Below are 128610 nucleotides of genomic sequence, written 5' to 3' on the forward strand. Positions count from 1 at the left end.
ATGTACCACTTTTAAAAGTAGGAAAAAGTTAAAAATATTTTTCCCTTTGAGGCTATATATATATATATATATATATATATATATATATATATATACACACACACACACACACACAGAGAGCGAGAGAGAGACTGAATTTTTCTTCCTGGGAGTCAGCTTAGGTTTCACTAATCACAGCATCATTTCCAATATTGCCACCGATCAAAAATGTTCTTAGTATAAGCAGGAAATTTTTTAAAAAAGATTTTTTGGAGAAAATTCTGACTTTCACATCTATGTACTGATTTTACACATTATTCTTGGCTTGTTTTTCGACTCCTGTAGAATCACAAAGTGCTTTATATGATCAAATGAGAGGGAAAAAGGAAAATGAAGACAGACTTTAGAGTCAGGGTTATACTGCCACTCACAAAGGCCTCACTTGATAAAGTCTCCCAGGTATTATTATTGAAGCTTTAAGACATCCATGAATTCTCAAAAAGAATGAAAAGGATTAAAAAAGCCAAAATAAAGATGCCAGTTCAATGGTGTCCTTTCGCAGCTTGACTGATAACTCATAAAAGATAATTTAAGTAGCAAGTTACTGTTAGGGGCAACTTGTCTTTAAAAATTATTCAGTAGGAGAACATCTGAGAGGATGAGTTAAATAAATATTTAACCCAGGTTTAACGATATTGAATAAAATTTATGCTGAGCTGTCAGTTAAGCTTCTTGGCAAAACATCACTATCAAGTTTTAACAGCAAGACTACAAAATATTCTAGCTGAATCCAAGTGGCTAGCTTCACAGATTTCATAAAAATCACCACCCATGGCAAATTCATGTTGGCCTCTGAATCAAACACCCACCAAATTCCTTGAATAAGAGTCTCTAATTCCTGGTCTATAATCCATCAATAATAGATCCTTCAGACTGATTACTGGCACTCTGAGTGTTCACCTTGTCCTTAAACATTGAGATCCTCAGCCAGCCACTTTTACTGAATGGCAACTCAGCTTCTATCTCCTTAGTCATACTTTAAGTCTGTCATGACTAAGCCTGTCATGAGGTCTGTCATACTAAAATCCATTAGAGAATATATAAGTAAACTTTAGGCAGTGGTGGGTCATCAGAGAACCTAGTTTGGAAAACCAGTATAGGTGTTTAGAGGGCTAGAAGTCTCCATGCTAGAAAGTAGAGATGAATCTTTATCAAGTGCCTTCTAAAACACCCAGTACATTCCTACTAGAATCCCACCTAGACTCTCTTGTAGGAAGATAAATAAATTAATAGGTTACAAACAGGAAGATTTCCACAGAGTACTTTTTCTGAGAAACTTGTTTAAAGGTAAATATTAAGAAAAAAATAAAGGGCACCTGTACTCCTGTAAAAAATATGCTAAAAACCAGTACTGAGGAGGCTGAGGAACCCTTTTCCAAAACTGCTAAAGTAAAAATCCACATTTCTAAAACGAAGAAAGAGTATCCTGATATTAAATTGAAACTAAATTGGCAGCACCCTTTGTTACCTTGATATTTCATGTTCTTAAATCTTATTTAGAAAAAAAAAAAAAGTCTAACACTAGCCTTGAATCCTGCTCATTTCCTTACTGTTAAGTGCAGTAACTGTCAGACTCTACTTCATTAAATAAATATAGCAGCTACGGTATTATAAATGCATGGTCCTCAATGCCAGTAACTTGATACTGTAATATAAAACATGTATCAGCACTTTACACATTTGCCATCCAGAATATACATTAAACTCCCAATTCTGCTTCACATGAAAATCTATTATACCAGTTGCTGGGACTGACATTTTAAAGTCACTCTAACATCACAGAAAACAGCAGACAGAAATTTAGCATTCACTGTATAGTTAGTGAGCAAGGGCAGGAACAGAAAGGTCACTGTTGAGTTTCATGACCATTAAACTCAAAACAACCTTTTTTTTTTTTTTTTTAAATAAAAAAAGATCAGCAATTCTACACCAGAAGTATAATAACGAAACAAATTTCAAAAAATATTTGTCACTTAGTATTTACCTTAAAGTTCTAAGCACAAAGTTTCTTATAATTAAGTTTGATATACCAATTTGTTAGTAAGCAAAATAGAATATACTATACATATTCTTTCAAGTTAACCAACTTTAAACTAGCAATGTTGAAACTCTAAGAGCACCCTAAAAAGAACTCACTTCAAATGTAAAGCTTTATATTAAAAAAAATTTTTTTTTCCTCTGTAAAAGTCCTTCTAAATAGTTTTAAATTATAGGCTTTACTTTAGCACATGTGAGATTAAGTGACTGAAAATTAGGTAAAGCAGGTAAATAGGGAAAGGTTATCTACAGTTCTTCCCTGGGCTCTAAAGTTTTCCACATCAATCTGTACAGCTCCCACTGATAAAGGAAGATGTTTTACTCATACTGAGCAAACATACGCCATCAGGTTTTTACCACCTAGGATATACTATTTTCTTCTCTTGCCTATGTTCTTGCCTATATTCAGTGAAATTTCAATGTAAAAAAAATACACTCTTTATAGAAATTTTTTGGAGGAGGGGGGAGGGTTGGGAGAAAAATGTATACACTACACAAACATTACCTTACGTAAAGAGCTTTAAAACAGTGTTGTAAATTGCATTTCATACACTTCAATATAATAAACATACAAAATACAGTACTTTCTTAGTTTTCTGGCAGAGGGACAAAAGATTTCATACCTGTTGGAGGATATGGGCTCAGATTTTAGGCTCAAAATACAGTAAATTGGCAATAAGTGTGGATTATAGGTAAGAGAGAACTAAAGAGCTAATCCATTTGTTTTCATGTGCAGATGGAATTCTGAAAGGTTAACAACAATGCCCACTGGAAACAATCTGTAATATCTATACTCTGAACCAGTGCAAAAAAAAAAAAAAATTAAAATGCTATTTTCATGAGTTACAAAGTGCAAAGCTCCCCTGAATCCAAGGTTACTGATAAACTTGGTTTTGACAGCTTTATAGTATTTTTTAATATCTTAAAGTGAAGTCAATAAAACAAAAGTTTTGCAAAACTTTTTTCAACATTTCAGTGATTTAACTAATTTCAAATGCTCAAAGTCCTAACTTCCTTTGTCACCATCACCCTAATTTTAAAAGGAAAGTTACACTGGTGATGAATTAGCAAAAAAAGTTTTTAAAATATCATTTTATATTTTCCTGACTCATGTTAGTAAGTGAAAATGGGCACCTTACCAGTATGATTCTTCAATAAACATGATTTATTTTCAAAGAATTTAAATATCTTCTAAATCTAAAGCTAGTTGCTGTCATTACTTAAATCAAAGTTCTTCAACTTTATTTCTAATATTCAAGGTCAACACTCATTTAGGAAATTTAACTTCCTTCATTTTCGTTATGATTTTTACAAGACATGCTTTAAACTTGAAAATTACAAAACTTTCCTTCTGAAATTAAGGCTATATACTTTGCCCTTTTAAAATTATGGAGGTGCCTGTTTCTCCCACTATCTGTGGTAAAGATGTCAAACAGACACAGCTTTCTTTTAAAACTGCTTATTGCACTAAAAGAGAGCAAAAACAAGTTGTCAGTTCTTAAAATAAACATGATTATATTTCTATAAAAGATGTTGCCAATATGATTCTATAATTATTAAAGCACTATTCTAATAAATATAAAAGAAAAGGAAGCTATACTTCAAAACACATACATATATGTTTATATATATACAACACACATATATATAAAAATATATATATATGAAAATCACATTAAGGTATGAGAGGCAGCAAATAAACTAGTAAAAAAAAAACCAAAAAAACCCTCCACAATCCCTTCTCTCCACCCAATTTCAGAGGCCTCAACCCTACACAGTTCCAATCATTTAAAATATTTACCCTTTGTAAAAGTTTTAAGGGATTTCCATGTATAACACATAGAAACAGAAGACTTTAGAATACATATCGCTTATATATAGAGTTACAACTTCTGACAAAGTTGTGTGTTTTTTTTTTTATATATTTATAGCAGCTTTAACAAACTCACTAGAGAAAAAGAATAGTTTAGGTTGCTACTGCTTATGTACACATTGCACAAATGGCAAATGTAAGTTGAGAGCAGGAGGGGACAGACATTCACTCTCACAAAAACATATTTTTTATATATATATGTGTGTATATATATATATAGTTTCTTAAGAAAGCAATACCAAGAGTTGAGGACTCAGAATTATGTATGAGACAAGACAGGAGTAGGGCGTGCAAAATAAAAATCTAGTTTGCCATGCTTCATATTCAAATGAACCAGATACATGAACATCTGAATGTTACTGGTAGCATCAGGGAAAAACAAATGTAGGTGATGAAGGCAAGGGCGGTAGAGAGAGAAATCATAGTGGTGGTGGGAGGATAATAAAAGGGAAAGAAAGTTCCCCAATGGAATGAACTATAAAATATATACAGAGATACATATATATCTATTATCAGTGTAGATACAGATATATATGCATATGCAGTATGCATGTATATAAGTAAAATATACAGATAACTTTTACAAGAATACATGAATGCACATTTTTTGCACACATAATTGTGAACAATCACTTTGATTATTCATATAGGTGTGTTTTTTAAAAAACCATCATTTACTTTTTCTTTACTTTTTTTTTTTGCAAAGAGTTGTGCTGCCAAGCAACTTGAGGTAAAGGCATTAAAAGGGTTAGACTACAAGAAAGTGAAAACTAAATGATCGCGATACTTCCTACAGGAGACCGCACAAAAAAGCAGTTGGCTGGTTTCATATTGCATAATGGTGCTGTGTTCCTTGATGAAGTAAACAATCTTCCTTGTATCAACATAAAGATCATACCCTGGCCCCCACACAGTGTTGGTTTCTGTATGGCTGGAGGCATCTCCACTCAGCTGACTCCACTGGAAACATAAGTTGTATGTTGATTCATCTTCCAGTTCTTCCTCTCAGAGAATATTCTTAGACTTTTTAAGCAAAGTACATTGTGCGTAAGGTATCTTGGTGAATCTGTACAGCCTTGGCAAGAGCTTGTGGATCTCGTCCATTGCTCTGTCCTGAAACGTGACTTCCTTCAGCACTGTAAGAAAAGTGGCAGTGAACACAAAACCAAACCCTATTCTGATGTAAAAATTCTGAAAAATATTATTTGTAGAAAATTTTTTAAAAATTAAAAAACAAATAAGAGGCCGGTATAATGAACCCCTACATGTCCATCATCCAGTTTCAATAATTATTAACTCAAGGCCAATTCTGTTTTACATCTCTCACCTCTCCAGGACTATTTAGAAGTAAATCCAAGACATCCTATAATTTTGTCTGTATATATCACTTTTATTACCAATAATCTCTCCCTTGAATTAATCTGGTAAAGCAACAAAATCACTACATCACACTATTACTAATAAGCCCAGACTGCACATTTTAATAGGAACCCTCATCTTGGGCAGTCTGTTCTATCATAGCTTTTCATTTGGATCACTGACTCTTCTAACAGCCTGTGGAACTTTAATTCTAAATGGCAGTACTTTATGGCAAAGACAGAGGCACCTACTTACATGTAAACACTTAAAGAAATTTCCCACGAAAATCCTAACACACAGAGCATACTTGGATTTGGGTGAGAATCTGTACTTGTTATGCTTTTATATTACCTGTCATGTTCTTTGTCCACAAGATGATATCTGGCTCTAAATGCTACCAGGTGAGCATAATACGCTGGTGCAGGTATAGAAACAGATCGTGTGCAGCGCACGTAAGTGTGGCAGAGCTGGTAAGTTAGCAGTTGAAGTTCATCTGCAGTAAAGCAGTTATCATCCCATAAAACATGATAGTGTGAAGGACGGCTGGTACCCTATAGAAGGCAACAGAATATTCTGCTGATTTCTAAACTTTTAAATAAATATTCACCACAGACTAAGTTAAGTGAAAAAACAAGCTTTGTACATTAGCAAAATATATCCTAATTTAATAATCAATAAAAAAACATTTAGTTGATTTTGGGTATATATCCCAAAGAAGTAAAAACAGGGACTCGAACAGATATTTGCACACCTAGGTTCAAAGCAGCATTATTCACAATAGCCAGAAGGTGGACACAATCCAAGTATCCACTGATGGCTGAATGTATAATAAAAGGTGGTGTGTGTATATATATATATAACGGAATACTATTCAGTCTTAAAAAGGAAGAAAAATCTGCCACATACTACAACATGGATGAACCTTGATGATGTTCTGCTAAGTGAAATAAACCAGTCACAAAAGGACAAATATTGTACAATTCGCTTACATGAGCTACCTGAAGTAGTCGAGTTCATAGAGACAGAAAGTAGAATGGTGATCACCATGGGTTGCGGGGATGTGGGAATGGGGAGTTAGTGTTTAGTGAGTACAGAGTATCAGGGAAGATGAAAAAGTTCCATAGATAGAAGGTGGTATGACTGCAGAATAATGTGAATTACTTAACGTCACAGAACTGTATATTTAAAAATGGTTAAAATGGTACATTGTATGTTATGTGTTTTTTACCATAATAAAAAAACAAGAACATTAGTTGAGCTCCTATGTATTAGTCACTATGCTAGGAACTGTGAATTCAAAGAAAAACAAAGTCAAAACAATGGAAACATAATTCAGTAGAGGAGTAGAGGAAATAGAACATCTGTAATTATAAAACAACTAATAAATGGCTATAGTACTACTGGTACTTAGTCCTATATGAGAATACCAAAGGAAGTAATTGTGAGGGTGAGCCCTGGGGGTTCTTCACCAAGAGGGGAATGAGTGAGATTTGGCCATTATGGGATGGGTAGGGTGAGGAGACACTGGAGAGAATGAACAGCCTTAACAAAAGCACGGGGGCATAAAGTTTCATGGCACATTTGGGGAATAGCTAATAGACTAGGATGAACAGAATATGGGATGGGGCATGAGGGGAAAAAGATGAAATTGAAATGAACATTTGGAATCAGACTGAATGACATGCTTAGGAATTTGAACTTTCACTTGTAGGCAGCAGGGAAAGCACTGCACAGCTTTTTTTTTAACAGGAGAGGTTTTGGGTGTGATAAGATTGGGGGTTTTATAAAAGTAACATCAGCAGTAATATGGAGGATGGGTTAGAAACAGAATCATGATGAAGCAGAAAATAGAAAATCTGCACAGACCTATTACTAGTGATTGAATCAGTAATCAGAAGCCTCCCAAAAAATAAAAGTCCAGGACCAGACAGCTTTACTGGTGAATTTTACCAAACATTCAAAGAAGAATTAATACCAATCCTTCTCAAACTTCCAAAAAACAGAAGAGGAGGGAACTCTTCCAAACTCATTTTACAAGACTAGCATTACCTTGATACCAAAACCAGACAAGGATGCCTCAAGAAAAGAATTACAGGCCGATATCCCTAATGAACATAGATGCAAAAATCCTCGACAAAATATTAGCAAACCAACTTCAACAATACATTAAAAGGATCATAAACCATGATTAAGGGGGATTTATTCTAGGATGTAAGGATGGGTCAACATCTGCAAATCAATCAATGTGATACACCACATTAACAAAATGAAGGATAAAAATCATATGATCATCTCAATAGAGGCAGAAAAAGCATTTGAGTATTTATAATAAAGACTGTGAACAATACAGGTACAGAGGGAACGTACTTCAACATAATAAAGGCCACATATGACAAGCCCACAGCTAACATCATACTCAATCATACTCTAAGATCAGGAACAAAGACAAAGATGCCCACTCTCACCACTTTTATTTAACATAGTTATTGAAAGTCCTAGCCAGTGAAATTAGCCAAGAAAAAGAAATAAAATATTATACAGATCTTCGTTGACTTACGATGGGGTTATGTTCCAATAAACCCATTTTAAGTTGAAGATATCCTAAGTCAAAATGCATTTAATATACCTAACCTACCGAACCTCATAGCTTAGCCTAGCCTAACTCAAACGTGTTCAGAACACTTATGTTAGCCAATAGTTGGGCAAAATCATCGAACACAAAGCTTATTTTACAATAAAGTGTTAAATACCTCATGTAATTTATTGAATACTGTACTGAAAGTGAAAAACAGAATGGCTATATGGGTGCAGAATGGTTGTAAGTGTATCAGTTTTTTACCCTGTGATCATGTGACTGCTTGGCAGCTGTGGCTTGCTGCTGCTGCCCAGCATCATGAGAGTGTTGTACTGTGTAACACTGGCTGGGGAAAAGACCAAAATTCAAAATCTGAAGTACAGTTTCTACTGAATGCATATCACTTTTGCACCACTGCAAAGTCAAAAAATAGTCAAACTATCATATGTTGGGGACTGTATATTATAAAGCTACACTAATTAAACAGTATGGTCAAAACAGGCACATAGATAGATCAGTGGATCAGAATAGAGCCCAGAAATAAACCATGCATATATGATCAATTAATTTATGACAAAGGAGGCAAGAACTTACAATGGGGAGAGGACAGTCTCTTCAATAAATGGGGTTGGGAAAACTGGACAGCCACATGCAAAGAATGAAAATGGAGCGCTATCTTACACCATACACTATACACTAAAATTAACTCAAAATGGTTTAAAGACTTAAATGTAAGACCTGAAACCATAAAACTCCTGGAAGAAAACATAGGCAATAAGCTCCTTGACATAGGTCTTGGTGATGATTTTTTCTGATCTGACACCAAAAGCAAAAGCAACAAAACCAAAAATAAACAAGTAGGACTACACCAAATTAAAAAGCTTCTGCACAGCAAAGGAAGCCATCAGGAAAACAAAAAGGCAACCTACTAAATGGGAGAAAATATTTGCAAATCATGTATCTGATAAGGGGTTAATATCCAAAATATATAAAGAACTCATAAAATTCATAGCAAAAGAAAAAAATCCAGTTGAAAAACGGGCAGATCTGAATAGACATTTTTCCAAAGAAGACATACAGATGGTCAACAGGCACATGAAAAAAAGGTTAACATCATTACTCATCAGGGAAATGCAAATCAAAATCACAACGTGATATCACCTCATACTTGTTGGAATGGCTATTATCCGAAAGATTAGAAATGACAAGTGTTAATGATGACAGAAAAGGGAACTTTTTTTGGGGGGGGGTGGGGCACATGGTGGGGCATGCGGGATCTTAGTTCCAGGGATTGAATTTGTGCCCCCTGCGTGGAAACGTGGAAGTCCTAACCACTGGACTGCCAGGGAATTCCCTGGGAACTTTTTTAAAAAAAAATTTATTGTATTGAAGTATAGTTGATTTACAATGTCGTGTTAGTTTTTGGTATACAGCAAAGTGATTCAGTTATACATATATATACATTCTTTTTAATATTGTTTTCCATTATGGTTTATCACAGGATACTAAATATAGTTCCCTGTGCTATACAGTAGGGCCTTGTTGTTTATCCATTCTATATATAATAGTTTGCATCTACTAGTCCCAAACTCCCCATCCATCACCCCTGCCACCCCCAGCAACCACAAGTCTGTTTTCTATGTCTGTGAGTCTGTTCCTGTTTTGTAGATAAGTTCATTTGTGTCATATTTTTGATTCCGCATTAAGTGATACCATATGGTATTTGTCTTTCTCTTTCTGACTTACTTGACTTAGTAGGATAATCTCTAGGTCTATCCATGTTGCTGCAAATAACATTATTTCATTCTTTTTTATGGCTGAGTAGTATTCCATTGTAATATATACCACATCTTCTTTATCCATTCATCTGTTGATGGACATTTAGGTTGTATCCATGTCCTGGCCATTGTAAATAGTGCTGCAATGAACACTTGAGTGCATGTATCTTCTTTTTTTAAAAAAAATATTTATTGGGCTTCCCTGGTGGCGCAGTGGTTGAGAGTCTGCCTGCCGATGCAGGGGACACGGGTTCGTGCCCCAGTCCTGGAAGATCCCACATGCCACGGAGCAGCTAGGCCCGTGAACCACGCCCGCTGAGCCTGGGCGTCCAGAGCCTGTGCTCCGCAACGGGAGAGACCACAGCAGTGAGAGGCCCGCGTACTGCAAAAATAAATTAAAAAAAATATATATTTATTTATTTATTTTCTCTATTTTTTTGGCTGTGTCGGGTCTTAGTTGAAGCATGCGGGATCTCTTGTTGCAGCGCGCGGGTTTTCTCTCTCTAGTTGTGGCACACGGGCTTCTCTCTAGTTGTGGTATGCTGGTTTTTCTTTCTCTAGTTGTGGCGCACAGGCTCCAGAGTGCATGGGCTCTGTAGTTTGTGGCATGCAGGCTCTCTCATTGAGGTGTGAGAGCTCAATAGTTGTGGCGCACAGGTTTAGTTGCCCTGCGGCATGTGGGATCTTAGTTCCCCGACCAGGGATCGAACCCATGTCCCCTGCATTGGAAAGCAGATTTTTTACCACTGTACCACCAGGGAAGTCCCTCATGTACCTTTTTTTTTTAACTAAATTCCCTCACTTCCTTTCCTTCTTTTTAAAAAATTTATCTATCTACCTATCTATCTATCTATCTGTCTGTCTGTCTATCTTTGGCTGCTTTGGGTCTTTGTTGCTGTGTGTGGGCTTTCTTTAGTTGCGGTGAGCAGGGGCTACTCTTTGTTGCGGTGCACGTGCTTCTCGTGGTGGCTTCTCTTGTTGTGGAGCACGGGCTCTAGGCACACGGGCTTCAGTAGTTGTGGCTCACAGGCTCTAGAGCACAGGCTCAGTAGTTGTGGCACACGGGCCTAGTTGCTCCGCGGCATGTGGGATCTTCCCAGACCAGGGCTCGAATCCGTGTTCCCTGCATTGGCACGTGGATTCTTAACCACTGCACCACCAGGGAAGCCCCCCACATGTATCTTTTGTATTTATAGTTTTCTCCGGGTATATGCCCAAGAGTGGGACTGCAGGATCATATGGCAACTCTATTTTCATTATTATTTTTTTAAATTAATTAATTAACTAATTAATTAATTATGGCTGCATTGGGTCTTCATTGCTGCATGCAGGCTTTCTCTAGATGCGGTGAGCAGGGCTACTCTTCGTTGCTGTGTGAGGGCTTCTCATTGCGGTGGTATCTCTTGCTGTGGAGCATGGGCTCTAGGCGTGCAGGCTTCAGTAGTTGTGGCACGTGGGCTCAGTAGTTGTGACTCGCAGGCTCTAGAATGCAGGCTTGGTAGTTGTGGTGCATGGGCTTAGTTGCTCCGTGGAATGTGGGATCTCCCGGACCAGGGCTAGAACCCATGTCCCCTGCATTGGCAGGCAGATTCTTAACCACTGCGCCGCCAGGGAAGTCTTGGCAACTCTATTTTTACTTTTTTGAGGAACCTCCATACTGTTTTCCATAGTGGCTGCACCCGTTTACTTTCCCACCAACAATGCATAAGAGTTCTCTTTTGAACCCTCCTACACCGTTGATGAGAATGTAAATTGGTGCAGCCACTATGGAAAACAGTACGGAGGTGCCTCAAAAAATTAAAAACAGAAATACCATATGATCTACCAGTTCCACTTATGGGTATTTATCTGAAGAAAACAAAAACACTAATTCAAAAAGTATGCACCACTATGTTCATTGCAGCAATATTTGCAATAGCTAAGACATGGAAACAACCTAAGTGTCCATCGATGGATAAATAAAGAAATTATGATATATATATATATGGACATTATGCTAAGTAAAATAAGCCAGACAGAGAAAGACAAATGCCATATATCTGGAATCAAAATGAATGAATGAAAAATAATTTAAAAAGCATGGTCAAAGATACAGAGAACAGATTGGTGGTTGCCAGAGGCAGGGGTGGGAGAAATGGGTGAACTGTTTTTTGTTTTTACTTTAAATAAACACCACCACCACCACCACCCCCATGGGAAAAAAAGAAAAGAAAACAGGAAGAGACTAAAAGCAAGGGGAGCAATTAGGAGGCTGGTGCACTAGTGCTGGTATGAGATGATGAATGTATGAAGTATGAAAATGGCAGTGGTAAAGGAGAAAAGAGACAGGTTAGCTCGTACGTTAGCAAATATTTATCATTTTTCAGACACTGTGCAAGATTTTGGGGATAAAGTTCAAATTACTACCAAATCCTACCTCCTCCCAGGGAAGTCCGGATCTTACCTGTTTTAATTAATCTAATGAGAATAGACTAAATGAGGGCACCCAGGATAGGAAAGTAATAATGAGAACTTGAACTAAGCAGGGGAGGTGAGGATAAGGATAAGAGATAGGGGCTTCCCTGGTGGCACAGTGGTTAAGAATCCGCTTGCCAATGCAGGGGGCATGGGTTCGAGCCCTGGTCCGGGAAGATCCCACATTGCCACGGAGCAACTAAGCCTGTGCGCCACAACTACTGAGGCTACGCACTACAGCCCGTGAGCCACAACTATTGAGCCCGCGCACCTAGAGCCCACGCTGCACAAGAGAAGCCATGACAATGAGAAGCCCGTGCACTGCAACAAAGAGTAGCCCCTGCTCGCCACAAGTAGAGAAAGCCCACGCACAGCAACGAAGACCCAACACAGCCAAAAAAGAAAAAAAAGAATAAGAGATAGGTCTTAGACTAAGAAGGTAGATTCTGTAGAGTTCAGGGATTCCATTAGATAAGGGTGGCAGGTGAGAGGGTACAATCAAAAATAACTTCAAGATCTGGAAATCAGGAGAAAAGTTTTATCTGTAAAAAGAGATTTCAAAGTCATAAATATTACTTGAACTTAAATTTTTTTTCTTTTTGGCTGTGCTGCACAGCCTGCAGGATCTTAGTTCCCTGACCAGGGACTGAACCCAGGCCCACGGCAGTAAAAGAGCTGAGTCCTAACCACTGGACCGCCAGGGAATTCCCTGAACTTAAAATTTCAAAAGGTGGGTGGGGGCTTCCCTGGTGGCGCAGTGGTTGAGAGTCCGTCTGCCGATGCAGGGGACACGGGTTCGTGCCCCGGTCCGGGAGGATCCCACGTGCTGCAGAGCGGCTGGGCCCGTGAGCCATGGCCGCTGAGCCTGCCAGTGTGTCTGGAGTCTGTGCTCCGCAACGGGAGAGACCACAACAGTGAGAGGCCCACGTACCGCAAAAAAAAAAAAAAGTGGGTAGAAGAAGAACGAAACCTAGAAAAAACATAAGGGTAAGACGACAGGTAGGATAAAATGTGTAGTGGAAGCCAAACGGTAGGCGGTTTTGATGAGTGCATGACTATAACAGCGCCAGAAGTTACAGAGATCAAGGAGAAATAACGGTGGGGCAGAGGGCAGTTTGCTATAAGTTGAAGAGGAAATAAGTGTAGTCTTTTTTGTTCTTAAGGTAAACCTTTTATAGAAGTAAATATATAGAGAGAAAAATTCATGTACCATACATGTAGACTGATGAATTTTTCACAAAGAGAATATACCCATGAAACCAGCACCCAAATCAAGAAACTAAATGTTAACTGCAACCACAAAGCCCCTTTGTGCCCTCTCAGGGTCACTACCCTACCTGCCACCCTGCTTCCTGTAACCTGACTTTTAACATCATAGATTAGTTTTGCTTGTTTTTGAAGTTTATAATGTATGTACCCTTTGGGTCTAGCTTCTTTGATTTGACATTGTGAAATTTATACATACTGTTGTATCATTCTTACTGTTGTATAAATCACATTTGTATAGTTATTTATCCAATCTACTGATCATGGGCATTTGAACTGTTTGTACTGATAGTTTTTGTACTGACCATTATGACCAGTGCTACTATGAATATTAACATACTATCTTTTGGTGAACATAGATATGCATTTCTGTTGGCTATCTTGGAGTGGAAATCCTGGTCATAGAGCGTACGTATATTTAAGTTTAGTAGATAATGCCAGCCAATTTTTAAAAATGTTCACATTAATTTACACACCTACCAGGAGAGTATAAGAGTTCCAGTTGCTCTATATCCTTAATACTATTTGTCTTTTAAAATTTTAGCCATTTTGGTGAGTGTGTTTAGGCTATCCTTTTAACAACAGTTTGGTGACAAATGGTAGAAAGACAGTACCTTAAAGGAGAACAGCAGGAGCAAGGAACTGTATTTTAGGACAGGGATAACTATAAGCTAAGGGAATGGAATCAGAAGCTTAAAGGAGACTGAAGATATACGAAAGAGGGTAACTGGTGAACTAATGCCAACTTAAGGCAGGCAAGAGCAAATGAGAACAGTTCTACAGGTTGACCCTTTTTCCTGTGGGAAAGGAGAGAAGAAAGTAGGCATGACTGACAATGTAATTTCTTAGTGAGAAAAAAGGAAGGGGTCATGTGCTGAGTGTTGGGGCAAAAGACCAAGTTAGGAACCCAAAGAAAATGGTAGAGAGAGCTAATTAAAGTGGAGTCAAAGGAATGTTAAATCACAGTGAAGGACATCTTCGAAGTTTGGGAGATTCATATTAGGAAGTTATAATTTAGGACGCTGCCCACTCCTCAACAGGTACATTTATGTCTTCAGAAGAATTTCCTTTGGTAGGTCAGAGGGGTCACATGCTCCACCCGGTTAATGTGTTTCTAACAGTATGGTAAGTAGGATTTTTTTTCCCTGCTGTCCTAGAATTTCAACTAAGGTCCAAAGCAGGGGACTAAAGGTGCTAAGCATCTTACATTCTAAAGAGCTACCAACCTTTGGAGTCAGCTACCCTCCCTTAAGGGCTCACCGAGAGGAGACAGTTCAGGACAGGTCTTACCATCAAATCCCGGGCTCTGGCCTCTTCTCACCTTACCCCTATCCTCTCAATATAGGAAGAGATTGAGAGTTTTGTGAAAATACAGAATTTCAGTTGTGAGGAAAGGCACTCTCTCTCCGCTAAAGACATGTAAGGGGTACTCCAAGAGAACGAGTTGTAAAGATGAGAGCCTGTTAGAAAGGGAGAGACTATCCCATCTCATTCCCCAACTGGATTATTCCTGAGTTCAGAGTCCATAGGCCCACTCTCCCAACTCCATACAGCTAGAGCGATGAGAGCTCTTGGAAGCAGTTCTGGGAGTCTAAAAAAATGAAGTTGAGTAGAGAAGGAGGGGCCATGGAGCCATGCAATGCGATATCTAACCTAAAGAAGGGGCTGGGGTCTATACCACAGATGGGGCTAAAGAAGGACACTGCTGCCCTTTGAGGGTTCTCAGCTCCATGGAGGCTAAGGGATTAGAAAGAATCAGAACGGACTAGAGAAAGACTTGTGTCATCTCCCCATTACTGACATTCTGGCAGTCAGCAGTACCAGATGAGTTAAGAGTCCTAGAAGGAGGAGGGGAAGGAGGTATTTCGGAGGCAAGCCATGGTCCCCTCCCCTACTCAAAACACTAGGACCAAAGCTCTAGAGCCTGTCTTGGGCAGGTGGAGAGTAGAAGGGAAAAGCGAAGCTTTAATTTTATTTGTAAATTTAAGTTTTAAAAATGAATGGGAATTTTATCTCAAAATAAAATGGGGAGGGGAGGAAACGGAACTAAGCTGTAAACACCAATATGACCAACATAAATGTCAAGAAGTTACAGAATTTGGCCAAAATGTTGTTAAAGGATCTGTTGTTCACTGGTAAAGTTAAAAGTAGTGATACAAAAAAATTATCTCATACTGGTTAGGAATGATTCGATTTTAATTTTAGCTGTTAAAATATAAGACTCCTCCTTTTGATCTCAGAGAAGTTAGAAAAGTCTAATAAAGCTGGGAAGACATGTAAAGAACGGTCTTTGGGGACTTCCCTGGTGGCACAGTGGTTAAGAATCTGCCTGCCAATGCAGGGGACATGGGTTCGATCCCCAGTCTGGGAAGATCCCACATGCCATGGAGCAACTAAGCCTGTGTGCCACAACTACTGAGTCTGTGCTCTAGAGCCCGTGAGCCACAACTACTGAGCCCGTGTGCCACAACTACTGTAGCCCGTGCACCCTAGAGCCTGTGTGCCACAACTACTGAGCCCATGTGCTGCAACTACTGAAGCTTGTGCACTCTAGGGCCCATGTGCTGCAACTACTGAGCTTGCATGCTGCAACTACTGAAGCCTGCACGCCTAGAGGCTGTGCTCTGCAACAAGAGAAGCCATGGCAATGAGAAGCCCGCACACTGCAAGGAAGAGTAGCCCTCACTCACTGCAACTAGAGAAAGCCCAGAAAGTCCCTGTGAAATATTCCTGGTTATTTGCTGACTAGAGCAAAGTTTCAATTTGGTGTCCCCCCAAAATACTGGTCCCTAAAGTTTCTGGTTAAATACATTGGAGAAATAGTCCTGTCCTGAAAATTCATAACAACCATTTGCATATCAATGGTATCCAAAAGTTCTAGAGTAAAAAAACAATCTGTTTGACCAGCATTTCTAAAATTTACGTGAATAGAGAACCTTTTTTCCCCCTCCATTATATTAACTAAAAAGTCATAGCAGTAGGGTTCCTTGGGATACATGGAGAGAAACTTAAGGTTAAAATATGTACTCGAATGATAATAGATTTTATCTCAGAAGGTACTTTTAACTTTGTTTTGCTGTTACCACCCACCATGAAAATGTACCACATTGACTGTAAACAGAAGCAGTTATAAGAACATATATAAATGAGTAGGACAATAATTTTAAAGCCCTAAGAGTGAAACTGTGGTTAGTGTATGTGGGACATATAAAGCTTTAAGATTCAGATATACAGTTAGCTACATCTTCCTGAAATTTCTATTTTAATCAATGGCAAGTAAACTAAAACAGTTTTGGGCTACATTCTCTCAGGTATCCTGCGAATGTGGATTCACTCTCTGCTGCTGGAAAGTTTGAGAAGCACTCAATTACAGCTTATGTTTTACTAAGTACAGCTAACAAATTAACAAAAAGATTTTCTGAAAAATAAGAAAAGACTTAGAATTATTTAACTGAAACTTAAAGCTGTAATTCTACAACTAAACTCTTTCACATGCTCAATATCTGCCAGTAAGTGTCAAAGTTTTCTATGAAGTATTATCATCAAAAAGAATATATCAAAGGAACAATCAGGTATTTTAGATTTTTTTGAAGTTTTGCATTAAATTAAGGACATAGTTTAGGGAGATGCCTTCTATTAAAACACTTATATTCTGGTACTTTCGTAGAAATAAGTCCCTCTCAAGGTGAAAAAGGGGATATGATTTAGTTACCGAAAGTTTCATTCTAATTTCACGTGGAAACAATCTGACGTGTAGAGAAGAATATTTCTTTCTCTCTTTTCTGAGATTTAAAAAATATGCCTAAGAATAGAAGTTCCTGAATAAAAACATTTCACCCAAAGTATAGGCTTACCTGTATTCCAGCATGGCTACAGAGGTAAAAATCAAACTCATATGGGTGTGTAATGTCTGTATCAACTGTTGTTCCAGCTGGGATATTGCCACTTCTTCCGACCTAGATTGTTTGGTCAAAGTTTAAACAAACAAGACAAAGGTAAAGAATGTGTCTGAAAGCACTTTTAAAAAGATATAAATACATAGGCTGATCCCATGTTTCACTATTTTCGGCTTGAAATATTACTTAAGCAGCCATTAAGAGCAGACCTTATTCTAGTCCTAGTTCCTATTCTTAAATGTTGCTGAAAGTGAAAGCTGATAACAAAGTTATTAGTTTCTACTGATGCTTAGCTGGTAGTTGATCGTAATACAGGTAGAAAACTTAAAAAAATTTTAAAAAAAAAGTTACGTTTAGTGCTCCAATTTATGATGTCTGTGCAGAGCAGGTACTCTTGAATGTGCAGTTTTATGAAAACTAGCATTTTTCTCAGAGAACCCTATATTTTTAGAGGGAAAGAATGCTGACCACAGCATCAACTAGAGTCACCATTTGTTAACCATTTATATGCCAGGTACTTTACATACGTTATTTCTAATCCTCATAATCCTGCAAGTTAGGTATTATTCCCATTTGTCTGGGGGGAATCTACAGCTCAGGAATACAAAATAACTCGCCCAATAGCATACAATAAAGGGCAGAACTGAGAGTCAAACATGGAAATGACTGCAAAGGCCCTATTGCTTTTATTTTATATTAGCAGTTTCAACATCTTGTAAGAAAACAGACACCATGATTTTCTCTGAGTAATACATGATGTAAATGAAAAAGTTCGAAACTCCTGATAATGAAAGTCTCCTAATAAAACACTTTAAATGCATATACATACTTACCTCTACCTCCTTATCCCTAACATATTTAAACTCATTAATTGTAAGTCGAGGTTTAGAAGGCTAACAAATCAGAGACTCTTTTACTGACTCAGACATTATTTCTGCTGTGTGAGGGACTGTTACCAGGTGGTGGCTGGAGTTATATCTGTGTGGACCAACCAGCTAGCTTCACCAAATCACGAAATAAAGAAAACAGTTCATAAACTACTAAGTTATGCCTATTCTTAACACACAAATCTCCTAATTAATATATATTTAAAAGCTTTATTCTCTTTAGAGAGGCGGCAGAATGCCTGGGTTCATATCAGAGCTCCACCAGTTTCTAGTCATGAAATCTAGGGCACAGTATTTTCCTCTCTGTGCCTATTTCCTCATTTATAATTATCTCTCATCTATTATGATTAGTAGATTTAGAGCAAAGATGAAAGAGAAGCAAACAAATGAAGGAAAGGCACAATTAAACATCAGTTGCAAGAAATCATTAAATCTAACTTAGGTTTTCCTGATCTAACTTTTGAAGAAACCTTTGGTTTTCTAGGTACAGAAATGTAATTTGGGGCACAGGCCTTTAACAACACGGAGGCCAAAATAAAACTATCATTACTGCTATTAGAGATGTGGTATAGGACAGTGATTAAGAGTACTCTGGAGCCAGATTGCCTATTTTGAGTCCTAGCTCTACCAATTTAACCTCCACGTGCCACAGTTTCCTACTGTGAAAAATGGGGATAATAATAAGTACCTCATAGTGTTGTTTGTGAGGGTTAAATGAGCTAAATTTATAAAAAATATCCAGAACAGTGCCTGCCATTATGCCCTCTTTTTCTCTATCACTACCACCATTATCACCACTCTACAACTAGGTAACCTCCACTGAGTGCTTAGCGTGTGCCTAAGCACCGTTCTAAGTACATTACACATTTTAATTTAAAAAAAACCCTTTCAAAAACCCAAATAAGGCAAATATTAATATTATCCAAGCCTTGCTCAGAAAGAAACTGGCACAGAGATGTTAAGTTACTTGCCCAAAGCTACACAACCAGTGTAATCAAAGACCAAATATGTACCAAAGACAAGACACACTCCTTTCTTTTTCAGTCTTTTCTATTGATCCCCTTTCCCAAGGGGACTCTGACCCTTGGACTCCTCAGATTTCTCTGCCCTAAGGTTTACAGGATGGGGGCAGAGCACTGAAAATGAAAGTTAGTTTGCATGAATTTTCACTAATCACTCTAGAATGTCCCTAGCTTGTAAAATTAATTTTTACAAGATATTTAAAAAATAGAACATACCTTTTTTCTTCTGAACATTTAAGGAAAATATGAATAAAAAGAACAATTTTAAAACTATGAGTTTCTTCACAACAACAAAAAAGTATAATGGGATTTTGAACATTTGGAGTGTTACTAGAAATTCTAGAAAGTTAAAAATTAACTTATTTTGATGCTCCTATACTCATAATCAATCTGCTTTGCTGTAACCTACTACTATATATCAGAAACTCTGCTGTTGGCAGAGAGCCTTTGTTAAGTGCTCTACGAACTATGTTAGATAACCTTTGCTTATAATAGTATTACAATAAATGTAAGATTACCCTTTCAGTCCTATCAGCACAAAATAATCGAGTGTGATGTCTCTTCTGAACTACAATGTAAGTTATTCCAGGTTGATAGTCTTTCTCCAAACTGATGCAGGCTTCTCGAATTGCTAGTAGTTCATAATATAATACCTAGAGAAGATGAAATGGAAAGACTTGATCTAGTCAGTTGTTCTCCTATACATACTTCAAAGTAAGACAATGATTTAGACTTAGAATTTCTTAAATTCATCACCTCACAGCTAATTATACTTCTCTATTCCATTTTAACTATTATCAGAGCATGGTCTTAGCGATCAAGGCTTACATATCCAGTAAATATTTTAAAAGGGAAAATCTAAGGAAGTATCAAAATTTGACTTTAGGAACTCTCAATTAAGGCTCCTAACTTCAGAACTGGACACCATATTATAAACACAGTATCTGATTTAACCACAGTATGATGAGAATCCCAGGCAACCAACCTGCCTAAACTGTCCCTCTGAAACACCATCCCGATAAAAGATGATACGAGTAGGTTTGAACCGAGTTGACTTATAAAACTGAATGAGAAGTTCTCGGACCATGGAGGCAAGGTCCTGGATGATCTCCTGTCGGGGTCTCTGAACTCTTACTGTAGCACAGTATCTGCTTGGGTGGGCATCCATACTACCTACAACCTAGGTTGAAAAAAGTAAAGAAAACATAGAAATTAAGGTATTCAAAACTATATGAATATGAATTTTACCATAAAAAAGTTGAAAAAAAAAGGATTTCATTTAAATTTGTATTTTATTATAACCTTAACTATTTATCACAGTTCATTTTGAAAGTAATAAAAATAGATAATTCCAGTGAAGAACAAAATAAAAGACACAGTCTAGGGTCAAAAACTATTTTCCCATAAGTAGGCTGTACTTTATATTTAACAATTTGGCTCTAATTTACAGATGTTGCTGGTAAACCTAAATATTAGTAAGGATAGAAAGACAAAGAGATGTACATAGAGGAAGGAGATAAATAAAAAAGGTCCATTCAAACTCTTGATTTCTCTTTATAGCTCTTACAGTTTAGCAAACTATCCCAGAAGCCATATTCAAGATGACTTTGGCATTACCTTAAAAACTATTATGCTTCATAAATTTTAAATCTTGGTTTTGAGAGCAGCTATCTTAATTTTTTCTCTCTGTCTCTTAATATTGTTATGTGATTGGAGCAGAGGGAACTCTGAAGCATGAACTTATAAGTTCTCCTTGACTGTAGTCACTCATAGATCTACTGAAGCATGATCACTGGAACCAGAATATTTAAAAGTGTTCACACATCAGTGATCAGAGCCTGGGCCAAGAACCAGCTGGTTATTCTACCTCCAGCTTCTCTTTCTTCCAGGGTAGTATCTATAACAAAGTCATGCTTCAAAAATGGACCTCTGCACCTCCATGTTCACTGCAGCATTATTTACACAGCCAAGACGTGGAAACAACCTAAGTGTCCATTGATGGATGAATGAATAAAGAAAATGTGGCATATACATACAATAGAATATCATTTGGCCATAAAAAAGAATGAAATCTTGCCATTTGTGACAACATGAACGAACCCTGAGGGCATTATGTTAAGTGAAATAAGTCAGACAAATACTATATGATGCCACTTATATGTGGAATCTAAAAACAAAAAACAAACAAAAAATCCCAACTGATTTCACAGATATAGAGAACAGACTGGTGGTTGCCAGAGGGGTGGGGTATGGGTGAAATGGCTCAAAAGGTACAAACTTCCAGATGTAAAATAAATAAGCCATGGGGATGTAACGTACAGCATGGTGACTATAGTTAATACTGTACTGCATATTTGAAAATTGCTAAGAGAGTAAATCTTAAAAGTTCTCAGCACTTGCAATTCAGGGGACGCCAGTTTGATCCCTGGTCAGGGAACTAAGATCCCAACATGCCTTGGGGCAACTAAGCCTGGGTGCCACAACTAGAGAGCCCTCACGCTGCAACTACAGAGCCCACGCACTCTGAGCCCACGAGCCACCAGGAAAGATCCTGTGTGCCACAACTAAGACCCGGAGCAGCCAAAAAAAAAAAAAAAAAAGTTCTCCCCATAAGAAAAAACTTTTGTAACTATGTATGGTGACAGATGTTAACTAGACTTATTGTAGTGATCATTTCACAATATATATGAATATCAAATTATGTTATACACCTGAAACTAAAATAATGTTATATGTCAATTATATATCAATTAAAACATAAATAAATAAAACCACACTATTTCAAAAGAGTACCTAAATTCCTGTCAGTAATTTAAACATCTTATTAGAAACCAAGATATGGAAAATTCTTACATTTCTCTTCAGTCTTAGGTCAGATTAGAAAATAACCAAGAGTTTTTTAAAAAGTGAGCTACAACTTGTCTACTTCTTTAGGTACGTGGAATTGTATCTGCTTTTTTAAATCTTCTCTAAGTTAAAAAAAAAAAAAAAAAAAAGGAACCTGACCATTTCTTTTCCACTGCTAAAAATAAATCCATACCCCCTCTGATGGCAAAATAAGCCTTACAAAATCTTACAAGCCTCACAGTCTGCTATGCTACATTCCAATTCCCTGCATTTGGAATTCCTCAACACACCAGATTTTTGCAATTTTAATTTACATCACTATCATGGTAGTATCTATTATACTATATGGCATTTATTACTTACATTGTTTCTCACACTAGTCTTTAAGTTCTTGGGAATAGAAGATATATAGCAAAAATAATCAAATTCTGTTTACAAGACCTCTGATAATTATAAAAGAAAGTGAATATTTGGTAGAAATGGATTTAGCAAAAAAGGACAATGACAACCCAGAAGTCCAAAAGAATTTAAATGTGCTTAAACTTCCTTGGAAAACAACCCTAAAATAGCAAATCCAAAGTAAGTCTTTAGAAATTTTGTATTATTTTATCTTCTCTAGGAATATTTTAATGAATATCAGAGATTGCTCAATACTACCTCTAGGACACTTGAAATGTACACAATTTATGCATAACATTAAGAATACAAGGAAATATAATTTATTAATAGATAAAAGTCAATTTTCTTCATTAATGAAAAGAGCTTTGGAAAAATCAGTGAAAAATGTAATATTACTATCATTTTCAAGGAAAGATTAAGATTTATCAGATTTTTAAAAGTAAAGATTATAATGAATGATAGAAAAAATATATAAAAAGTCTTACAGTTTAATTTCTGAAATTTATCAAGTATGCCTAAAATATGTTGACATTTTCAAAATGTTGGCATTTGTTAAAATCAAGCAATTTTCTTTCTTTCTTTTTTTCAACATCTTTATTGGAGTATAATTGCTCTACAATGGTGTGTCAAGCAATTTTCAAGTTGGGTAAAATATCATCTGGCTTTATGAAATTTATAAGAAATACACTTTTGAACTGACACAGAAAGGTTACAAATATAAAGGTGGGCAAAAGACAGAACAGGCAGATGTTAAAAGTAAGAGGAGCAGTAATAAAGAATTCAAGTGCAAAGTATAAAACTGGACAAAGATGAGATATTTTATACTGAAAAAAATGCAATCCAGCAAACTTATATGTAATGCATCTTTCTGTAACAAAGACACTACTGAAATACATAAACAAACTCTGAATTACAAAAGGTAACTGAAAATATACAACCATGGAGAGGTCAAACAGACAAATTAAAGTAGGATACAGAAGAGTTGAGTAATATAATTAATAAACTTCATTTAATAGATATATACAGAACTTGCAGCCTCCAAACCAGAGAATAATCATTCTTTTAAAAAACCCAAAGAACATTTGAAAGTTGGCTCTGCATAGATCTACATATAGATATATATATTTATAAAACTTTATAAACATATTTTTTAAACTTTATATTTATAAAAGTTGGTTTCAAAGAAAATGTAATTAAAATTCAAAAAGTTAAAACCAAAATGTTGATCTTTGTCTAAACTTTAGATAAGATAAACCTGTCTAAAGATACTCACAGCAGCAATAGAAGGCTTCTTCCCATCACCAGCTGGTGGATGAGTGACATCTGCTCCCAAAAAGATCACTGGTTGCTGGAACACAGAAGGTCTTAAACACAGTTTTAAAAAGAGTTAGATCATTTTTTTCATTATTCTTTTACCTATTTCACACTACTGCAACACAACTGCAAGTTGCTGGCATAGCACAGAGGAGGTCCGTTACAGACAACTTCATAGGCTTGAACTACTGACAGCTTTATTCTCTTAAATCATGAATCTCTAGTAAGAGAAGTATTCAGAGCAGTTTTCTGCCTTAAGCAGCGGTGCTGGTGGTTGCAAAGGTCAACTGCTGCTAGCATTCTTAATAGGCATAAAATGATAAACTTCTTCATATTAATCCACTGATTTGTATCAATAATTCTTTAACCTACTTACATTTTAAGCCAATGTAATCTCTCAAGGAGATAAAGAATCATTAAACCACATTGGAAGGGATTATGGGACTCTACTACTCCCCCGCCTCTGACCAAAAGTATAAAATTTGAGTAACATACATTTAATAGTCATAAAGTAGCTAGCACTTCATTTTATTTTAAAACTGTATCCTTTAAGATTCAAATGACTCTTAGCTCTTGGAGTTGTTGATAAAATTCTATATTCATGTCATTTATGAATCTCATATTTAATAGGGATGGGAAATAGAGGCAGTATGGAAAAACAGGAAAAAAAGAGCTTCTGTGTCAACAAGATATTTAATTTTTTAGAGCCCTAGTTGCTTCAACTATTAAAAGGAAACCTGTTGTTCAATTCTCCAAATAACAGCCTCTTCCCCAGCACCCTATTTCTAGGTCATTACGTGTCATACTTCCTAAGAGCTCTTAGACATGATGGTGATATAACAGTAACATCTGTTGTCCCACTGACTCCACCAGGAGTTGATATGGCTTCCTTAATTGATTTACTTAATTGACATGCCCCCCCATCCAACTCCACCCAAAGCCCCTAAAGGAGGGAAGAAAGGCTTCCCTCACTTTCTAGGTGAGTGAGTTGCCTCATGACACCAGCTTCAAGATGACTACCAAACAATGAGAAAGTTCTTCAAGCTGGGCTCTCCAGTGAAAAATAAATAAAATCCTCAATACTTTCTAGCCAGGGATGAGGTACTTTGCACACTAAATGAAAATGGAGATGGGAGGGGATTTTTCATAAAGAAATCTTGTAAATTTTGCCAATCAAAACTCTTAAGTTTTTGCCAAAATGTCTACTTATTTTCCTTGGCAGGAATCAACAAAGCTGTCGCTTACACAGGTGTTAGATATGGCAATACAGAGAAAAATTAATATTTCATTAGGTGATTAGCTTATCTTACCTTTGATGAGGTACAAGAATATTATTGATCCCTCCAAGTTTAACATTTATCTTTAGGCACAGGTTTGAGAGAGTTTGAGGGGATGTTTTTATTACATTCTTGACTTGAACACACTGTGTAGCCATACCCAAAAGTGTATCTCCAACACGTTTCACCTCCGCTGTGGAACAAATACAGATACCTCTGGTTATAAAAAGGCAAATTTTACTGAAAATTAAGCTGCTATGTATGTTTCCCCTTGTGAAATACATCACTGTATTACAGGATACCAAAACTTATACCAATACTGAAACAATGCTATTAAAATTTAAAGTATACTGCCTTTTTTTTTTTTTTTTTCAGCCATGCTGCGCGGCTTGTGGGATTTTAATTCCCTGACTGGGGACTGAACCCGAGCCCTCTGCAGTGAGAGCGCGGATCCTAACCACTGGACCGCCAGGGAATTCCCTATACTGCCTTATTTGATTATATAAATGTGCAGAGTTTTGAGGGCATTCAAGAGTGCAATTAGTGGGACTTCCCTGGTGGTCCAGTGGTTAAGAATACGCCTTCCAATGCAGGGACGGAGGTTCGATCCCTGGTGGAGGAACTAAGATCCCACATGCTGTGGGGCAACTAATCCTGTGCGCCGCAACTACTGAGCCCATGTGCTCTGGAGCCTGCGTCTGCAGGCCACAACTAGAGAAGCCCTCACGCTGCAATGAAGACCGAGCGCGGCCAAAATTAAAAAAAAAAAAGAGTGCAATTAGTAATATACTGTCTATCTTAAATGTTTTAACTTGATATCTAGCCAATTAAAATAAACTAGATCTTTTTTTTTTAAACTAGATCTTTTGAATGAACTGTTTCCAGCATTTGTGAAAACTGTGTTCTACAATATACAACTATAAAATATGAAAAATAATCCTAAAAAATAAAGTATACTTACTGCCTTGAAGATTAGCTTAAGTATTTAGTGATAATTTTTTCCAGTTGTTTTCTTCATATATAAGGAAGCATACTTTTGTCTTCACAAAAATAGTATAACCACAATAACCGAAAAACCAGAGAAAAATATCATACATAAACCCTTATTAGTATTTAATTGTACTCTCTTCCAATAAGGTTCTCATTTGCATTATTTTAATGCAGTTATAATCACAGTATACTTATAGCTTTCAATCCGATTCTCTAAACTTTAATTTAGAAATATAGAGGTATTACTGTATAAAGGTTTTTATCCTGTTCCTTTCCTTATCCTGTTTCCTGTTCCTCTCCCCCTCTCTGCCATTGTAACTACCATAAAGAGTTTGGTGTCCATAACTACTTCTTTTTTTTTTTTTTTTTGCAGTACGCAGGCCTCTCACTGTTGTGGCCTCTCCCGTTGCGGAGCACAGGCTCCGGACGCGCAGGCCCAGCGGCCATGGCTCACGGGCCCAGCTGCTCCGCGGCATGTGGGATCCTCCCGGACCGGGGCACGAACCCATGTCCCCTGCATCGGCAGGCGGACACTCAACCACTGCGCCACCAGGGAAGCCCCATAACTTCTTATATATAACATATGGAAAACACTTTTAAACAAAAATTGAGAATATACTATACACTCTATTGTGTAACTTGTCATATTCACTTAATAATATAGTATGTTCTGAATGCCAATATATAGATGCCCTTATTATTTATAACAACAGCAGTTACTTTGTTTTTAAATGCCATAAGGTATCTAACCACTACTCATACACCGACATATTTTTAACTTTTTCCAGGTTTCCATTATTTCAAACAATGCTATGAATAACATCCTTGTATATTTAACTTTCATTTGGTTGTATAACTATAGCTTCAGGATAAATTTCTACAGGTAGAATCAAGGGATCAGAGATATATATACTTAACATTTTTATAGATACTGAAAATTTGCCCTCTAAAAAGGTTTATTAATTCATTCAACAAATATTTAATGAGCCACCTAATACATGCTAGTACTGTGCGAAGCTCTGGATATACAATGTTAAGTCAAGAGAGACATTGTTCTTGCCCTCACAGAGCTTATAGTCTAGTCAGAGAAATAGCCATTAATTAAATAACTTCAAATTTAACATTGTAACTGTGAAACAACATAAAGGAGTGGTAACAAGGTGCTGTAAGATATTAAAAGTGAGAGAATTTGACCTTGTCAGGGAGGTCAGGCAAAGCTTCCCAAGGAAGGGATGTCTGAAATAAAATTCAAAAGAATGTGTGTTTACTTGGTAAAGGGTGGAAGATGGATTATGAGAAGCAATACAGGTAGAAGGAAGAGGATAAACAAAGAGTTTCTGTGGGGAAAAACAAGCATAAAGTGAGCTGAATTCTGAAGAGGTAAGAAGTCATGGATTAGGGGCTTCCCTGGTGGCGCAGTGGTTAAGAATCCACCTGCCAGTTCAGGGGACATGGCTTCAAGCCCTGGTCTGGGAAGATCCCACATGCTGCGGAGCAACTAAGCCTGTGTGCCACAACTACTGAGCCTGAGCTCTAGAGCCCTGAGCCACAACTACTGAGCCCTCGTGCCAGAGCTACTGAAGCCTGTGCGCCTAGAGCCCATGCTTCGCAACAGGAGAAGCCACCGCAATGAGAAGCTCATGCATTGCAATAAAGAGTAGCCCCCGCTTGCCACAACTAGAGAAAGCCTGTGTGCAGCAACGAAGACCCAACTCAGCCAAAAATAAAAAATAAATAAATTTATTAAAAAAAAAAAGTCACGGATTAGAACATGCAAACCTTTGGAAGATAATCTTAAATATCAATTTTACCAATTGTTAAATGAAGAACTACTGAAGTGGGGGTGATAGGGAAGGGGATAAAATCAGATTTGTACTTAAAAATACCACCCTGGACATTAACTATAGCACCAACACACAAAAGATTAGAAGTCATCATTTCCATCTTCACAACAACAACAAAAAATCAATGACTGAAAATCAATGACTTGTCTTAGTCTTAGATCCATCAGAGAAAACTGCCACCCCCAAAACAGGTGAATACAAAGAATCACAGCCAAGATCAGCTTATTAGAAGCAGAAGCTGATGAAGCCATTAACTGCAGGAACAATTAAACACTGACTCCTGGGAATTCCCTGGTGGACTCGTGGTTAGGACTCCACACTCTCACCGCCAAGGGCCTGGGTTCAATCCCTGGTTGGGGAACTAAGATTCCACAAGCTGTGCAGTGTGGCCACAAACCAACCAACCAACCAGCAAAACAAAACAACATGTACAAAAAACCCACACACACTAACTCCTATAACTCAATAAGAAAAAACCCAAACAATCCAAATAAAAATGACCATAGGACTTGAATAGACATTTCTCCAAAGAAGATCTACAAATGTTCAGTAAACACATGAAAAGATGTTCCACATCACTAATCATTAGGAAAATGCAAATGAAAACCATAAAGAGATACTACTTCACACCCAATAGGATGGCTAAAATAAATAAATATTGGCAAGAACGTGGAGAAACTGGAACCTTGTACGCTGCTGATAGGAATGCAAAATGGTGCAGACTCTGTACAAAACAGTAAGGCAATTGCTCAAAAAACTAAAACAGAATTATATAATCCAGCAATTTCACTTCTGGTAATATACCCAAGAAAAGTGAAAGGAAGGACTGGAACAGAGAGCTGTATACTCATGTTCAAAGCAGCATTATTCACAATAGCCCAAAGGTGGAACTAATCCAAGTACCCATTGATAGATGAATAGATAAACAAAACGTGTATATACATACAATGGAATATTATTCACCCTTAAAAAGGAAGAAAATTCTGATACATACTATAACATGGATAAACCTTAAGGACATTATGCTTAATGAGATAAACAGTCACAAAAGGACAAATACTATATGATTTATTCAGTCAAATTCATAGAGACAGAAAGTAGAATATAGGTTTCTAGGGGTTGAGGGAGGGGAGATGGGGAGTTAGTGCTGAGTTTCAGTTAAGGATGATGAAAAAGTTCTGGAGATGGATGGTGGTGCTGGTTGTACAACACTGAATGTACTTAATGTCACTGAACTGTATACTTGTTAAAATGGTAAATTATTGTTTTATATATTAGTATATTTTACAACAAAAAAGGGGAAGAAAATTCTGATACATACTACAACATAGATAAACCTTGAGGACATTACCCTAAGTGAAATAAGCCAGAAACAAAGGGATAAGTATTATATGATTCCATTTATATAAGTTACTAGAATAGGTAAATTCATAGAGACATAAAGTAGAATAGAGGCTACCAGGTGTTGGTGGGTAGGGGAATGGGGTGTTACTATTTAATGGGTACAGAGTTTCTGTTTGAGATGATGAAAAAGTTCTGGAAATGGACAGTAGTTATGGTTGCACAATGCTGTGAATATACTTAATGCCAGTGAACTGTGTACTTTAAGGTGGTTAAAATGGTAAATTTTATGTTATGTATATTTTATCACACATATACACAAAAACTTGTTTAAAAATAGTTAATTCAGGGGCTTCCCTGGTGGCACAGTGGTTGAGAGTCCGCCTGCCGATGCAGGGGACACGGGTTCGTGCCCCGGTCTGGGAAGATCCCACATGCCGCGGAGCGGCTGAGACAGTGAGCCATGGCTGCTGAGCCTGCGCGTCCGGAGCCTGTGCTCCGCAACAGGAGAGGCCACAGCAGTGAGAGGCCTGTGTACCGCAAAAAAAAAAAAAAAAAAAAAAGTTAATTCAGGAACACTCCTATGAAAACAGTACCTCAGAAGGAATGAAAACTACAATCAAAATTTGGCACCTGGGACTTCCCTGGTGGTCCAGTGGTTAAGACTCTGCGCTTCCACTGCAAGGGGTTCAATTCCTGGTGGGGGAACTAAAAGCCCGCATGTCACGCAGCGCGGCCAAAAAAAAAAAAAATGACATCAAGTGACTGATTTATAGAAGGCATCACCTACACCAACATGAGACAAATGTAGAGGTCCCAAGGTTCTGGCAAAACAGGGCAGGACTACAGAAGAAACTGAAATACAGGCAGCAGCACTCAATAAACAAAAATTAAATTTAAAAAGTGGCAGATGATGAAAGAGTTTTTCTATGAAAAAAACAAATGGGATGACAGCTATAAAGGTGCTGTTTTTGAAAATAAGAATTCCAGAATGATTTAACACTTGAAACTATGTGAGTAGATAATTTGATTTATAAGTAAACATAAGCAAATAATTTTTTAAAAAGTGAAGGGGAAATATGACAAATAAAAACTAAGGGAATCTGTTGACAGTAGACTTGCCTTGAAAGAAATGATAAAAGACATTTTTCAGAAAGAAGGAAAAGTATACAGGTCGGAAGTCCAGATCTATATATAAAAAAAAGGTCAGAGAAGGAATAAATAAAAGTAAAATAAAATCTTTTACTTTCTTATTCTTAACTGAACTAAGAGATACTGTTCAAAATAATAATAGCAACAATATATTGTGTGGTTACAACTTATGGATAGGTGAAATGAATGACAGAAATATTGTAAGGGGGAGGGAGGAATTGGGAATACTTTGTTCTAAGGTATCTACACTATCGGTGAAGTGGTACAGAATTATCGAAAGCAAATTCAGATTAGTTGTAAGTGTATACTGCAAACTCTAGGGAAACCATTAAAAGTAAAAAAAAAAAAAAAAGTATAATTGATGTAAGAGAGAAAATGGAATAATATAAAATGCTCATTTAAAACCATAAAAAGGAGGGGCTTCCCTGGTGGCGCAGTGGTTAAGAATCTGCCTGCCAATGCAGGGGACATGGGTTTAAGCCCTGGTCCAGGAAGATCCCACAAGTCGCGGAGCAACAAAGCCTGTGCGCCACAACTGCTGGGCCTGCACTCTAGAGCCTGCGAGCCACAACTACTGAGCCTGCGTGCTACAACTACTGAAGCCTGCGCGCCTAGAGCCTGTGCTCCGCAACAAGAGAAGCCACCGCAATGAGAAGCCCGCGCACCGCAACAAAGAGTATCCCCGCTTGCCACAACTAGAGAAAGCCCACGTGCAGCAACGAAGACCCAATGCAGCCAAAAATAGATAAATTTATTTAAAAAAAAACATAAAATGGAGAAAAAGAGGGGAAGATAAAATATAAGACCCAGGGACTTCCTTGGTGGCACAGTGGTTAAGACTCCACGCTCCCAATGCAGGGGGCCTGGGTTCGATCCCTGGTCAGGGAACTAGATCCCACTCGCATGCCGCAACTAAGAATTCACATGCCACAACTAAGGAGCCTGAGTGCCACAACTAAGGAGCCTGCCTGCTGCAACTAAGACCCACCGCAACCAAAAAAAAAAAAAGACCCAAACTACATGTTGCCTACAAGAAACCAATTCTAAAATAAAGTGATACAGAAAGATATACCATGCTAACACCAAGAAAAAGAAAACTGAAGTTGCTGTATTTTTTCACACAAAGTAGATTTCAGAACTAGGAAGATTAACAGGGATAAAGAGGGGTATTACATAATAATAAAAGTGTCAATTCTTCAAGAAGACAGGACAATCTTTAACATGTATGCAGCTAAGAAAAGAATGCCAAAACAAGTGAGGCAAAAACTGATAGAATTGCAAGGAGAAACAAACAAATCCACTATTATAGTGGAGACTTCAATGTACTTTCATCAGTAATTGACAGATCCAGCAGGCAGAAGATAAGTGTATATTCAATAGCTGACTTGAACAGTACCATCAATCAACTGATTCTAAGAGTCATTTATAAAATACTTCATTCAATAACAGCAGAATACACATTCTTCTCAAGCTCACATGTAACATTCATTAAGGAAGACCACATTATGGTCCTAAAACACACTTTAACAAATTTGAAAGAACAGAAATCATACAAAGTATGGTCCCAGACCACAGTGGAATTAAACTAGAAATCAATAATGGAAAGATAGCCAGGAAATCCCAAAATATCTATATATTAAACAATATAATTCTATGAGACATGGATTAAAGAAAAAGTCTTGAGAAATTTAAAAATATTTTAAACTAAATGAAAATGAAATACAACTTACCAAAATTAGTGTGATGCACAGTACTTAAGAGATAAATTTATGGCACTGAATGCAGAGAAGAAAGATCTAAAATCAATAATCTATGTTTCTACCTTAGAACGATAAAGAAGAACAATATAGGCCTAGAACAAGCAGAAGGAAAAAAATCTTAATTAGAGCAGAAATCAATGAAATTGAAAATAAGAAATCAACAGAGGAAAATGAAGGAAACCAAAAAGCTAGTTCTCTGAAAAGTTCAAAGAAATTCATTAACCTCTAGCCAGACTAATCAAGAATAAAACAGACAACACAAATTATTAATATCAGAAATGAAAAAAGGGTCATTGGCCCCAAGGACATTTAAAGGATAATAAAAGAATATTATGAAAAACTTTAGGCCCACAAATTTGTTAACTTACATGAAGTGGACCAGTTCCTTGAATGACACTACCAAATCTCACACAGAAGAAATAGATAATCTGAATAGGTGTGTACCTATTAAAAAAACTGAATCAATAATTAACAACTTTCCAAAAAAAGAAAGTACCAGGCCCGGATGGTTTCACTGGCGAATTCTACCAAACATTCAAGGAACAAATGAAACCAATTCTCTGCAATCTCTTCCAGAAAACAGAAGCAGAGGAAATACTCATGATTCTGAGGCCAAAATACCCTAATACCCAAACCAGAAAAAGACATTACAAGAAAGGAAAACTACAGATCAATATCTCTCATGAACACAGATGCAAAATCTTCAACAAAATATTAGCAAATTGAATCCAACAATGTGTAAGAATTATATACCATCCCCAAGTGGGATTTATCCCAGGCACGCAAGGCTGGGTTCAACATTTCAAAAATCAATTAAAGTAATTAATCACATTAAGAGAAAAAAAAGAAGAAAAATCATATGATCATATCAACAGATGCAGAAAAGGACATTTTGCAAACTCGATCATCCATTCATAATAAAAACTCTCAGCAAAACTAGGACTGGAGGGCTTCCCTGGTGGCGCAGTGGCTGAGAGTCCACCTGCCGATGCAGGGGACACGGGTTCGTGCCCCGGTACGGGAAGATCCCACATGCCGCGGAGCGGCTAGGTCCGTGAGCCATGGCTGCTGAGCCTGCGCGTCCGGAGCCTGTGCTCCGCAACGAGAGAGGCCACAACAGTGAGAGGCCCGCATACCGCAAAAAAACCCAACGAAACAAACAAAAAAACCTAGGACTGGAGGGGAACTTCCTCAACTTGATAAATAACAATTATAGAAAGCTTATAGCTAACATCATGTTTACTGCTGAGAAACTAGATGTTTTCCCCCTAAAGTCAGAAACAATGCAAGAATGTCTCCTCTCACCACTGCTATTCAACATCGTATTGGAATTCCTAGCTAACACAAGGAAAAGGATATAAAAGTATACGGACTGGGAAGGAAAAAAATAAAACTGTCTTTGTTCATAGAGAACATGACTGCCTATGCAGAAAACCCCCCAAAATTGACAAAAGCTTCCTGGAACTAATAAGTGACTATAGCAAGGTTTCAGGATACAAAATAAATATACAAAAATCACCTGTATTCCTAAATACTAAAAATGAACTAGAATTTAAAATTAAAAACACAATACCATTTATAGTAGAAAAAGAAAAAAACAATATACTTAGATATAAATCTAAATGAGGAAAACTATAAAACTCTGATAAAAGAAATCAAAGAAGCTCTGAACAAAGAGATAATCCATGTTCAAGGATAGAAGACTTAACATTAAGATGTCAATTCTTCCCAGCTTGATCTATAGATTCAATGTAATCCCAACAAAAGTCTCAGCAAGTTATTTTGTGATATTGACAAACTGATTCTAAAGTTTATATAGATAGGCAAAAGACCTATTAGCTAATACAACAGGGAAGAAGAAGAACAAAGTCAGAGAACTGACATTATCTGACTTCAAGACTTATCACAAAGCTAAATTAATCAAGACAGTGTGGTTTTAGCAAATGAATGGACAGACAGACCAATGAAACAAAATAGAGTCCAGAAATAGACTGACACAAATATAGTCAATCATTCACAGAGTAGCAAAGGCAATTTCATGGAGAAAGATAATCTTTCCAACAAATGGTGCTGAAACAATTGGAATCCACATGCAAAAAAAGAAAAAAAAAATCTAGATACAGACCTTACACCTTTCACAGAAGTTAAGTCAAAATGGATTACAAACCTATATGTAAAAAAGGAAAACTATAAAACTACTAGAAGATAACACAGTATAAAAACTTAGACTATAACACCAAAAATGATCTGTGAAAGAAAAAAATTGATGACTTTATTAAAATTTGGACTTCATTAAAATTTAAAACTTGTGCTCTATGAAAGACACTTAAGACAAGGGCTTCCTTGGTGGCACAGTGGTTGAGAGTCTGCCTGCTGATGCAGGGGACGCGGGTTCGTGCCCCGGTCCGGGAAGATCCCACATGCCGCGGAGCGGCTAGGCCCATAAGCCATGGCCACTGAGCCTGCGCGTCCGGAGCCTGTGCTCCACAACGGGAGAGGCCACAGCAGTGAGAGGCCCGCGTACCGCAAAAAAAAAAGACAAGCCACAGCCTAGGAGAAAATTATCTGCAAAATAGGTATCTGATAAAAAACCTGTATCCAAACATACAAAGAACTCTTAAAACTGAAAAATAAGAAAACAAACACATCAATTAAAAAATGAGCAAAAGATTGGAACAGACATTTCATCAAAGCTATACAGATGGCAAATAAGCACATGAAAAGGTGCTCTCTCTCTCTCCCTCTCTCTCTCTCTCTCTTTCTCTCTCTCTCTTTTTTTTTTGCCAAGCTGCACAGTTATGCAGGATCTCAGTTCCCCAACTAGGGATTGAACCCGTGCCCTCTGCAGTGGAAGCGCAGAGTCTTAACCACTGGACTGCCAGGGAAGTCCAGTGCTCAATATTGTGTTATTAATGAACTGCAAATTAAAATTACAATAAAATACTACTACATGCCTATTAGAATTGCTAAAATCCAAAAAACTGACAATACCAAATGCTGAGGAGGATGTAGAGCAATAGGCACTCTCATTCACTGCTGATGGGAATACAAAATGGTACAGTCACTTTTTGGCAGTCTTATCATTTGATACAGCAGTTGTGCTCCTGGTTATGTACCAAACTGAGTTAGAAACTTATGTCCACACAAAAACCTGCACATGCATGTTTGAGCAGTATTATTCATAAATGCCCAAAACTGGAAGCAATCAAGATGACCCTCAACAGGTACATGTATAACAAACTGTAGTACAACCACACAATGCAATATTAAATATTATTCAGCATTAAAAAGAAATGGCTTTATCAAACCACAAAAAGACATGGTGGAATCTTAAATATTGCTAACTGCAAGTGGCCAATCAGAAAAGGGGACATACCATATAACTCCAACTATATAACATTTTAGAAAAGGTAAAACTGTAGAGACATAAAAAGCCCAGTGGTTATCAGGGGTTTGAGGAGATGGAGGGAGAGATGAATAAGTGGAGCACAGGGGATTTTTAGAGCAGTGAAACTATTCTTTGATACTGTCCTGGTAGATACGTGACATTATGGATTTGTCAAAACCCATAGACCTGTACACATAAAGAGTAAACTTTAATGTAAACTGTGGACAATATGTTAATAATAATTTATCAATACTGGTTCATTAAATGTACCACTCTAATACAAAATGTTAAAAATAGGGAAAACTGGGGCTTCCCTGGTGGCACAGTGGTTGAGAGTCCGCCTGCTGATGCAGGGGACATGGGTTTGTGCCCCGGTCCGGGAAGATCCCACATGCCGCGGAGTGACTAGGCCCGTGAGCCATGGCCGCTGAGCCTGCGCGTCCGGAGCCTGTGCTCCGCAATGGGAGAGGCCGCAACAGTGAGAGGCCCGTGTACCGCAAAAAAAAAAAAAAAAAAAGGGAAATCTGTGTACAGAGGAAGGAAGGCATATAGGAACTCTCTATACTATCTGCTCAATTTTTCTGTAAATCTAAAACTGTTCTAAAAAATAAAATCTATTAATTAGAAAAATCACTCACTGAATCACTGAGGGAAGCAGTGTAGAAAATGCACTGAAAGTGAATTAGAGGGAATGAAGGCAAGAATATCAGCTTGGAGGCTATGGTAATATCAACTTTCTCTCCCATCAACAGTGTATGAGAATGTACATTTATTCATGCCTTTGCCAAAAATGGGTATTATCATTGTTGGTGAAAAATAATTTGTTCTAGTTCATATTTCTTTAATGACTAATGAGGCTCAGCATCTTTGCATTGATAATTGACCATTTGCATTTCTTTTTTATGTCCTTTGTCTTTTTCAGTTGTTTGTTCTTACCTTGATTTACAAATTCTTTGAGTTTAACACCTTCTGTATTTTATCACAACTTAAAAAATATCTTTCAAATTTTATAACCATTATTTTTAATCACTGCATATTATTTCACCAACATACAACTTACTGTTTAAAACCAGTTCTTAGTAGTTTTTCAGTGTCATAGATATCATTATGAAAATTTTGTGCATAGAGATTTTTCTACATTATGAATTCTTTTCTTTGAACATATTTTTGGAATGGGAAATACTGAGCTGTTGACTGCAAGCACATTTTTATACTTTCGATGAAAGGATATTATCAATTTATACTGTCATCAGCAATATATTAAAATACTAGATTCACTGCATACTCACAATCACTGGGTAGTACGGTATTTAAATATATTTGCTAATTTAGTAGCATAAAAATTTTCCTTTTATTAATTTGTACTTTTCTTTATTGGTGAAAACCAACATTTTCTCAAATATTTACTTGTTTTTTCTTGAGAAATTTTGGTTTATATTCTTTGCTCATTAATGTAGGAGAATATAAAAATTTTTTCCTTTGAATGCCATAACAGATCCATATGGATATTTTAACTAATAATAAACTAGCCCTTTGCTGTCTCCATTTGCTGCAAATATTTTTCACGTTCTATGGTTTCCTTTTAATTTTAGACACCTGTGATGTATGGAAAATTTAATTTTCATGCAGTCAAATCTAACAAATTTTCTTATGTGAATTCTATCATTTTAAGCTTAAATAATTATACTCCATTCAGTAGTTTGAAAATTATACTTTCTTTGTGTTTTTCCATGTTTCAATGATTTATACTTAACATATTAATCTCATACACTTTAACTTGTTTACAATAATAATAGCTAACATTTATTGAGCATTCACTGTATGACAGGTGCTATCATAGACCCAGTTTACATATGTAAATTTATTTAATCCTTACAGCTACCTTCTACGGGTTAGGTATTTGTAGTATCCTAATTTCATAGATGAAGAAACTCAGGCTTTGTGTGGTTAAGTAATTCAGGTAGTATCACACAGGTAGTATACCTGGCAAAACCTGGGTATTAAGCAGCACAGTCTGACTCCAGAGCCTGTGCTTTTAACTGCTACATTATACTGATACTCAAGTTATCTCAATGACATTTTTAATAAATAATTCTTCCCTTAATCATTGTTTTGTAATGCTTCCTTTACTGAAATTCTTTTCACAGGGTCTCAGACTATTTAGTTTGCTCTCCAGATTTGTCTTTTTATAGTAACAATACATGGTTTTAAATACTATAGCTATAAAATATATTTTAATGTTTGATAGTTTTAGGATATGTGTTAGCATAATTCTAAAAGGAATATTTTTTTCTTGGCCGTGCCGTGTGGTAAGCAGGATCTTAGATCCCCAACCAGGGATTGAACGCATACCCTCTGCACTGGGAGCGCAGAGTCTTAACCACTGGACTTCCAGTGGTTAAGACTGAGTACTTGAGGAAAAATGCAATCTTAATACAATATCCTTACCATACACTGGTGTCTTCCCTGGCAGGATGACAATAATGAGCTGTAGCCCAGAGTACGTGTTCTTGAGATGCCGGAACATGGGCTCCACGCTGTCTGCCCCCTGTGCGTATTTGCAGAAGCAAGGCTGGCCCTGGATGGGCATCCCTGCATCTTTAGAAATCTTACGCAGCTGGTCCGTGAAACCCCTAGAAGGAGAAATCACTAAAAATAAAACCTTTGTCTAGTCAGCAACACCTACAAATTAGTAATGGAAAGTTTGAGAAGGGAATGGAGAATGAAGCAAAGATTTGTGTGCTACATATAAGAAGAGGTGACCAGACTACTGATGTTAAGGGCAATGGTTGGTCAGTAATCTATTTGGCAAACTAAGCACACTACTGTACAGTTATGTGGCATTTTGTAGTTCACAAAGGACATTAGTAATAGAGTGTGCTGGTTAAGAGCTCAGCTCTACAGGTTCCAGTTCTAGTTCTGTTACTTACTAGCTATGGAATTTTAGGCAAATTTTTTCAGTTTCTCTCATCTGTAAAACGACCACTTTCAATATAGGGTTGGTGTGAAGATTAAATGAGATAATACATGTGAAGCACTTAGCACACTCATACATTTTCTAATTTGATCCTGACAAGATTCATAAGAAAGTGGTAGGTAAAGTATTACTGCCATTTTATAAATCAGGAAACAGTTTCAGGGATATTAAGTATTTGACCAAGGTCAAATGCTTATTAGACAAATGGCAAGAGTAAGAACTATGACCTAGTGCAGAATTTCTTTCTACAATAATACCTATCTGACACTTAGGATAGCAGGAAAGATTCTGTCCTCAGAAAAGATTAAAAAAAACAAGAAAACATTTAAAAAGAAATGAGGCAGACAGCACTTTAATGTACTTTTATCCACACTGAAAAAACAAAAGACTAATAATTTCTTATTTAAACAAAATTCTGCACTTAGCCTAGGATAAATAAGTAATAATGTTGGGATTTAACAATCACTTTACTTGTTTTTAAAACAAATACGGTCCTACGTCAAGGATCTGAGTGATCTTTGCTCAAAAACACTGATTCCCTCAGGACAGAGATGGAGTTTGTAGGAATTCCCTTCTCCTTTTCCTTATTAGTATTTAATTCAAGAAAGTATGAAGTTGAATATTTTCAGTTAGCCTGAACAAGAGCCATAAGCCCAATGACTATGAGACTTCTATCAAGCCATGAATAAAAAATGTAAAATGAAAAGAATATCTCGAAGCTTGAAAAACAGTTGGAGGTGTTTTCTTTGGTCTCTGGAGGTCAAGTAAGATAATAGCAGCATTCTCCTTAACTGTCCTCATGACATTTTACTTGAAAGCCAGGGGATAAAAACTATACTAAAAGGGCCTCCCTGGTGGCACAGTGGTTGAGAGTCCGCCTGCCGATGCAGGGGACACGGGTTCGTGCCCCGGTCTGGGAAGATCCCACATGGCCGCGGAGCGGCTGGGCCCGTGAGCCATGGCCGCAGAGCCTGAGCCTGTGCTCCGCAACAGGAGAGGCCACAACAGTGAGAGGCCCACATACCGCAAAAAAAAAAAACGAAAAAACTATACTAAAAAAAATATACTAAGTGAACCTTAAGACATAAGATTTGGAGCTAATAAAAAGAAGTGAACAGAATTAAATAGAAAATAATTTTTCTCACATGAAGGAGGCAAATTCTGAATTGACTTGGGGTAAACTGGTCTCTATGTCACTCAAGAACTATTCATTATGGGCATATTTTATAGGATCTGTTAGTGGAGACTTAAATTAGACCATAATCATTTTCTTAGGGAAATTAGATTCCAGAGGGGAGACAAGAAACTTACACAGAAAATTATAATATAGTTCTATTTTATACAGGAAGTGACAAGTACAAATGATAAACTACTATGTTTACTACTATGGATTATTTCCAGCATCACAAATCACAGAAGACTGGCTATTATTTAGAAATGTAGAGATAGGAAGGAGGCATTTTCAGTAAAGAGCAGAATGAGTGGAAATGGAAAAAAATACCAGACAGTTAGAGGGCATACAGTACTCAGTTTCTTTGTCCAGAATATATGAAAATGGAGAAAGGACTTAAGAGGCAAATGAAAATTTTTAAACGTTATATGATTTTTAATGTTATTCTTTGTCAAAGACAAATCTAGAAGTTTTAGAGCGGAGGTAGTCACAAGTGGAGCTGGTGCTCTTTTCACAGTAGCACAACTCCTCAAACAAGAGTAACAGCAGAAGCCCTTGAGACTGCCAATGCCCCAAAGATTAGAGTCCCAAAGGAGATGGTGTAGAGGAGAAAGGAAGCCAAAGTGATAAAAAGAAAGCAGGAACGCAAGAATGGAGAGAATGTCAGGAAGGTAGTCAATTGTATCTAATGCTGCACAAATTTTGAGGAAAAATAATGGCTGAGAGTAGACCATTAGAATTGATAAGCACAAAGATACTGAAGTTCTTCCAGTAACCAGTTTCAGCAGACCACTAAGATTTCAAGGAAGGAGAGAGAATGGAAGCCTGGAAGCCTTAAATCAGGTAAAATGAAAAATGAAGGGCTTCCCTGGTGGTGCCCTGGTTGAGAGTCCCGCCTGCCAATGCAGGGGACACAGGTTCGTGCCCCGGCCTGGGAGGATCCCACATGCCGCAGAGCGGCTAGGCCCGTGAGCCATGGTCACTAAGCCTGTGTGTCCAGAGACTGTGCTCCACAACGGGAGAGGCCACAACGGTGAGAGGCCTGCATACCGCAAAAAAAAAAAAAAAAGAAGATTTTGTGTTTGTTTTAAATTTAAACAGAAGATTGTTGAGGGAAAGAATCTGGAGAAGAGGAAAAGTAGTGGAGATGCAGGTCAAATTTTGGAAAGTAAGGAAGTGAAAATGAGAAATTAAATGACTCTTTCAAAGAACTCAATTGAGAAATAAGGATGTTATTTAATCCTCATTCAGTAAATAGGTACTATTATCTCTATTTTTTAAAAGGTGAAAAGTGAAGCATAATGAGATTAAATAAATTATCCATGGTAGTAAGACTAGGAAGTGGCAAACCTGAGAATTATATCTAATCTGTTCGCCATCAAAAGCCAATGGTACTCCTGCTATACCACATAAGCTAGTCCATTAGGATGCTTGTAAGAATGAATCAGTGACTTAGATATGACCAACAAATTCAGGAATCTTCATCAAAGTAACGAGAAGAAACATTTTTAAAGGTTCAGTGATTAAATATACTTCATACTGAGGCAACACTGGTTAGAATATTAGCTGAGTAATTTAAAACTGAAATACAAAATTTAAAAACAAAATGGTCCCAAAGTGAAACTAATGACAAGCCTTACTTCAATATTTCTTCTCTGCACTGCCTCTGTGTGGCAAAACAAGCTATAGCCCACATTTTGATTTCAACTCCTGTGTGGAACTGTTTCCCTCGCATGTCCCATACTCCATGGCTTGGTGTTGCTACTGTCCGATTCTACAGAGAAAGAGAAATAATAAGGCAAAAATGAACAAACATTTAATATATAACTTATTGGAATGAGCTGAAAATAAGCATTTCAAATTGCTGAACTGATATATATCTGATATTCTACATGGAACAGGCTGTTCTAAATCAATATTTTATATTTTTATCATAGAAAAACAAAAGTTCTACTAAGTTCAAGCAAAGACACTGATCTTGAAACAAACAAAAAAAATTGTTGGAACAATAAAACACTTTTTAAATTCCAGACTTAGCTAGGAAGCCCTTCTCTCCATACACAGAAACTGTATGATTATAATTTAAAAACTATCAAGAGGTTTTACCCGGCCACCATACTGGAGCATAGGTGCTGGAAGTACGCGTCCGGTTACGTGGGCCATTTCATCCCGAACTTTAAATTGAAACTCCTGAACAAATGGATCTGTTTCATAATTTGCACTTCTTACCTAACAACAGAAAAAGTTTGTAGTTACTTTCAAAATTCCCCCAAATTCCCTGCTTTAGAACCCTCTAAGTTTTTTTCTTCACTGTGTCAACAATGTTTTATAATACTGACAGGTGTAGATAATGGTACCCTCACTATAGAGCAGAGAATCTTAACTTGGGGACCACAGATCATGAGTGGACTGTAGGAAGTCTGTGAAACTCCTGACAATTTACAGAACATTTAAATGTATTAGGTTGCATAATAAGAAATTTCAACTATTTATGACTCATGAAAATTGTAACTTTATATGATTAAGCCTCATATACTTTGGGAGGGTGGTTGAGAGACTGCAAGAGAAATATAAGGTTCAAAAAGTTCGTATGGGTTTTCCCCTAATATCTTATGGAAAAACCCGAATGAACTTTTTGGCCAACCCAATACCTGACCTAAAAATGGTTAATTACTTCTAATTAGAGGATCTGGATATATACTATTGAAATTTATTTTATGTAGATCTCGACAGCAAATATCAATAATCCTAAGGCTTTCTTTCCTAACTGATTACAAGTTATACAAAATCTCCTTGAATATTTTCAGATAAAACACAGCACATTATAAAATTTACTTAAGAGATACACTTGAGACAGAAAAGAAAGCCAGTATGAGACACAGATTATAATTTTTATGTAATATACCAAAATGTGCAAAGATAAAGAATTTATTGTAATTCACTGTAGACTTGAATCTCAAAAGTGTAATTCATGCTCATAGTGTGCTATAATGCGTTTTCCAAAACATATTTACTTAGTCTCAGAATAAAGGTCAAACAAGGTTACAAAAAAAGGCAATGCTCAATTCTTTGAGTAACACTCTATTAAAAAACACTATATAGGGCTTCCCTGGTGGCACAGTGGTTGGGAGTCCACCTGCCGATGCAGAGGACACGGATTCGTGCCCTGGTCCGGAAGATCCCACATGCCGCAGAGTGGCTGGGCCCGTGAGCCATGGCCACTGAGCCTGCGCGTCCGGAGCCTGTGCTCCGCAACTGGAGAGGCCACAACAGTGAGAGGCCCGCGTACCACCAAAAACAAAAACAAAAAACACTATATAATCTAAGTATGTAAAAAGAATCTCCCCACAATGTGCAGGAAAATTTGTTTTCTAAATTAGGCATCTAATTAATGCATCTAACTAATGTATCTTTTCTTCAAGCTTAAATGCCATTTTTTTTCTGTAAGGTTACAAACAATAACAACAACTACTATTTACCAGGAGTTGGTAGGTGATGTGCTTGTGCTAAATGTTTTATAATTAATTTTCACAATAACCTATGACTATAAAGTCTTTTATAATCTTTATTTTACAGAGGATAAAATTAAATCTCAACAGTTAAATGATTGGCCTAAAACCATATAGCTAAGCAAGTGATATATAATTTGAAACCATGTACATTCTGATTCTAGAGTTCCTACTCTCAATCACTGCACCAGCCTACCAGATGCTATAATTATAATAATACAATAATGGTAACAGTAAGTGAGTAAAGAAGTTAGACTTTGAACCCAGAGCTGTTAGATTCCAAAACCTGTGCTTTCAATCACTGTACAATATCATCTCTCTGAACAGAAAAGCTGTAATAAATGAGGTAGAACTAGTTATTGAGATTTTATATTGATAGTGAGAGGTTCTAGTCTCTTAAAGGTTTTAAAATTTTGTCATAGTAGATCAGAGAAAAAGCCATGATGAGAGTTAGCCTGTATTTTCCTAATTAAATATCATGTAATAACTTACTCTTTACAAACTATATTGGAAAACAAGGTCTTCTTTTTTTTTTTTGGTAATTGCCTTACAAAATGAAAGAGCCAATTCTGTAACCCTTTTCCAACAATCTCTAAAACTGCTTTTGAAAGTGTTATTAAGTTGTTTTGGGTAATGTTCTGATTTCTAGATTTTTTTCTCTTCACTTGGGCAATTTACATGGTATTCAAGAAGAGAGTAAGATAAGATCCAGTTGCCTTCATTTTTCATTTTGCCTTAATTCCGTCAGTTTTTTTTTTTTTTTTTTTTTTTTTTTGCGGTACGTGGGCCTCTCACTGTCGTGGCTTCTCCCGTTGCAGAGCACAGGCTCCGGACGCGCAGGCCCAGCGGCCATGGCTCACGGGCCCAGCCGCTCCGCGGCCATGTGGGATCTTCCCAGACCGGGGCACGAACCCGCGTCCCCTGCATCGGCAGGCGGACTCTCAACCACTGTGCCATCAGGGAAGCCCCGTCAGTTTTAAAAGTAGTATTGATGTCTCTTTTCTCCCCATTTAGAACAAGGAGACAGCTTAGAGATCCCATACGGCTGGAGCTGTCTTATATTTCTTTATTCATCCTGTACGGTTACCAGTGTTTACAATGGAGCTAAGCCATCCTACTTTGTGTGTTAAGACTCTCACCATTGCTAGTCATAAAACTTTGACTTTTCTTCCTTTTCTCTTCCTCTTTTAGGTGGAAGGTAAGGAAGGTCCAGTTTGCTAAACTGAAACATTAGTTCTGAGAGTATCTGTTCTGAATCTAATTAAAGAGCTTGGGGTTAAATTAGAAGGATCTAGTCTAACCCTTTTCATAGAACCCACTAAGATTCACCCCTAGAATACCACTAGATTACTTTCATAATCTCTTTTAATTCTGACAGCCCATGAAATGGTAATAAGGTATCAGTTGATAAGGACATGGTTCTTTAGAGCTCACCCTCATATGTTTTTAATTTTCATTTCTAGGGTTAAGTACTAACCAATCTGCTAATTTCCTCTTGTCTATCTGGTGCAGATCTTGCTGTTGCTTTGATCATAGTGGAGGTTTGATTGTCCGTTAGCTTCTTGATACATCGTTGCCCTGCCACAATATTACAGACCTACAAATGGAAAAAAGTTTTGTACTAGATATATACATCTTTCTTAAAATTCTGAGTGCCAATTACATGTGAAATTAAATTTTAATATCTACTCCATTAAACCACTTCTGTTTAATATCATGTTAAGTAAAAAAGCAGTAAACAATACTGCTTTACAGTATGATTATAATTAGGTAAAATATACACTGCATAAAAAGGCTGAAAAGAAGTGTACCAAAATGCTAACAGTGGTTACATTTAGAGTGGTAGGACTGTGGATGAATTTTTTCCCATATTATTTTATAGCTGAAAATTTAGAATAAAAGGAAATTTAAAAACAGTTCAGTCTCCAAAATAAATGTGAGAGTATGAAGTAAGTTATAGGTCATTAAAAACCCCAACAGAACGATGAATAAGAGGATATTAATAAGCAGCCTAAACACATTACTTCTAGTGGCAGATAGGTATGTTTCTGCTCCTGCCCCACTTGCAGACAGGGAAGGTGTGGGTACTTCAGCTGAAGAGTATACTTTTCTCTGAAATACTGTGCTACTGTTCTCTCCACAGTTTGGCCATTTTCTAACTGTAAAGGAAAGCTGGAAAAAAAAAATTACACATTAACAACTCTTATCTCATCATGAGCCAGCAAAACTCCCAATCTACTAACTAGAGCAAGCTGCCTCACATCATCTCTGCTCTGACAAACACCAGCTTTTCTTACGTTTGATGACTGGCAGGCCTTCTTGTTACATTACAAACACGGTATTTCCGTCTCATTGTTCCACAATGAGTCACTTCAACCTTCAGACCTGTTCCCAACAAGAAAAACTGAGGTTATAGAACTGTCACATGTAAAATATTTATAACTATAAAGCCTGTTCACTACTATAAAAACTCAAATTCTAAACAGAAAATCTGTGATACAGGCAACGTGATATTAGCAAAGGATTTTATATATAACATTGTTAACAACGGTTACAATCATGATAGACCTAACTCCAAACCTTTTCCCTATTCTATCAAGCTATTAAAAAATAGTATAAAATTTGCAAAGCCTGTATATCAAGGGATAAAGTTCTCCATTAATTAAAAACCCTGCTTATAATGCAGGTTTTTATGCTGGTTGAGGGAAGGAGCAAAGGGAGTTATGATAATTCTCAAGATATTCTATAACCTTCAAAGTATGTGATATCTGATTTGCCCAGTAATCACATACTGACTGAAGATCATAATTTCATATAGCTGAAGAAGAAAGTCCTTCAAAGATTTTTAATGCAGGAAGGAAAAAAAAAAAAATCCCAGGCCCTTTTAACAGAAGTGGAGTGACAATTTCGCTGAAGGATAATATAGTGATACAGCTCTTTTACTACTATTAGAAAGCAAATGCAACCAAAATAATTCCTAGAACAGGCAATCCAGACCGTCTTATGGAATCAATGATCTCTTTGAGAATCTGATGAAAGCAATAAATTCTCAGAAAAATGCAACATACACTTAATTTAGCATATGATTTTAGATGTTTGTGGATCTGTACGTCCATTTGTGGACCCTAGGGGTTTGCAGATCCTAGGCCTGCTTTAGAAAGTGAAGCTGTGGGCTTTTAAAATACTGGCTGAAATTCTTTGGGATGAATTTTCCTATGCAGTGGTGTACAAAAGAATTTTCTGAAATGATGGATTGTTCTACATCTGTGCTAAAATCACCAGCAATATGTTACTGCACACATGAAATGTGGCTAGTGTGACTAAAAAACTAAAATTTTAATTTAACTTTAATAAATTAAAATTTAAATAACTACATGTGGCTAGTGGATACTCTTGGAGCTACCTAGAGAAGAGTTAACAAACAGATACAGTGGCTACTGGTCACAGATAAGCAACTCCATTTCTAAGGCCTATACTCCAAAGGAGGAAAATCTAAAAAGGGGTAGATGGAGGACAACTTTTAGTTCCCTGATAGTATTTACAGTTATACTTTTGTATTATTTTCCTTTTATATCTGTGTATCCTATAGTGCAGAGGTTCTCAACCAGAGGTGACTCTGACCTCCAGGGAAGGTTTGGTAATGTCTGCAGACATTTTTGATTGTTATGACTGGGGGTGCTACTGGCATCTAATACATGCTAGATTTTGGAATGCTTGGATCCAGGGATGCTGCTAAATTATACTGCAATGCACAGGACATCACTACCTCCCATCCCCAACCACAACAAAGAATTATCCAGCCCAAAATATCAATAGTGCCAAGGTTGAGAAACCCTGATACAGTATAACTTATTTTCGTATCTACTAACTGCAGAACCAAACACAAAGTTCAATCATAGTAATATTTTCTTATGACATATCAGCATAAATTAAGATGTTAAGTGGACACAGTGTCACTGTACCAGATTGGTATGAGGTTTTCTTAAGAACTACTCCTAATTTAATCAGTGAGAAATAGTTTTCATTAGTAACTACCTTTATAAAACTAAAATTTCAGATCAATTAGAGCATTTACTATGCCTCTATAAATAAGACTAGGAAATACTACCAAGAGAAGGCCTTTTAAGAAGGAAACACCAACATATGAAGTAAGCAAGATGTAAAAATATTGTTTAGGGGGAAAACACGATAGAAAAATTTAAAACAAATTTCTGTTATCTATACCACTTAGCAATTTGTTTTCAAATCTTCCCCTTGAATTAAAAAAATTATCAGTAAGGTTCTACAAGCCTACTAAATAAGTTTTTATCAAAAATAAAATTGATGTAAAGCAACTATACTCCAATAAAAATTAATAAAAAAGTAAAATAAAATACTCTTACATACATATGGTACTTTTACCATAAACTTCCTCCAATATTTCTGCTATTTAACTATGATGAATTACTGCACAAAGAAACCACCCTAAAGTTACCATTAAATATTTAGGAAAAAGTTCAACTAGAACCAAATAATATTGTACTAGGAAATCTATTCATCATAGCACCCTTTGTATCACTATTTAACAAGCTTCATCAAATTCCTCATGCCAACTAAAAATTAAACCCAAATACATAATACAAAACATGTAACTTTGATTCTCCTGTGTAATTGAGGTAGGAATACATGACGTACTTTAAAGAGTCCTCTTTAAAAAAAAAAGCCTTCTTGACTCTGAATGGAGGAAAAAATCATCAGTATGTCAGTTAGATCCAACTCAGATTTTTCTACCCCAAATCTACAGTCATAGGTGCCTAAGGATTAGATCCAAATCCAGGGGTTAGCAAAAAGCTGAAATTTAAAAAAATGGACTAGATAATTCTCTGCCCGGGTCCCTCCCCAAACCCTCCATCCAACAAAAAATGTTTTTGGCTTTAATAAATCAAATATTTAACCTATAAACTTGGCTTTACCTTCACTATAACATCAACTTTATAATGCTTTCTAGTCATTTTTTCAGTCATTTCTTTGGCCCCCTGAGCAGTTGAAGTTAAGATCGAGTCCATGCTCTTCGGGCAGCAGTTGAATCCTTGTTCTGTACATCTTGTATTTTCTGTGATAGAGTGGTGATATGAGTTGATTGCATAGTTACCGCAAAATAATGTAAGTGACTTCATGATATCAGAGGTGGTAACTAAGCAGCAACTCCACTGGAAACCATGGCATTTAGATGATCACATATTAATGGTGGGTAATGCACTACCTCCCAACAATGCTAACTGTGCAGTTAATACAGATTATGAAAGGACAATGGTATGATTGCAATATAAGAATATATAACACTTTCTTATTCTGACACTTAAATAACTTGAGATAAATGGATGCCTATTTTCAAAGTAGGAAGAATTTTCCTTTAAATGTTTTATTACAATGACCATCTCTCTCCTGGTTACTAAATGGCAAAGAATAAAGGATTACTGGAGCAAGTAGGATGTATTCAACTATACTAACTGATTTGGGGAACTGAAAGATGTTCAGAGAACAAACTTCAATGCTTCATTCAAACCACAAGCTAAAAATTGCCTGTAACAAATAGGTAAAACCTTAAAATAAAACGACATAATTATTTCTGACAATTGAAGATCTAACATTTAGTTTAAATAGAATTTATACTATTCATTCTAATTAGAGAATATCTAATTTCTCTTTGTGTCTAAATAATAAAGAACTAAATACAGTGGAGTCACATCTTACATGAGGATTAGGTTCTAAAGTCATGAACAAGGCAAGAATTTTACGTAATCAAAATTACTGTTGAAAAATCCCTTAAATTGCAGATAAAGTACACTATGTGTGGGTTTGCACATAAAAGTGTACATGTATATAGAAAGCAACAATTATATAAACAATAAGTATATACAAAATATAAATTTTAGGAAACAATTGAAATTTATTTTTAATTTTTCTCTTTGGAAGACTATGTAGAGATGAATTTGTATTAGTAAAATATACATACGATGCAACCCACTGTATACACTTTAGCTACTAACTATAAAATAGTCAAGATCAATGGTCAACTGAATAATGTATATGAAATTACTAAGTTTCAACTCTAGAACAACACATGAAACAGGCTAGTCCCATATCCATAAATTTACAAAGGAATAAAATATTCTGCTATCATTTCAGAAAAATAAAGAAGTCATTATATTATCGATAGAATATGTTCAAAGAATGGCTCCAGTTCTGAAGTGACAATGTTTTTGGAATAAACTTATTTTTAACAGTATCATAGAAGCGTTTTCCTAACAGACACTCTTATACCTTCAGCTAGTAAGGGAAAGTATTGACAAAAAATTAGCTAGTATCAATATTAATTCCATTACTTGGTATTTCTTTCATTGACACACTACCTAAGATGTTATGGTAATGAATTTAATGTGACATTTTATAATTAGTCCATATTTTTACCGGTGATGTTACATGAACAGATTTATATCTTAAAAAATTTCAATGAAAGTTTGTTATATTCATGCATTTTATAGTTAAGTTGTTCCAAATGCTAATTAACTCACCTTTTATCTCTTTGGTGAATTTTACCCGATGAGAATCAGTCAGAGGTCTTGGCTGCTCATCAATATTATGAATGTCAAGAACTTCACACATGAACTGAATTACAGGTTGTGCTTTGTAGAAGGCAGTGGCAGAAACTAAGAAGAAAAACACAAATAGTACAAATTAATGTTTCCTTTAAAAAACTCAAAAACTTGATCTTGGGCTCCATGATAATTAACTAATACAGAGTTAAAATTACCCTTTTATGTATACCTATATACATATAAAAATATTTCCAAAGTTAAGCTGTTTCAATTTGAACTGTTTGACTGGAAGACAAGCACAACAACAGAAAAAGCCTAATATTACAGTTTTTATAATCTATCTCTTATCATGGGTAACTGAATCATTCCATTTCCTACTACATGTACAGAGCAGTGTTCTGGCTATGAAACAAGGTCTGTAAGGGGACAAAGAAGGCCAGAGCACCTTAAAGAAGAAAAGGTTAGGTATTATTTCTTAAACAAAGCTTTTTAAGCCACCCTAGACTGCTTATCTATTCTAGCGAGAGCTCTCCCTGTCTTGCACAGATTTGAGAAGACAATGGTATTAAATGTTACTAGTGCTAATCCAAGCTACAGGTAGTAATAGTAAGGTGTATCTGCCCAATGTTATCTAGCTACAGTCAGCAGTCTTCCAAGAGCCAACAAGTACGATTTCTTAATCTTGGGTTTTGGAACTAGAAGAGCTTCACCAATAGTTAGTAGACCACCATCACTCATTTCTTAAATACATACTTACTGACTGCTATTATGTGCTATAAAGGCACTGGGGATACAGTGAAAAGTAAAACCAAAACAGACAATAAGCTACATGCTATCATGTTATTTTTTTATTTAAAAACATGCCTATTGTGGTGCTCTTTCTCTTACTCTCCTTGGTTTAGGATTAAATGTCTTCCACAAAATGTCCCTCATCTCTGGAAGGATATTTATCAAGGCTTTAAGTAGTTATCTCAGGTAGTAAGGCTACTGTAGATATTTTTTATTTTCTTCTTTTTGACTTTATCTTTAAATCTTCATTTTTTAATAGTGAGCACATATTACTTTTTCCTTTATTACAGAAATAATACATGAGTGAAGTCTCATCCTAAAAAATTTAAATATAGATATCCACAGTAAAGACTTCTGGTCTCCAAGTATCTTTAAGAAGCAACCATTATTAGTACTTAGGTATGTATATATCTTATTCTTGTAATATGCACTTAGAGATAAAAATGCATATACAACTTTCTTTTTTAACATGAGATCAGATAATAAATGTTCTATGACTTCTTTTATTATTATTTTAAAAACTAACAATGTGTCTTAGAGATCATTTTATTCTGCAGTTTGGGTGCATGGTAATTAAGTGAATATATATTCCCTTCCCCTCTTATTGAAAAGGAACACAAATGATAAAACATTAGACACACTATTCTGGCCTTTGATTTCTTTTTTCTCATTATATATCTTAGAGATAGATCTATATGTACTAATATGGAACTATATCACTCTTTTTCACAGCTGCAGGATATCTCATTGCATGGACCTACTTCATGTCCCTCATGATGGAGAGTTATGTTGGTTTTGTACTTCCATCCAAATAAACTTTAGAAATACCTCCACAATTTCAAACTAACTAAAAAAAGAGAGACTGGTAAGACTGTATTAGCATTCTGGGTATCTTATTCAAATCCACAGTACTTTAAAAAAATGTATACATTACATTCTTCTATTAAAAAATGTGAGAATGTTGTCGTACATTAAAACAAGGCTGGCAGGATACATACCAGATAAGCACATATTGCTTCTGTGTTAATTAAAAAAAAAAGTGAATAAAGGAAAATAAATACATGGTAATTAACATGCTTATTTTGTCTTTCCTTTAATCCTACAGGTAAATTTTCTTCACTGGATTATTATAATACTAGCATTCACAACTAATGTGTCTTATCTCACAGAGTTGAAACTACTAAACAAACATTATTTATCCTGTTTAACATTCTATTAATTTTCCTTAGTGTTTATCCCACTGTTCTTCTAATCATTACTGTTCACCATCTTCCCCACAGCAATGTGGGCATCTGAGGTAAAAATTAAAGTTAGTGAAGGAAAGCTCTTACAAAAGATGCGATGAAATCAGTGAGTACAGTTGAATTAGGCATGAATTTCAATCAGCAAAGATCTGCCTCTCTATCCCTTGGTTAAATCCTTAACATTTTATAAACCTACATATTTATGCATTTTTTCCTTCTTTCCCTTTCACAAATCAGCTGAGTTTAACTGAAAAAGTAATATTTACATTTAATATTTTTAAAACCTATTAACAAAATATACTAAAGGAAATAAACATACACTAAAGGAAATAAACATACAATCATTTCTACAGATAATTACCCTCAAAGAAGCATTAGATAAAATTCAGCACCATAACTAAAAGTCTCACAGTACCAGGACTAGAAAGGAGCTTCCTTAATTTGATAAAAGTTATCCACCAAAAATCTATGGTAAATTCAACTTCATTTAATAGAAAGTGCTAGCTGGCACAGGAATGCAAGCTAAGAGAAGTAAAAGGTAAAAAGATTGGAAAGGGAGAAACAAAATTATTATTCTTCACAATATGACTGTCTAGAGAGAAAAGCCAATAATCTATAGATAAATTATAGAATTAGACAGTTCAGTAAGGTTGCTAGATTTAAGATCAACATATAAAAATAAAATTACATTCTTATACACTAGCACTCAACTTAAAATGTAATTTTAAAAAGATACCACTTAATATCACAACAAAAAAACCACAAGACACTTGAGATAAAATCTGAACAAAAGATGCATAAGACCTATAGAAGTAATAGGTATCTTTACTACTACAGAAAATCTAAATAAATGGAGTATATACCTTATTAGTATAAATTATTTGTAAGTTAATCTGCAAATTCAAGGCAATTTCAATCAAAATACCAATAGGATATAACCCCCTTGACCTCTGGAACTTAAGAAGCTGATACTAAAATTAACATGAAAGAGAAATGAAACAAGAATAGCCAAGATAGTTTTTAAGAATAAGGTCTGCTCTAACATTCATCGAGATGTGTTATAATCCAATTCAAGTCAAGAGACTGTGGGGACAGACACACAGACCAGTAGAACAGACTTGGAAGCCCACCTTATACAATATACAAAAACAAATTCCTATTCAGAGAACTGAACATGAAAAGAAAAATAAACATTTAGAGGAAAATATAGAACATCTTTATGATCTTGGAGGCAAGAAAGAATTTCTTAAGATATAAAAACTATCATAAAAAAATACCATAAACAAAGCCAGAAAAAAAAAAAGACAGGCTATAGATATGTGTAATACATATAACAAATGATTACTACCCAGAATATATAATAAGTTCCTATAAATCAAGATAAAACAATAAAAGTGGCAAAGGATACGACTAGGCATTTCATAGAAGAGAAAATCTAAATGTCAAAAAACAAATTTTCACTATCTTATTTGTAATTAAGGAAATATATACAAAAACTATATCAAGCTATCATTTTACACCAATCAAGATTGGCCAAAAATGTTAAGACCGATAACACAAGCTGACAACAAGCCAAAGGAAGACTGAAGAATGAAAGCTCTCATACAGACTGTAGGAATATAAACTGATATAGTCAGTTAGGAACAAATGGTAATTTATAGTAAGTTTGAGATGAGCATAATTTTCAACTCAACAGTTTCACTCTAGGACTTCCCTGGTAGTGCAGTGGTTAAGAATCCGCCTGCCAGGGCTTCCCTAGTGGCGCAGTAGTTGAGTCTGCCTGCCAGTGCAGGGGACACAGGTTCGAGTCCTGGTCCGGGAAGATCCCACATGCCATGGAGCAACGAAGCCCATGGGCCGTAACTACTGAGTCTGCGCTCTAGAGCCCGCGAGCCACAACTACTGAAGCCCATGTGCCTAGAGCCCGTGCTCTGCAACAAGAGAAGCCACTGCAATGAGAAGCCCGCGCACCGCAACGAAGAGCAGCCCCTGCTCACTGCAACTAGAGAAAGCCCGCGCACATCAATGAAGACCCAACGCAGCCAAAATTAAATATAAGTAAAATAAATAAATAAATTAAATAAATTAAAAAAAAAAAAAGAATCCGCCTGCCAATGCAGGAGACACAGGTTTGAGCCCTGGTCTGGGAAGATTCCACATACCAGGGAGCAACTAAGCCTGGGTGCTACAACTACTGAGCCTGCGCTCTAGAGCCCGCGTGCCACAACTACTGAAGCCTGCGCGCCTAGAGCCCGTGCTCCGCAACAAAAGAAGCCGCCGCAATAAGAATCCCGTGCACCGCAACAAAGAGTAGCCCCCCTCGCCGCAACTAGAGAAAAGCCCGGGTGCAGCAAAGAAGACCCAATGCAGCCATAAATGAATGAATGAATGAATGAATGAATGAATGAATAACTTAATAAAAACCCAAAAAACAATTTCACTCTATTGGAGTACATACTCTGCAAAAATTCCGTATCTGTGAAAGGCAACATGAATGAGAATGCTTATTGTAGCACTGTTTATAATGGTAAAAAGAATGGAAACAACTTAAACACCAGCCAAATGGATAAATTTGTACTACATGCATATAATTACAATTAATGGGCAGGTGTTAGAATTCAGATAAATACAATTGAGAAGTAGAAAACTTGAGAGGAGTTTGGTAGAAAATGCGATCTTACCAACTACTTAGATTGCCATTATCTAGATATGTATAATACACAACTAAGGCAAAAAAATTTACCAAAATAGACTAGATGTCTAGAATACCAGTGGGATAGTCTTTCAATTCATGAACATAATATCTCTGAATTTATTAACGTCATTCCAGTTTCATTAAGGTTTTGTGATACGTTATAAGTCATTTATTAATAATTGATAAAAATTTTGTTGCTGTTGGAAATGTATCCTTTAATCTTTCATCACTTACTAACTTATTATTTTTTAAATTTTATTTATTTATTTGTTTTTGGCTGTGTTGGGTCTTCGTTTCTGTGCGTGGGCTTTCTCCAGTTGTGGTGAGCGGGGGCCACTCTTCATCACGGTGCACGGGCCTCTCACTGTCGTGGCCTCTCTTGTTGCGGAGCACAAGCTCCAGATGCACAGGCTCAGTAGTTGTGGCTCACTGACCTAGTTGCTCTGTGGCATGTGGGGTCCTCCCAGACCAGGGCTTGAACCCGTGTCCCCTGCATTGGCAGGCAGATTCTCAACCACTGCGCCACCAGGGAAGCCCACTTATTTTTTTAATTAGGTTTATTTTCTTCTTTTCATGGGTAACAGTGTTAGAATAATGAGAAAAGGATAGGCTTGGAAATGAAATAGATTTTAATTCTAGATCCAGACTTGAAATTCAGAGAAATCATAATTCATTCATTGCAAAATTAGAAAAACATCTAGTACTTATAGCATTAGGGTGAAGATTCAATATAAGGTACCTACTTGTGCCCAGAACATGGCAGGAGCTCATCAGAGCTCTTTTTCTCATCTTTGAAGAACTGTCTACTCATGTCTTTTGCTCTCTCATTTACTGAGGTTTTAATTCTAGGCAAAATCATTTTGTCAATGTAAACTAACTCCTTGAAGAGGCTGATGTGAGAATGTTCCATGAAAAAGTGATTAGGATTCTTGAATTTGCATTTTACTGTGTCAAAACTGAAAATTTTTATTAGGACGCAGCTAAAATAACAGATGTGAAAAAAGAAAATAATAAATATTTGCCATATTTAAGATAACTAGGACTACAAGTACCAAAATGAGCCCAGGTCCAAATGATGAGTATAAAATAAAGCAGTAAATAATGTTGGATCCTGGTAAAAACATAACTACAATTATACTTTAATCTCCTGAGAGGTTATGTGCCTTAATTTTATATGTATACTTTCATTGCTCTGAAGATATAAGAACAGAAACTTATTATACAATGCCTTTTTATGGTAATAGTGAGCAATTAAGAGGTCACATTAAACATCTTGGTGTGTCTATTATTACCTAGCAAAATAATATTAACATAGTACTCAGGAGATATTGATAGATGAAAGGATTGCTTTTCTTTTTCTTTTTCTATTTTTAATATAAAATATCACATATTTACTAGAGTGTCACTAAACAAATTATAAAGTGAATATCCACATAACCAACATTCATATCAAGAACTAAATATTGCCAGCATCCTAGAAACCTCTTCCCTATCCCTTTCCCAACCTTAACTTCCCCTCTCTCTGCTAGAGGTAACAAAAATCCTGGCTTTTATGGTAATCACTTCTTTTTCTTTATAGAATTACAACATAAGTACAGATCACTAAGGACCACAATTTAGTTTTCCTAGTTCTTGAATGTTATGTAACTGGAAACATAAAGCATGTAATCTTTTTGAGTCTTTTGCTAAACACTGTTTCTAACTAATCTATATTAATTAAATGTAACTGGTTTCTTCATTTTCATTGCTCTAACACTCTGTTGAAGAAATACACAATTTATCCACTCTGATGTTGATGGACAGGGAATTCCCTTGCAGTCCAGTGGTTAGGACTGGGAACTTTCACTGCCAGGGGCCCAGGTTCAATCCCTGGTCAGGCAACTAAGGATCCCAGGCGTAAGCTGCCCCACGGCAAAAACCAAAACCAAACAAAAAACCAAAAAAACCTGATTATTAATGTTGGTGGACAGTTTATGCTGGCACTTTCCTTTGGTTATTAGAATAAGGTTATGAATATTCTTATAGCCTTTTTTTTTTTTTGGCTGCACCACGCAGCATGCGGGATCCTAGTTCCCTAACCAGAGATCTAACCTGTGCCCCCTGCAGTGGAAGAGTGGATTCTTAACTGCTAGACCACCAGGGAAGTGCCTAGGTGGCCTTCTTGATATATGTAAACACGTATATTTCTCTAGTAGAAAAGGCAATATCTGAGTAGAACTGCTGAGTCATTAGGGATGTGTGTCTCTGACTCTCCTAGATAATGTCAAACTCTTCCAAAGTGGTTTTAACAAATAACTCTCCCACAAGCAGCATTTAAGAGTCACTGTCGTGACAAATTTTCACCATTAGTATCGTTAGACTTGAATTTTAGCCCTTCTGGTGGATGTGTAATGGTATCTCAGTTCAAGAAAAAAAACAATTTGAGGTATAACTTACATACAATAAAATGCATTTCAATTGTAAAGGTTAATGATTTTGACAAACGTATATACATCTATGGTATTACCACCCCAATTAAGACAGAACCTGTCATCACCCCAGAAAGTACTTTCCTGCCCCTATGCAATCAGCTTCTGTCACATCTGCCACAGGCAAGCACTGATCTGATTCGTTTCATAATAGAATAAATGGTTCCAGAATTTCATATAAATGGAATTATACTGTATACACCACTTTGTCTAGCTTTTTTGTACATCTTACTTGAGATTTATCCATACCATTGTATAAATTAGTAGTTAGTTCTTTTTAGCTGTTGGGTAGTATTTCATTGTATAAATAAATCACAACTTGTTTCTCAATTCACTCGTTGCTGGGCATTTGGGTTGTTTCCAGTTCCTAATTATTATGAACATGTAAACATATATGCACAAATCTTTGTATGGACCTATTTTTTCATTTCTCCTGGGGAAAGACCTAAGAATAGAACTGGTAGGACACATGGCAAGAAAATGTTTAAATTTAAAAGAATCTGCCAAGGGCTTCCCTGGTGGCACAGTCGTTAAGAATCCACCTGCCAATGCAGGGGACACAGGTTCGATCCCTGGTCCGGGAAGATCCCACATGCTGCGGAACAACTAAGCCTGTGCGCCACAACTACTGAGCCTGTGCTCTAGAGCCCGCGAGCCACAGCTACTGAGCCCACGTGCCACAACTACTGAAGCACACGCGCCTAGAGCCCGTGTTCCGCAACAAGAGGAGCCACCGCAACGAAGAGTAGCCCCTGCTCGCTGCAAATGGACAAAGCCCGCGCACAGTAACGAAGACCCAATGCAGCCAAAGATAAATAAATATTAAAAAAAAAAAGAATCTGCCAAAATATTTTTCAAAGTGGTTGTACAATTTTATACTCCTACCATTTCTGACTGCTCCACACCCTTACCAACACTTAGTATTGCCAGTCTTTTTGATTTAGCGAATCTAGCAGGTATGAAGTGATATCTCACGGTGGTTCTTACCTGCATCTTCCAGATGACCAATGATGTTTAGCATCTTCTCAAGTGCTTACTGGCCATTCCCATAATCTTTTGTGAAGTGTCTGATTTTGACCACTTTTTTAAATTGTCTGAGTTGTGCAAGTTTCTCATATATTCTGGACACAAATCTTTTGTTTAGGATATGTTATGCAAATATTTTCTCCCAGCAGTAGCTTGTCTTTTCATCTTCTTAACAGTGCTCTTAAGAGAATGTGTTCATTTAGATGAGGTTTCCAACATATTAAGAAATCTTTGTCTATTCCAAGGACATGAATATTTTTCCTCTTTTCTTACAAATTTCTCAGTTTTAATGGTTTTTTTTTTTTGTACAAATACTCAGCTGTTCTAGCATCGTTTATTGAGAAGACTATTCTTTCCCCATTGAATGTTGGCCCCTTTGTCAAATATCAATCAACCACGTAAGTGGGTCTATTTCTAGCTATTTCTAGCTATTCTAATCACTTCTTAGCCTTTTGGCTAAGATCAAGTGTAGTGTCTATAGCTATCATGTAAATTGATTTGTATGTCCATCTTTAACCCCAATATCACAGCTTTGATTACTGTAGCTTTATAGCATGTCTTCAAATCAGGGATTATGAATCCTCCAACTCTGTTCCTCTTCAAAATGGTTTTAGCTATTCTAGGTTCTCTGCATTTCCATATAAATCTTAGAATCAGCTTGTCAATTTATATTATAAAAAAAAAAAAAAAAAGAAAGCCTGGTGAGATTCTGGGATTGTGTTGAGTCTACAGATCAATTTGGGGATAATGGACATCCTAAGAATTGGAGGCTTCTGGGCCAAGAACATGGTATCTCTGTTTATTTATATCTTCCTATCTTTGTCAGGAATGCTTTGTAGCTTTCAGTGTAGAGGGCTTGTACATCTCTTTTAAAATCTATTCCTAAATATTATTATTATTATTTTTTTGCGGTACACGGGCCTCTCACTGTTGTGGCCCCTCCCGTTGCGGAGCACAGGCTCCGGATGCGCAGGCTCAGCGGCCATGGCTCACGGGCCCAGCCGCTCCGCGGCACGTGGGATCCTCCCGGACCGGGGCACGAACCCATGTCCCCTGCATCGGCAGGTGGACTCCCAACCACTGCGCCACCAGGGAAGCCCTACATTTTTTGATATTATGAATGGTACGTGTGTTTTTCACTTTTCTAATTGTTGAATGCTGGGTATTATTTATTATACTGCTAGTATTTTCTTTTTGTATATGCAACTAGTGTCTTGTAATCTTGCTAAATTCATCTATTAATTCTAGTAGGATTTGGGTTTTTTTGGTAGATTTCTTAGGATTTTTTACGTAAACAATTATGTCTTCTGCAAACTGAGATAGTTGTATTACTTCCTCTACAATATTATGCCTTTATTTTTCTTGGACCACCAGCACAATGTTAGAAGTAGTGAGAGCAAGTATTCTTGCCTTCTTCTTAATCTTATGGCAAAATCATTCACACTTTTTATCATTTAGTATGATGATGCCTGTATGTTTTTCTAGATGCTTAGATCAGGTTGAATAAGTTTCCTTTTACTGCTAGTCTGTTACAAATTTTTATCATGAAAATGTTAAAATGTGTCAAATGATTTCTTCTGTCTGTTGAGAGGATTACATTGTTTTTGTCAGGTGTCAGATTCCGGGGTATACTAGCCTCATAAAATTGAGTTGTAAAGCCTTTCTTCTTCTTCTGTTTTCTGAAAGAATTTGTGAAAGATTGGTATTATTTTTCCTTAAATGTTAGATAAAATTCAGCAGCGAAATGATTTGGGACTGGAGTTTTCTTTGTTAGAAAGAATTATGGATTTAATTTCCTTAATAGATACAAGGCTATTCCAATTTTCTTTGAGCCAATTTTTGTAAAGTTGTGTTTCATTTATCAGATTAATTGGCATAAATTTGTTCCTAACATTCCCTTATTAATCTTTCAGTTCTGAAGGATCTTTAGTGATAACCCCTTCTTTCATTCCTGACACTAGTAATCAGTTTTATTTTTTTATTTTTCTTGATTAGCCTTGTTAGGAGTTTAAAATTTTTATTAGCTTCTTAAAAGGAATTAACTTTTGGTTTCATTCACTTTCTATATTGTTTGTTTTTCTATTAATTTTTGCTCTGATCTTTATTATTTCTTACCTTCTACTTACTTTGGGTTTAATTTGTTCTTATTCTAGCTTAAGATAGAAAGTGTGTGCGCTAGCCTGCCTCCAAAGACGGTCCCTAATAATAAGTCTTGCCTCATGGGATTTCCACGTTTGTGTCTCTCCTACACTGAATATAACTGGTTTATATAACTAATAAGACACAAAACTGGCAGAATATAGCTTTCAATGCTAGGCCTTAATGTCATTACAGCTTTTGCCTTGCTCTATCATGGATTACTTGCTCCAGAGGAAGCCAGCCACAATATCATGACAACACTTAACCAGCCCTGTTGAGAGGTCCAGATGGCAAAAAACTAGGCCTCTAGCACAAACTTGTTACTGAGTTTTACAGATGTAAAACAAGACTTAACCATCCATTTAAACATTCATCAAGTACCTACCATATCAGGGACTCTTTTGTGGGTTGGAATTTAAAGATGACTCAGACAAAGCCTCTGCCTTTTAAGAACAGATCCTGGGTTAGGATGGCAGAGGAACCACAAGCAGCTCATTTCATTCTTTCCTCAAACTCCACTATAGCCATGGTAAGGAATTAAAAGAAAGAAAGAAAGAAAGAAAAAAGACATAAACCTAGAAGGAAGGGAGAACAGAAAACAGAAAATGCACCAACATTTTAGAAGATGAAAAGCGAGTAGACAAGTTGTAACTGACATAGCAGATAGAATCCTCAGAAGGTGTGAGAAATGGCAGTGCTAGGTACCTCTGAAACCGGTGATAAAAGGATGGGGGTAGTGCAGAAAAATGAAGAGGAAAGCTGTTTGAGAAGCAGGTAGAATCCTAGATCCCTTGTTCAGCTCCATTCACATTGCAGAACAACTGCCTCGTCTTTATCCTGGCATAAACTGTAGGTGTATTCTCTGGAAAAAGTAAAAGACTTTTGGAGGGAGGATGTCAGGCACAATTAAGGGCACAGGACTGTACCCAAAACAAGGAATTAAATAACTATAAGTATTAAATGCTGAATGCAGACATTTCCCAAGCCAGAATCCCCAACTTGGCTTCCAGATCGCAGGTAATGAAGACTATTACCCTTCAAGCAGGAGGTTTGGAGGGCTCATCTTTGGGTAATTTGACCAGGTAAGACATAAGGATAAACTAACATTATAGGTTCCCCAACATCAGCCCAATCAAATCACCCTATGATAAAGCTCAAAGTAAACAGGCTCCACTGATGAATTCAAAGCATCTAGTCAGTGTTTTAGAGTCCCAATGCATCATGAATAAATAATCAAGGATACTATATGATTGAAGGAAGCTTCCAAAATGGAGGATAATGATCAAAACAAACAAACAAACAAAAAAAGAATTTGGAGGAAGCATAAGCATGTGTAAGAAAAATAATACCCCAAAATAAATGATCTACAGTGAGCTTAGAGAAGATACTACCATATGTGAAACAAGAATAGTACGCTACTATAAAATAACATTCAGGAAATAAAAAAGAACGAATAGAAATTTTAAAAAGCGAAGGGGGTTAGAAAATGAAGGTAAGTAAATTTTCCAGAAAGTAATACAAGGGAAACAAAACCTCACTAAAGCTATTTAAAAAGTGGAGCACCACTTTCAAATTTATGAAGGAAAATTATTTCCAACATAGAAACCTAGCTGAACTTTCATTTAGGTTTGTTGATACATTTTCCAATGTGTAAGGCATCAAAAAATTTTGCCTCCTGTGTACCCTTTTCTCATGAAACTTCTAAAAAAGGGGGGAGGGGTAGGAAGGGATACAGATAGTGAAGTTTGATCCCAAGAGGACAGCTGTGCACCAAATATGAACATACTCTATCAGACTGAAGCAGTATGGGTCAAGAAACAGATTTGATTAGACTGTCACTGAAATTCCTGATGCCATTATACTCTTTTTCTAATGTGAGGATAGACTAGACAAGCCTGATACAGGTATCTTTACTTGGCTGAGCTTGACCAGTGCTGATAAAGTTCCTGCCCTGTTGCCTGACCCTTTCACCCTAAAGAAATATTCTGCTTTGATCTACTTCTGAGGACTAATTTGAATACTGTAAAAATCAAATTATTTCTTAACCTTAGGGATCTTATACCTGAACTGAAGACAAACATATGAAGCAAGCAACACTAATATTGTGATTAATAAATTACTTATTAGAAATCTGTTTTCCTTGCAAAGGAAGCATATTCAGTGAGAACTTTTGACTCTTAAGCAGCATAAATTGTAATTACCAAATTCTACAACCATTTATATATTATGACTACTTTCTTCTAGTAGCAAAATAGTGAATGTTTTATAGAAAGCTACTTTTTACTGAAAAGCACAAAGAAGTAAATAAAGTATATAAAAATAAAAAACATTTCTCAACTCAGATGTCCTGGGTCTGAGATTTGTCTGCCAGGAATCTTGCCTCTTAAAGGATGCAGTAAAGAGCTGTGAATATTAAGGGCATAACCTCTGGAATCAGAAAAATTGACCTCTATCATTTAAATATAATAACTATTGTGCCTCAAATATAGTTATATCTAAATATACCTTTAATAGGTTATATTACATATATCAATACATTAATAAAAATATAAAATACAAACTATGTGACATTTCGAGAGAGAAAGTCACTTTAGAGAAAGTTTAGATTTTGTCTCTAAACTTCAGTTGGGGGTATCACTTAACTCATACAACTGTGATGACGTTCATAGGAGATACAGTTGTCTTTTGGTTCCTTGGGGAGATTGGTTCTAGGACTCCCTTTGGATATCAAAAGTCGGTGGATGCTCAAGTCCCTTATAAAAAAATGACATAATACAGTCGGCCCTCAGTATACATGGTACCCAGGTAACAAGGGCTGACTGTAATTAATGTAAAATGTTTAGCATTCTCCCTGTGGTAAACAAAAATATCTTCAGGGACATACAACTAATAAGTACCAGATTCACTCTTTTTTGGCTGTGTTGCACGGCTTGTGAGATCTTAGTTCCCTGACCAGGGACTGAACCTGCGCCCTCGGCAGTCGAAGTGCGGAATCCTAATCACTGGACCACCAGGGAATTCCCGAGATTCACTCTGATGCTCTTAAAATGCATAATTACAAAAATTAAATGCAAGTTGCAAATGAGTTAGGCCTAAAGGCAGGCCAACCTAAAAAAATATTCTGCATTTCATTGACTCTAAAATGCCAATTATGGTAAGGTACATCAGTATTGTGTGTATCCTAAAAGAGAAATTTGCCAATTCAACTGTGACAAACGATCTACTGCAAGACATCTCCTGATTTCAGAGATAATGAAATGTGAAAAAAAGTTTTTTGTGTGTCTAAGATTGGTAAAATTCATTAAAGTTACATAGTTGAGAGTTAGGATATTAAACACCATGAAAACAATCATTTTGAAGACAAGATTAAGTCACACAATTAGAATTAAATTGCTTGCTTTCTTAAAGTACTATTCCATGCTTATCTCCACCGCAAATTTCACCTAGCTCCCACCTGTCACTTCCTCAGAGAAAAGTTCCTTGAACACGGAGACTAGAATGGATCCCTTTGTTACGCAGTCCCACTGCACTTAGTACTTCCTCGTAGTACTCATTATATTGCTCAATACTAATCTTCTCTGGTTGATTTCAAGTTCAATAAAGACTATTTTGTTCAGTGCAATATACCAAGTGGAAGGGTTGCAAAATCAAAACCACACAAACAAGAAAGGAAATATAAGCAAGTAAGGTGGTCAGTGTAATATTTTCCCTCATTATTTTTCACAGCAGCATTATATATTATTGACAATTTAAAAATAAACTCATTTAAGTGCCTTCTTAGCGCAGTAGGCAGCACATCAGTCTCATAAGAATAAACCTGTTTAAAATTTTAGGCTTTGGGACTTCCCTGGTGGCACAGTGGTTAAGAATCCACCTGCCAATGCAGGGGACACGGGTTTGAGCCCTGGTCGAGGAAGATCCCACATGCCGCAGAGCAACTAAGCCCGTGAGCCACAACTACTGAGCCTGAGCTCTAGAGTCCACGAGCTGCAACTACTGAAGCTCACACGCCACAACTACTGAAGCTCACACACCACAACTACTGAAGCCCATGCATCTAGAGCCCATGCTCCCAACAAGAGAAGCCACCACAAGGAGAAGTCCGTGCACTGCAACGAAGAGTAGCCCCCGCTCGCCCCAACTAGAGAAAGCTCGTGCACAGCAACGAAGACCCAATGCAGCCAAAAATAAATAAATAAAAGAAAATAAAATTTTAGGTTTTATTTCATTTCATTAAGATAACACAGATCTTTTTGTTTCTTTGCTTCACAGTGGCACCTGAAATTATCTACACACTTTGTTCACACAAATAAACATACTGTCACATGTTTCCTGAAACATGTAGCCTTATAGGTCTATCTCTTCTCCCTATCCCAACCAACCTATTTCATTCCTCTTTCTTCTTTCCTTCCTTCTTCCTAAAGGGAACCACTATACTGAAACTGGTGTGTATTTGTCCCATCTATGTTTTTATGGTTTGTTTTTTTGTTAACATCTTTATTGGAGTAAAATTGCTTTACAATGGTGTGTTAGTTTCTGCTTTATAACAAAATGAACCAGCTATACGTATACATATACACCCATATCTCCTCCCTCTTGCGTCTCCCTCCCTATACCACCCCTCTAGGCGGTCACAAAGCACCGCCATCTATGTTTCAATACTTTTACTGCATTTGTATGTATCCAGTATATACTTAAAAAAAAAAATTCACATAAGTAGTAACATAACCTTTTGCTATTTGATCATCCCCCCAACATTGTTTTCAATAATAATCCATGTTGATATATGTAGACCTGGTTCATTCATTTAACTGTTACATAGTATACCACAATAGAACAATTTATGTACTCATTCCAATGTTTACTTATTCTGTTATTGACAGGAATCAGGCTGTTTCCAATTTTCTGCTATTACAAATAATGTCTCAGTTTTTGCAAGATACCTCTATGGTATATTAAGGGTTTTAAGACATGTTCAATATCATCTTTACTGGATATTGAAAACGGCCTCCAAAGTAGTTGTATCAAATCATACGCCTATAAGCAGTGCATGATACTTCCTTATACTTTATCCTCATCAACATTTGATATAAGACTTAAATTTTTATAAATCTGATAGGTGTGAAATGGTACTGATTTCACTTGCATTTTCCTGATTACTAATGAATTTGAGAATCTGATTTTCTATTGGCCATTTGTGTTTCCTCTTTTGTGAATTACCTTTTTTTTTTTTTAACTGATTGCCTTATATCCCATAAAGCTCTTGGTTATATATGCTTTAATATTCTTCTAGCATTTTAACTTTGTTTATGGTGTATTTATAACAAATAAGTTTTAAATTTTGACAGAGCCAAGCTTACCAGTATTTTCTATTATGATTTATACATTTTACATTTTGTTCAATGTTAGAGATATTCTCTTACTTTTTCTCTGAATGAATCTTATCTTATTTTTTATTTTGGCCACACCACATGGCATATGGGATCTTAGTTCCCCGACCCGGGATGGAACCTGCACACCCTGCACTGGAAGCGTGCAGTCTTAACCACAGGACCGCCAGGGAAGTCCCTGACAGAATTTTAAAGTTTTGCTTTACAAATTTTAGATTACAATCCACCTAGAAATAAATTTGGGATATGATGTGAGATGGGTCTAATTATTTTTTTCATATAGTTAACAACAGCATAAACACCATTTATTAAACATTTTACTCTTTCCTCAGTGATTTGAAATGCCAATTTAATATCAACAAAGTTTCCACACACACACAGAGCTTATTTCTAGGCTTTATATTCTGCTTCATTAATCTGTCTGTCCCTGCAGTTTAAAAAGTGTGCTAAAAAAAAAAAAAAAAAAGTGTGCTAAAATTGTTACAGTTTCAACATAAGGAGGGCAATTCCTCCCCCTTTACTCTTCTTTAAAATTATATTGATTTTTCATCGTCACTTATTTTTTCCATATAAATCTTAATATTGACTTATCAAGTTTCACTATATACCCAATTGAGATTTTACTTAAAATTGCATTTACAGATTAATTTTGGGAGAATTGACATCTTATCAAACAGAGTCTTCTCAATAAGCCTAATATATTTCTTTCATTCAGATCTTCACTTATATCTTTCAATAAAGTTTTATATTTTAGAGACCTCTCAGAAATCTTTTATTCCTGTGTATCCCCTTTTCAACCCAAACTCTCAATGTCATCACATTTTCTAAAGCTCAGTTAAGACATCATTTACTTCTACAAATATTTTTCTAACTTTCCAGGCTCAATTAGATACTCCTCCTCCATGTTCTTGGTTTTATTTATTCATTCCTTGCTTAATATGACCGAGAGTTGTGCCAGGCATGGAGGTAGACTGGTGAATAAGATGGACAGTCCCTAGCTTCATGGAGCTTTCATTCTAACAGGAGACAAAGAATAATAAACACTTATAATTCAAGGTGACACATGGTATTACAGGGGAAGTATACTGTACTATGGGAATACATAAGAGAAATACCTAACTCAGACTTGGGGGAATGGCTGGATGGGGGGCAAGAAGGGTGTCAAATACTGCTTCTCAAGGAAGTAACATGTAGACTGAAACCTGTAAGAAGAACAGAAGTTAGCAAACACAATAGTGACTAAATATCATAGTACTGACATCCTTGTCTTACTCTTGATTTTACTGGAAAAGCTCCGCTGCTTAACTGTAAAATCTACTCTCTGAATATGTTTCCTCCCTTGGCTTCCTTGACACCATTTCTTGGCTCTCATACTGCCTGTGATAATCATTAATTGCTCACTGGTTCCTCTTCCTTAAATGCTAGTATTCTCCATGGCTCTATCCTTTTCATTCCTGTTTTCAATCTAAATACTATTTCTAAAGTTTTTCCATTTTCAGAGTTTCAAATATGGATTTATATACTAAGGAGTCCCAAAACTTTTACTTTTAGCTCACACCACTACAGATTTTCACATCTGCATTTCCAACTACATACTAGATGACTCTGTCCATATGTTCCATAGAATCCTCAAGCTTTAGACATATTTACATTTGACATATTTATACATGGTATATACTGCCAGCTAACCAGCAACAGCAGACCTACCTCCCATATTCAGTATTATCATTCATACCTGGTATGAATGAGTCACTATTCTGAATGTATGTTGGTGAGTATGCCCTTCTTGAAAGCTAGTTTATAAAAGCCAGCACAGTTAGCTAGCACAGTCACTGAAGGTTTGGGAATATGAAGGTTGTTTCAAAGACTGAATAATCATAGAATTCTGTAGGCCAGGTATGGGGTTTTGTTTTTTTATTTTTAATATGTCAATTCGGCTAGGCTACTACTTGTCAGTTATTCAATCAAACACTAATCTAGGTATTGCTGTGAAGATATTTTATAGATGTAATTAAAGGGATATTATCCTGGATAATCTGAGTTGGCCTCATTTAGTCAGTTGAAAGGCCTTAAAAACGGGGCTGAGGTATCCCCAAGAGAGAGAAGAAATTCCACCTATGGACAGCAGCTACAGCCCATACCCATGTGTTCTAGCCTGCCCTTCCTGATAGCCTACCCTAAGGATTTCAGACTTGACTAGCTAGCCCCTACAACTGTGTAAGCCCAATCGCTCTCTCTCTCTATGTGTCTCCTACTGGTTCTGCTTCTCTGGTTGAACCTAATACACTAAGATTGTAGCTTTACTTCCAAAAACCATTTCCTTCAAAAACCTAGTAAACCTTCTGGTCTCTTCATTTCCAATCAGTTCCATGTACCAGTAACTATACCCAAAGTTTTTTTCTGGACATGGTTTTTAAACCTATTTTTTCAACTTAATCTTTGTAATATGTTCCTTCCTCTCCATCCCACATTAGACCATCACCATCTCTTACCTGAACTAGTGATTGAAAAAGCCTCCTAACTGGCTTCTCAGATTAGTTTTTTTCTCCTCTATCTATTCTCCACACTGCTGCCAGAGGTCTCTTTCTGGAAAACAAATATGATCATGTCACTATCCTTCTTGAAAACTTTTGAAGTCTTCCTACCTACAGGATAGAGGTAAATTTGTTTTCTATTTCATTATTTTCTGTTTTTAACTCTTATTTCCTTCTATTTTTCTTTGCATTTAATTATGTTATTTTTCTAACTTATTAAGATGAATGTATAGGTAATTGATGCTTTTCTTCTTTTCTAATAGGCATTTAAGGTTTTAAATTCTCTCTAAGCATTGCTTTAGCTAATCATACCAATTCTGATATGTACTATTTTCAATACTCTTCAGTTCAAAATATTTAAAATTTGTGATTTCTTCAACCAATGGGTTATTTAGAAATTATTTTTTAGTAATATCCAAAGCTGAACTTTAAGTTCCAGTAGGAAAATAGCAGCAATTTATTTCCAAAATTTCCCACTTTCCTCCTAGAACTCGATACAGAGCAACAAAGATAATGTAAAAAAGAGAGAAAAGAAAAGGAAAAAACATCCTACATCTTCAATGAACCTAGGAGACAATAAAAACCTGAAAATGCCAGATTGTAAGTAAATATGGCCCAAAGTACTTGGGACTAGTAGAACCTATGCAAGGGAGAAAGACATGAAAGATGAAAGAAAGCCTAGTGGGGCAAGAGTAAATTTTCACTCCAGAGAGAGAGGGTCCTACCCTAAGTGGGAAGTGCAATGTTTAGTTCTGAGATTGAATGGGGGAAATCTCAGAAGGAAGTAGAGAAAGGAGGTGTAGAAAGTGTCATGAGAGTGAGTAGAGGGTGAACTAGAAGTGACAGAGCTCAGATAGGATTACCCTTCTAAAACCAAGGCTTGCATTTTTCCTCTGTAATGTCAAACTTGGAGAAAAGTTAAAAGAAGAATACAATGAACTACCATGTACTCTTCACAAATTCTCTAATTGCTAATGTTTGAGCAGGCACTTTCAAAGGCAGGAGTTGGGCTTCCCTGGTGGCACAGTGGTTGAGAGTCCGCCTGCCGATGCAGGGGACACGGGTTCGTGCCCCGGTCCGGGAAGATCCCACATGCCGCGGAGTGGCTGGGCCGGTGAGCCATGGCCGCTGAGCCTGCGTGTCTGGAGCCTGTGCTCCACAATGGGAGAGGCCACAACAGTGAGAGGCCTACATACCGCCAAAAAAAAAAAAAAAAAGGCAGGAGCTGAATTCCCCTGGTAGCAGAAACTCCTTAAACATAAATTACTCAGAGGCAAAAGAGATGTGATTTATTTTGAAGAAAGAACCCATCAGAACAACAGAGGACAGAGGCCTTGAGCAGAGAAACCTGGAAAACCACCTTGCTCCTAATGTCCTGTCCCACCTCCCTCTCCCACTCCAGTCTCTTCTAATAGGTGGTTTGGGAAAACTCATCTCATTCAAATACGAATAACAAAAGTGATAAGTATCCATACAAAAATACCATTTAAAAAATGTAAAAAAGCAGCACAACATCCCTGACAAAGAAAACTCAACAGAAAATACCACCACGAAGTAGATAAAAAACTGTAACACTACTTTTTAACATGAATTCAAAACTTCTTAATGCAGCTATGAAGAAAGATCTCAGAGCAGAAATTTAAGAACTAAGGGGAAAGACAAACAGTTAAGAGAAGATGAAATAAGCACTGAGAACTCATGAAAGAAATGGAAGAAAAAGACTTTTTCAAATTCAAAAAATGAAGACTGAGCAAATGGTAAAAATTATATCACAAAAGGCACAGTAAGGACCAAGTAGGATGGAATTTTTTTTAAAAGAAAATAAAATGACAGATTAAAAAAAAAGATAAAAGAGTTGAACCTACATTTTCAAAGGGAATCCCATGTTTTAAATAAAACTGACCCAAAATGCTCAACACTGAGAAAAAAATCTAGTAAAATAATTGTAAAAAATATTTTCAGCAACCAGACAAAAAAAGCAGGTCCCTTCTAGGGAAAAGAAAATCTGCTGACATCATATTTCTCTATTGAACATTCACTGTGAGAAGACAGTGGGAAAATACCTTTAAGAAACTCAAGAAAGTGTCATTCAGATATACCATAATGGAAAAGAATATTAAAAAAAAAAGCATGTCTCTACGTGTAGAACTGAGTCACTTTGCTGTGCAGCAGAGACTGCCACAACATGGAAATCAGCTATACTTCAATAAGAAAAAATTGAATGAAAAAAAAGTGTGGTTCAATCATTTTATGTCTAGCCAAGCAGTCCTTCAGGAAAAAGGCTATAGACAAATGGTTTTCAATATGCAAAAACTCAGCTCTTACTCATATGAGCCCTTCCTGAAGTAACAACTTGAGGACAAACTGCAACCAAGAGATGACAGGAAAAATTTTAGCAAAAGGACTTGCAGTTAGCACCAACACATATAACTGTAGATTTAAGATGAAAACGAATGAATATACAGGTGACAGAATGGAATGTAACTGTTAACATGCTCAAAAAACACTGGAACAGTAATATATACAAATAAATGAATAACAGAAAAATCATAAAAAGTAGCATAAACTCACTGATTTCACTTTACAGTAATAGACAGGAATCAAAGTTGAAAGTCAAGTAGTATAAATTTAAGCAAAATCATAACAACAATAAAATAATGCTATATTGGCTAAAACTAGTTAAAAAAGGAGAGGGAGGAAAGAAGGGAAGGAAAAGAATAAAGCTAATATAAATGTTACTGATTAAGGAAAGCAAAAGATACTGTTTTAAAGAGAGGGAAAGATGATTATTATATGAAGGTAACCACTGATGAGAAAAAAAAAAAAATCCTTCCTAATAACAGAACTAGCATTTAAAAAGCACAGAAAACATACCACATGGATTATAATCCTTTTGTTAGACAATGTAGACTTTTGGCCCAAAAGTACAAAAAAAGTCACTTTATCATTGTAAAGGGTATAAATCAATGAAGAATACAGATAGGTGTACATATGCTCCCAATACTATAGCAGCAACATCATGAAAGTGGAAATATAAGAAGAAATAGAAACACAATAGGAAATTTAAATTTATTTCTCCCATCTGAGACAAGTAAACAAAAATAAATAAGGAAATAGATGATCTAAACAACATAATCAAAATTGAAGTGCTGATGAATATTCATTTAACTCTATCCTAAAAATTGATTATATCTTATTTTCAAATAGCTATTGAACTTTCATTCACAAAATCTGACCATATATTAGGTTACTAAAAAAAAAAAACCCTCAACAAATTCTAAAAATAGAAATACAAACCACATTTCCTGATTAACAGCAAAATGAAACTAGAAATTTATAACACAATCAGAAAATAAAAAGATCTTCAATCTGAAAATTTAAAAAGTCTCTCAAACAACATTTGGATAATATGGGAAATACAAATGAAATCTGTGGTGTTTTGAGAAAATGATATAATAAAAAACTAGGTATTAGAAGCTTTGGAACATAGCTAAAACAGTGATAAGAAGAAAAATAACTGTTCTTTTTGGTTTTTGTTTGTTTTTATTTTTGGCCATGCCACACGGCCTGCAGGATCTTAGTTTCCCAACCAGGGGTCGAACCCACACCCTCAGCAGTGAAAGTGCGGAGTCCCAACCATTGGACCACCAAAGAATTCCCGAAATAATTTTTTTAAATACTTTTTTTAATAAGAAGAAATGAAATTAAATGTTACTAATATAGTTCAAAAAGGAAGGAAAAACAACTAAATTAACTGAAGAAAAGTGGAAGAAAAAATTTATAAAGCTAAAAAGAGAAATTAAGGAGTCAGAAAACAGAAAGCCAGAGAACTAAGAAAAAAATTCAAAAGCTCTTTGGTGGGGGGAGGTGGGGAGAACCCGTTGATTAAACTACTACCTCTCCTAATTAAGAGTAAAAAGAACAAAGCACAAATATAAAAAAGAAACTATGGGGATAAACCACAGAAGTAGACAAAACTGAAAAAAAAAAAAAAAGGAACTACTTAGTAAAGATACATTAGATATAGATAAAATATATATTTCTAAACAGACTGATTTTTCACAAAATAAATGAAAGATTTAAAAGAGCTACCCACCAAACAAAACAAAACACACCAGGCCACAAGATTTTACAGGGGAATTCTACCAAATCTTAAAAGAGCTGATAATTTCAATACTATTTAAAAACTGTTGTACATTTTAGAAAATGGGAAACTTCTAAATTCTTTATGAACTAAAATATTAATACCAAAACTTGAAAAAGACTGCATAAAAAAAGAGAAGATTGCAGATCAGATCAATCTTACTTTTTGCAATTTGATTAAAAAGGTAAAGCATTAAAAAACAGATTCCAGCATCACATTAAAATAATCCAAAACCACATGTTTAGTTCAGTATTTGTTAAAAAAGAAGAGAAATATCATATCATCAGCTCCATAGCCACTAAAAGACATCTGACAAAATTCAACATCCATTCTTGATTAAAAGTACTCAATAAAATAGGAACCAACAGATGCTCCTAAACATATACATACATATATGTATTTAATGCAGAAACACTGGAAGCATTCCTTCTAAAGTAAGGAATAAAAAGAGGATGCCCACTATTCTCTAATGGTTAACACTGTCCTATCTAATTAGTCAATATAATCTGATAAAAAATATTAGAGGTATAAAAATCCAAAGGAAGACGTAAACCTATCACTATCATAGATGAAATGATTATAACCTAGAAACTGCAAGGAAATCACTTGAAAAGTTAATGGAATTCAATAAGGCAGAGAGAAAAAAGTTAGTATACAGAAATTAAATGCCTTCATGTATATAAACAATAACCAGTTAGAATCTATAAACCCATTTAATAGGGAAAAAAGAGAGAGAGCACATATCCAGGAATGATAATAAGAAGTGTGCAAATTTTATGTGAGGAAAACTTTAAAACACTCCTGAAGTAAACAAAGGCAATCCTGAACAAATGGAAAGGCATAGTGTTTTCTTGGATAGAAAGACTCACTATCTTAAGACTCAGTAACTTAACTTAAAAATATAATGAGGTCACAGTAAAAGTAACAGTCCATCCTCCCATAACCACTAGTTCTGACAAGGTATTTCTAAAGCTTATATAGTGAGATAAGTAAGAATGGCCTAGAAATCCTGAAGAGAAAAATGAGACTAGCCCTAGAAGATATTAAAATTATAAAAGAAAGGACTGACTGAAACACACAGCCCCACCAAAAGACAACTTTCTACATGACAAAAAGCAAAAACAAGACCACACCAAAGATCAAAAGACAAATAACAACATAGGGATAATATTTGCAATTCATATCACAAAGGGCTAATCTCCTTGATTTCAGAAAGCTCTCTCAGTAAATAAGACCAAAAATCCAATAGAAAAAAAGGAGCAAAGGACATAAAGAATTAATAAAAAAGAAATAAGGTGGCCCTTACATATGTGAAAAGATGGTCAAATGCAAAATAATAGTACATAAGGAAACTATTTCTTGTAAATCTGATTGACAAAAATCTAGAGTTTGACACCTCTAGTGGCAAAGGTATAGGGAAACAGGTAGTCTCATTTACTGATGCAAAATATTTACAATCTCAGTGGAGGGCAATCTGGCAGTAACAATCAAAATTACAAATATATCTGCTTTTGACCCATCAATCTCACCTCCTGGAATCTATCTTAAAAATAAAAATATATGAATGGGGCTTCCCTGGTGGCGCAGTGGTTGAGAGTCTGCCTGTCAATGCAGGGGACACGGGTTCGTGCCCCGGTCCGGGAAGATCCCACATGCTGTGGAGCGGCTGGGCCCGTGAGCCACAACTACTGAGCCTGCGCGTCTGGAGCTTGTGCTCCGCAACGTGAGAGGCCCGCGGCAGTGAGAGGCCCGCGCACCGCGATGAAGAGTGGCCCCCGCTCGCCGCAACTAGAGAAAGCCCACCCACAGAAAAGAAGACCCAGCACAGCCAAAAATAAATAAATAAATGAATTAAAAAATATATATATATGAATGATGTTCTGAAATGGAAAATAATTAAAAACAGCCCTAGTCTTCCCTGGTGGCACAGTGGTTGCGAGTCCGCCTGCTGATGCAGGGGACACGGGTTCATGCCCCGTTCCGGGAAGATCTCACATGCCGCGGAGTGGCTGGGCCCGTGAGCCGTGGCCACTAAGCCTGCGCGTCCGGAGCCTGTGCTCCGCAACAGGAGAGGCCACAACAGTGAGAGGCCCGCGTACTGCAAAAAAAAAACAACAGCCCTAGTATACACCTAAAGATGACTTTAAAAATACATCATCTCGACGTATCCCCACAATGGTAGATGCAGCTGAAAATAATGACAAAACTATGTACTGATCTGGAAAGACCCAGGGATCCTTGGAGGAATGGCTGATTCCAGGTATAGAGGAGGAAATACAGGATGAATCTGGAAAATTCTGCTGTGCCAGAAAGCAAGAAAGCTATCAAAGACTATGAATTATCAACAGGACAATGTGATTTTCCACATAAGAATTCCACCTAATGTAAAAGGAATAACAATTAGAAAAAATACCAGTTTTTCTAGTGAAAAAATGACTAGTGAAATAAATGACTCAGGTAACAATGATCAACGAATGGAATATCAGTGACTGAAAGACTGACTGGGAAATTTACAATGGAGAGATCAGGCCTACTGGTCTCTGAACATACTGATCAATCTTAGTACCACTAAAGTTGGGGCCACTATATACTATATGCCTCCTAATATGATACAATACAGAGCATTTATGAATCAGAATTGAATCAAGCTTACAGGGCCAATTTTCATTTTCAGGAAATATAGGGGATAGAGGAAGAAGACAATGACACCACAAGAAAACAAAAGACAAATCCAGATTTTTGGATATTCAACAGGAAAAGTGAAAGTTTCTACAACAAGTCAATGACATAAAAAAGGAAAAAACAAAACGAAACTAGAGGGAAGGAAATGGGACTACTACATTTTTAAAAGGCATAATAGCCAAATGCGATGTGTGGATCTTGTTTAAATCCTGATTAGAACCAATCAACTATCCCTGAGACTATCAGGGAAATCTGATTATGGACAGAGATTAGAAACTACAAATAAATGATTAAATTTTTTACATATGATAGTGGCATTGTGACTGTGTAAGAAAACATCCATATTTTTAGAGGTGCACACTGTAGTAGGGAAAAAATAACATGCTGTATGGGATTTGATTTAAAATTACTACAGTAGAGGAAGAAATGTACACAGTTTAAGCAAAGGCAGAAAAATCCTGACAATCTGGATATTGGCTACATAGGCAGCAGTTTATCATACTATTCTCTCTACTTTTATATATACTCGAAAATATTCTTAAAAAAAAAAAAACACCTAAAAATGAGAATGCAATTAGCACCACATTAAACATCAGTAGTAGGCACAATCTAAGGGTCACCAAGACCAACAGACTTCTCTTCCTTTAAAATATGTATTTCATAATGAAATACTGACTTATATAATTGTTAAGGACAAAAATGAATTATAATTGCTCAGATGATCATGTCAAGGCTTTTACATTTGCTTCCATTTGCTTACTTCATGTTTAGTAGCATTCCAGGACAAGTTCTATATAAAGGATTTCTAAATGAAATACAATAAAAAATAAAGGTTTTTCCAGTTTGTCTTAATATATCTCCAAATATTAATTCAAGACACCAGTACATATAATTACATATAAAATGTACTTATATACAGACACACACACACAGGCCATATAGAAATCAACTACCCAGCACAGAACATGGTTTTAATTCCCTTACCATCAATATTAAGCATCATTTTCCACATGGCAGGCCGAACAGACTGATGGAATCCAAACCAAACTTCCCTGCCCCCTCCCAGAGGGTGGTCATATCCTTCTGGAGCTGAGAAAAAGGAACGCCCCACAGGCGTATATCTACAAAAATTAAAATGGCATGTTCAATCTTTTCCTTCCCATTGAGTATTTAAATCTGCAGAACAGGTGAGTCTAGAGGATATAATCTTAACTTATAATAATGCCTCTCATTATGAATATATGAAACTAAACATTTTCCAAATTTGTGAAATCAAAAAGCAACCACTCAAAATGAAAAAACACCATCCCTCACTGAAATTCTCTATATTTAAAACTAATATTTGAATAAGATTAAATTTTATTTAAAATAGTTTTAAAAAATAGTTCTAACCTTAGAAAATGCTAAAGAATAAATAATTATTGATCAAAAAGCTACTTCTATAAATGTTGTTTGTAGGACATAATATTTTTCTTTAAAAAGACACACTGATCCTATACATATACAAATAGATATATATATACACATGTGAGATGCTACTGTGATTAAAAAAGTAACAATTTCAACACACTTTGATACTATTATACAAACAATGAAATTACCTTTAAAACACGGTGATTTAACTAAAATACTAAAACTGATAATGTATCAGTTAGTTAAGATTTATAGCTCCTAAGAAAAAGGGTTAGACATTTTTTTCTGAAAAAAATAGCTACGCTAATGATGTGCATTTACTTTCACAAGTCAGAGAATTTTATGTAACTTACTTCTCTCAATGAATTTGTATGCATGCTATTCTTCAACTACGATAATCAAAATATACAACATCTGAAGGTTAACCAAAGGAAGACTGCACAACCTACTTTTGGGAAGAAAGCTTTCACACTTAAAACCTAAAGAGGAAAAAAAAGCCAGAAGCACCCACTTCATGGAGGGCAGATGTCGTAGCACCACATCAACGGCATGGACAGGATTAGTGCTGATTGGCTTGTCTAATTCCAGTGGCTCTGGCAAGGTCCGTCCTGTCAGTACTTCATGTAGTAGGTGCCAACTCACCCGAGAGACAAATTTGATTGACACCTTGAAAGGTCGATCTTTTCCACCTTCCCCAGGTAAAGTAACATCTAAATCTACCTGTTGATGGGAGAAGAGTCAACTGGTAAAAGTTTTAAAAGATAAATACAATAATTTTTAACTGATACAAATATTTAAGAGAAAACAAGGCAAATATAAAAAAAAAAAAATCTCAATGTGAAATCGATAGACTAAAATGTAAATAAGTTATTTATGCCAGCATTCTTTGTCATTGCAAAATATGGAAATTACCTAAATGACCATTTAGGCAGATATTAAAAAAAAAGGTAACGGAACTGCTATGGAATAATTTCCAAGCTACACTGTTATGTGAAAAAAAGCAAGTACAAGAGATTACAAATAGTATGCCATATTTTATGTGAGAAAGGGGGAAATGGAAAAATATTCATATATCTGCTTATTTTTGTAAAAAGAAACACAGAAAGCATGAATCAGAAACAACAAAAAAAAGGGGTTACTTTCAAAGGATATGAAAGAACAGATTGGAAGGAATAAAGGAAGGATTAACAATTCTGAGTATATTTTTCAGCTTAGTTTTGACTTTTGGAAGCATGTTAAATTAAGTTCTATAACATTAAAAAAATAAAAATAAGATCAACAAGGATGGAGAGAAAAAACTAAAACTGAATAAATACAAAATCAAATGAAACCAAATGCATTTCAAACAAATAACATAGCCAGATTGAAAGAATATTAAAAAAAAAAAAAGAAAGAAAGAAAAGAAAACACTAATTCAGGTAACTCCTGAACATAATATATTTTGACTATACTCTTGGTTAGGGGTGTGGAGGAGGGGTGGGTGGGAAAGAACTGCATACAAAATAAAACCTTAAACTCTTACTACTATGTTTGTTTTCTGTAGTGATATAGTGTAGTAATTCAGAAACTATTTTATATGTACTGTAGGACTGAACAAATAAGTGAAAGTGGTAATATTTTGGAGAGTCAGGGGTTTAAAGGAGAAGCAAGACACAAATATGCAATGTAGGGAGTAAAGGAAGAATCCTTTTGGGATAGACTAGAACTGGAAGAATCAGTTTGAATTCATGATTTCCAATAAACATACTGTACAATATTGCATACAATAAGTGGTACTTGCAGGATACATATGTTAGGTTTATTATATGAATGTAATATTTATTATCTGTTTTATCTATTTACTTATTTATGTATTTATATTTTCTATCTCTGTTCATTGAAAGGGCTTATAAACACATATACCCCAGCAGCAATGAGCACATCCAGTACCCAGATTTTGGTTTCTAAATTGTATTCCCTAACTAAAAGAAACCAGTGTACCTTTGAGATATGGCTGGTTGCAGGACTACAGCAGGGAAAACACAAGATGAACCTGGAACATCTTGTGCCCAAAAGTAAGGAAATACTCAAAAAAAAAAAAAAAGATGTGTCATGACAAAAGCACACAGGAACCAACTTAAAGGGGCTGCCACAGGCAAAATCTGGGACAATTTGGGCAAATAAATAAGGATAAAGAACTAGAAGAGATGAAAATGTGCTCCCTTACAGTAGAATAACAATGATTAATGTAGAAGGAATGACAGAATTAGAAAATCACCATTACTACATAATAATAAACCTTCCAAGCAAGAATCATCAGCTACTAAAAAAGTCTAAAGAGAAATGGGATTCTTAAAAGTATCTCCCTTACAAAAATTAAAAACTTTGGTGCATCAAAGGACACAATCAACATAGTGAAAAGGCAACCTATGGAATGTGAGAAAATATTCCAAAACATATATCCCATGAGAATACATAAAGAATTCCTAAAACTCATCAACAACAACAAAATCAAATAACCCAATTAAAAAATGGGCAAAGAAGCTGAATACATATTTCTCCAAAGAAGATACACAAAAGGCCCATAAGCATATGAAAAGATGCTCAACATTATTAGTCATTAGGTAAATAAAAATCAAACCCACAAAGAGATATTACCTCACACCCAACAGGATGACAACTATCGAAAATTCAGAAAACAACAAATGTTGGCAAGGGTGTGAAGTATTTGGAACCCTTGTCCACTGTTTGTAGAAACATAAAATGGTATAGTCACTATGGAAAACAGTATGGTGGTGTCCCAAAACACTAAAAATACAATTATCATTTATATGATCCAGCAACTCCACTTCTAGGTATATACACAAGAGAACTGAAAGCAGGCATTAGAAGAGAGATTTATACACCCATGTTGCATTATTGCATTATTTTCAATAGCCAAAAGGTGTTCATCAGTGGATGAATGGATAAACAAAATGCGGTATATACATTCAATGGAATATTATTCAACCTTAAAAAGGAAAGAAATTGTGACACACGTGACAACATGAATGAACCTTGAGGACATTATGCTAAGTAAAATAATCCAGTCACAAAAGGACAAATACTGTATGGTTCCACTTATACGAGGTCCCTAGAGTAAATCTATGTTCAAATGGGAAAGCAACCCGAGTGTCCATCAACAGATGAACGGATAAGTAAAATGTAGTATACACATACCATGGAATACTATTCAGCCTTAAAAAGGGAGGAAATTCTGACACATGTCACAACATGGATTAACCTTGAGGATACTATGCTAAGTGAAATAAGCCAATCACAAAAGACAAAACACTATGATTCCACTCATATGAGGTACTAAGAGAGGTCAAATTCATAAAGACAGAAAGTAGAATGGTGGTTGCCAGGGCCTGAGGGGAGGGAAGATGGGGAGTTAAGTGTCTAATGTGTACAGAGTTACAGCTTTACAAGATGGAGATGGATGATGGTGATGGTTGTAAATGTACTTTGACACTGAACCATACCTTAAAAATGGCTCAAATGATAAACTTTATGTTATGTGTATTTTACCACAATTAAAAAAAATACGATCTCCCCACAAAAGAAAGAAGAATAACTTGAAAGGAGAAACTTGGCAGATACCAACTTAACCAAGTGATCGAAGTTAACATCACCGTTAATGGAACAAATACATATTATGTGCCTCCTGATACGATGCACTATTAAGGAAAGAACACTTACGTAATATTCCTGCCAAAAAAGCTTACTCAGAATCTAACCAAGAGGAAGCACCAGAAAAACACAGAGGGACATCCTACAAAATAACCTGCCTGTAATCTTCAACCATGTTAATGTCATAAAAGAAAAAAAAAAAAAAGGCTGGGAAATTGTTCCAGAATAAAGAAGACTAAAAAGACGTAACATCTAAATACGTTCAGGAACCTGGATTGGATTCTGTACTAAAGGGAAAAAAAAATGCTGAAGGACATCATTGGAATAAATGGCAAAAATGGAATAGGGGCAGATTAGACAAAAATATATCAATGTAAAATTTAGGGAAGTTGGTAACTGTACTATGGTTTTTATCCTTGCTCTTAGGAAAAACACATTAAAGGGCATAATGTATAAAACCTACTCTTGAATGGTCCAGGAAAAAATAAGTATGTATATGTATCTCTATATATAGCTGTCTCTATAGATACAAAGAAAGTAAAAGAGAAAGGAAAGAGAATGATAAAACAAATGTGGCAAACTTTTAAGAACACTGATGAATCTGGGTATACATGAGTTCTCTGCATGATTCTTACAACTCTTCTTTGAGTTTGAAATTATTTCAAAATAAAAAGTTAAAATAGATAAATGATACATATATAGACTACAATAAAATGGCAATAAGTGCATTTAAAAGACATTGCAAAAGTATAGCTTTCTGATAAAGGAATGCCTCTTACCCCTGTAGTTGCCACAGGAAGTGGATTGGCTGTGTAAAGGCTTCTTTTTCCATCATAAACTGGTCTACGGTCCCCAAATATAGTTACTTTAAAATGCTGAACCATTGAGTCAACCACCTCCCTAAAAAAGGGAAAAAATGCATTCATATAATCCTCTGCATGATGAAATACAAAAACCTTACCTAAAGTAATTTCTTACACTATTTAAAGCTTTAAATAATCTTTACCATACATGGTAAAGATTTTGCTTTCAGGACCATGGCTTAGGATACCAGAAAGATTGATTTCTGGAAGGGATGATATGAATTTCACAAAAGACAGAGAAGAATGAATCCAGTGAATTACTTAATCATTTTGGGACACAGTTGACCTGCAAAATATTATCCTTATAAACTGATCCAAAATCCCTTTCACCATCTCTAAGCACTACCTGACACATTCACCTCTCTTTATCAAAGAATATGATGCTCTTTCCTTTGTGCTCAAATAGCACCTAGTACATATATCTATTAGAACACTTTCTTCACTGTATTATAATTATTATTATATACTTCACTTCTACTAGACTGTGAGATTTTAAGAGCAATAAACACACCTGTATCCTGTACCCGCCCCATTCCTCTACCCACCCATTCTTCCAATGGTATCTAGCCAGTAAGGATATTTTGAAACCTCCATTTTTTTACCCAGCAAACATTTTTATCCTATATACTTACATGGAATGATATTAAAGCTTTTTTAGACATTTAAAAAAATTTGCAGACTACAGAGAGAATAATACCAAATATCCACAAATCAATATTTATTTTTACGTACACATAATTTGTAAAAGCAGTGGAAAGATATCTAGAAGGGTATGTACCAAACAGATACAGTGGTTAGTTACCTCTGGAGAAAGAAGTGAAGAGAAGAATGATTTTTTATTTTGTTTACACAATCTAAATATATTACAATGACAGTACACTCACATAGTACTGGTATAATTTACAATACATTTAAAAGAATGGGAAAAATATTCAATTCTAGCCAGTGAAGCAGAAGAGAAAGGAGAGAAAAAAGCATTTTCTGGAACAAAATAATTAAGCTGATTTGATACCCAGAGGAATTTTCCAAATGCTCAAAATTTCTATTTCCCCGCCTTTCAATTTTATTTTGCAAGTATTTCTTGCACCAGTCTTCTACTTTCCATTCCCAATTACCATCATCCTAAATTAAAACCTCATGTTCTAGTACCTGAATTATTTTAAGTTTCTTGTTTTTTATGCCTTTAATTTTTTCTTCTCCGGCCCAACTTATATCCCACTGCCAAATGAGTCTCCAAACCCCACTTTTATTCTCCAGGTACAAAAGCTTAAGTTAATCGTGCTCCTCAGTTCATGCCACATTATCATCATTCATCTATATAAGACTCCTCTTCTAACTAATTGATTTCTTTCCTTCCATATTCATTTCTTATTCCCATTCTTCCTAATAAGTTATTTTTTCTAATGTGTTTGATAAACATTCTTCTGTTTGCATATATTCCTAACTTTAACCTCTGCACTAGGTTTTTAAAATCTGTTCACGTTGCTGTGGGACACTTAGTTCCTTGTGATGCAAAGTACTCCACATGCTGTCTACTTACTCTCCCAGCAATACAGACTCAGAGAACAGTCAGCCACCAAAACAATGCTACAATGCAATATCCCCTTCTATGTCCCCTTATGAACTTGTGTGAGAATTAATCTCCGGCTATATATACCCAGGAACAAAACTGTTAGGTCCAAGTGAATTTTATCAACTAAATGATGAAGAACTGCCAAACTGCTCTGCAGAATGGCTGCACTGAACAATCCTCCTGGAGGTTCCTATTTCCCTACATCCCAGACAAGATTTGGCATTATCCAGCTTTGCTTTCTAATTTTTGCTAGCCCAGTAAATTATTTGCCAGCCCAATAAAAGCTTGTTTTATTTAGATTTCTCTTATTACTAATGAATTTGAGCATCCCTTCATTATTTGTGTTTCTTCTTTTGTGAATTCCCTGTTTGTTTCCTTTGTTCATTGTCTATTGGGGTCCCAGTTTTCTTGTTGAATTGAAGGAGTTTCTTTGATATTCTAATGTTAATTCATTTAACAGGTTTAGTTGTTGCAAATATCTTCCCCCAAATGTTACCTACCTGTTAACAATGTCCATGTATTTACTGAACTCTTTAATGCTGTATCATCAAATTAATCATTTTTTAACCTTATGGTTTCACACTTTTAAGGTTTTAAGAAATAATTTGCAAATATTAACTCACAAAGATGTACTATGTTTCATTAACTCTATAATTTTATCTATATTATGTTGGTCACTAATCCATTTGAGGTTCTTCTTTATAAACAGTATTATGTAAGAAATCAATTTTATTTTTCTCCCTACCAGTCTTCCCACACCATCTACTAAACAATCTATATTTAACTGATCAATTTATAATGCCAGTTTATCTTATTAAGTTCTGATCTGAGTTCTCTATGCTGTCCCAGTGGTCTCCTTGTCTGTTCTTGGACCAGTATCATATGTTTTCATGCTAACTGGAGTGTTTTATTATGTTGTAATGCGGGGTAGGGCAAGTTCCTTTTCTTTCTCTAAGATATCAATAACTTGGAAATTCATGGAAACATTTATTCAAAATAAATTTCGAGTCCTCCCCCACTGCCCCAAACTATCAATACAATAAGGAAAAGAAACATACCTAGTGCCCTACATATAGTAAACAATCAAAAAATATCTGTTGGGACTTCGCTGGTGGCGCAGTGTTTAAGAATCCGCCTGCCAATGCAGGGGATACGGGTTCGAGCCCTGGTCTGGGAGGATCCCACATGCTGTGGAGCAGCTAAGCCCGGGCGCCACAACTACTGAGTCCATGAGCCACAACTACTGAGGCCCGCGCGCCTACAGCCCCATGCTCCGCAACAAAGAGAGGCCACCGCAGTGAGAAGCTGTGCACCACAACGAGGAGTGGCCCACCCCCCCACCCCCACCCCCGTCACAGCTGGAGAAAACCCGTACACAGCAACAAAGACCCAACCCAGCCAAAAATAGATAAATAAATTTATTTTTTTAAAAATCTGTTGGTTAAGAAACCCTCAAATAATACAAACTCGAGAGACAGGGCTAGTATGCTAAAAACAAATTAGTGTATTAAAAGCTACTGACAAACTACCACAATAAACAAAATAAAAGAAGATGAAACATAATATGGGTAACTGTAAAGTCTAAACACTTATGTTTGAAAAGTTCAACTGCAATAAGAACAAATTAGAGGATCTAAACTTACCCACTGCTCTCCTGCAAAGGGGATTTAGGTGACTATAAATCCAAAATCAACTAATACTGTGATGTAGTTTCTTCAGAATTAAAGAACTCAGGTTGCATATATTCAAATACCCAGTATAAGGCAGGTAACCATCCCATCAAATATTACACAGGTCATTTCAAACTGGAGTACTCTGTTCAATTTGGAAAAAACTTAAGACCCTAACAAATGAAATATAATCATAAAAAGGTAATCCTGATAGAAACTCACATAATATGAGCAAAAATAAATCAAATTAAGGACTCTTAGTCTAGAACAGGAAAGAGTCAAAGGAAATTAGAGAAGTCTTCAGCTATTCTGACAGACTGTCATGTGAAAAACTGCATATCTTCCTTGTATGGGAGGACAGAATTAGGACAAATAGTTGGAAAATATTAAGAAGCTAGATTTTGGAACAAAAATTTCCAACATTTGCTAACCACCAGAGTTATTCACGAGTGGATTACACTATCTCATAAAGTACCTGAGTTCATCCTTGCTAGAACTGTTCAAAAAGCACTTACGTCAGAGAAGATACCGACTAGAAGATTGAAATGAATAATGTCTACAATCCCCTCTAACAGCAAAATTTAATTAAGAGAATATCAAATAATGAAACTGCAGATCATAGCATCAGATACAGAAACTCCTTTATAAATAATTACACTAAATATTGATTTGAACTTAAGGCTTCTGAGCCTTTACAGAATGGTATTAGAATTCTATGTACATTGGGCAATTTTAACTTTAATCTCTTACTAATATGATATAATTAAATGATATATTTAGACTTTTAATGGAACTTTATTATGCAAATTAACAAAATGACAAATGCAGGAACTGCAACTTGTCTTTTTTTTTTGCGGTACGTGGGCCTCTCACTGCTGTGGCCTCTCCCGTTGCGGAGCACAGGCTCCGGGTGCGCAGGCTCAGCGGCCATGGCCCACAGGCCCAGCCGCTCCGCGGCATGTGGGATCCTCCCGGACCGGGGCATGAACCCGCGTCCCCTGCATCGGCAGGCGGACTCTCAACCACTGCACCACCAGGGAAGCCCAACTTGTCATTTTTTATCTCAAATGATACTATAGCAAAGCGTAGTTTATTAGAATATTCATCAGGCAGGCATGTGAAACTAGAGGAAAAACTCTCTAAAACAGTAATTTATCTAGTCATCTAGTCAGCTGTAGCAGCAAAGGTACTCACTATATTATGAAGAAAGTTTGAACTGAGAAATGGCCAACTTGAGGAGCCTTTAAAATATGTGGTAACATATGTACTGGAGAAAAAATAAGTAGACATGAGTTTTTAGTCCCACTCTGCCACTAAATTGTTGGGAAATTTACTTGGCTTCTCTGAATTTAGTTCCTTTATCAATAAAAATGAGATAATAGTCTCAGGGCTGTTATAGAGACCATGTGGGATATTAGTGAAAGTACCTTAGGGGAAAATGGTAAATATGTATCATACTATTTTTATATAAAAATTTAAGCACAATTATCTCAAAATTGTACTTCAAGAATGATACTGAGGTACGGAAGTCTTCCTAACAACAAACATACATTACAATGCAGTAGCATCAAATATAGTAAATAATACAAACAATGAATTCTGCTAATTAACAGAAACTGTGAACTGAATTTTCCCTACATTGTAGTTTGTGGAGCACTAGTCTTTTATTATAACAATGAACAATGAGGGGAGGAATCTTTTGTTCAAATGTAGAAATTTCAGGATAACATTTTAAGTGTGTACTGTTAAGCCAGCTTCTTAGCTTACAATAAAAAGTAAAGCTACCAAAACCAAAATACATAAAATATTTTAACTTCTAAAGCAGTATGCAGGAAAGAAATTTGGGAAAGAAAATCTGAGTAACTGGTGTAAGAACTTCTAACCAATCTTTAGTGGCTTCCTTTTTTTTTTTTTTTTTTTTTGCTGTACACGGGCCTCTCACTGTTGCGGCCTGTCCCGCTGCGGAGCACAGGCTCCGGACGCGCAGGCTCAGCGGCCATGGCTCACGGGCCCAGCCGCTCCGTGGCATGTGGGATCCTCCCGGACCGGGGCACGAACCCGTGTCCCCTGCATCAGCAGGTGGACTCTCAACCACTGCGCCACCAGGGAAGCCCAGTGGCTTCCTTTTACTAATAACCTTAGTCTGAAGAGGGAAGAATTCTTGCAGACAATAATATGATGCATTTTTGTAGAACCTCAGGACAGAATTTTAAAATCCTGAAGAATATCTGGCAATCACTACAAAAATGGAACCTCCCTGAGTACATTAGGTCTTACACAGGGCTACAGCCTACCTTCCCACTCTTACCTCAACCACCACTTCCTATATTCTGGTACCAAGTCTTTTGACTCCATCATGCTCTGGTGCACAGACTGTAAAGTAAAATTTAATATTGTTTTCAGTAAGTTCCACTTTACCACCTGACTCATACAGCAGAAAAATGGTAGGAGAGGGAAACTTTAACGTAAAAAGGAGAGGAAATTATTTTCCTGTTAATTGTTACTATAAACTCACAGAGACCCATCTTCATCTTGTTTTTAGGTACCTCTTAATTCTCTGCTCCCAAAAGGTAGAATGGGAAATATTATTTTAGTCTTTAGGAGAAAACGTAAAATAGTATTTTCCTCTAAAAGTGACTATTCACCTTAGTTTAGTATTCCCAGCTACAATAAATTAACCTGCCACTATAATACAGACAGAACAAAGGAAGGTTGCTAAGGTATAACAAGACACTAAAATCACCCAGAAGTTTATAAAACACAGCGAAAACAGCTGACAGCCTCTCCTAGTATCCTTCTAACCTCTAATTTATCTTCATAACTCTGTACCAAGTAGCAGAGAAGGTAGCCATACCTTTGCATCAAGTTAAAGTTTAAAGATGCAGAGTAGAGGAGAAAGGAGTTATACTGTAGATCAACTTTTTAATACCTTATAAAATTTGTAGTACATCAGAGCATTTTACCATAAACTATCTTCACTGCTAATTCATATGGGTGTGAATTCTTTCATAATCTTATATAACCACACTAGCTAATCTAGTAACCATTTCTAGTATTCACAAACAATTGATAGATTACTTTAGACTGAGCAACAGATTTTTAACTCAATGTGGCTTAAACTAACAATTCTCCTCTAGAACACTTCTCCCTCAGGCCACCATTGACTTCTTAATAGACATAGCCTCTTTTCAGTCTCTAAGTTCCTCGCTTCTTTTAGCATTTGCCACTGTGATCAATCCTTGAAAATCTCAATCCGTCCTTTACTTTCTCTGAAACAGCTTCTACTTTGTCCTGGTTCTCCTACCTTTGCAATCTCTAAGTGTCTTCACTGGCAACCTGAAACAACAGTATCCCCAGAGATCTATTCTCAGTTTTCTTATCTTGACGCTACACATTCTCCCTAGCTTTTAACTATCACCTATATGCTGACACATCTCAAATCTCAATCTTGACTTATTTCCTGAGCTCTAGGCGCTTATTTCCAATAATCTATTGAACTTATCCATTTTGATGTTTCTTACACAATTCAACCTCCAAACAGTCAAGAGAAAATAAAAAACTTGGTCCTTTCACCATCTGTATTTCTGTTAAAGCCATCAACATTGTACAAGCAAGGAACTATGAAGCCATTCTTATCTCTTCCCTTTCTCTACACACCTAAATTATTCATTCTTCTTCTAAATCTTACATCTAAGCCTTTGCTCCACCGCCACTGCCACTGCTACTAGTTAAGTCTTAGAACACACTATCTCTAATCTAAAAAAGTAGGTACCAAACACGAATTTGAAAAGATACAAGCACCACGATGTTCATAACAGCAGTATTTGCAATAGCCAAGACATGGAATCAACCCAAGTGCCCATCAACAAATGAATGGATAAAGATGTGGTGTATGTGTGTACACACACACACACACACACACACACACACAGATAATGGAATATTACTCAGCCATTAAAAAGAATGAAATTCTGCCATTTGCAGGAACATGAACGGACCTAGAGAATATTACGCTTAGTGAAATAAGTCAGACAGAGAAAGACCAAATACTGTATGATATCATTTATATGTGTAATCTTAAAAATAATACAAATGAATGTATATGCAAAACAGAAACAGACTCACAGCTATAGAAAACAAACTTCAGTTACCAAAGGGGAGTGAAGAGGGGGGAGGAACAAATTAGGGCTATGGGATTAACAGATATAAAGTACTATGTATAAAATAGGTAAGCAACAAGGATATATTTCATAGCACAGGGAATTATAGCCATTATCTTGTAATAACTTATAATGAAGTATTATCTGCAAAAATACTGAATCACTGTTATACACCTGAAACTAATATTGTAAATCAACTATACTACAAATTAAAAAAAATAGGGGACTTCCCTGGTGGTCCAGTGGTTAAGAATCCCTCTTCCAATGCAGGGGATGCGGGTTCGATCCCTGGTCGGGGAACTAAGATCCCACATGCCGCGGGGCAACTGAGCCCACGAGTCACAACTAGACAGAAGCCCGCGCACCGCAACAAAAGATCCCGTATGCTGCAACTAAGACCCAACGCAGCCAATAAATAAATATTAAAAAAAAAAGTATTAGAGGTGCTAGTGGCTATGCTGGAGTATGAGAAAAAATGGTTAGAAGTATTTATATTTAATTTTCATCTAACAATTACAAATTGAGATGGACTAAAATTCATGAATAGGGATTGACACTGGTATCCTCATTTAGTCCACATCTGACGATCAGGTGTAACATAGGTAGGTACACAAGGAATCCTAAGAGAATAATGGGAGTTCTCCAACATAAGAGTTAACAGTGGAACTCCCACTCATTCATGCATCTTCAGCATGTTGTAACTTATTTCCGTTCAAGTGTGTGGCACATATTCTATCAGGTTTTGGTACAGTAATCAGAACACGTCAGATTACTAAATCTATTCTTAAATAGTTTATTTCAAAATATTGTTTCCCACCTTTAATTTTTCAATAGTTATGCAATGTTAGAATAGTAGTACATGTCCATAAATTAAAAATTTTTAAATGTGTGTGTGTATATTTATTTATTTATTTATTTATTTATTTATTGTTGAATGCATGGGTAAGTATGTTTTAACTAATAGGGATGCAAGATCAAAAGTTTGAAGACTACTGCAATCGCCTTCCAAATGTTCTCCATGACCCTGGTCTTTCTCTTCTCTAATTCATTCTCCCCACAGCCATTAGAAATGCTTCTTTTTTTTTTGGCTGCATCATGCCACTTGCAGGATCTTAGTTCCCTGACCAGGGATTGAACCTATGCCCTTGGCAGTGAAAGCATGGAGTCATAACCATTGGACCACCAGGGAATTCCCTAGAAATGCTTTTATAGAACCCTTGTACACTGTGAGTGGGAATGTATATTGGTGCAGTCACTATGGAGAATAGCACAGAGGTTCCTCAAAAATCTAAAAACAGAGTTGCCATATGATCCGGCAATCCCACTCCTGGGCATATACCCAGACAAAACTATAATTCGAACAGATACATGCACCCCTATGTTCAATGCAGCACTATTTACAATAGCCAAGACATGGATACAACCTAAATGTCCATCGACAGATGAAAGGCTAAAGAAGATGTGATATATATACAATGGAATATTACTAAGCCATTAAAAAGAATGAAATAATGCCATTTGCAGCTACATGGATGGACCTAGATATTATCATACTAAGCGAAGTAAGTCAGAAAGAGAAAGACGAATACCATATGATATCATTTATACATGGAATCTAAAATATGACACATATGGGAATTCCCTGGCAGTCCAGTGGTTAGGATTCTGCGCTTTCACTGCTGAGGGCCTGGGTTCAATCCCTGGTCGGGGAACTAAGATCCCACAAGCTGCGTGGTACAGCAAAAGAAAAAGAAAAGACACATATGAACTTATCCACGAAATAGAAACAGACTCACAGACATAGAGAACAGACTTGTGGTTGCCAAGGGGGAGGGCGGAGGGGAGGGTTGAACTGGAGTTTGGGACTAGCAGACGCAAACTATTATATATAGAATAGATAAACAACAAGGTCCTACTGTATAGCACAGGGAACTATATTCAGTACTCTGTAATAAACCATAATGGAAAAGAATATGAAAAAGAATGAACACACACACACACACACACACACACACACACACATATAAAAAAACTGAATCACTTTGCTGAGCACCAGAAACTAAGACAACATTGTAACTCAACTATAATCCAATTAAAAAAAAAAAACACTGAAAAGAAAGAAAGAAAGAAATGCTTTTAAATATAGGTGTTCCTCATTTGCTCAAAAGCCTCCAGTGGCTCTCTACTCTTTCTGAATTCACAAGCCTTGGCATGGATTTAAGATCCTTTATAACCTACTTGCTGGCCAACTTTTTCAGACTCCAGCTACTCTATTTATACTGGCCTATTTCTGTTACATAAACATGTCACACCTTTGCTCATGCTCTCTCTCTATGGATTATTCTTTCCCTTAGTCCACTGGGTAACTATTCAGCTCAGGTAACAATGTCATGTACCCTATCTTCCTCGCTAACCAAAAGCAGGAATCTTTTATCACAGCATATACTGCACATCTCACAGAACTTGTCATTCTATACAGACTATATAATCCTTGGCAGGAATCATGTCTTATTTATCTTGTTATCTCCAGAACTTAGCACAGTGCCTGACACAAACAGGGGCACAATAAGTTAAACAGTTAATGAAAACATAGGGAAGTTTTTAAAAATTATCTTTTTAAAAGTTACTGCAGGCTTTAGAATTACAGTTCTAGTCAGGATCCATATATCCTGAAATCTAGTACTAATAGCATTCTGCTTTGGTACAATAATATGGTACATTCAGATAACTGCTTTAAATTAATTTAACTCAGCCTAAGAAAAAAAATGGAGCATACTAGAAGTAAACAAGTCAAGGCACATCCTACAATGGAATACTATACAGCTGTTATTGTAATTTAAATCTACACAAATAGATAGATATTAGGAAAAAACCCTACCTACTAGTCCCTGATGTTCAGACATATATTTATTTATAAGATTATCTTTGAATTTCAAATATATTGTAGGAATATTAGCCAAAAGGTTAATTTCTACTGAGTAATTTATTTAAATGCTACTTTAAAAGAATCTTGAGATTTGAAATAATCACCATCTATTAGCTTTCCTATCTTCCAAGTGACTAACAACTAACAAGGAAAATAAAACTTGCTTTTTTTTTTAACTGACATATTTTGCATGATATAGTTTCCCCAAGATAGCTAAACGTTCAAAACTATACCATTTGATTTTCACCGACAGTGTTTTCTGGTGTATGTCTTCTAAATCATTTTAATCAGAAGCATACCCCTCTACAGATAAGACACCAAAAGAACAGCTGGCAAAAGAAAAAAATAATTGTACTTCATCAAAATGAAAAATGTTTGTGTTTCAGAGGATACCATCAAGAAATTGAAAAGGCAGCACAAGGAATATAGCCAATATTTTATAATAACTTTGTATGGAATATAATCTATTAAATATCAAATCATTATTTTATATACCTGAAACTAATAATATAATATTGTAAATAAACCATATTTCAATTAAAAGAAAAAAGAAAAAATTTTTTAAAAGGAAGTAAAAAGGCAAGGTGCAGAAAGGGAGAAAATTTTTGCAAATCATCTTATCCGATAAGGTATAAAGAACTCCTACAACTCAGTAACAAAAAGGCAAATGATCCAATTTAAAAATGGGCAAAAGACCTGAATAGACATTTCTCTGAAAATATACAAATAGCCAATAAGTGCACAAAAATATGGTCAATATCACTAGCCATCAGGGAAATGCAAATCAATGTAACAATGAGATACTACTTAACAGTCACTATGATGGCTATAATCAAAAAGACAGATAAATGTTAATGAGGATGTAGAGAAACTGGAATCACCACACACTGCTAATAGAAATGTAAAATGATGCAGCCAGTTTAGAAAAGAGTCTGGCAGTTCCTCAAAAGGTTAAACATAGAGTTACCATATGATTCCCCTCTTGGGAATACACTCAAAGAGAAACGAAAACACGTCCCACACAAAATTCTGTACATGAATGTGCATAGCAGCATAATTAAGAGCCAAAATGTGTAAACAACTCACATGTCCACCAACTGATGAACTGATACACAAAATGTCCATACAATGGAATATCATTAAGCAATAAAAAGGAATGAAGTACTAATACATGTTACAACATTATGTGAAAACGTGAAATGGGGCTTCCCTGGTGGCGCAGTGGTTCAGAGTCCACCTGCCGATGCAGGGGACATGGGTTTGTGCCCCGGTCCGGGAAGATCCCACATGCCGCAGAGCGGCTAGGCCTGTGAGCCACGGCCGCTAAGCCTGCGCGTCCAGAGCCTGTGCTCCGCAACGGGAGAGGCCACAACAGTGAGAGGCCCGCGTACCGCAAAAAAGAAAAAAGCAAAAAAAACGTGAAATGGGGCTTCCCTGGTGGCGCAGTGGTTGAGAGTCCGCCTGCCGATGCAGGGGACACGGGTTCGTGCCCTGGTCTGGGAAGATCCCACATGCCGCGGAGCGGCTGGGCCCGTGAGCCATGGCCGCTGAGCCTGTGAGTCTGGAGCCTGTGCTCCGCAACGGGAGAGGCCACATCAGTGAGAGGCCTGCATACAACAACAAAAAAAAGAAACAAAAACGTGAAATGAAAGAGGTCGGTCACACAGAGGCCACATATTGTATGATTCTATTTATATTTAAATGTCCAGAAAAGGCAAATCTACAGAGACAGAGAGTAGATTAGTGTTGGGCAGGGACTGCAGGGAGGGAGGCAATGGGGAGTGACTGCTAGTGAGTATGGGATTTCTTTGGTGGAGGACAAAATGTTCTAAAGTATGACTGCAGTGACAGTTGTACATTATCACTGTGAACATACTAAATGCCACTGAATTGCACACTTTAAATGAGTGAATAGTGTAGTACGTGAATTTTATATCAATAAGGATGTTATTTAAAAGAAGAATGTCCTGTACCTCCCTGGTTGCGCAGTGGTTGAGAGTCCACCTGCCAATGCAGGGGACACGGGTTTGATCCCTAGTCTGGGAAGATCCCACGTGTCGTGGAGCAACTAAGCCCACGAGCCACAACTACTGAGCCCGCGCGCCTAGAGGCCGTGCTCTGCAACAAGAGAAGCCACTGCAGTGAGAAGCCCATGCACCGCAACGAAGACTCAAAGCAGCCAAAAAAAAGAAAAGAAAACAAACAAACAAAAAAACCCAATGTGTTAAAAAAAAAAAAAGAATATCCCTTTCTTGGCACACTACCCTGTTATTACACTATGCCAATAATATTCCTAATAACAGTAGAAGAGAGTTTCTTCACTCTGACTTGCTATTTCTATTTAAAAGCCAAAATCATATCAATATAGATTTTTTCCTTCTAAGATTCAATCATTAGAATTACATTACATCCATATGCACTATGCACACTCAGCACTATGTCATTAATCATAATAGAATAGTAACAGCAATCATACTAGTACAATGACTATAAGATAATGCTTAATTTGTAAAAGAAAATTAAACCAAAAACTTCGATCACAATCTATCACCAACTATTTCAACATTCCTTCAAACCTTTATGCAAGGAGATCTTATATTTATAATCATGCTGCATACACAACTTTCCCCATCTATTTCACTATTTAACAATTTTGAATAAATATGGAACAGTCTATTCATGGTTTACCCTCATATATATTTAGTAGTTGGACAAACTAGCATAAAAATCTCAAGTTACAGATTTTATACTTTAGGTCATAATATTTCTAGAAATTAATTTTTAAGACCATTCACTTGTTAAAAGAAAACAAGAAACATCTGAAATCTGCTTTACATGCTCTTTTAACTAATGATGATTTTATAATCAAATCATTAAATCGGGAAAAAAAGAAACACATAGACACACACTCCCCAAAGAAGTGAGGAAAGGATAAAAAAGGCAACAGACAGAAAGTCTAAAGTAGAAAAATTGACTCACAAGATGATTCACAAGCATTTCCTGGATATTTTGTCCAAGAAAACTCTTCTGACTAAAGTGGAAACTTGTTTGGCTGCAATACATCATTCTACTATTATGATTAATGCCACAGTGCCAAATATTTGAGCATGTGGCATATGGACAAGAGAAACCTCATATGTGTTGATTTAAATACTGCTGCATTTTGGCCCATAACTGTTTAGTTCATATTGAAAAGGAATTGTAAAGTTCTATTTAGTTTCTTCTAACTTCTAGAATTCTAGTTGTTGAAGTGTAAGAACTGAACCAATTTAGGAAGCCCACCAACAATTTTAACTGACTAATTACATGATATTGCAAAAAGTGAAGACAAAAGCTAGGCTTTTGAAGAAAATAAAGGCAATAAGTTTTGTGGATGTTGACATAAAATTAAATCAATATTATTAACAAAGGATAAAGTTGGTTAACGCCAATTTTAGAGTCCCAAGGAAGTCCTATAGCTCCTATCAAAACTCAAATAAAAGGTACACGATAAAAAAAATTTCCATTTGGGAACATCTAAATTGCAGATCCTTTACTCCTACTGACAAATAACGTAAGAAGACAAAGCAACATAAAGATGAAATATAATTAGGGATGCCAAAAGGACTGTAAGTTAAAACCAGAATGTACCACACTAATTAATTATATACATTTTCCTCCCAAACTTAACCAACATGTTGAGCATCTACATACGAAACTCTATGGTACGCAACTTCATATACACACATATAACATGTGATTATTCCTCTACCAAAAAAAAGGTAGGAAAAAGAACAAATCTAATAAACAATTTTGTTCTTTTTTACCCAACGTTATTGCCAATGCCCTAGTCCCTCATAACTCATCTGAAATACTAAAAAAAATTTCAATTGACATCCCTCTAAGTCCCAAGCCTCCAACTCCTACCACTTCCTCAATTCCATCCCATTTTGCCTTCAAGTGATTTTGTTTTTCTAACATTTTCGTCATATAATTTTCCTATTCAATAAATAACGTATAAGAATTCTTCACTATATACTGCTAAAGTTAGGGGCAATTTTTTCAGGCAGGGCAAGGTGAAGAGGCAATAATAAGGAATTCAGCTAAGAAATATCTGCCTTAGACATTCTATCAGTTAAGAGACTTCCTTAGATTAATAAATGCCCTTTAAAAATGTAAACATCTACCAGAAAGGTCAGAATTATCCTTCATTCAAATTTACACATTAACACCCCCATTTTGAGAAACAAGAAAAAGGGAATTTGAGAGTGCAGCATAAGACAGTTGGTCCCTGTAAGCCCAAAGACAGACAAAAGAGAAGGACACTAACATAAAGACTAACCTATATATCCTAGGAAAGAAGGGTAGGGAACTGAAAATCCATATCTAGGCATACAAAGCCCTCTGTAATGTCCAGTTCTCTTTCCTGTCTCCTACCAACACACTCATCCCATTTTACTTTTATAAGCATTTCATTCATTTTACTGAGTATTTATTATGTGCCAATCATTGAGCTAAGATCAGGGCTACAAAGATGATGATAAAGAATATTACTTTTCATGAAGAGGTTACACTGAGAGAAGAGGGTAACAAATAATGCACTAAAAATACTGTAATGAAAGTGTACACCAACCAAGTACTACAAGGTCATAGTAGAATGAACTACCATCTGGCCTTTCGGCTGGAACCACCATCTTCCAATAATTCACCAAAATGACCAACACAAAGGGAAGGAGGAGGGGTACTTGCTATATGTTCTCTAGGCCTTTTAGAAAACACGGAGTTGTTCCTTTGGCCACATACATGCGAATCAAGAAGAAAGTGCTATTGTAGATATCAAGCGAATGGGCACTGTTCCATAAGGAATGCCCCACAAATGTTACCATGGCAAAACTGGAAGAGTCTACAGTGTTACCTAGCACAATGTCGGCATCGTTGTAAACAAATAAGGGCAAGATTCTTGCCAAGAGAATTAATGTGCCTATCAAGCACATTAAGCACTCTAAGAGCCAAGACAGCTTTCTGAAATGTGTGAAGGAAAACGATCAGAAAAAGAAGGAAGCCAAAGAGAAAGGTACTTGGGTTCAGCTGAAGCGCCAGCCTGCTCCACCCAGAGAAGCACACTTCATGAGAACCAGTGGAAAGGAGCCTGAACTGTTGGAACCCATTACCTATGAATTCATGACATGATGGGTGTAAAGAAAACAAAAGACCTGGACTGTACATATGTTTCTCTTAATTGAGTAGAAGTGTTGTGTCCCTTCTCCCAAAGAAATATTTAAAGCACATTTTAACTGTGTCCGAATTCAGTGGGTGATGTCTTTACTTTTCAAATTTAATTGTTTTTCTTCCTGAAAGATGTGAGGTAATTTGTTGTGCAATATACTCCACTGGTTAATAAACTGCCAAATATTATTTGTAAAAAAGGAAAAGAAAAAAAGAATGAACTACTATCTGACTATGGAGTTCAAAAGGTTTGTCTTGAAAAATAATAGAAGTTTGCCAGATAGGTAAGGGCAGAGAAGGCATTCCAGGTAGGAGTTGCAGAATATGAAAAAAGATAAAGGTTAGAGCCAAACTAAGAAAGGTATGCTATACTAAATTTGGGATATTATTCTGTAGGCAATAGGGAGCTGAATACATTTTAAAGTAGGGGAGTGATATAATCAGATTTCTTATTTAAAAGAATAACTACGCCAGAAGTATGGATACTTATCGAGAATGGGGAGAGAAAGAAATGTTAGGGGAGACCAATTTGAAGATCATTACAATAGTCTAGATAACAAATAAGGGTCTGAAACCAAGGTGGTAGCAGTATGGATGGAGAGGGGCCAAATTAGGGAATAATTTCTGTAACAGAAGCAATAGGACTTGATAACCAACAGGAGGAAAAAGGAAGGTCTATTTTGGGAATTTGGGTAGAGCAAAAGAATATAGTAGTATGAGTGGAGTGTGGGGATGGGGATTGAGAGAGTAAGTTGTTTTGACCTGTGTTTGAAGCACTTTATAGATATTCAGGTGTCAAGTCTGAAGCTCAGGAAAGAGGTGGAGGCTACAGCAAGATTAGGAAGTCATGTACTCACAGATGGTAGCTTATTGTAGTACCTGACCAGAACCTCCCCCCTTAAGCCTGGCTTAGGCTCACTAAACCTGGTTCTTCTCAATTGTTGTACCGTTGTTACTGCTGCCTCATCTTAAAAAAAAAAAAAAAAAAAGTGTTCTCTTTATTACACGATCTGCAGTTCTACCAACTGTTTAGATTAGCCCAATTCCTTTCCTTCTTGCTTTACAAATATTTCTTAATGACTATCAAGTCAGGATTCTGGAGTGCTGGTCTCACCTTTGCTATTAGAAATGTTGTTGAGTAAGCCTCTCAACCTTTCTGGATTTCAGCTACAAAAAAGGTATCAGGAAAAAAAAAAAAAGGCATCAGATTAGTTGATAATTTTAAGATTCCTCCACTTGTAATACTCCACAACTTGCTTCCTGACCTCAGAAAGAACTCTTTATTACATGTTAATTATAACACTCATATGATGGTCTTCTTTTATATGTTATTAAAAAGTCTCTTAGTGCTCATTCATGTCATATTTCTTATGTGTCTTATCTCTTCTTCTACTAAATTACAAATTTCTTGACAGCAATAAATCTACGTTTTAAATGAAGGCTCTTAATAACAATACTTACTGAGTAAGAAAAGGCTGGGGTATTTGATAGTACAAACTAAAAGGCTAAGTTGAACATCATTGTTTTCTAAATATTTTGTCCATAAGTCATTTTTTTTTAAAAACCCTCCTTTGTGGTATACATCACGTCATAAATTCCTTTTCTGTTCCTGTATTATCTAAACCACATCCATATCCATAGTATTTGGGGGAAGTGAAAGAAGCTTATTGAAAGCAGATTGATAAATCTTTATATATCATACATACTTGTTCCTATAAAAGAGTAGGGAACAGTTAGGAGTTGAGGATCAGGAGAACAGAAGGCATGAAACCATGACAACCACCATCATCTTAAAGGGAACATCACGAAAGGGGTAAATAAGGTCGAGGTGGGGTGGGGAGAAAAAAGAAAGCACCGATAAATATTACCTAATAGCAAAGGAAAAAATGCTCAGTCTGATTTCAAGAGCACATAAAAATGACTTGCACCTTTTCTATTATCACAGAGAAAACATATGAATTTATGTTATAATGGAAAAATTTCAAGGCTGTTTGTAGATTTTTCCCATCATCACACCTCTGAAGTATAGTCAATTTCAAAGCAAATTACCATCTGTTCTTGGTCAAACTGTTAGACATTATCATTGCTATTTAGATATACAAGATAAACATAATTTCTAAAGCAAAGACAAATACCAAAAGCAAAAGATCTCTGAATTCTTACCTGTTCACTCTCCTAGGACACTTGTCTGGTTTAATATCTACCTCATAGAGGTAGACATCAATCTTTGGAATTTCAACTTGAAAACAGTTAGCCAGCAATTTAATGGGTTTGCCCATGGTGCCATAGCCAGGTCTTCTGGGCACCATGAGTAGGGGCTGGGCCCCAACGGGTCCTGCCAGGGAAGGGGAAAAAAAAGAGAGACACACTCTTACAAGATGCATTTAATAATCTTGTCAACCAGAGTAAGTTAGAGTTTTAAGTACAGCTGATAATGCTTGAAGCCTAGTGCTGAAAGATGACATGGTTTCTAATACCAATTTCTTTCACCCCACTTTACTTTCCTCATTAAAACAAACATACAAAGAAACAAAAACTGGGTACCTCTGGAAAATTGTTTTGGAAGGGGTAGAAAGGAGCACACAAACCCAGGTGAGCATAAACAAAGCACAAATCGTATCTAAAATGTATGCAACCAATAGCAAAGTAAACGTAAAGAAGGCTAAGAGCAGATGAACAAAATAAAAACAATATACAATAAAAAGGAACAACAAACTCAATTATTTGAAAAGATAACTAAAATTGATAAATTCCAGTGACTTTTACAACAGAAGAAAAAAAGGCTTAAGTAACCAATATAAACGGGAAAAAAAGTATCAGTATTACTACAGATACAGAAGACATTACAAACATTGTTAATAAATTTGAAAGTTTGATGAAACAGACTAAGTCCTAGAAAGATACAGCTTACTGGTACACAAAAGCATATAAAATTTGAAAAGTTCTCTTTTCAAATAAAATGTAAAATGGTGCAGCTGTTTTGGAAAACAGTACAGTGGTTCCTCAAAATATTAAAAATAGAATTACCATACGATCTAGTAGATCCATGATCTACTTCTGGGTATAAACCCAAAAGGATTGAAAGCAGGGTATTGAAAAGATAATTATACACCTATGCTCATAGCAGTACTATTCACAATAGACGAAAGGTGGAAGCAACCTAAGTGTCCACTGACGCATGAATGGATAAAGAAAATCTGGTATATACCTATAATGGGACATCAATCAGCCTTAAAAAGGAAGGAAATCCTGACACATGCTACAACATAGATGAACCTTGTAGAGGTCATGCTAAGTGAAATAAGCCAGTCACAAAAAGACACTGTATGATTCCACCTAATACCTAGAGTAGTCGTATTCATAGAGACAAAGCAGAAGGGCGGTTGCCAGGGGCTGGGGGAAAAGGTAGAAAAAGGAATTGTTGCTTAATGAGTATAGTTTCAGTTTTGCAAAATGAAAAGAGTTCTGGCGATTGGTTGCACAACAATGTGAATGTACTTAAATACTACTAAATTGTACACTTAAAAATTGTAAGACAGCAAATTTAATGTTATATATATTTTATCACAGTTAAGAAAAAAACAAATCCTAGGTGATATCTAACATTAAGTTTTTGAAGCTCAAAATGTTGTAGCTTTGTTAAACAAAATTCAAACAATAAATTCAGTTAGTAAATATTATCTAAATGAATTTACATTTAAAATATCTGAAAAGTCCTGTAACTATCTGAAAAAATTAAATCCACAATTAAAAATATTCACACACATGCACACACTAAATAATTCCAGATCCAGATGGCTTCACTAGAGAATTATACCAAACATTTAAGGAAAGAAATAATACTAATCTTAAACAAATTCTTCCAGAGAATAGGAAAAAAGATAATTAACAACTTTTCTTCACTGTGGATGAAAGTACATTAAAGTGCCACCTGCATCACTTATTTTTAAATTTTGTTTTCATATATTTGTAAGATCTTTTCTGAGGGCATAATCTTTCCTGCTATCCTAAACTGAGACAGGTAATAATGAGTAATTCTAGACTAGGTCATAATTCTGGCTCTGCCATTTATCTAACCACTTGACCTTTGTTAAATATTAATAGCCCTGAAATTCTATTTCCTGATCTATAAAATGCAAATAATACCTAACCTGCCTCTTTCTTATGAATCCTGTCAGGATAAAATCAGAACATGAACAACAGATAAAATTTATCAAGCTCTTACCAAACCTTGCAATAATTTTTTTTTTACTATTGAAGTATAGTTGATTTACATTGTTGTGTTTAATTTCTGCTGTACAGCAAAGTGACTCAGTTATACATATATATTCTTTTTCATATTCTTTTCCAATGTGGTTTACCACAGGATATTGAATATAGTTCCCTGTGCTATACAGTAGGACCTTGTTGTTTATCCATCCGATATATAATAGTTTACATCTGCTAATCCCAAACTCCAAGTCCTTCCCTCCCCAACCCAGCCTCTCCCTTGGCAACCACAAATTTGTTCTCTCTGTCTGTAGTCTGTTTCTCTTTCATAGATATGTTCATTTGTGTTGTATTTTAGATTCCACATATAAGTGATATCATATAGTATGTCTTTCTCTTTCTGACTTACTTTGCTTAGTATGATAATCTCTAGGTCCATCCATGTTGTTGCAAATGGCATTATTTCATTCTTTTTAATGGCTGAGTAATATTCCATTGTGTACATATACCACATTTTCTTTATCCATTCATCTGTTGATGGACATTTAGGCTGTTTCCATGTCTTGGCTATTGTAAATAGTGCTGCTATGAACATAGGGTTGCATATATCTTTTCGAATTACAGTTTTGTCTGGGTATATGCCCAGGAGTGGGATTGCTGGATCATATGACAACCCTATTTTTAGTTTTTTGAGGAACCTCCATACTGTTTTCCATAGTAACTGTACCAATTTACATTCCCACCAACAGTGTAGGAGGGTTCCTTTTTCTCCACACACCCTCCAGCATTTATTATTTGTAAATTTGATGATGGTCATTCTGACTGGTGTGAGGTGATACCTCACTGTAGGTTTGTTTTTTTTTTTTTGCGGTATGTGGGCCTCTTACTGTTGTGGCCTCTCCTGTTGCGGAGCACAGGCTCCGGACGTGCAGGCCCAGTGGCCATGGCTCACGGGCCCAGCCGCTCTGCGGCATGTGGGATCTTCCCGGACCGGGGCATGAACCCGTGTCCCCTGCATCGGCAGCCCTGCATCGGCAGGCGGACTCTCAACCACTGCGCCACCAGGGAAGCCCTCTCACTGTAGTTTTGATTTTCATTTTTCTAATAATTAGCGATGTGGAACATCTTTTCATGTTCCTGTTGGCCATCTTTATGTCTTCTTTGTAGAAATGTCTATTTAGGTCTTCTGCCCACCTTTTTTAATGGGTTTTTTTGTCATTGAATTGTAGGAGCTGTTTGTATATTTTGGAAATTAAGCCCTGTCGGTCGCATCACTTGTAAATATTTTTCTCCCAGTCCGTAGGATGCCTTTTCATTTTGTTTATGGTTTCCTTTGCTGTGCAAAACCTTATAAGTTTGATTATAAATCATACCAACGTTTCCCAAGGCAATAGAAATAAAAGCAAAAATAAACAAATGGAACCCCAAACTTCATAATGATTTTATAGATGAGGAAAACTGAAATGATTTGCCTAAAATTTCATAGCTAGTAAGTAGCAGAACTGAGATTGGAACCCATTCTGCTGTGCTCTCTATTGTGTTCCATTGATATATTTGTTTATCCTTTTGTCAATAATACACTGTCTCGATTATGATATTTTACAGTAAGTTTTGAAATCAGGTACTGTCAATCAGTTCTCTGACTTTAATCTCCTTTAATATCATGTAGCTGTTCTGGGTATTTTGCCTTTCCCTATAAACTTTACAATCAGTTTGTCAATATCCACAAAATAACTTGCTGGGATTTTGCTTGGAATTGTGCTAAGTATATAAATCAAGTTGAGAAAAGCTGACATCTTTATACTGAGTCTTCCTATCCATGTATAATAAAATATCTCTATTTATTTAGATTTTCTTTGATTTCTTTGATTTTTTTAAACCAGAGTTTTGTAGTTTTCCTCACATAGATCTCGTACATATTTTGTTAGATTTATACCTAAGTATTTCTTTCTTTTCTTTTTTTGGTGCTAATGTATAAGGCTACAATAATCGCGACAGTGTGGGTTTTTGTCAAAGAATAGAAAAATACATCAGAGGAATACACAGCCCCAAAATTGAACCACAAGTCAACTGATCTTTGACAAAGGAGCAAAGGCAATTCAACGGAAAAAGGAGTCTTTTCAAGCAATGGTGCTGATAAGTGGATGGATATTCACATGCTAAAGAGGGAAAAAAAAAAAGAATCTGGACACAGACCTAAAACTTTTTTCAAAAATTAACTCAGGGGGTACTTCCCTGGTGGCGCAGTGGTTAAGAATCCCCCTCCCTGCCAATGCAGGGGACACGGGTTTGATCCCTGGTCTGGGAAGATCCCACATGCCTCGGAACAACTAAGCCCGTGCGCCACAACTACTGAGCCCACGTGTCACAACTACTGAAGCCCACGCGCCTAGAGCCCGTGCTCCTCAACAACGGAAGCCACCGCAACGAGAAGCTCGCACAAAGAGTAGCCCCTGCTCGCCACAACTAGAGAAAGACCATGCGCAGCAAAGAAGACCCAACGCAGCCCAAAAATAGATAAAATACATTTATAAAAATAAAATACAGGGAAATAGTCTCCCAACTAGTGGTTGTGATACAGAATGTCTGATTTTCAGTAACCTATTCTTAATTATTCCATCCTCTTAAGAAGGCATTTTGTTCCATCTTATCCAGATTTTTTAGTTTTCTTTAGTGGAAGTTCTGAGCCTAATAAAATAATCTGTCTACTCCACACGGAGAAAATTCTATAGCTATTTAACTACCTGCATTTTCTTACAAATTGAGTGACCTGAGGACAGAGTTTATGAGTGACTCATATTTCTATCCCTAATACTAAAGAGCACATCATATTAAGTCCCTTGTTCTGATTCCACGATTACAAAGCAACCTTCTGATTACTGTCTGTATACCCATATAGATGGCCGGAGGGAGATAAGTCGCTGACTAGTCAACATGAATCTTCTTTATGCTCTGGAAATAGTATTTTTCTTTGTAAATAATTAAATTGGCATTATGACTTATATATTAGTTTCTTGTGAACTTGGTTAGCATCAATCGGTCCCTCAAGGTGATGATCAGCTCTGGATGCCTGGCAAAACCAAGCATCAGGATCTGCAAAGCTAGGGACCAGACTGTGGAGCACAGTGACCCTCTGTCACACTACCTCATAAATTTGTTTGAGTAATCTGAATCCCTTCCATTACATTTTCAAGTTTCACAGTAGCAAACACACTGTATATAAAATGTTATATTCTGTTCCCACTTAACATAGCCTCATAAGCATATCTGTATTACTAAGGTCTTCATATTCATAATTTTAATGGTTATGTAATAATACATTAAGTTGATGAAGTAAAACTGACCAGGTTCCACTCAAGAATATTTAGCTTGCTTCCAATGTTTCACTATTATAAATAGTGAAACATAAGCAGTTGTAGTGGATATTCACAGGATTGTATGCTAAACACAACCCCACCCTTTTCCTCCACCTACTGGCTATTCTCTTGAAAACTACACACTCTCTCACGTACTACATGAATACCAGCAATTGATATATTCTTACGTGAATCTGACACCACAACTGACTCATCTAGGGATGGACACCAGAACCAAGAGAAAGTAATAAGCCTTTTCCCTGGGACTTTTTTTGTTTTAACTTGGGACCTAAACAACAATCAGGTATTTCCTCTTCAGGGACTAAAGCTGTGAGATATAATAGCTGTTGGAGATCAGGTGTTCTGATGTGTAGAAAAAGCCAATCAACAGTGAGAGAAAATGGAAGCTACAAGTAGAGAGCTACAAATAGAGAGAAATCAAAATAAGAGATGGAGTAGTCTGATACCATCAGTTACTAGTTCCACCTGCTCCAGATGCAAGCTCAGCTGCAAACCGGTTCTTCCTATTGCCTTCTATTCAACCTGCCTTGCGTTCCATGAGCCAATAAACCCCTTTTGCTTAAATTAGTTTCTGTTGGATTGCTGTTATTTGCAACTAAAACTCTCAACTGATAAAAGGAGTAATTATATTAATTACTTCAACTGAAGTATGGTCTCAAACCTGAGTTCAAATTCCAGATCTAATGACCAGGGGAAAGTCACAGCCTCTAAGACTCAGTTGCCTATTATTATTATTTTCACTTATATGTGGGATCTTTTTTTTTTAACATCTTTATTGGAGTATAACTGCTTTACAATGGTGTGTTAGTTTCTGCTTTATAACAAAGTGAATCAGCTATATGTACACATATATCCCCATATCTCCTCCCTCTTGCGTCTCCCTCCCACCCTCCCTATCCCACCCCTCTAGGTGGTCACAAAGCACAGAGCTGATCTCCCTGTGCTATGCGGCTGCTTCCCACTAGCTATGTATTTTACATTTGGTAGTGTATTTTTTAAAATGATATTTAGACTGCACAACACAATGATTTGACATACCTGTGCACTGTGAAAAGATTCTCCCCATCAAGTTAATTAACTCATTCATCACTCCACATATTCACCTTTTTTGGGGGATGAGGGGGGACTTAGAACATTTAAGTTCTACTCTCTCAGCAAATTTCAATTATACAACAGAGTATTATCAACTATAGTCACTATGTTATACATTAGATCCTCAGACCTTATTTATTTTATAGCTCAAAGTTTGTACCCTTGTACCAACTTTTCCCAACTTCCCCCACTCCCTGGCAACCATTTTTCTACTGTTTCTGAGTTTGACTTTTTATTTTTAGATTCCACATATAAGTGATACCATGTAGTATTTGTCTTTGTCTTATTATACTTAGCATAGTGCCCTCCAGGCTCATCCATATTGTCAGAAATAACAGGATTCCCTTCTTTTTTTAAGGCTAAGTAATATTCCACTATGTGTATACGTGTGTGTGTGTGTGTATACACACATCACATTTTCTTGATTCATTCATCCGCTGATGTATACTTAAGACAGTCTCCATACCCTGGCTATTGTGAATGCTGCAATGAACATTAGAGTACAGATATCTCTTCAAGATAATGGTTTCGTTTCCTTCGGATATATACCCAGAAGTGGGATTGCTGGAATATATGGCAGCCCTATTCTTTTTTTTTTTTTAAATATTGGAGTATAGTTGATTAACAATGTTGTGTTAGCTTCACGTGAACAGTAAAGTGATTCAGTTATACATATACATGTGTCTATTTCTTTCAAATTCTTTCCCCATCTAGGTTATTACAGAATATTGCGCAGAGTTCCCTGTGCTATACAGTAGGTCCTTGTTGGTTATCTATTTTAATTACAGCGGTGTGTACATGTCAATCCCAAACTCCCAATCTATCTCTCCCCTCCACCCTTCCCCCCTGGTAAAGGAACATATGGTAGCTCTATTTTTAATTTCTTGAGGAACCTCCACACAGTTTTCCATTGTGGCCATACCAGTTTATGTTCCCACCAACAGTGTATAAGGCTTCTCTTTTCTCCACACTCACAACAGCATTTATCATCCTGTCTTTTTGATAAAAGTCATCCTAACAGGTATGAGGTTATACCTCACTGTGGTTTTGATTTGCATTTCCATGATGACTAGTGATGCTGAGCACCTTTTATGCACCAGTTGGCCATTTGTATGTCTTCTTTGGAAAAATGTCTATTCAGGTCCTTTGCCCATTTTATTTTTTTAATAAATTTATCTATCTAACTATCTATTTATTTATGGCTGCATTGGGTCTTCATTGTTGGGTCCTCGTTGCTGTGCGGGCTTTCTCTAGTTGCTGCGAGCGGGGGCTACTCTTCGTTGCGGTGAGCGGGGGCTACTCTTCGTTGCGGTGAGCGGGCTTCTCATTGCAGTGGCTTCTCTTGTTGCAGAGCTCAGGCTCTAGGCACGTGGGCTTTAGTAGTTGCGGCACGCGGGCTCAGTAATTGTGGTTCGCGGGCCCTAGAGCACAGGCTCAGTAGTTGTGGTGCAAAGGCTTAGCTGCTCCGCCCTTTGCCCATTTTTTAACTGAGTTGGTTTTTTTGCTACTGAGTTGTAAGAGTTTCTTGTATATTTTGGATACTAACCCTCTATCAGGTATGTGGTTTGCAAATATTTTCTCCCATTCTATAAGTTTCCTTTTAATTTTGTCAATGGTTTCCTTTGCTGAGCAGAAGCTTTTTAGTTTGATGGAGTCTCACCTCTTTATTTTTGCTTTTGTTGCCTTTGCTTTTGCTATTAAATTTTAAAAATCATTGCCAAGACCAATGTCAAGGAGCTCACGTGCTGTTTTCTTCTAGGAGTTTTATGGTTTCAGGTCTTCTGTTAAAGTCTTTGATCCATTTTAATTTCTATATATGGTATAAGTTGGGGTCTAGTTTCATTCTTTTGCATATGGCTATCCAGTTTACCCAACACCATTTATTAAAGAGACTATCCTTTCCCCATGTATAGCCTTTGCTCCTTTGTCAAAAACTAACTGACCATACATGCATGGGTTTATTTCTGGGCTCACATTGATCTATGTGCCTATTTTTATGCCAATACCACACTGTTTTGACATAACTTTATAATATAGTTTGAAATCAGGAAGTTTTCTTTGTTCATCCTTCTCAAGACTGCTTTAGCTATTGGGGGTCTTTTGTGGTTCCACATAAATTTTAGGATTGTTTTTTCTATTTCTGTAGAAAATGCCATTGCAATTTTTTTCTTTTTTTTTTTGCCATTGCAATTTTGATAGGGACTGCACTGAATCTGTAGATCACTTTGGGTAGTGTGGACATTTAAACAATATTAATTCTTCCAATCCATGAGCACAGGATATCTTTCCACATATTTGTGTCTTCTTTGATTGCTTTCATCAATGTCTTATAGTTTTCAATGTGTAGATCTTTGACTTTCTTTTTCTTTTTTTTTTTTTGGCCGTCTGCAGGCCTCTCACTGTTGTGGCCTCTCCCATTGTGGAGCACAGGCTCTGGACGCACGGGCTTATTGGCCATGGCTCATGGGCCCAGCCACTCCGCCGCATGTGGGATCTTCCCAGACCGGGGCACGAACCCGTGTCCCCTGCATTGGCAGGCGGACTCTCAACCACTGCGCCACCAGGGAAGCCCCTAGATCTTTGACTTTCTTGGTTAAATTTATTCATAAGCATTTTATTGTTTTTGATGCTACCATAAATGGGACTTTTAAAAAATTTATCTTTTTGATATTTAGTTGTTAGTGTATAGAAATGCAGTAGATTTTGGCTTTTTTGCTATAAATTTATTTATTTGGCTGCATCGGGTCTTAGTTGCGGCACGCAGGATCTTTGTTGAGGCATGTGGGATCTTTCATTGAGGCATGTGGGATCTTTCGTTGTGTTGCATGGGCTTCTCTAGTTGTGGCACACAGGCTCCAGAGCATATGGACTCAGTAGTTGCAGCACGTGGGCTCTCTAGTTGTGGCACGTGGGCTCTAGAGCACACGGACTCAGTAGTTGCGGCGCGCGGGCTCAGGTGCCCCACGGTATGTGGGATCTTAGTTCCCCGACCAGGGATCAAACCTGCGTCCTCTGCACTGGAAGGCGGATTCTTAACCACTGGACCACCAGGGAAGTCCAGAAATGCAATAGATTTTGTATATTGATTTTGTATCCCGCAACTCTACTAAATTCATTTATTACTTCTAATAGTTTTTCATGCAGTCTTTAGGGTTTTCTATATATAATAGCATGTCATCTGCAAATAGAGACAATTTTACTCCTTCCATTCCAATTCAGATGCCTTTTCTTTCTTTTTCCTGCCTAACTGTCTGGCTAGGACTTCCAGCACTATTTGAATAAAAGTGTTGAGAGGAGGCTTCTTGTCTTGCTCCTGATCTCAGAGGAAAAGCTTTCAGCTTTTCACCACTGAGTAGGATACTAGCCGTGGGCTTTGTCATATATGGCCTCTCTTATGTTGAGGTACATTCAGTTACCTTATTTTAAAAATTAGATAAAATGACCTATACATTCTAGATGTGCCTGGCACAGAAGCCATTAAAAAAAGTAGTAGCTCTTCAATAAATATTAATATAAATAAACAGCTACAACATTTCACACAACTATGCTAAGTGGATTTCTCTGCATCAAGCACCTACTGTTTTATTTGGGGGAGCTACAGAGGGAAAGTGGCATATAGAATTTTTTCCTTCAGATAAATTTCAGAAAGAGACCTACCAGGTCAAAGGATAGGAACAGAAACATGTTTCTGACTCTTGGTATTTACTACCAAACTGGCATATAAATGCATTACTATCACCAGATTTCTCTCCTATGCCCTCTCTAGCATTAGGCATTAAAATTTTAAAAAACCTTTTATGTGTTTAAAAAAATAACTTTCTGCTGTTTTATTTACATGTGATGACTATCAAGATTGGCTTAATAATGTTTTATTTTTCTATAACCCCCATTCTCTTCTGAAATTCACTGCCCCCATAGACAATTTTTTAAAAATCAAAAACATAAAAAGTAATTTATCTATTCTATTTATTGAACAATTATTATGTTCGAGGTTTTATATATACATGGATTAATTAATAAGTCAGTTACTTTGCTTAAGTAGTTCACAATATACTCGGGGATAACCCAAAATTACAACAACAGCTAACATGTATTGAGTATTATATATCTGATATACATTTGGTGATTTCTTACAACATAACTTTTGAGGCAGGTACTATACTATACTGAGGAAACTGAAGCACAAGGAGATTAAAAAACATGTTCACAGAAAGTGGCAAAGCTACGATTTGCAAACAGGCAGTCTGATTTCAGAGCCTGGGCTTTTAATCAGTACACTATACTACTACAAACTAACACGTGCTGAAAATCTATCATTCATTAAGTCATTCATTCATTGACTCGTAAATGTGTTCAAATATTTACTGTAGGGCTTCCCTGGTGCCGCAGTGGTTGAGAGTCCGCTTGCCGATGCAGGGGACGCGGGTTCGTGCCCCGGTCCGCGAAGATCCCACATGCCGCGAAGCGGCTGGGCCTGTGCGCCATGGCCGCTGAGCCTGCGCGTCCGGAGCCTGTGCTCCACAATGGGAGAGGCCACAACAGTGAGAGGCCCGCGTATCACAAAAAACAAACAAACAAGCAAACAAAAACCACAAATATTTACTGTATCCTAAGTGCGAAACATTGTTCAAGTGAATAATTTTAATAATAACAATAAAGACCTGGTCCTCATGAAGGTTTTATAGGGGTGTGGGACAGATTATATTGTATTTCTTTTTTGCCAATTAGGTAGTAATAACTGCTATAAAACAATAAGATAGGTTAGGGTTTCCCTGGTGGCGCAGTGGTTAAGAATCCACCTGCCAATGCAGGGGACACGGGTTCGAGCCCTGCTCTGGGAAGATCCACATGCCGCGGAGCAACTAAGCCTGTGCACCACAACTACTGAGCCTGCGCTCTAGAGCCCGCAAGCCACAACTACTGAAGCCCGTGCACCTAGAGCCCGTGCTCTTCAACAAGAGAAGCCACCCAATGAGAAGCACGGGCACCGTAATGAAGAGTAGCCCCCACTCGCCGCTTAGCCCACGCACAGCAACAAAGACCCAATGCAGCCAAAAATAAAAATAAATAAATAAATTTATTTTAAAAAAATAAGATAGGTTACGGGGATAGAAAATGTGTGTGGGGGGGGAGAGGTAGTTAGCCATATTAGATAGGTTTGTCAAAGAAGACCTCTTTGAAAAGGTGACAAGTAGGCATAAAACAGAAGTGAAAGAAAAAGTCATGTAGACAGCTGAAAGAGCATTCCAGGCAAGGAAAAATCAAGTATAAAGGAAAAAGCAGAAGTTTGCTTGGTGTTTGATGAACAGCAAGGAGACCACTGTGCCTGGAGCAGAGAGAACAGTAGGAGATGAGGTCAGAAAGATGCTGGGAGATCAGATCTTATAGGATTTGCAAGCCACGATGAGGTCTTTGGATTTTATTCTGAGACATGAGAAACCAACAAAGGGTTCTGAATCAAGAAGCATTATGATCTGACAAACTTTTTTTAAACAATCACTCTAGCTGCTGTATGAAAAATTATATGTAAAAGTACAAGCAGGGAGACCAGTTAGTAGGCTAGTCGACTTTCCACGCAAAAGATAATGTTGGCTAGGGCAGGGGTGGTAGCAGCTATGGGAATGAGGTCACTGTGGAAAATATTTAGATGGTAGACCCAACGGGAACTGCTAATGGATTAGGTGTGGGGTATGAGAGAAAAGAGCTCTCAAAGCTTTTTGGTCTAAGCAACTAAAAGAATTGGAAATGCACTTACTGAGACAGGAAAGACTCAGGAATAATAGAAAGCTTTGAGAAGAAATCAAGAGGATTTTTAGGACATGTTAACGTCAAGGTTTCTGTACAAGTAGGCATCTAGTAGGCAGTTAGATGGGTGTGGAGTTCAAGGGAGAGGTCCAGGCTGGAAATGTAGCTATGAGTGCCCTTGGCATATTAGTGATATTTGAAACCACTGGACCAGAGGAGATCACCCTGACTGTGGCAGGATACAGAAGAATACTAATAAGCTCTGGGAAACTCCCAATGTTTAGAGATTGGGGAGATGAAGATGAAACAGCAAGGAAGCATAAAAGTGATAGCCAATAAGGTTGGAGGAGGATCTGGAGAATGTGGTGGCCAGGAAGCCAAGTGGAAAAGGAATGTCCAGAAGGAAGCAAAGTAATCAAATGAAGTTGAAGAGACAAATAAAATTAAGATTTGGGAACTGACTACTGGGTTTAACAAATTCTTTGTTGACTTTGATAAAAGCAATTTCAGTGAAGTTCTAGGGACAAAAACCTGACTGCAGTAAGTTCAAAAAGAATACCCTGGGGTTCCCTGGTGGCGCAGTGGTTGAGAGTCCGCCTGCCGATGCCGGGAACACGGGTTCGTGCCCCTGTCCGGGAGGATCCCACATGCCGCGGAGCGGCTGGGCCCGTGAGCCATGGCCGCTGAGTCTGCGCGTCTGGAGCCTGTCCTCCACAATGGGAGAGGCCACAACAGTGAGAGGCCCGCATACGGGGGGGGGGGGGGGGGAGAATACCATGAGGGGACTTCCCTGGTGGTCCTGTGGTTAAGACTCCACACTTCCACTGCACGGGATGGGGGTTCGATCCCTGGTTGGATGGGGAACTAAGATCCCACATGCCTTGAATCTGATCAAGCTTTTTGGTCCTAGCAGTTTACAGTAAATTTAGAGAAACACGTTAAATTACACCATGAAGATGGAACCAGCAAAATCCAAACTGTGAGAAAGTCTAAAAGGACAAACACTCCATAAATAGTAGGGGGAAAGAGGATAGAAAACTTACAAATTAAGAGGCACTTAAAAGACATATCAATCATTCACAATGTGGGAAACTTATCTGGATCCTGACTCAAAAATGAAATAAATTTTAAAGAGGCAAATTGTTTAAAAAAAAAAAGAATAATATCTGAGACAAGCTGAAATTTGAATACTGACTGAATATTTGATATAAAGGGTTATACTATTATTTTATGCTGTGATAATGGTACTGTGGCTTATGTAAAGAGTCCATAACTTTTGTTTTTTTTTGGCTTCGCCTTGCAAGGTTCCCCAACCAGGGATTGAACCCGCTCCCCCTGCAGTGAAAGCATGGAGTCTTAACCACTGGACCACCAGGGAAGTCTCCCATATCTCTTATAGATGTACTTAGTAGATATTTATAAATAAAATATTATTATGTCTAGAATATGCTTCAAAAAATACAGGGGAGGGGAAAGTAGAACGGACATGACTGGACATGGGCGATGGGTACATGGGAGTTTATTATACAGTTCTGCATATACATCCTCAATTTTCTATAATAAAATGTCTTAAAAATTAGGAAGAGAGGAATGTCATTTCCTTTGCATACTGAATCTCTTTACTATACCATTATACAGATAAGGAAACTAAGATTAAGGAAGATTAAAAGCACTGCCCAAAGTCACAATTAATTTTTTTTAATAGACTTTATTTTTTAGAGCAGTTGTGGGTTCACAGCAAAACTGAGCAGAAGGTAGAGATTGCCCATATGCCTCCTGCCCCCACATATGCACAGCCTCCCCGAATATCAACATCCCCACACCAGAGTGGTACATTTGTTACAATCGATGAACCTACAACGACACATCGTTACCATGTTAATTTGAGAGCCAGGATTTGTTTCCAAAACCCATGCTTTCTACACTATATTACACTGACGATTTTTTTCTCCATTATTGTTATTTTCCCTCATGCTTTTTATACAAACTGGTAAAAACCAAAATTCTGTTTCATGAATAAGCAATGTAACAGAACTCTACTGTAACTGACCATAAAATCATCAAATTTAAGTATACAAAATATTTTAATGTAAATTACTGGAAGAAATAATTCTGTCAATACAACAAATTATACTTCCAGAGAGGCATATTTTAGTTATTTAACAAATACATATATTGCCCAATAGAGTTGAAAATGTAATTACACAGAAATAAAAAGCACTATCTGGCATTTCTACTTCAAACTTTTCTTTTAGTAGCTACAGCAAGTACTGGCTAATAACAACTAACCATGTTAAACTTCAAACAAAAAACCATACATTTTCAAAGCATATGTGCGTGTTGTTCACTGACCTAACAATCTAACATGTACTAGTGAGTCCAAAGCTAAATTACAGTCTATAGTAAATGTGATTGATGAAATAAGCAATGAATAAATAAGAATCAACTACAGCACTACTACAGCCTATTACCAAATTGTGGATTTTCACTGGGAACTTTTGCTTTGATATTCATGGGATACCTCGTTTCAACCATTCTACTTCTAGAAATTTATCCTAAAGCAATCACTGGATCACTATACAAAGATGTATATATTAGGATAATTACCAAAGTTTTAGTTATAATTTTATAAAAAACTGCAAAGAAATCTAATCCACCATCAATGACACTAATTAATAATATAAAATTAAATGCGGGAATTCCCTGGCAGTCCAGTGGTTAGAACTTTGTGCTTTCACTGCCAAGGGCCTGGGTTCAATCCCTGCTCTGAGAACTAAGATCCCACAAGCCATGCAGTGCAGCAAAAAAATAAATAAATAAAATAAAAAATTTAAATGCTATGTACTCAGTAAAAATTATTATGTTGCTATATTGCTACATAGATATAAGTAATGATAAAGAAAAATATCCATGATACAATATTGAGTAGAAAAAGCAGGTTAAAAACTATATGATGACAGATGGATGGACGTTTGAGAAGATATACAAGAAAAATTTGCAATGGTTTTATCTGGAGAATGGGATCATATTATTGTCATTTCTATTTTAGACTTTCCTATACTGTTTGCTTTTTTAAAAATAATAAACATGCATTTTTACAAGCAGGAAAAAATTTTTATTTTTGTTTTGAAAAAATAAATGTGTTGACCTCAAAATTTGACATAATTAAATGCCTCTGTTTACTAGTTAACTCCACAAGGCTAACTAGTAAACATCAGCATGAGATTTCAGTAACTTCTTATCTACTAAGTCTACGTATTCATTCAGTGAACCTGTACAAACACAATGCACTTATATCAGATTACATTTATTATATTCACTGTAGCTAAATAATCACTCTAGAACATTCAGACTGTTGGGGGCTAAATTTCTCAGATGCACTATGGGGAACCATTATTTCAAAGCCATTTTTCCCCCTGGAAAACAAGTAGCCCACGCACTATGGAAATGCCTTGAGATTTATTTTATAATTAAAGTTTGGGTAGCTTTTGAAAAACTTTGATCACCCAAGCAAAAATTCAGAAAAATTTTGAGTAATTTTAGAGAATGTCACTTTTATGTTAAATACCCAGAGAGCAAGTCCTAATTTAGAAGCTATAAGTTTCTTCAAACAAACAAAAAAAAGGACTTCACTGCTAAGATATAAGCCTATTTTGCAATCTATTCTTCAACCTTTTTTAAAATTCAGAGATATATTAATGAACTTCTGTTGTAAGATTTAGAAATCAGTTAAAATATCAAATATTGGTAATGACTCAAAAATTGTATTATGTAAGCCTACAACCGAGAACACTTTCTTGCAAAAATGAAGAATATAAAAATATCCCATGACTATATCCTACAGATATCTTCTGATTTCTCAAGAACCTGATAATTTAGAAACAACAGAGGAATAACTGGCTGATTTAAAACAAGAATTCTTACAGATTATTTCATTAAACTAACATTCCAGACTAATGTACATAATTTATTGCAACCAAACCACAGAGAGCCCACATTTAAGATATAAGAGAAAGCATCAGTTGTGTAACAAGATTTTGCTAAATCTCAGTAGTCTTTTTTTTTTTTTTAAAGCAATGGGTAGCCAAAGAAAATCATTAATATTAAAAACACAGATAATGGCAGAAAACTATAGAAACTCCAAATACAGAAAGGCTGTTCATGTATCCTAACAGCATAACCACTATGGTTGAAAAACCACACAATATTCTTTCTCACATCTGTTTTGTTAATGAGCCAAGAATGAGGGTCTATTGAGTATCCTAGACAACTGAATTAGAAGCAGGAATGTCTGGTGAATGCTGTTCATCACAACAAACCGAGACTAAACAGGTTTGGAAAGAATACTATTCTTAAATAAATTATCTTTTTAGCTTTACCTTCCTGAAAACAGATCACTTGCCTTTTCCTCCCATCCATTAAAACAAAAGAAAACCAAACCACACATAAATTACTTAAGATCCTAGTTTTAAGTATTGTAAGAGGAAAAAAATTTTTTAGATTAACGAAATATAATATTTAATTCATCTTTCAGGTAGACCCTCAATTATTTTAAGACTATGGAAACCAGTGTGAAAAAAGATGGTTGTGATATAAAGCAATGTAGTATTCAATTAGAATCTAACAGTTTATGACAATTTGGCAAGAATTCTATCTCGAGCCAGGGTTTTTCCATATACAACATAGAACTTTTCCTGGAAATGTCCCCTTTACAGGGCCTCTGGCCTCTTTGCATACTTTCAGACCAGGCCTACAGAACCAAACAAATGCAATGTTCCCACTGGAGAATATAAATTAATTCTAAATTATCAACCTATTACATAAAATTCTCTGAAAGAGCAAACGTAGCACTTAGAAACTGTTTCATTCATTTTAACCACTTTCCTAAATAACTTCATTAAAAAAATTTTTTTTAATTAATACATTTATTAGCTTGGAAATTGGTTTAAAACTTTAAAGAGTGGTTATATCAGGGTGATGAAATCAAGGATAAGTTTTTAAAGTCTTCATCATGTTAATCGAATTATGTTTAAGGGTTTCATAGATGTTCTTTTTCCCGCTTTACTTTCAAGTCTTTGTTTAGAAGAAAAACGTTGTTTCTTGCCTCCTTTACAGTTTTCCCTCAGGGCTTTCCATCACTGTCAGAGAAATTAAATTCTAAAACAAAAATCAAAATAATCTTGCACATTTTTATAAGTCCCAATGCCAGTCAACAGCAATAAATACTAGGAAAAAAGTTATAATGGCCACTCCAGAGCAGCACTAGCTAAAAGTTAAGCGACAATAAAGTAGAAAAACCTTTTCCATGTTTATAATTCATGCCCTCTAGACAGAACAGCATTTTATCTTCTTCAAGACAAAAATCTACAAGTGAGAAAATCTATATAACAATAAAAACATTTCCCAAGGGATTAAAGAAATACTAAACTGAAAACCTAATGGCATTACATATTTTAGTACTTTGAATCCACAACTTTTATCCACCTCATTCAAATTGAGCTTCCACACATCCTTTGGAACTTGTTCTCAAATAACTTTTCTTGATTTTTATTATTAAAGAAACACAGAGTCCTAAAACAACTACATTCAAACAGGAATTCAAGAATATAACTAAGAAACATAGTCTATTCACTTTTGCAAGACTGTGTAAAACATCTACCAAACATGTCAAATCACTTTGCATTATTATTAATTTAAGGTAATAGAAAATGTTTTTCTTCCATTGGTAGGTAAGTACAATTCCTTCTGCCCTTAACAGTAGTCTGACTTTACCTAAAAATACAGACTAGAATAGTACAGTCCTAAAAAATAGCTACTCAGGAGAACTGATATCTTAATGAACGTTTCTGCTTCTTTTATTCCCACTTTATTTGGAATGAAAATATATATACTCTTAGTCCAGCTGTAATTAAAGCATAAAAAAATAAGGTTTCATCAGAAGTTCCTCTAACTAAGGAGTCACAGGCACAGATGCTAAACTATTGATTATTATTATTTAAAAACCAATTGTGCCTGCCAGCTTTTTGGTTAAATCAGAGTTAACACAGTACTAAATCACTACATTGTACAGGACATCCTTAAAAGATCACTTAAAATATTACATGCAAAAGGGAAGAATAGACAAATATTAACTTTTAGTGAAGAACGATTTGCCAAGAAACAATTATATAGAATTTGTATCTCTAGTCCTCTAATGTAAATAAATTTAAGTTTTCTATGTATCCACCTAACAATTAGAATTTAAAATATTTTGCCATAAGATGATTCCTGAGAATCTCCACACAAAAGAAAAACTTAGAACAAAATTGGAGAGCCAAGATCCAACACTGACTCAATAGACTATCAGAGAAAATATGCATCTAAAATTTTTTAAACCAAAATATGTATCTGTCAAGTTCTTGATTTTAGACGTAGTTGCACATTTTTCCCAATTATGCTTTCGATTTCACTTGCAGCATAACAATTACACGTCTCAGGAAGAATGAAAATTTTGGTTTTGATGACAATCTTAAGCCAAATTATACTTTATCTTCATCATTAAATTACAATCATGTATAAACTGCACTGAAGAATAAACTTTGTGTTTCACGATGTCCAAGCATATGGCTGACAAATCTAACTATACCTCCTCAGATGGGAGGACAGTTAAATAGGTATATATTTCAGCAACGGCCCATGCAAAAAGAAGTAAAACTTATCTATAGCTCAAGAATTCTTAGGAGCGTTTACTGAATCGTACTTGGTGAGTTGGACCCCTTGGCTAGGCAGTTTGACTTCAGAAGTATTTTCTAAGATGTTGCCCATATATTTGGGAATAATTTCACATGAAAAACCCAAAAAAGAAAAGAACCTTAAAAATTTTTGGAAATATCTTTAAAATTTTAGGATAAGTAGTAAAGTGTTTAACTTTCATGTTTGTTTTCCAGGCTCAACAACAGAACAGTTATGTAAAAATCACGTATAGCTCCCAAATCATCACATTCCCTAAACAGTGTATTAGAAAACTGGAAAACAAAAGCAAGACAGTTTCGGAAACCTACAAATCAATGATAAACAAACGAGAGTCTAAAGCTCTTCACAATCTAGACAAACCTTTCCCTTTTAAAGGAGACATGAAAAAAAAAAGAGCATGCAAAAGAGACACGGTAAAAATTGATTAGAGAAAATTCCATATAATAAAACTTGTAATAAACCCTTCTCCCCAGCCCACCTCTACAATTCCTAAGGGCTTTTTGCATCTATTTGACAATTATACTCCTTAACGTAGTCAACAAAATCTTTAGTATCATTATGTCACTGGTTTCTTTCATATAAGTTTTTCTTATCTCATATTCAGGTGCCTCTCAAATTGGCAAAATGAGATGTGAATTTCAGGGACTTGTGGTACTATTAGTAAGAAGACACCCGCCGCTTAATATTTTCATAATTAAGTTATAAAACTGTGACTGGCTGGATGAAGCATACTTCCAAATTTAACATACCAAATATGATCATTTGGAAAGCAAATCGTTATGTAACACCTACTTTATGTCCTTCAATTAATTACAGACCGTAAAAAGTGCTTTTTCTTTTTTTAAGATAAGTACTGCCCATGATGCAATTTTTTCTCAAGACTGTCATTTTTTCCCAAGGAAAGAAGCAGTTTTCTTAAATTCCAAATTTCCAAGAATATGACAGCCGATTCTCTAGGGAATATAGAATGAAAACATATATATATAGTCAGCAATTTTAAGATCTACCTCCTCACATCAGCAGTGATCCAGGCTGATACGACATTTCCAAGATCCTCAGGAACTATTATATGTACCATGCTGCCACAAACATAGATGAGAACTCGGGGATGGAAGAAATTCCATCTTGCATTTGACGTTGCACTAATACCTGTTTCAAACTTAATTCTCATCTGTTATCTTAATGCATCTTCACAACTACAGAAGGGAGATACATAAGGGAGAAGGCTGGCCACCCAGTGCCTCTACGGGACACACTACCCGATTAAAGAATACACACCCCGTTGTATCTTCAACTGGAGTAACAAAAAAGATGGCAAACCCTTCTAGACTCCGGGGAAAAAAGAGTAATATGGCCTAGGGAACCCCAAACTTCAACCCTTTGAGCAGTCTCTTCCCCGCAGTGTCATCGCCTACTCCGTGGCTCCAGGGAACTGCGGCGGGGCTGCGGGGAGGCGGAGGAAGGGCCGGGCGGGGGACCGAAGGGGGACGGCGCTCACCTCGCGCACCTGGGCCGGGGCGCAGGGAGCGACGATGCTCTGCGGTTACCCCCAACGGACGGACCAGCAGCCCTGACTCACTCACCTGCGGAGCCGATTTCCATTCATGGAGCTGGGGAGAATGCTTCCAGCGAGAAGGGCGCCCGCCACTGAGGGCAAGGAGGCGGCGCAGGGGGCGACGCGGCGCGACAGGAACCCTCACTCGGCCCCGAGGCGGGGTGGTGACGGCTTCTCCTCAGCAACCGCACTCCGAAAGCTCTCGTCAGGAAGAGCGGCCGTCGGGAGGCAGCGCGCAACTAGGAGAGAGGAAGAAGCGTGAGGCGAGAAGAGACGGGCTCCGTGCGGAACTTGCGTCGCCCGCGGCCGCCTACGATCCCAGTGCCCCTCCACGACTGCGGCGCCGCCGCCGACCTCCCCGGGGGCCGCCCCCGGAAGCCTGATGGCGTCAGTTCCGCTGCCCGGGCTCTCGCCCGACATCCAAGCCTCGCCTCTCCGCCCTAACCGTGCGGACGCGACGTCTGTGCGGGCGCGGCCGGCGCGGAGGACGCAGGGGAGGTGTCGCGGAGCGGGCGCCGAGCCTGGGCGGGGCCTGGGGCGAGCGCGATGGGGTGCGGCCAACGGCCGCGAGCTGGGCGGGGCCTGCCCTCCCGCGGCCCTCCGCCCGGCCCTCCGCCCGGCCGTGCCTGCTGGAGACAACCCCGAGGGGCTGGACTCCTCCCGCCACCTTGGTGCGGGACAGTGCCTGCCCGAGGCGAGGTCGCGGAGGGCGGCAAAGCTAACCTGGACAGGAGCCTTCGTGAAGCGTGGCTGGTCTGAGGTGCAGGACCAAGACCTGCAGCTGTGAAGGCCCTGGGCCAATCTTGTCCTGGGGAGAGGCCCCCTTCTTCTCGAGGCCCTCCCGCCACGCCCAGTTGGGACCGACCCACGCACCTCCTCCTCTGCAGGCGGTCAAGTGACCACCAGCAGTTAGTTGATCAAGCCTGTAGAGTTGCTTTGAGGACCATGTTTTTTTTGGGGGGGGGGGATGTACAATATAACTTGGGGAAAGATTATGAAACAGGACTTGACACAAACATCAGTTCTTATAATTTCCATGTTAAAAACTCTTTAATAACGCCTGGTCACACCAGGACCCAAACTCCATCGCGGGGCCAGCTGTAGGCATAACGGGGCCCCTGCCTTTCCCCTCAAGCGAGACTCTTCCTCATCATGCGACAGCTATACTGGTCGGCCTCCCCTAACGGGGAAAGCGCTTTTCTATTAGACCTGGAGCCTCTCTGCTTCTGGTTCCCTTGGCCAGGAGCCCTCTCCTTCCTCTTCACACTCACCCCTTCCCCTCCGCCCCCCAACCGCTCTTCACACCTCAACTTAAGACATTTCAGATGCCTTTCCCGGACCTCCGATCTATAGTGAGGTACTCCTGTATACTATTACAGTATCTCCTTAAGAACCCCTCTCCCAATCTGCAATTTTTTTTTTTTCCAATCTGCAATTTTTGTTCACTAGTTTATTGGGTGCCCCCTCCTCCACTAGAATGTAAGCTTTATAAGGTTATTAAGACCAGCACATTAGTATTTGTTGCCTGAAAGAAATGTGATACTATTTTATTCAGGTTGAGGAATGATTCATGATTTTTCCCTGTCTCTAAGTATCAGTAATGTTTAGACTTTTAACAATCAAAATACATTATTTTTTTAAAGCTTGGCACAAAGAGGAAAGGGGGGGAAAAATCCTATCTTTAGTTCCCCCCCTGTCACTGTGGGACTTGGATCAGTCACTTGAACCTCTGGGCTTCAGTTTCCTCACAGTGGTTGTGAAGTTAGGGAATGTACATAAAGCACCGAGAAAATCCTCCCTAAATGTTAGTGAGGGCATTTACTATTGTTATCATCTTAAAGCACTTATTAGATGCACCTACAGTAAACACTTAATGGATGGGATTCAAACCCATATCTGACTCCAATTCTGCCTCACTTCTTCCTTCCCATCCTTACCCCTTATACTGAAAATGCCCTCCCCAATTTCAAACTATCAAATGTCACTAGATGAAACACTGTATCTTAAAAGTTATTTTCAATCTTTGACTCTACACAATCCAAGTCCTTAGCAGCATTCAACAGGGGTAAATAGAGTCTTTCACCCCTCAACCCCCTCAACTGGTTCCCTAAATGACTGCAAGCTTCTTGGCTTTGTTGACATGGATTTAACAGGATTGGGACCTTCTAATTCAGCCCAATTTAATAAATGTCAATGATCCCTTCCCATCTACCTCTGCTATCCATGGACCCCACCTGTGAGCCCATTATGAAAGGCTCACGAATTGTAATATCACGAAGTAGGAAGGCAAAAAAGTTTGAATGATTCTGCCCAAAGCCAAGCTGTATGAGGCTCTCCCCTGACAACATGCACATCCTAGTTTTGGATAACCTCATTCCCAAATGAGTCTGCTCTTAAGGGTATGGTGCAGGGTCTTTGTGTATCTTAACTGTCATAGCCCCAGTGCCTAGAACAGTGCCTGTGCCTCGTACATAGCAGCATCCCATAAATATCTGTGGGGCAGGTGGATGGACCAATAAATAAGTGGGCTTCAAGAATGGCAACTCTGCCTTCATCCCTTGTGGTACTGGTTGCTCTCAGAAGGGAGAACTGTAAAATAGTACAGAAATCTTGGGGGCAAAGAAATCAGTGCCCTCTGAAAGTTGCATTCCAAGCTTCCTGTGCTAGAAAAACATCACTGGATGAGGAAAGCAACTGGATAGAACCCTTTCCTCTTGCATGGGCTGAAGTTAGCCGACTTGACACTTTGAAATCTCTTCTCCGAGACAAGCAATTTTTACACGGCAGAAAGGAAGCTACTTTGTACTGCAGCAGAACACCATATAAAACATACTGGCTTTAGGGACAGTCAGAGCTGACACTGAAGGCCCTCTGCTACTATCTGTGATTCTAGGAAAGACACTCTCTCTGAACATCACATTCCTCATCTGTAAAAACCAGAGTAGCTAGGTAGAGCAGACACTGCTTGATGCCTACCCAAGAGCCTTTTATCCCTTCTTGCCTAGCAAACATGATTTGTCTTTCTAATCCACATGACTCATAGGATAACTTGTAATTAATCTAAGCCACTCATGATGGATGATCTCATTTGCTTTGCCAATGACAGAATAGTGGGAAGATGACCCATTTCTAGCAAATGAGACGTTAGGCCAGATCTGCTGGGGCTTCCAGGGATTCCCTTTCTTTAAAATGAAACATTGGGAAAAATTAGTCCCTCTTCTGCTAGACTTTGTTCTGTCAGCATTTCCTTCCTGGAATTATAGCAGCCATCTTGGGATCCTGAGGTGAACTAGCATGAGGATAAAACAACACAAAGGATAGCAGAGCAAAAAGATTGCAAGAATCTGTTATGTTGATATTATCATTGAGCCAGTGAATTATCCAACCTTGGAGCCATATGAAATCAGGACTTCTTGTCATGTGATAGTTTCCTTATTTAAGCCAATTTACTTGGGTTTTGCTATTGCAATTGAAGGTAACTGATAAACTACTTCACACGAATGCTATGAAGATACAACCAAATTATAATGGATACTGTACAGAACACCTAGCCAAGTACTTCAAAGTACCCAAAGTCCCTATTCCTTTTCCAGTTCACTTCCATTAACAACCCAAAAACCTGGCTAGGAGCTCCCACTGCCTCTTTTACAAGGCAAGTTCCTTGCCTTCAGAAGGTGGGGAAGGTCCCCAGAAAAGTTCCTCAAAATTTCTCTGTCCCAAAAAGACACTGCCAAGAGGACAGTGGTGAAGCTGCTGCAGTCTAGAATAAGAGGACAGTGTGTTCCTGCAGGGTAAGCCACAGTGGCCTAAAAAATTCTTGATACGGTATCCTGGGAAGGTAGTTGTGGTACTTAAATGGAGAGCTTCTAAATGCACCTCACCTCCAGCAAGTCCACTTTTCCAGCTCCTCAACACTGCTGCTTGAAAAGAGTGCTTCTGTCATGCTCTGTGCACTTTCTAAGCCTGCCAGGTCTCCTGAGCTTACAGCCAAAGGAATAAATATCTTGAAAACTAGGAAGAAAAATGGAGAGCTAATTTCCCAATTCGATGCTTCTTTACATTTAAGCAGTACAGACAGTAGTCTGAGGATGGCCCAGGCTCAGAACTTGAAAATATTCTTCTTTTTGCACTATAACCCTTTCCTTTAGCCACCAAACCCTAACTGTCATGTGATTCTGGGGTCTATTAAGCCAAGTGATACCCAACAAATACACAGCCTCATTCTACCCTAAAGGCACCTGACAGACAAGAATGTGCTACAGTATATGGTGCCAACTGACAGGGCAGAGGGAAGGCTGCTCAACCAATCCTGAAAAGGGATATCCAGGGGTGCTAGGACAAGCCTTAAATCAAACCTTGAGCTCTAGGACCAGATAAATCAGGCCTTGGGCTCCCACCATATTTTTCTCTTGAGTAGCAACCAACAGCCAAATGCTGAAATCTTTTTAACATCATTCATTTATGGCAATGAAATTTATAACCAAAATGTGGTATAATGATTATCTTCCCATTCGCTCTGCTAAACACTTTCTGCTTCATTAACGGTCAAAAATTTGTCTTGTTTCAACTGGGAAAAATCTCCTCCATGTTCCAGTTTGCTCTTCAAGTCCAACCAACCTCACTACTCCTTGCTGGTGAAAAGGAGCATGGGTCTGGCTGGCTTGCTTCCAAGCAAATCTGGCAGGGTAGCCACAGGTTAGCAATTTGAACACTTGGCCTCCAGAGAAATGCTAGGCCCACTTTTGTACATACTAACTGCCACTGAAATTTCTCACTGGGCCCTGTGCCAGAATCATTCTCTGTGCCATCTTCCCCCAATACACAGAAATAACAATAATCTAGGAGTACCAGGGAGGCATGCTGAACTTACATGCTTGACAACTGCACCAACAGTTTAAGGCACAAAATCATAGAACCTTGAAGCTGGGGTGAGAGTAAGAAAAGGTGATGATAATCTGGTTGTTTCTGCTTACCTGAAGATTCAGGAATACTGAGCCCATCCTGTAGACTCAGTATCACTTCTTAATTCTCCCCTCTGTACTCAAGAACCACAGATTTCTAGCTCATTTCTACTCACAAATATTGACCGCCCCCGCCGATACACGCTATGGCCCTGAGATGATGAAAATGAATAGAATGTAGCTTCTGCTCCTAGAAATTCACAGGCTCGGGGAAAACAAGTCATGAGAGTAAATAGAGCAAGTTGCTAAGTGCTACTGAGTGCACTGGAACACCACCTATGACACTAGTTAGGAACAAAATTAGGTTTGTTTATTTTATTCTTTTACAAGCATCTCCTGAGGATAGGAGGAAGCTGGAGGTGGAAATGGTGCTGGTGGTTGTGGTGAACAACCTGGAAGTCCCAGTCTTAGCCTCGTTTAAGTTAGGTTTTCCAATGCTCATTTTCAAAAAATACTGGAGAATGACCATATACTTACGAGATCCCAGACAAGATGGGGTGGAAGACAGCAAACTAAGTAGAAAAAAATAACCCTCCCCCTTCACTGCAGTTTTCATGTTGTTAATCTTGTCTTTCCTAAATCCTATTCCACTCTCTTGACTATTCTCCCACCTCATTAAAGCAGTCAAAAACATACAAGGTATCTACGTGTGATCTGTCATCTTAGGTTCTACTTCCTCTCCTCATCTCGTTTCCTACATTCGTACGCTAGGTTTCTCTTGCTCTACTCTTTCTCTAAGCCATCTTGTTCATTCCTATGGTTTTAACTACCATCTATATGATTATGAATTCCATATCTATAACTACAGTTTTGCAGTCTTCCCTGAGCACCAAAACATAAATGTTTACTGGAAACCTTAACCTTGTTACCCCATGGGAACCTCAAAACTCAGTCTAAACAAGGCTAATTGTCTTTCTTCACAAAATGTACCACCTTCCTTCTATAGTCTCCCTTTCCCCCCAGTCTTGGCTAGAGGAATGTCCCAATATACTCACTTGCTCAAGAAGAGTGAACATTATTAGCCTCTACTCTCTTCCTGCTCCATCATCCATGGAGTCCTATTAATTCTATCTCCCCAAGTGTCTCTCCAATTTGTGCTTTCCTTTCTATCTTCACTGATACAGCCCTAGAGCCTTGTTCCAGTCCTCATAATCTCTCTAAATGGTACCAGAGAACCATCTGGCTACTGATGTCCACCACCAAACTTTTTAAACTCCTTAAAGAGAGAAACACTGTTTTCCTCATTTTTGAATTGTGCCTGCTTACTCCCCTCATAATACTTCTAGACACAGTGCTTTGCATGTTTGTTGAATGAAGAATAAATGGAGGCCCTGTGAAGGGATTACATACAATCTGCAGTTTCAACACTCCGGAATTTGTTTTACCCACTTTACTCCTTTAGAAAGTGATGGTTCTGCTCTTCTAACAATCTGTTATTCTAACGTAAAATCTATCAGAGATTATAATTAATCCCAACAGTTTGCTTTGCTAAGAAAAAAAAAAGAGAGAGAGACCGCACTTTAGAAATAGAAGCCACTGTTGTCTTTATAAAACACAGAATTGTGCTGCTGCTGTTGCTTGCTTCAGAAGAAACTGTACATTACAGCTGCTGGGATAATTTTACAATGGACTGGACAAGGTACAGCTCAAAGCAGGACACAAACACAAGTCTCAAAGGGAAACAAATGCAAACAAGTACACAGCTGTGGGGCTCCAGGGACATTTCCCCACCCATGCTGGACTTGAGAGGGATAAAAAGTTTAGAAACTAAAGTGAAACCCAGAGTAGACACACATGCCCACCAGATGGCTGCTAAGTGCAACATCACACACCAATCAGGTTGGACTGTGTGCACAGGAAAGTCATCTCATTTTTCCTTATTGCTACTACACCAGGGGGGTCAGTGCATTCGACATATTGTCTTTACTTGCACAATCCTTGGAGGGTTTCCTATTTTCCTTTTTAAAGAAGGAAATCTGCCTTCCCCACCTTATTGTTTTTTTGCTTTGTTTTCTTTTGTTTTGAGCCCATAACCTCCACTACCTTTCTTGGGCTCCCAAACAGCAGCCAGAGGTTCTAAGTCAGTAGGAGTAGAGTAAGGGGAGAGCACCAACCTAGCCTCTCTCCCTGTCCAGGGAGAAGGCAAGTCCTAATAAATGGGCGAAAAGAGAAAACCAGAGAATCCCTTCTCCCCAGTCTGCTTAGAAGGCCAAAGAGGAAAGAGTGCCCTGCATAACCCTGCCATGATCAGACTTTAAGAAGGAAGGCATCCCAGCTACCATCCTGGATTGGCCTACGCCCAGCAAATATAAATAAAAATAACTTCCCCCAATGTAATTTCCAAAACTGCATTTTAGTTAGAGATGTCTCTCTACCCTGAAGGGGAAGGAACTTTCATCCTTCTTTGTTACACATGACGCCAGGTCTAAAACACTGTCCCACCAGCCTTGCAGATACCCTATGGGCCAGCTAAGAAGTCACAGTGTCCCCCTGGCTGCCCATCTTGCTGGCCTCATTTACAGAATTCTGGACAAGAAAACTATCCAAGAACATCATTGCTGAGCCAAAGAGGAGGCTGCAGTGGAGCTACTGAGTAGGTGGGAGCTTCTTAGGGAGGTTTCACACTGTTAGGTACCTTCTTCAGCATTAATCTAAGCCTAAGTTTCCCACAACAACAGCCTTAGGCTTATCCCCAGCGGCCAGCAGTAGCACCTCAGCCCCAGTGAGTTAGGCTGGACTGGAAAAGTGATCAATGAGCAGCGCTCTCCTTTCCCAGATTTTAGCCAAATTCTCTCCATTCTCTTCTCATTCCTCTCTTCTTCCCCCATGTCTATCCCCTAACCCTTCAACGCTGGATAACCAAGTAGGTCAACCCTAGGACATCCTCAGAAAAGGGAGGTCCCAGGTAGAGAGAAATGAAACCAGATCTAGAAAAAGCAATGAGAGAAACCAACTCCAAAGAGTGGACAGGTGTGGAAGTTGCCAGAAGCCCTCCTGATTTCATGCCAGTTGGGCAGGCCTTCTGCGATGCCCTCACGTAAGTTTGGGGGCAGTCCAGCCCAGTGAGGACATCACTGGGCTTGGGAAGAAGATTCTTGGTCTTCTGCAGCCGAGGAGCTAAGCCTGACCTTGTCAGCGAACAGTGCGATCATTTTAGCCATGCAGAGAATTCATCATCACAAAGGCAGACAGGCAGGGAGGCCAGCAAGCAAGCTGAGTGAACAGAAAATAAAATAAAAGGAGGCCAGGGAAAGAGAGAAGAGGAAAAGGAAGGTAAAAGAGTGGAACAAAGGGAGCAGGAGACTTCTCTAAGAGGATGAGGCTGGGGTCTCCCCAGAGCTTCTTCAGAGCCTAAGTAAGAAGCACCACTTGAACGAAATCAAAGAAAGCCAAAGCTTGTTGCCAACACCACTTCTCAATCTGCATGCACCACCTTTCAAACAAGAGTAATCCTCAAGGTCAAGGGTGTTTTTCAAGTTTCAAAGATAAAACGAAATAGAGAAAATCACAGCAAGATGTCATATTCTTGCCACTGCCCAAGCTGTTTCTTTTGCTTTTATTTCTTAAATGGCATGTACAATGCCAAAGGGCTAAAAAATGCATGTCAAGCCTCAGCTCAAAACCCAACTGGACAGAGTGAGGCAAAGAGACAAAAAGGAGAGAACACAAACTTGCTGCTAAGAGTAGGTGGCTGCCACCAGCTCTCAATGGACATTTGCAAAATGCTGGTGAATGACTGGACCCTCCAGGAATACTGCCCTGATCCCAGCCCCAAAACATACCCGAGAAGAGAACACTCAGAGCCCACTGTCCCAAGAGAACTCCCCTCCCCAAAGGGTGACTGAACACAAAATAGACAGTATATGAAGGCGATGGACAGGGCAGATGGAGTGTTGGCATCACTCTCTTTAGGCACTTGTGTAAGGAATGTAGGCTCTCCAGTGAGCTGCCTCCTCCCAGAGCCCTCCATTCTGTTCTTCAGCTGGGCTGTGCCCATGGGGCACCCCACACTGTAGCCAGCAGGAAAGAAGTAAAGGAAGAGTTACTCAACAGCCCTGATGCCTTCTCCATAATCAACGTTTGTGCTACGTTTTGTGAAGTTGCTGAACAAAGTAGCCAACCAGAACAGAACCTGGGATAGACTGTTTTGCATAGCAAATCTGGGTCTGTACAAAGGCTGCTGGGGAGGGGAAATGGTAGCTCTAACTTCATACGCCCATATTCAGACCAGCCTTCCTCTGGCTGGCCTCCAAGCCTGAGCTAGGTCTAAAGTGTCGTGGCTTCATCACCAGATTGGGGCAAGCCCAAGCCCAGGCTCCTCAAAAAGAGGAATTTCCACACTGAAGCTGCAACTCCTCATCCCAAGCAGTGGGACAGGAAAAAATGAACAGTCAAGAAATGAGGAAGCCTTGCTTCAAGGCCAACAGGCCCCAAGCTAGAACCCCCTACTTTTCCAGTTCTGCAACACAGCCAAACCCCATCTCTACCCAGGAAGACAGGAAAAAATTTTTTAAAAAGCCCATGCCACCCACTCACATGCCCTAGTGGGAAATCAGGAAAAATTCATTTGTGTAAACAGAAGCAAAAGGGAGCAGCAAAATTCCCCAGCCTATCCACAGGACACACTGAAATCT

The 128610-nt window shown here is 37.1% G+C and overlaps 1 protein-coding gene and 1 pseudogene across 2 annotated transcripts; one reads left to right on the forward strand and one right to left on the reverse strand.

Annotated features, from left to right (window-relative positions):
* Positions 1 to 4976: 4976 nt before the first annotated feature.
* On the reverse strand, positions 4977 to 119114 carry LOC309825762 (protein argonaute-3; the record flags this gene model as incomplete). The annotated part of the gene is made up of 19 exons (XM_082659446.1): positions 119044 to 119114; positions 98469 to 98640; positions 80688 to 80808; positions 76769 to 76977; positions 75829 to 75965; positions 49710 to 49844; positions 45453 to 45540; positions 45180 to 45327; positions 44633 to 44752; positions 41753 to 41875; positions 41287 to 41420; positions 37947 to 38131; positions 25057 to 25216; positions 23706 to 23796; positions 20172 to 20366; positions 19705 to 19839; positions 17236 to 17337; positions 5660 to 5859; positions 4977 to 5085 (listed from the first exon to the last, which is right to left on the reverse strand). Exons 1-19 carry the CDS (start codon positions 119060 to 119062, stop codon positions 4977 to 4979), a joined length of 2583 nt encoding a protein of 860 aa, XP_082515572.1. The 5' UTR covers positions 119063 to 119114.
* LOC309829686 (large ribosomal subunit protein eL21-like) lies at positions 95793 to 96269 on the forward strand (annotated as a pseudogene). Its single transcript has one exon. The product of its transcript is annotated as a large ribosomal subunit protein eL21-like (transcript).
* Positions 119115 to 128610: the final 9496 nt, after the last annotated feature.

The sequence above is a fragment of the Grampus griseus genome (genome assembly GCF_964374135.1).
Source record: "Grampus griseus genome assembly, chromosome: 1".
NCBI classification, from domain to species: Eukaryota; Metazoa; Chordata; class Mammalia; order Artiodactyla; family Delphinidae; genus Grampus; species Grampus griseus.